Source organism: Atractosteus spatula, chromosome 2 (genome assembly GCF_055471065.1).
Source record: "Atractosteus spatula isolate fAtrSpa1 chromosome 2, fAtrSpa1.hap1, whole genome shotgun sequence".
NCBI lineage: Eukaryota > Metazoa > Chordata > Actinopteri > Semionotiformes > Lepisosteidae > Atractosteus > Atractosteus spatula.
In genome coordinates this window covers 61,062,419-61,193,332 of record NC_142707.1, presented here as the reverse complement: position 1 = coordinate 61,193,332, position 130,914 = coordinate 61,062,419, and the positions used below count along the sequence as shown (strand labels likewise).

Sequence of the window (130,914 nt, the reverse complement as noted above, 5' to 3'; positions counted from 1 at the left end):
TTTCATTAATGAAAACTTTCCTATTCTTGGATGTACAGTATTATGTATTAGGCACCATTTTATTATTCTTCAGTCTCTTTTGGGAAGTTTATGTGAAAGCATGATATGAAAAGGGATTGGCACACCAAGCAAATTAGATTCAGCCTCTACACTGGCACCCACGCTGGGATTTGCTGATCCTTAGTGTAATGTACTGTTATTTGAAAAAAAAAGAGCCTTTTAGCTTTTTGATTTTGGTTATGGATAATTATTTAAATTAAATATTATATTATTTATATGTTTAAAACATGTATTCTGCCTTGCGCCCGTTGCTTGCCGAGACAGGCTCTGACTCTGAATTGGATGAAGCAGTTAGAAAATGGATGGATGGAAGTTTATAACACAACTTCATATCTGAATATGGGTTGCTGATATCAAAGATGATGACTTCTTTGGAAGCAAGTAGTGATATTCAAGTACAGTATGTAGGCAGCTTTACACTGTAGCGTAGCACTCTCATTTTACATGAGTCTTTCTGAATAGGTAGTGTAGTGTGCTCTCACGAGGCACCAGTTCTGTAGGGGTTTGGGCATTTACTGGGACAATTATTAATTGTAGCAGTAAATCACAAAATTGATTCTTTTAATGGCTTTAGAATCCAACCTTGCGATATAACTCAAACAACGCACACACACAGGTACTAATACACGAGGATACATTTATTAATACATAGAATATGCATGTAAACCTAACAGATCTTATCGAGAGGGTTATCAGAATACAAAAGGTATATATTCAATCAGTTACGAAGAGTTACATATATCAAGAGGACATACGTTTAGTATATCATTCATTTAGACCGTTTCGTAATTGAACTTGGTTACAACTTCTACATTAGATACTCAAAACAAGTACATAACTCTTAGGAATTAAATTGATATCAACTGGTTGGGATAACAATTGAATTCTCGAGCTGTAATGCATTGAAGTTGAATACTCATCCAATCTCTGGGGATTCAGATCTCCTGCGGGCTCTCTGGCTCCGTGCCAGGCTGTGCTGTGCGGCTTGCGACGGTGCGCTGCTGATGCTCACTGACCGGCTAGTTAGTGTTGGCTTTAACTAGCGATGTTTGTGCACAGGAGAAAAGATGACTGTGGGTCCCAGCAAGTCAGGAAGAGGACCGGTTCGTTCCTGATGAAGCGCTAGTTCTGAATAGTGATTCAGCTGTCCACAGTTCCGACCTGTTCACGAGGCTTGCTGCTGGTGCTAACCTCGGGTGGATCCTCTGGTTACTCGTGGCAACCTCCGCTCTAGACTCTTAGAACAGAGGAAAGTTCTGGCACTCGGACACACTGGCCGTTCCATGGTTGTCCGGGCTGAGTTTTAGGATGGTCAGGAGGCACGCTGCGAGAATGTCCTGCCCTTGGGAGCCTTTCTGCTCCTGGGCCATCCTGCCCTGGAATCGTCTCGCACCCCTGGAATTCTCCTTAGAATTCTCTTTAGAAAGTCTTAGAATAATCTCTTTTTAAATCTTGGAGCTCTGTGTTGCCTGTTTTTACCTGGAGGAACTTCAGCTCGTTCATTGGCTGAAAGTCTCATGGGCATCAGAGACCCACGTGGGTTACTCGGCCCTACCAGTTCCTGATTGGCTGATGATGAGTAACCATGCCCTCTGACCTTGGGGTTGTAAACCACTTGGATGAGGCTCTCCCTTGGAATCTTGCAGACTTTTAGGCGCCAATGGATGACCATTGATCATGATAGCCAGGCTTAGCTAAGTGCATCCCCATTTGGGAGCTGTCCCTTATCAAAAGAAAACATCTTTAAATCAGCCTGCATGAATAGTTTCTCTGTGGCTGCACCACAGAGATGAAGAGAGAGATGGGGCCTCATTTGGGAAAGCACAGCAACACTTAATTCTGTCTTATTAACAAGCATTGCCACTACAGTAGTGAGGGAATTAACTAAAAGTTTTTACTTATATTTTACTAAATCCGTCCCTGTAACAAATCCCCAATGAAGAGATATGTGTATCCTGTGCAGACGCAGGAGTAGGTAGGTGACAAGGCAGGCGAACATTCCGGTACGTCAGGCGAGTTCGTGGTCAAAAGAAGAAAGGTGGTTCGAAATCCACGAAGTACAAATAGTGGCAAACAATCCGAAACGAGAGGAAGAAAATATATGTACTGGTCAGCTTTCTAGAATGACCATATATAGCCACATTGCAAGTAGAGAGTCGTGTGGGAGTGTATCTTGTATTGTTTGTTTCACTATATAAAAGAGCACTGTAAGTGTTGTCTTTTAAGTCTTGTGTCCAAAAGCAAGACTTCCATATGCATATGAAATAAAGATGACTTTCAGCACACAAACTCTCAGCTGATGCCCTTTGTTTGGCACAATAGTAGGCACATAGTAAGTTTTGTTTTTTATCAGTGGGTAATGCATTTACAAATTTACTAATTGTTCTGTCATTTGTTATATTGCTATTTCTAGTGTTGGATATTTGCAGTATACTGACTTACCTCAGCAATTTTTAATAAGGTTTTAAACGGAAAAACTCCACTAACCAAAACTATGATTTTAAGTTCCTTGCTACCCTAATTCACTGCTTCTTCTTTATCACCAAAAACTTATTCCATCACAAGGGAAGATACACCAGCAGAACTACTTAATATAAGGCAGATTAATGAGGAACAGAACCGGACAAAGAGTTGTAAGAAGAAAATGTACTTTTTCATATCTAAAATATTTTGACACTTATTTATTTTGATAATTGCGTTCCAAGAAGGTTTAAAGTCTTGCAAACATGTAACTAAGATCACAATTTTTACTTATACTAAATGTAGACATTGGCGTCTATATAATCATTGAGTATTTTTAGGATACTTCCTGTTGCTGGCACGAAGACCATAAATTAATGTTTCAGTGCAGCGTTCTCTATAAAAATAATCGATCATCTCTTGCTTCTCCTTCTTGGGACTTTGAAGATGTTGCGAGAGAAAGCATAAAGGGTGACAAAACTGTAATCAAATTTGACTCCTTGGGATTTTAAAAGGTAAAATAATTTCCGTAGCTCCATAGATGTTCATAGAGTAGAAATAATGCACAAAGCTCATGGCTCATTTGAAAATATATTCCTACACAATTAAAAAAAAATATTGCTTATTTTTCTGGCTAAAGTGAGTCTTGGCTAAAGTGAGTTTAATTTAAACAAATTAGAGCTGTTTAAAGATTTATCAAGCACTTTGGCTATTTAGATAAATGTTCTAATTTGCTGATTGTTACAGTATATACTTTCCAAACTTGAAACTATTAGGAGCCAAATACAACATCAGCAAAATGTTGCTGCTTCTACAAAATGCAATCTTTAATGGTAAAAAACATAACTAGAAAAAAAATCCATCACAACAGTATTTGTATACAGTATTTGTGATGTTTGAACCACAGCTTTACATTTTCAAGTCAAATACAGTAGTTCTAAAGACAATAAGCACCATGTCTTACTTCAGTTAATACAGTTAATACATTGATTCCCCTCTTCAGAAATCATCTATGGAAGGACTGAGTCTTTTATGTCTGTGGTACTGTACAGACAGTATCTACTTTAATCTACAGTATCACGGGATAGCAGTAACCATTGCTATTGATAACTGACCATTTTCCATCTGTACGATAAGGAGCACAGTCAGCAATCGATGCAATATTTACTCATTTGTGGTCATATTCAGTTAAACACATACTGTATAGTACTGTATTTTGTCAATTATTTTTGGAGTGATATTGTGAACATTTTAGTATTGACACCATCTGTCTGAACTCAGATAGTTAATTAGGAACCTTTACTCCTGAACACTATGATAAAAAAGTGTTCAAAACACTTTGTAAATACTCTATTTACAGTACTTAAAAATAAAGAGTAACTTGAAAAAAGTATTATAGCCCTAAATTAAATCAATGAATACTTGTGATTAAGACCGTCAGTTCATTCGTGTGCCACTGAATATTGAATCTTTACCGATTCTTAAACAGTTCTAGTGCTTCATGGAGTATTTGATTTATACTGTAATTCCAAGCAAATGTTTCTAATTTGACCACTTAGATTGCTTTAACAAAGAAGCAAATTGTATTTATTTGTGTACATGAGCTGCACGAAGGCAGTGAGGGATTATTATTTTAGACTATTTTCATTTGTATGTTTGTTTTATTTGAAACCGTGCTTACATGTCAGGTGTGAAACACTTTTCTGAGGTAAAATAATAAAAGAAAAAATATTTTCCGGCAAAATTAAAACTGTCAGCATATTTAATTCATTACATATTAAACCTTTTTTAATTGTCTATCATTGCATTACAGTTTTATACTAATTAACATGAGACTTTCCATTTGAAGCAAGATTAAATTCATATTTTTAGTATTCCTATTACATTCCCTAATAATTATAATCACCACTTACTGTAAACTGATACTTACTCTTGAAAACTATTTTTAATATTTTGCCAGCTGAATATTATGGCCTCTTCTATAAAATCATTTAATGATGATTATTAATCATTTAATGAATACTTGGTTATTCAATGACGTGTTGTTCATTTTCAGCCTGCCACCTCTTCTGCATGGGATACCTTAATTTTCATAACAAACTATGTACAAACAGTAATTATGAACTTCTTTAAGGTGTCCCAGTTTTGTAGGTACGTCTGTTCCATACGGTGTTGGCTTTATTATCGTTTTACATGAGCTGTGCTTTCATCAACAAAACACATTTAAAAGAGGAAATGACAAATACAAAAATAAAATTGAACAAACATAAAACCCTTTAAGAAAAGTATTTTGAAAATGATTTATAATACATTGTCAAAAAAGCTACAGTATATTGTACACTGCATTTGTTTTCTTTCAGTTATCAATGTTACATTACTTTGACTGATGCAATAAGAAAGCTCTACCCAAGGGACTTTCCTGGTTATTAAAAGCAAGACTAATCAAAACTAATCTATTTAAATAAGCCTCATTACATAGATCCTCTTCAAAGTATTTAATAAACTTCTTAATTTGGAAGTATCTATGCCATGACTAATTTCTTTCTAACAAAATTATTTTAAATGTTGCATATTAGGAACCTTATGCATTCTATGCTATTTTTTATCTCAACTATTGCTGTTGTTTTAAGCATGAAATTTCATAATTTGTTTAATTCATTTAAAATTGTTAAACTTGATTCTAGTTTGATTATAACATATTTTATCAGAATGTAAATGCATGAACTGCATTTAATGCTCCAGTCATCCCAATCTGTTTTAATCTTTTTTTTATGAAGATAGGTTAAATAAAAATTTGCATCTCTTTAAATATAAGCTGCAAGTGTAATTGAAAGTCTGATGCACAAAGATTGTAATATTAACAATGCATTTATTAATGATTTTTAAAGAATCAACAAAATGTGTTTGTTTTTTCTGATAAATGTATTACATTTTCACAGAACTGTTTTCCTGTCTTTTTGGTAACGTTCACTTTGGTACAGTTTTCCACATTGCCTTGAAAAACCTCTCAGGTTTAACAGACTGACCTTTCTTGCATTACTGAGCTGTCAAGAGATATATTTTTCTTGATGAATTTCATTGCTTCAATTTTAGTATTCTGAAACGTTTAATGCATTAATAAATATTAACAAATCAAAGGTTTAGAAAAATTGACTGGGATTATATTTGTGACAAAATATTGGTCTGATTGCCAAAACACACAACTGCGATAACTTGTGGCTAAAGTGAACGTCAGGCATCATAATTCCCATCTTGTTTTGAGACAAGACGTGGTTTCAAAGCTGACTTTAAAATGAAAGAAATCAACATTTCATTTCAGTTACTCTCTTTTAAAAAAAATAATAAAATGTACTAATTAAAATCAGAATCAGTAACAATAACCGGCTATTTGATTTGATATCTCATCTGTCACTAATTAGACAGCTGATCTGAAGAACTGATTTTGGAGGGTCAGTGTAAATTACTTGGATACATTATAGATTCAAGTGCAAATCTTAATTGGCATGTTACTGTCTTTGACTTTAAGGGAAATTTTACAAGCCTGCTGTCTTGCAAAGCAACACGTGGAGGCCAGATGGTCTATGCTTGAGTAACTGTCCTTTGACAAATGCATCGCCGAAAAGCATGGATTTCAGTGCCAACAACACACAATCTAGCCAAACGCATGATTCCAGTCAAAGAAATTTTCTCCAGAAGTTTATTTCAAATAAAATAGACAACACTTGGCATAAGGGTAATTATAGTTTTCTTCTGTTCACATAGTTTACACACAGGACATGACAATCAGAACATAATGTATGTATAATCCTAAAAACTGACCACAAGAAAATCACATTTCTGTCCTTTTCACAAACAAAGAATCCTGCCATTGTCACTTGCTAATTTTATTACAATTTTTATTAATACTTATGATGAGTCATTTGCATTTAGTATCCTTTGCTATGAACTTGAAGAAAGTATTTATTTCCTGGATAAATATACAATGTGACATCACATAAGGATAAATAAAATGCCAGAGAAAAATTGGCTAGGATTATATTAGAAAAAATAGCTTTTAAAAATTCAAGAGTAAAGTTCAGTCAATGCTAAATAAAGTATGTCATCCCTTTCCCTTAACATCCTCAGCCCTTGATACATGGAGGAATCATTACATTTTGTGAAACAAAGGGAGCAGTGCCATTTGTTATCCTACATTAAAAACTTGTTAATACTGAAAAAGAAAGAAGACAATGGCATTTCTTCTGAGATTTAGTCTGCGTGCATTTTTAAACTGCAGAACATAAGGGATGAGGGGCAAATATATTTGTAAGGCACTGTGTAACATATAGTATATGAAGGTTTCATCTGTGGTACAGTATATGGATTGTAATACAGTAGTTACAGTAGTTTTCTTTAATTGTGCAAACATTGTGGGAATACAGTAACTTTTTGATGGCTTTTTCAAGTCAGCAAGAGAACAATAATACTTTGAAAGAATGTTTCACTGTTTTATGTACATGTAAAACTTTCTAAACTTCAGTTTTGTAAAATTTCAATTTCTCATTGAACATGTTGCAGGATTACAGTTACTAAATTAATATTTCACAGGATTAAGCAGAGACTCGGATAGCTTCAGATCACATTTCCTTGCACATTTTTGCAGAAATTGCTCTTATGGAGATGAGTATGTGCATAAGTACAAACATTGTAACAACGTGGTCAGATACAGTACTCTTTCAATTTCAAACCATCTGACTGAACACTTGCACTTTTTATTTCCTTGTGAGCTCCTGTTTTTCACTTTTTTGTGTGTTTTGTTGTTTTATTCTGTTTTTACAATTTAATTTAAGATTTGGTCTAAACAAAAAAGTACACTTTCCTAATGTATGTATTCGCATGTCTTTGTCTTTCTCAGCGTACTTGGCACAAATCGCATGGAAGCACGCAGGCATCACCACATACACACTTGCACTACACACCGCACATACTCATGCACTAATCAATTACATCAATTTCGCTTCGGGATCAATAAAGTCTTATCTGTCTATCTAATTGATACCAAGCTCCTTCCTGTTTAAACCCTCTTTCCTCAATCCGTCCTCACTCACCATTGACACATTTTCTCAGCTATGGCCATTCAACCTTTCAATCCTGATTCTCTCTTGACCTTTGAATAACGACCTTTTGCTTTACGTCCAAGACTCCTCTATCATCTAACGATTTGGACACTGTTGCTTCATTTTTGGATTTTCGTCCAACCACCTCTCTGGCCATGCACAGGGTTCAGCTATCAACCTAAGTTTGGGCTTTACTGACAGTATTTTCCTATTCCTGTTCTGATAAAGTCCAAATTTGTCTTAAATGAATATGAATATATGCAGAGAAGTGTGAAGTCACATCATTAGGAGAGCAATACAGGAATCTATATTAGGACGGGTGTTCCTCGTGATTTCATGATCTTGCTTCTACTGCTTTCAAAGGTAGAAAATATTAATGTTGCAGATTAGAGCCTGGGAATACAAAGAGAAATAAAAATACACTTTCACACTGCTCAGGATTGGGTAGAAACCTAATAAATTAATTGTAAAAAGTTCAAAATATTACATGGAAAAATGTTACAGTACATGTTACATTACAATACATTCATGCCAACTGTAATAAAGATATTCACCATTGTGTCATGATTGTAATCCCTCCCCCTTAAGGACGCTCCATCTCTTTCACATTTTAGTTGATTTTCTGCACCTGCCTCCTGTTCCAGCCCTTCCCTACAAAAGCCAGACGATCCCACCATTCCTGGCTCTGCATTGGAAGACGGATGCTTGGAGGCCCGCCTACCACCAAGTCCCCCTACGCCCGCGGCTCGAGGGCATAGGCCTCCTATCGGCTTCCTGACCCAGCCGAGTCTGGGGCTTGGAGCGCCTGGTCCCGTTACCCCTTTTGATCTCTCCAAGCCTTCACCAGATCCCGCTCCGGTTTTTAACTTTTGTCGTCTATTTCTTTTAATGGATTACCCGGCTCTGGACTTTTGCATATTCTGGATTTCCTTTCGGACTCCCTTTGGACTTGTTTGCCTGGAGCACGCCCCCCGAGCACCAGTGCACCGCCAACACGCCCCCTGTTCTTCTACCAGCCCCGTTCCTAGTCTTCTTTCCCCGTGTTTGTTGCACTCCCTTCCGGATTCTATCGTCTGCATGGGGTCCTGAAAAAACACTTTCGTGACACATTGTCCTCATCAATTGGGAAAGGCCAATTAAATGAATGTGAGGAAAATTAAATCTCCTAAAATCACCTCTACTTCCTTTACATATGCACTCCTGTTTTCATTGTACGTATTAAACTGATTTGTAATTTATCTTTGTATTTGTTTTTTTGTAGTATATTTTTAACATGGTAACCTTTGAATTATTTTTTGTCTAGCCCTGTCTAATTCTGGGCTTTTAATTAATCTAACTTAATACTTTCCATTAACAACAAGTGTATAAAGTTGAAATTAAGTCACAACTAAACGCAATATCAACGAATCCACATTTAGAACATCAGGTGCAACTAGTTAATCATGTTATATTGCTTTGATAAATATTGTGCAGACAGTTTAAAGAGGATGGATAGATTTAGTTTCAAATTGAAGAGATTAAGAAGTGATTTGGTTAAGTTTTCAAAATCCATAAAGATACTATGAAATTCAGCCCAATAGACTACTTCAAGTCACAGATGGAATTAAGAAGAAGTGGATTTGAGACCCAAAAAAGAAGATAATGCCTTATACTAATGAGTCATAGGAGTTTGAAACAAAATTTGAAATAAGAAATGGGGAATAATCTTCTTATATCAATAAGCTTCAAATAAAAAAAATAGCAAGACCATTTTAATTACTTCCTCTTGTTTGTTACATTTTTAACTCTCAGAATTTAACTAAAAACCATACTTTAAGATGCTCAACTATCCATAAGGTGTTTATGTACTGCTCTCATTTTGCTTATCTTGGTATTATGAAACAATGTATGGGGGTGTTTAATCCTAGAGGAAAACATGTGTAGGTTGAGCATTGTTACACAATGTTAAATATTTGAATCTTGAAGAATCTGGAGTCAGATATGCTCTACAAAGATATTAGGAACTAGGCAAACCTTAAGGGAAGTTTCCCTGTTTGCACTATCCACTCTATCCTGGTTTGGTGCTGAAAGGCAAATGTTCAGCTTTCATCTTCTGTTTTGAAAACATAACCCTAAATCATATCAAAATCCCTGTACAGTGCATTTCTGGTGCAATTTACATTGCTTAACACTAAACCATAATATTAGAGTTATGTTTCTGTACTGTATGTGCATTTAGAGTGGCTGAATTTTATTTGCTTTTAAAATTTTACATTAGACACCATGAGATTCTATAATATTTTTGAGTGAATTTGTGTATGTGGAAGGATTTTTAAAGCTAGGAATAGGAGGCACGTATTTACAGTACACAAAGAGTTTGGGGTGTGGGACAAGATATCCTGAGAACAGACCAGATATCCTGAGACAGCTTTAGTAAAATATAAGTAAAAAGATATATATAGTTGAGAAGATATAATACAAACTTTTAGTTAATTCCTTCATCTACCATTCAATTTTCTTTTTCCTCTTTAAACCCGAACCACGCTAACACACGACTCTAAAGTTTGGAATTCAAGTCTCTTGAGTTCTGAGCACCAAACTTTTAATAACTTGCATGCCTAATTCTCCTCCATCCTCAGACGGCCTTCGGCTTCATCAGGACCGTGAAGATTCACCTCAATGTTCATTTTCTGCTGTTTTGTTAGTACTACTATCTATAGATACTCAGTCATTTATTTTCGTCTTTGGATTCCGTTTGTTTCTAGAGCACCTTCTATTTGACTAAATTTACAGTTATTTGTTATTAAATGACCCATGACTTTATATTATTTTAGGTACAAAAACTTCTGACTGTGTTATACTTAACATTAGCTCTATTGCTGTATGATTTTATTTTACATTTACAATAAACTGATTTGTTTTCTCACATAATACCACTACCACCCCAAAATAAAATACTAATTAAATACACTACTAACTAATTTACATGTTATGAGTTAGAGTTTTATGTGAAATTATTTATGGATGATTTATAGGAAATTCGATTTTTATCTTTATGTAATTATTCTGCCCACAATGAAGAGTAAAGTAAAGTTCTTATCCAAGTTTGTTCCTTCTTTTCTTGATACAACAGACAATTTATCTCAATCTGATATAATTTTTGTGGTTAGCACTAATCTCTTAAAACAATATATTGTTTACAAAAATATATTTTAAAATGCATATTTTAAGGTTTTTTGTCATGTTCGACAAAGCTAATTAGAAAATGTATTATTTATTGCTGTAGTCATAGACAAAACTGTGTCCTTTTTTAGTAAAAACAGAAACTGAACTGAAGGAAAGTTTTTTTCCCTTACCAGCAATAATATGGAAGGATAACAAATACCAAAAACATTTAGAGCTCATGAAGGTATGATAATTGCTTAGCCTTGTTGTGTTTCTAACTCTTTCTCTGAATGTCATTTTGCTATGATACTTAAATGTTTTTCCTGAAGGCATTTCTTGTCAATTTCAATAACTCCATAATTCAATTATGAGGAATGTGCACAAGTGGCAGATTGATGGCATGCCTCAGGATTTTTTTATCAAACAGGCAAATATTCTCTGGCAATACTAGCGTTATCTGGTATACTGTACATTCACTTTAGCTTTCCTTCTGAATAACAGAAAATAGTTGTTATGACCTTGCCTATTGAAGGTTTAAAGTGGAACTTTTGGGTGATAGGGACCCCTGGCGAGGACAGATGGACACAAATGTTAGATAGGTACTCAGTTATGATTTCTAGACACTCATGTCTTTCTTTTCTAATGCTAAACTTAAGCATAAAGGTTACACAGCTTCAATCTTCCAAATACCTTACTGTATATATACACAAATATGTCAGGCACCACTGCTGGAAGATCAGTCACATGGCTTGTCTGGACACTAAACTGGACTGTCCGTCAGATTGTGGTGTGAGGACTGAGAGTCTCACGTCATTGCAAATGAATTATTCACATACTGAAGGTAAGTCACCCTCTGCAATAATATATCCAAGAGCCTTCTAGTGTAGCTACCAGTTTGTCAGAGATCTCCTCCATGCTGAGTTTCTTTCCTTCATTGTTTAATTGTATTTATTATGCCGTTTTAGCATATTAAATCCAAATGTCCCTTTTATCACTATTTAAATTTCCAAAAAGCAGTGAACAACTTGCAGCAACAAATATATATTTGCTCTTGAGGCAAAGACTGGTAGAGGAAGCTTCAGCTGTCCTTGCAAACAATTTATAGTTTTTCATTTAGAATGAAATTAGATTGTCTAATTCAATTAATGAAATAAGTGCTAGGCTATTGGGTTTTCATTATTTTAAAGACATACATTATTTATTTCAATGTTACATTACATTTTCATTTAATTAATTTCCCAAGGAGAGACAGTAAAAAGAAACATTGCACACCTCCATCAGCACATACAGTGCTTTTGTAATAAGCTAGCAATTGACATTGGCACAAGGCATTTACAGTGCATCTTGAAACCCATGGTATTGAAAGAAATGTTCTTTTCTTGATTATTTCAATATAGTTGTCCTTTTTTATCCTGCTTCAATGACTCACATCACATTAGGAGAAAATGTCATATTTTCTGTGTTAGATTGACAGAGAAGGAATTCTGGTATGCAGTCTCTAAACTTGAAAAAAGGTTACTGGACCTATTGTTAAAAACATTTTGTCCAAAATACATGACTATATGAAGAACAAGAAAAAGTGTGTGTATCCTTGCTCCAAACTGGTGGCTTCTAACAGTAAGTGTTTTTAAGGATGATCAACCATTTGGTTCCAGCAACTCCTCTGCCTTAATTAGCCCCGGTGAACAACATCAATGTAAAAGCCTTCTTCTACACCATGTTAGAAATGTATAGTCCTTTCCAAATCTGTGGACTTTCTGGTGAACAACAAATGGACATCTGGCAGCAGTAGAAAATTAGGGGAGGTACTGCTGAAATATTAAGTGCTAATTTTTGTGAAGCAGTGTTAAAAGCTTCTTGGCAACACGAAAACTCATGATGTAATCTGAAGTGTCTGAAATAAATAGGCAAATAATGCAAAGTGAAATATTCAGCCACATTTTCTCAATGTACAGTACTGTAAGTCTCCCGAAGGGAAAAGACCTGCACTGAAAATCCATCAGTTATTTTAACCTGGTGAAGTGGGGATTGGGTCTCAGAAGTTGACCAAAATAATCATAAACATAAAACAAGTTTAAGAAAATGTCTTAAACAACAGTAAAACATGAACCAAATGGCACAAGTATAAATTACAAGAAAGGCCATTTAAAACAGAACAGCAGTCCGATTTTAAACCAAACATTGTGGGAGTCTGGAACAAGCTACCCAGCTACAGTATGTCTTTGAAGTTGATAACCTGATGTCTTTCAGGAAAAGACAAGATGAGAACATTGACTCAGTAACTACTGACATCCAAACTACAGTAGATCTAAATCAGGTTTTTATCAAAATCTTTAAGAAGAGCATGCCTGCCTCTGGCTACATAGTATTCACATTTCCAGTAAATACAGTAAATTATCAGTAATTATTTAATGAAAAGCAAATACACACAAATCTATTTAAATTTTCATCTTCATTTACTGCATAAGGTAAAAAACACTCATGGTTTCCTAGGCACAGAGCTATCAAAATGGTTGTAATCATATTTGAAATCGTATTTGTTTATTGTGCTTCATACACAACAAAAATAATAATGCTCCTGTCTGTGCAGTGCTACATTTATATTTGGAAATTAATACAGTTTTAAATTTGTTGCATTAACTTCCCTGGTTGGTTTTAAAGCAACACACTTGATTTCCTAACTCACTTAATGGATTTTAAGGAAAACAATCAAAGCTATAAATTGTCAATGCTAATGTTAATGTTTTCAATATTGATCGCACATTGATGAGTGATTGGACTATCTTCTTCTATATTAGTAAATCAATTGAAAGAGCTTGAAGAATTTAATGACAAAACATTGATGTGAACATTACATATATGTTACCACAGTTGTTGAATTTTGAAATAAACAAGTATTGATCGCAATGGTGACATTTTACCGAATTACTTTAAATGTATATCTTAATTACATTTCTGGAGGAAGACAGCTCTAAACTCACTCGTGTCCTCTCCTAAGTGTTGCTTTCCTTCTTTTTCCTTCAAGCCCCTTCTTTTTAACTAGGAGGGGGCAGGAATTTCCATTGGCCTCGTGCTTTATGGAAAAGACTGTTGTTCCCACAGCCAAGCAGATTAATTTGATTACTTCTGTTATCGGGCTTGAATTTACTGTGCCACATATACTGCACTTCTCAGCAATCAAAATAATAAATGTATGCTCAAAGATTGATTTCTTTAGAACAGGGCAAGAACAGGGCAAATTATGTATTAAGGAAAAATCTCAGGTTATTTCTCATTACAGATCGCAGAAACAATACGCAGCTCACACACTGCCAAGGGATCTTCTTGACTTGCAGCTTGAAACTGGGATCCACATCTAAACACAAATCATGAGGCAGAATACAGAGCCACTCATACAGTACAGATTGCTTCCCACTACTGCAGAATACTGAAAGTCCCATTGTAAAAGAGAAGAAAACATTAACCATAGACCTCAGTCCACTGGTTGCATACTATGCTATGTTTTCAGAGGAGCTCAAGTTCATATTGGAACTCTAAGAAGTTTCCTTTTGTTTTGTTAGACAAAACAATGTTACTAGAATTCTACAATTGTTTCTTATGGTCAATATACTGTAGCAGAGCATTAGTATGACTGGAAGAAGTGGCTTCCAGAGCAATGCGACCTCATAGACATTATTGAATACAATATTGTGCTCTTTGTTCACCGTCATGGGGGAAGATTTCTTTACCAGGATGGCAAGTGTCCTGCCTCACATTATATATTTCCAAAAGTTATAATTATTATACATATAAAAAAGTTATATTATTACACACCATATTCTGGTGTAATTAGGCAGTGATTCTTTAAAGTTTTGAGTTTAAGTGTCTGGGAAAGGTTTTTCATTCATCAATGGAATGGTTTTTAAGGGTTCTAAACAGATTGGTGCAGATGTGAATGCAGGTTAATTGCTTGTATTTGCAAGCGGGAGCAAAAGAACACTCAGCTACAGGTGGTGGAAATTAGTGCTCTATCAGACTCTGCATAGAGCTCCCTGTGAAGAGCCATCTGTTAGTTGCAAAGGATAGACAGGAGAGGATTAATGTGAATGGTCAGGCTAGATGGTTGAAGGGAGAAGCATGGTTGGTTCAAGACATACTGTAATACCTGACTGATGAGTCTTTTTGCTAATGATCCATCAGTCCATTAATGAAGTGTGAAATGTTACAAGTATTTTCACATGTTAATATAAACTGACAACTATGGTGAGCTCTTTCATGGGAAATTGAGAACTTATGTACTCTGTAATGAACTACTAAAAGCCTGTGAACCCGTGTTTCAAGGCTCCTGTGGTGTAACTGTGATATTTTGTTGGATTGTGAGGTAGTGAGTAATGGCTTTGTGAGAAAGCCACCAATCTTGGCTCAAAACCCAGGAACAGTATTGTGGCCTTAAGCCTAGATGGCCACCTGTTAATAGGGAAAACATGCTAAATGAGGCACAGATGGTCTGAATGACCAATTAGCCAATTAGCACTTAAAGAGAGTGGGATTCTATGTAAGAGGAAGGAGCTTTCAGGATTAACTCTGTGTGGAATTAGCCACTCCTAATTAAGGGCTCGTGAAGGATATGGACATGGGCGAAATATAATTGAACTGAACCAGTGCCTAGTTGTTTTAGAGTGAATAGTCATCAGTGAATTTTGCGAACATGATGATTGGGATGAATATGCAGTACTAGTGTCTGGTGGCTGATGAAGACCAGCGAGTAAAAAGTTACAGTAGGAATTCCCAATGAATTGGGTGGATCCTGTGCAGATGCAGGAGTAGGTAAGTGTTGAGGCAGGCGAACAATCCGGTACATCAGGCGAGTTCGTGGTCAAAAGGAGAAAGGTGGTTTGAAATCCAGGAAGTACAAATAGTGGCAAACAATCCAAAACGAGAGGCAAGGTCCACAGTCAAAAGGCAAAAGGCAAGCCCAGAATCCAGAAGAGTGCGAGGTACAGAATAAACGCCAGGTAGAGCTCTCAAAGAGTAGACTCAATACGGAGCAGCAAGAAGTGGGTTTAAATGACTTAAATACTGCAGCCGGCCGCACGGTAGGGCGTCTGGTGCTGAGTTAACACGTGTGGTGGCGCTTGTAATTATCACCCCGCTGCTGTCACTGGTTAGCTCTCTTGGGAGCTGGTCTGGGCAGGTTGGCGGTCGTAACAGTGAGAAGCTCTAGAGAGTGTGAGGAGCCTGTGTGTGAATAGAGACAAGGGAAGATCATCAGAAGATTCCTTGAGAGGGAACCAATGTATAAGAAGTAGGATCCCAGAGGGGATTCAAAATAACAAGATCAATAAAAGATCAATAAAAAAGGGAAAAACTAAGGGAGCTTCTAGCAGTGTTAGGATGTATGAGTGTGGTGGAATGTGTTCCATGGTCAGGAAACAAAATAAGAATAATAATTCCTTACACTTATACAGCAGTTTTCTGGACACTCCACTTAAAGCACTTTACAGGTAATGGGGGCTTCCCTCCACCACCACCAATGTGCAGCATCCACCTGGATGATGCGACGGCAGCCATAGTGCATCAGAACACTCACCACACACCAGCTATCAGTGGGTAGGAGAACAGAGTGATGAAGAAAAATTCATAGATGGGGATTATTAGAGGACTACAATTAATAAAGGCCAATGGGAAATTTGACCAGGACACTGGGGTAACACCCCTACTTTTTTTGTCCTGGAATTAGAACCCACAGAGACTGCAGAGTGAGCACCCCCTACTGGCCCCACTAACACCTCTTCCAGTGGCAACCTTAGTTTCTCACTGGAGGTCTCCCATCCAGGTACTAGCCAGGCTCACACCTGCTTAGATTCAGTGGGTTGCTAGTTGTGAGTTGCAGGGTGATATACTGTAGCTGCTGGAACCACCTTGGGGACATAAACATATGCATTTGAGATATGATTTTGGAGGGTAAAACAATTATATTTGTTAAGCAGTTCATTTAAAATCCAGAACAGAAACCAATCAGATTTAGAACACACGAGTAACCTAGAATACAGATTATGATGCAAATTGAAATGAATTGAAAGTTTCTTTGAACAAAAACTTTTAACTGACTTTCCAGTTAAATGGATCATTGTTTTAATTGTTATTATATCATTCATCAAATTATGACTGTTGTTATTACTTAATGTGCTCTAGGCTTGAGTCTTAAAATTGTCAAAATTGTCAGTATGTGAAAAAGTGAATAATGCACAAAGAGTTTATAACAGAAATGTCATTTTGGAGTGAATGTAAAAAGACTTACTTTAAGATGCAAAATTATAGTTCTGGAAACAATAGAAGTTAATTGTGTGAACGTAGCAGAACTTTAAAGCTAAAAACAATTCTAATTCATACGTATCTTAAAGACCTTTCGGTGCTTTTAATGGTCTCTCTAATATACTACTTATTCTGTGTATAGAACATCTTTTTATGATCAATAGCTTTTATTTTCCCCTCCCTCGAGGAGAGGGAGCAAATTAACAACAGTTATGTAATCCCTGCTAATATGTTGCATATATAGAATAGAAAAAACCCACAAAATACTTCTCAATACCAAATATGGTACATTGAAGGACACTAAACCTGAACTTTACAGAAAATATACAACTTGCTGCTTTATTGAAAGCAAGTCCCAGGCTGACATTGTGATGGAGGATGATGAACACAGCTGAGCTACTGTATGGTTCTTTCAAAAATAAGATGTTGGAAATATAGTCTAGCATAACAGCTAAGAAAGGAACCACAAGCTCGACAAAACCATTTAAAATTGTTTTCTTAGATCTTGTCATCCTTGGAAGACAGAAAATGTCTTGATGGGAGACATCTTCCACCTTTGGGAATAGGGGGGGAACTATTATTCCCATGACAGAGCCCATAGTAAGTGCCAAATGTTGCCAACTTCTTCATTCTCTTTCGAAGAAGAAATGTCATCCATCCACCATCCATCATGAATAAACCATGTTCATGAAGAGAATTCTGTCAAGCTGGAATGTATCCCAGAAGCATAGGGTGTAAAGTGGGATTAAGTCACAGCTGCATTCCCCCTTGACAGTACACCAGTCCATTTGCAGGGCTATGTACAGTACAAAAAAACCCCAATTCAGAATAGCCAATCAAACCTCTTTGAAGATTGGAAAAAACTAAATCACAAGAAGACCATAAATACATTACGCAGACAGACCTGAGAATTGAACCCAGGACTAACTAGCAAGAACTGCCACAGTATTGTACCACCCATTACTCAAACTGTATGCAGCACTTGTCAGCTTTTCTTCCTTAGGGTACCTTAACTAAAGCAAATTGAAATCTGTTTCTACGAATCTTGAAGAAATTTGTCAAATTATGTCAAAATTGGTATGTTATCGAATGGAAAAAAAGATCATTATGAAAACTTTCAATGTAACAATTAACAATTTGTGTGATAAGAACATTTGTATTAAAATACAAAAGAACAAAAATACAAAAGAAGAACAAGTTCTTAGAGCAGCTGGTTGTGTACTGGGGGTGTGAAAGTATATACTGTTTTGATGCTGATTCAATGCAGTTGCTATGGTGACAAACATAGCACCTGTGTGCTAACATGAAAATGTGGGAGTGCCTACGAGCTCTTAGGGCAGCAGTAACAAAGCTCCTTGAAAATCCATGAGAGATCAACCCACCCCCCCCCATCACCACCCTGTTACTTCAGGACTTCTGGTTTCAGAAAACTACAACATAACTTCAAAAGAATGTTCCAAAGATCTTAAACATTAACAGTCAGGACAACAGGGTGTGTGTTCGGACACAGATGTCGGCAAATGAATCAAGTGGATAGACTACACAGTCCATGCTTATTAGTATACATGTATACGTGGTTTTACAAAGGAAACTGCAGGGAAAGTCAATCAGCCTGTTTAATACTTGACTTTAGAATTTTAAAATGCAAAATGCAAAGCATGGTTTATGACTCACCACGGGAAAGGTTGAAGACATGAGAGGTAGCAAAGCATGGATTTGCTACTCATAACGTTTAGAGAATACACACATTGATAAGGATCAGAGACATACAGGTTGTAAATTAAGAGTGCTGTGTCTTTTTTCACAGTCTGCTGTCTATAAGTCACTGAGGTGACAATGGAGAAGAGAGAGGAGTTTAGATGAGGAGAATGTAACTCAGCTCAATGAGTCACATTGAACACAGTAGTGTGGCCTCTTTCCAGTTTTGTAGTTTTAAATTAAAACTGGAGTGTGCTTGCTTCAGAGCACAGAGCTTTTAAAATTTTCAAAAATTTACAAAAGTACACTCATAAATGTAGAAGTTTTAAAACATAGGGATATACTGTACTGTGTAGAGCCATCCAGCACAGAGAGTTTGCCTGGCTACTGCAAATTATGGTTCTCATGTGTGTGAAGCATTAATCCTTTAAACCCATTACAGTACAGTATGTTATTTGTTAGCTAAATATAAAGTGAAGCTGTGAGATGCAATTTTTACATTATCTAAAATACTTAAACTCACCTGATTCAGTGGCTAAACTTCATGCATATTACTGTAAGTGATAAACAACAGTTTCTGATATTTAGTACACAATGCACAGAGTCTTAGAATTATGTGGATTTACTTTCAGGAAACTGCGTGTGTAATGTCAGTGTAAAATACACAGCAGATATACAGTAGGTTTCCTGTAATGTTTTGTCAGAGATTTAACAATGATGCATGGAAAAAGGAAAAGGTTTATCACATATTTGTTAACCTTAAAAAGTAATGGGATCTTTACAAATTATTATAATCAATACATTGATTGGCAACGAAGGATATAACTTTAAGCCATATTGTGTATGTTGACAGTTAACATTCAGTTATCATCATTCAGTTAATCTCTACTATCAACCTTCTCCACTCTCCCATTGATGCTTCCTTTGTGACTAAGTTAGAGCTTCTTGGTTCTTTCTCCTTTGTCTATTGGTAATTAATCTCCTCAATGAGTCCTTAAAATTGGGTCTTTCTCCTTTTAGGGAAATGTTTTCTCCCACCACACTTGTGTTAAAAAATTGGTCTAGACCCCTAAGTCCTTAACAGCTCCTGTCCTTTTTTCAATGTACCTTTCCGATAAAAAATTCTAGAATGTGCGATGGCAGCTCAATTACAATTTCATCTTGTATCTAATGAGCTCTTTGAACCTTTTCCATCAGGGTTTAGACAGAGACACAGCACTGAAAGTCATGTTAAGGTAGTTAATGATTTGCTGATCGCTTCTGACTTTGGGTTACTTAATATTCTAGTCCTACTGGACCTAAACCTGTAGATTGTAATACTATCAATCGCAACAAACAACTGACAAGCCTGGCAAATTGGGACTTTTTACTGTATGGAGTTTATAACAAAAGTCTGGGAGGAAAGTCAACATCAAATTCAAACTAAGAAGTCTATAGTTCACAATCACTGCTAAATGTCATTTCCTCACCTGAAAACATTATTAATGCTCTATGTTATCCCCTTCTTTCCCTTGCATACATCTCTTTGAATCCCATTGGTCACTCCTCACTGTGCATGGGGGTCCGAGTCTCCTCGCCCTATAGACAGTAGGTTAGCCCTCAGCCATGACTCCTGTCTGATTAATTCAAGAATAGCCTGCTGAAACACCTATTTAATTAGATCTTACTGTATGGTACTGTAATAAAATGCAAATAGTAAGTAGTAAATGCCAAATTCAGCCAATCCACAATCAAAAAGATGCAAAAAAGTCTTAATACATTTATAAGGCTGCAGACTTGGTCACAACAAGAGACCAAATAAAACTCCTCCAGTGCCCTTTACAAAAGGACCATACCACCTTCCTCCCTGGATCCACCAAGAAAACTCTCTCAGTAGAACTTTTATTGTGGAGGCTCCATCTCCTGTAATAAATTTAAATACATTTAAAATATACATTAATAAATTAATAAATAATAGGTTTATTCCATGCTGAAAAGAGAAGAAAGAAAACACAACATTTCGGCCATGGAGCCTTCTTCAGGTTTAATCTGAAGCAAATTAGATTTGGACCCATTTATACAGTTACAGTAGGCACATTACTGAAGTGGAACAGGTAATAGGTTTATTCCATGCTGAAAAGAAAAGAAAGAAAAAGAGCTCACACCTGAAGAAGGCTCCATGGCCGAAACGTTGTGTTTTCGCTCTTCTCTTTTCAACATGGAATAAATCTATTACTTGCTCCTTTGCAGCCTACACATGCTGATGCAGCTACCCACATGAATTAATAAATACCCTAATACACAAGAACACAATACCTAAAACATACCCCAGTCAATACAAAAATATTTCTTCAATATATTTTCCTTAAAAAACTGAATAATTACTTTTAAAACACCAGTGTTACCAAAGGGATGGGGAGACCAGCTCCCCTCCAGTCCAGACGAGGGCACTGTGAAAACAGGCCAGCAGCCATCTGGTAGCTGTTTCCCAGAGTTTAAATTTGGCCCTGACTCTGAATGTGGTTTTGACTACTAAACAGGTGTGTGACCTTAGAAAGACTGACAGTAGATACCAAACATTTCAGACTTACTTATTTTTTCTTTTGGCCTCCTACCATAATACACTCCAGAAACAAAAAGGTAAGTACTAATTTAGTTTATTTTACCTGCTGGATGTAGGATGTACCCCATCACAATGAGGAAGCCTTCTAAATACAGCCTACTGCCAGCTTGTGTCAGAGGCATGTGTCTTTAACCTTAAAAATGAGACACATTCCTAATGTAACTGAGAAATTGTTATTTTTTAAAATACACCTCTATGCCTTTGCTCTTCTGGGTTTCTCTCGAGGTTGTTTAGAAAATAATTCCTTGTGACGAGTTCCCAGTTGTGACAGGCTGATCCAGGAAGGACTACTGAGACACATTTTAGTTTCCAGCTGTACTTTTGCAAACCCTTGTATTGTTGCCAGAAATTCAGGGTGTTAGGATATAAACGCCTACAAAATGAAACAGACCCAAAAAAGAAAATAAAAATAGAAGTGGAACAGAGAATCTGTCTTGAGTCAATGTCACTCATGATTTTTACAATCCCTCATACGGTGAAGGATGGTGGTTGATGTCCTTAAAGATCAAGTACTGATCAAATAGGCAGGGCCACAGCTACAGCTTGTGGCCTATCCAGATGAGTGAACTGTTGACAGCCTGTATAATGCCTTACAGTATCTTTCTTCCACTTCCATGCCAGTGTTTGATTAAGGCCCTTGATTAAGCTTATCTGATGCTAAAATGTTGTTATAAATGTTTATTTTACCACAATTAGACTGCTGAAGTGTCTAACATACTACATGATATTTATGGTATTAAACAGGCTTTCTAAACTTTGGTGGGTCACGTCCTAGCTGAATGCGCTCTGCATCTCCACAACACCTCATCCTCTATGAATTACTCTGGATCCTTCTGAAATATAGAGTGGGCTCTATGCTCACATACTGTACTAGAATGCTAAATGCTGCAGCTCCAGGACAACTCAATTAATTGTTTCATGAATATAGTCCAACCCCTGAACAGAGGTCTGCTGATTCAGGCCATTTTACTCTGCCAACAGCATTCCTGGCCAGGTCTGTGGAAATACCATACAAATAAGTTCCAAAGGGGAAAGAGGAGCCTGTGTGGAATACCAGTCCACCACTCCGCACGCATGCACGCAGAGGTGATTTAGAAACTCCAATTTAGCTTAGCTTAGCCAGCGTGTCTGATTTGATGGCACGTAGAAATTGGAGATCCCGGGACAAAAACCCAGGCAAACACAAGAAGAAAAATGTGCACAAAACACACCCCAGTTTGAACTCAAACCCAGAACTAGATATCTGTGACTCAGCAGCACTCTAGTACAGTATGTCAATATTTGTTAATAGTTACAAAAAATGTCTCTGTCTAAAACTAAATGTTTGATTTAATCACATTTTAGAATTAAAATGGTAAGTACTAAATGTTTTTTCATAAAGTCTTAAGAAGGTATGACCCCTTATATTGGAAAATATTTAAAATTCGGTTTTTCTTTCTTCTACCTTCTACCAAATAACTACCAAAACAAGAAAAATATTTAAGTTACACAAACGTAGATATACGTTTCCACAGTTGCTTGAACTCTTTCCAGAATAAAGGCTTTCAAACTAAATCTCACATAAGATTTGAACTTCACTAAATTTGCTAAACTAGTATATTTATTCCACTGCAATGCAGAATAACAGAATTCACATATTACATTGGGAACCTCATCTTTCACAACAGTGTTCATTTCACTGATTCACTTGCTGGTGGCATTACTAGAGTTTCTGTGCTTAAAACATACTGTTTGTCACATACTACTATCCAAAATAGGATATATTTTGTTGAAGGCCTTGTCACTCTCATTTAATCTCAGTAGGATACCAAACTCTCTTCAGTACATTAGGAATAGATCTAGATCTACTTGGTAAAGTTGTTTGTTGTTAAAGTTGGGTTTTGAGGCCCCAAACACTCATACACTGTTTTGTTGTACAGTACAGTATGTGCACAAAGACAAAGGATTCCAGTACTTGCTTGATCTGGCTACCTACTGTAAGTACATCCTCCTTATAAATTCAACTAATTTTTCCATGTTAAATCAAACATGTTCAGAGAACTGATATGATGAGTCCTGTTCCATTGGTAGAAGTACTAATTCAGACAGACACACTTTAAAAATGACATTCACAAGAAAGACTCTTAAAACTTGTTTTCTAAACATAGGACAGTTCAGATAATTAAATTTGACTTACAACATTATATCCCATTCACTTTCACACAAAACGTACTGTACTTTGATCATATACATTATGCATCAAAAAGACAACACATGAGCTGGAACCACAAGCATCTATTGCATTTAAATGACTCTCAGTATATAAATACAATCTTAAGAAAAAGTAACAAGATTGCATATTCCATCAATTGGATGAGTTCCTCAGATCAATTAGCTGCTGGAAACTAAATGCAATTAATTAGTAATGAGTATAACAGCCTCTTCTTGTTTGTATCCTTTTCCCATTCTTAATCAATTCAGGTTTGAAATTGAAATTGACTTGGCAATTACATTGATTTTGGGTTTTTCAAAACCATGGATCAATTGTGGGCTGACAACATACTGTATACTGTAAATATCACTGGGAAGGGCTTAACTCTTTAACTGTTCTTTAAGTCCATTTGAAAAATGTCCAGACAGTATTAGTTTTCTGTGTGATAAGTAATGAAGTGTCTTTGACAGAGGCTTTTTTACTATCATTAATGTTCTATATTAACAATTAATCGATAATCAGAAATATTTTATTTCTTTCTATACTAAGAATTTTATTATTCATGCACTCATTCAAAGTGAAATGAAACAACAGTTTCCATGTTCATACATTTGTATATTAAATGTAATCATATCCATTATGGTGTAATTAACATGTACTATGGTGGAGTTATGGTCTACTTTATCTGCAATAGGTTCATGTTGAGTAGGTAGTTGTGTCAGTATGCATAGGCTGCAAAGAACAGGTAAAGGTTTATTTCATGCTGAAAGCAAAACAAAAGAGACACAACACAAATAGAGAGATTTTACCTGCTACAAAACTAGGTGGATGCTGCACATTGGTGGTGGTGGAGGGGAGTCCCCTTTACCTGTAAAGCACTTTGAGTGAAGTGTCCAGAAAAGCACTATATAAGTGTAAGCAATTATTAATTAATTATTACCCTATAAATTCACTACTTTCTATGCTGGGAACTGACTAAAAAGAGCAAATTCCAAAACTAAGTTATCTGAAGTACAGCAGCACCATTGGAGGGTAGTACACATTCTGTTTACTCACATATTCTTTATTAAATTTACTTGGACAACACTAAGTAAGGTGTTCTACTCCAAGTTTCAACATGTTTTAATTTGAAACGGACATGATGTGTAATTTCACATACATGCTCCTAATTCTTTCATTTTCCAGCCTGATTAATGCACTCAAAGGCTGATGGCATCTTTCCTGGTCTTACCAGGTTGACACAGATGTATGAATTTTAAGTTGCTCAACATGAACCAAAAGAAGCACTGACTCTACAATGAAGTGCCTACATAGACTGCTCAAAAGAACTTACGAGTTCAAAGCTGATGTTTTAAAAGCGGTACAACTTGCATTGCTGTCCATGGGCAAATTTGTAAACATCTGAGAAAGCAACGTGCATCTCATTCTGCCTTCTGGTTGTATCAGTGAAGTCCATGTTAACCTGCCAAAATGCCTCCTACTCAAATTGTTACCTGTTATGCAATCTGTTATTATTAATGAGGGTTCTATTTTCATTTTTGCTGTGTTCTCACCAACTTTGAATGTACTGTATATATGTAACCTTGCTATACATGTTGCTTTGTATCCTATTTTAAGAATGGCATAAATCCACCAAGTAAGATTGCTTTTTGCTGAAAATTGCCAAAAAACAACCAAGAAAACTCTCTGACTTTCTGTTAAATGATTTACAATTCATATAAAATCTTTAAAACTGTATCACAGTAGGCCTCTGATGAAAGTTTTCACTCCATTCATCTGGATAAAGTCATTGTCGTTCAGGCTCTGAGTTTCAGGCCTCACATTGCCAGTCAAACTTTCCAAACAAAGTATTATTTTAAACATACAGTCGGAAGAACTCCAAGGCATAGGATGTTTGTACAGCAATACTTCACAGCCATTTTTTCCATATCTTTAATCAGCAAGGTTTTTTTTGCTTAGGTTTCTCCTGACTAAATTAAAGTTGCCCATCAGTATTCTTGCTGCATGTTTATGTTGTTAGCAAGAAAGAATAAAAGATACAAAACTTGAACTATTAACATAATATTTAACATCTCAATTTACTTTTCAGAGAATATTATTATTTTACATCTCAATTTACTTGTCTGAGAAACCAGTTTCTTTACATCTTTGGTTTTCTTTCTTACATTATAAAGTAGTTGTTGTGTGATCAACAAATACACTGCAACTCCACTGAGTCCCCAGGGAATGTGCAACTAATTACGTTATATTGTTACTCCTCACTCATTGAGACAGTTGAATATTATCAAGTGGCAAAAAAGCTTAATTGGTAGAAAATTCAGTTTCTGGCAGAGCTGTTTATCTTCCTTTCCAGCCTTAGGATTTTTTTTGCCTTTTTGTCTTGCCCTTTTGTATCTATTCACATTTCTACTAAAGAAAAGTTTGTACGTTTTTAATCATTTATATAATTCTGACAATCATTAGTGAAAAGCAGATATTATCAGATTTCACGTATGTGATGAACAGCTCTTTTATTCATACATTGTACTGTAGTTGAGGAAGATCGTCTTCCATGAAAGTAAAGGTGACTAATAAGGCCAATATGGCTAATTGTCTAGTAATCAATTTCTGTTGTGACACTTACTACAGCATCATGAGTACTTTATCCAGAACTGCTTTATGGGTGAACAAGAGCTTATCCAAGAAAAAGGGGCTCCAGCCTGAACACCCTGCAGGGAACACACAAACACAGACATGCTTCGCATCAGGGGCAATTTTTCCCAGAACCCAATTAACCTACAAGTATATCTTTGGACTGTGGGAAGAAACCCACACAAACAAGGTCGAATATTCAAACTCCATGCAGACAGTACCCAGGAATTAAACCCAGTGCCCCACCACTAAGATGCAGCAATGCTCACCACTGTGCCACTGTGCAGTCTATGAAGTTTGAGTCACTACAGATTAAGCAATTTACTGTCTAGAACTAGACAGTACACTAGAACTAGCTACACTTCTGTAGAGAGCCTGTCAGGAACATTGGAAATAGGGTTGGGGTGCTGATTCACCCTTGTTTGATTTGTCAGGGGTACAGAGGGCTCTATAATGGATTTCTTGGTGAGAACTACCAGAGGAATGAGATGGTTCAGGAGTACAGTATGTTTTCTCTCTGTAATTTCCACAGTTGGATTTGTCCCCTTTTTTTGAAAATTTCAGAATCATGATATCTTTGAAGTAAATTGGGATTACTTCTTTGCACCAGATCTGTATGCTAAGATTATAGAAGTGTAGTGTGCCTTACTTCATGCTTATAAATGCCAATAGTAATTTTGTGATCTATTACTTTGCTGTTCTTAGTGTAATAGATTTCATCAACTTAACTTCTGAAAGAGAAGAGTTTAAGTAGTTTCAAGCTTGTCTCTAACTGCATGCTGTGGAACTGTATTAATACTATAACATTGGATTATTCACAGAATAGATCTTCAACATGCTTCTACCAATGCATATCAACTGCCATGCTTTACTTGATCAAATCTTCCCCTTCCTTAGGTGTCAGAGGTACTGGCCTTTTTGTTTCATTCTTGGTTGAGACTTTTCCCTAATGCATTTTGGAAAATTGGTCCTACTGTTGTAAGTTTACTGTCACTGCTCTGGTGGAGTTCCAGAGGAGTTCCTGGCCTTGCTGATAGTGCAAGCCAGGCTTGTTCTTTGAAGAACTCCCCAACGGCCAACCCCCCAAACCCCCCCAAGACGGTGATCGCCTTGAATTGGCTGATCTCCCAGAGCCCTCCAGAGTTCCCTGCCTGCTCTGGAAGGTAGGACCCTTCCACTCTGTGAAGCCCTCTTGACTTACTGTAGTACAGTTCTGGACCTTGGTGGCTCACCCTTTCCCTACCAGGCTAGCCTGCACTACTCTTCCTGCACTACAGTCTGCCTGCATGCTGTTCACTTCCAGAGTGCAGCATATATACTTGTTTGCCTTTTTTTGTTTTCTGTCTGGTAATTACTTTGTTATCCTACTGTGTTGGATAAATTACATGCAAGTACATTTGTGTTTTACCTTGCCTTGTGTACTTCTTGAGATTTTTCTGTGTATTTGTCATGAATACGAAGTAGGTACATTACAGCACACAGTAATTCAATCTCTCTGATATGCTTTCCTGTTTTAAAATACATAGTTGCATGATATATTACATGATAAATTACCACATAAATCTGAGCCAAAGAATCGCTTTAAAGAATGGGACATTTTGTCTCTATGAATTATTTACATAGTAATACATTCTTGAAATCTGTGGCAAAAGCACAGACAATGGCTTTTTCAGCCAACCCAATGATCCCCTGAGATTGTCAGGGGTATGTAATATGTTGCAAATCAGATAAAGCAGCTTTATAACTCAATTTTGCATTTTGTTTCTACAGAGTACTTTCATACACTCTTGAGAACCTGACATGTTTAAAAAAAAAGAATGGAAATGATTGACAGACAAGCAATTGCAAATTAACATTTGCCAAAGCTCTGTATGTACTGTTTATTTATGTGTATGTACTGTATATGTAGGCACACAGGAAGGATAGGAACAGTTAGGAACAATGATTAGGAAGGAATTTATTCACCATGCTAATCTGTGAAAACAAATGTGCTGTCTAGCACTTTGCTAGATCTCAATGGAATTGCTTTATTTTATTAGGCTAATCCCAAACAAAAAGGTGGAACAGAGAAGTGGCTGATCATAAATCCTTTGTTAATTTCCTTAAGTAAAAAGGAGTCCAGCCCAGTAAGCACCAAATGGAGGTTGTTATTAGCTGTTAAAGAAGAGTGAAGGGCAACAAGCCTCTAAAGAGCACTGAATGTGAGATGACAAAGAAAAATGAGCAAAAGAGGGATTGGGTGTAGGAAAACTTCCAAAATTAGTGCAGAAATATTGGTAGAGTTGAACATGTGCTGTAATAATCTGTAACTGCTGAATGCTGTAACATTCAGAGTGAGCTGAATGACTTGAAGCAGAAGCCCCTTCTACTTCAAGGGGCTGCAAACACCCATGAAACAAACATAACCCTCAACAGCAGCAAATGTAGATGACATTTCTGTATCCAAAAGAGTTACAATTGCTACAGATTTGTTGTCCCCAGTGAAGGTGTTGGGAGTGATCTTGGGCCACTCACTTTGGAGGTGTGGATGATGGTCAGGAATGGAGAAGGAAAGGGAGGAGGGCAAGAAGGGTCAGGGAGTGAGCTTTGTACAATAATTATAATATAAAGGGATTGTAAGGGGACAAAAAGGAGCTGAGATCTGCAGACGTTAGGATCATGGAGACAGAGATACAAATTATGGTCCTATAATGTGCAAAATTGCTGGTATTGTGGATAGGGGAGGCCAGATTCATGTCAGCCCTTCAAATAATCTATTGATGAGAGAGGGGAGGATTGAAGATGAGGACATTCAGAGGGAGCAGAAGGGGAACTGCTGAGGTGAAGTCTTCAGAGGAAGAAAGAACATGAGGCTGCAAAGGTATTTCAAAGCTGGAGCCAGAAAGAAGCATTGTTGAAATAAGGATGATATTCAAGCCACTGGCCACATGGGCTAGAGATGAAGGTGGAGGGGGTGGGGGAAGAAATCTGTGAATGACACAATTCAGTTGAGGTGCCAGCAGGGAGTAGTGGAAGGGAATTCCACTACCAGTCATTGCCACAGTCTGGGCTGTGAACAGAACATCTGAAGGCTAAGGGAACACCAATGATGGACGCAAGTGCACCATCTTGTATTTGGCCCAGTAGGGAAGGCAGAGCAGATATTGATAGCTGTGTGCAAAGAGGTGGTCGGGGTTAAGGAAAAAGAGAAAAACACAGAAGACATTGCTGGGGCTGAGCACACTGGGATCCAATGTCAAGTGTTGAGGAAGGGACAAAGAGAGGATAGGAGAAAGGAAAGAATGGACCAGGTAGGGACTGAGGTGGGTCAAGGGAGAAAAAGTATCAAAGACATAGAGTGAAAAGTTGCTTCTTGAAACTATAATGAGAAAAGGAAACTACCCATTTTTTCAGGGTCATTTCATTGTCCTTTGCAGGTGAACCACAGTCCAATCTCTGCTTTCAGATAGAATTAGTGATGAGGACTCCATGGATGACGTCATGAGGGTCACTGGCAACTGCAGTTTTAGAATGGAACTGGCATTTGAAGGAGAATTGCTGGGCAAAGCTCAGTGGTGATACAGCTGTGGTTCAACTATGGCGGCTGGTTTGGAGGAGGGATACAGCACCTATAGCAGGTTTGACCTACTAGAGGATTTGTGGGCAGGCTGGTGTATGGATGGCCAGAGAATAAGTATCGGGGCCAGCAGGAAATTTGCAAGAACCTGCAGACAGTTTGTGGATACATCGTGCTGAATACATGACATTGATACTTGCAGAAACTAGTCATAGCTATGGTGGTGACTTGTCTGGGGAAGGGTTAGGAAGACTGTGAAGGGGACTTGAGGTGGAGTTCAACTGACTGGGAAGTGAAGGCTAGGGGAGTCTCGATCTCATTGTGAAATCAGGCTATCATCCTGTGACTTTAATGAATAGGTGGAGAAAAATAGGGTTTGTGTTTCCTTGAGTAGGAGGAAGGAGAAGCAAATGACGGAGTTGCAGTTAGGCATGAGGTAAATCTGTCTTCTATCAGGATGAGTGTAATTTGGCACGGTAATGTAGAAATGATGGAATAGACCCATGATTCTTATACAGTATATAGGAAAGCAGACATGGAAAAGGTAAGGGTTTGACCTCCTCTAGAACTTTACTTTAAAACTATGTTTATACCATTAATGATGACGAATTACTTAGCATTCATTTTGCTTACTTACATATAAGTTAAGCAAGAATTCCCCAGATGTATTTTATCAATGTACTGTATCATTAACTCTTATTGTATTTCCCTTTTGTTAAGAAAGTAGAAACACAGTTATAGTTAGAGGAACTCTGCATTCCCCCCCCCATTTTATTTCTGTGTGCACAGTGATCTGATATAAACAGAACTTAGAGAGTTATAATACACCACAAAAAAACAATACATAAATGAAGCACAAAAGCAGACCACTCAAGACCTGATGGTAAAATGTCTTGGTAACCCAGTCTTGAAATAGCTAAGTTTACGTTAGAGTAAGGAGAGACCAGCTTCAGTCTTTTAAAACTCTAAAACAATAAATGTACTTATTGCACAATGTAATACTTCGATTGAAAAAAAGTAGTTCGACAAAATATATCACGAAAAGCGCAGAAGGACATCTTTTAAAATGACAGATGCTGCTTAAATGTCTGCATATGTTTTTGTCTGCAAAGGTTATTGTATTAATGTAGTAATGAAAGGAAAAAAAATCTTTTGAGATCAATTAGAAAACCTAGTGTACAATAAAGTAAGCTTTGGATATGTCATATAGACTTTAAGTATTTCTGAACTGAAGGAAGGTAGTTTTCAAAATTAGTTATTTTCATTAACAAAAAGGACAGAAATGCAAGGTTATAGCTCCGGATGAATATTTACGAGGATGTCTGCTATTGTCACCGTTTGACATTTTGTACACAGAGCACTAGCTGACTCTTAAAAGGGACATGGGTGATGCTTGTTAACTAGTCAATGTGGTGTGTTGCATAGCAATCAGAGTGATTATTTTCCTCATGGGAGTCATTTCTTAGAGGACATTGAGGTAAAAGAATATTGCAAGCATGGTCACATTGGGGAAAGTCACAGGAATGTGGTCTGTCAGCCCATCCAAAAAATGAATCTACAGTACTGTAACAGAATATAGATAGTTATATTTAAAACAAGAAAACAACTAGTTGTTTTGAACAGAAAGGGTTGTCTTTTTAATTATATCCCTCCCAAATTATGTCTTTCTTCAATTTGAGGTTTTAAATGCAACATTCTTGCAATTGCAACATTAATATCCAAGGGATTCATAATGCAAAAATAGTACCTATAATCTAATGGGGTTTTCAACCTTATGTTTTGAATGAGGAGTACCCCATAAATTAAAATTAAATTGAAATTTGTAATTATGCATTAAAGCCCTTCTATTAATCAGAAAATGTCATGCAACCCACCCAGTGCAAATCTTTAAAGGCATATCTGCTTTGCAAAGAGCTTTAATTTTACACATTACCAGACTTGAGGTGAAAAGCGCCCCTTTGATTCTTTCGAAGCTCTGCAGCATTCTCTGAAGCAGAGCCAAAGCATTGAAGCTTAGTGCAGGTAACCTACTATCATTTGATTTTTTACTATGTTAATAGGTGATAAGTCATTTTAACCTGATTACTTATTCACTTTGTCAGATTTAGTCTATCGCAAAACACCTATGATCTTAGCCTCTTGTATTCATGACACGTTTACCTGTGTGTTATCAAGTTCAAGTTCAAGTTTATTGTCATTATACTCATATACAGGTATATGGTATAACGAAATGCTATTTAGCTAGCTCTCGGACATAAGTAATACAAAGAAAAAAACAACAACAACAACAACAACAACAACAATACAATTGTATAACAAAAGAAAGACAGACAACAGGCAGTGTGCAAAACAACAACAGGCAATGTGCAAAAAAAACAACAACAGGCAATGTGCAAAAAAAACAACAACAGGCAATGTGCAAAACAACAAAAAGGTAACAGGTAATGTGCAAAAACATGCATCAGCAGAATGAAATAAAGGGATAGAAATTATGGGGAGTGAACTTTTGACATGTATGGCAGAGGTAGATTTTCAATGTGTGTTTGGGTTTTTGGTAAGAAAGAAAGAAGGCACTGTGAGGTTCAGATCATAGATGAGAGGTGAGGTGAGAGTGAGAGAGGCTGGGAGTTTAACAGTTTGATAGTGTGGGGGTAAAAACTGTCTCTGAGTCTGGTAGTCTGGGCCCGAATGCTCTGGTACCGTTTTCCAGATGGTAGCAGATCATAAAGTCTGTAGCTGGGGTGTGTGGGGTCTTTGATGATGCTTAGAGCTTTCCTCAAGCACTGTCTGTCATAAATGTCCTGTATAGATGGGAGGTAATATTCTAAAGAAAGGGGATGTTTTATGTTGACTGTCAATCAATAAACTTTTTATTATTAGTGTATTTCAATATAGAGCATTTTTCAAGTGACATTACATAAATTATACATATAAAAATACAGTAAGGTACAGAAAAATACTAAAATCATGTATTAAATTTGATTTTTGAAAGAGATTATGAGTTGAAGGACATTGAAAATCAATACATTTTAAGGCAAGATTTAAAAATATAAAGAATATGTAAGTACTTACATTTCATTGGATGCCTACCACCTGTAATTTGAGGTATTATACAGTATATTCTGCTTCTATCCATTACCGTTGTTGCTTGTTCAAAGAACTTTGAAAAGTTAGTTAAGTAAGATGTACCTTTACTAAATCGATTTTGATTACCCTCTAGAATTTGGACATGATCAGCTGGTCAGCTCTCCAAAAAGATTCTCTCTGGAATCGGGTACAATAAGAACTTTAAATGCACCTGAAGTTGCACAGCAAAGATTTGAGCTCATGATAGACGTTATATTTTTCTGGTACACTGCTGCTGTTACTAGGTAGAGCTACAGTCTTTAAATTATGCAACTTTCTTAACTAGGTTAGCTAGCATAATGAGATAATTTTGATTACATGCAAACAAAGGAGTGATCTAATAAGAGGGAGTGCTTAGTCACATCTATTCCAGCTGCCATTCAAGAACAGAGTCCAAAGGCTATATACAGTACTCAAAGAAAATGTTTTTCAAAAAGCCTGGGAGTCAAAAGATTCCTATTATGTAAGCTTTATTCCGCCAATATAATGTATAATGTCATTTAGGTATGGGAAGAAATGTAGCTCAACGTGTTGTCTATACAGAGAGATACAGAAATATATGTAATCTCTAATCACTCCATCAGTCTTTGAGCAGGTGCACCCGCAATTCAGCCTAGTATTATGTCATTCAATCAGAAAGATACTGTAAGTGTATGAGGGCTCTTATAAAAATTAGAATGCTGGGTTTCTTTCCGCTCTGCCACACTTAACGTTTTTTTGTTCAGAATAATTCAGTCAATGTCTCAGGAAAACAGGTTTTGAAATCCGCATGTTTTTAGTGTTATATTTTAAAAATTATACACTACGAATTTCCAAAGTAACAGTATACTGCGGAGTTCTTAGCTTGGTTTATGCACACACACATATGTATTCATACTCAGTAGAAGTATACAAATTGATACTGTATACAGTAGGTGCTGTGCAGAATTCACTCAAAATAAAAATAGACATTGTTGAAACCAAGACCTAACTGGCCTCTACTGTATTATTTTGACATTTACAGAAGTGCACAAATTGCATTCACTATAGTCACTTAACAGTATATCCCTCAAAACATATCACTGCATCTTATTAATAAGCACATTGTCTTAACATAGAGATAAAGAAAAATGTGTAGATTTTGCATCTGATTTCCACAGATGCAAAACGGAACTATGCATCATAAAAGATGCAGAAGATCTAATGAACTTGTCAAATTCTGTTTCAGTGTTCTTACATGTTACTTGATCCCATATTAAGCAAAAAGCTTCCCAGCTCTTGAATTATAGAATTTCCATTCCATTTAATTTCCATCTGCTACAGTCCTGCTAGTACAGTATATGGGTGCCTCTGTGTTATGTAATGCTCTTTTCCGCAGCACATAAAGTAATGTCATAATGTTCCCCGAATTCAGGAGGAAGTCCGAGGAGAGCACAATGTGATGCAAAATCAAATTTACATTCATTATAAACTGTGTGACAGGTTATTTTAGGAAGGGGTTGCAGTCACAGGTAAAATGTCACTAGAGGCCGCTTTACAGTCTATACTTGTAAATAGCCACACTAGGAGTGATTGATTAAGTAAAGGTATAGGGATTATAATTTCAGATTCTCACATTGTGCATTTAGGCTTTTTTAATTAAATGGTGGTTGGGTGATTGTTTTTTTAATCCTGTCATTTTGCTGTTCAGATCTGAAAGGAGTAATCAAAGTTTAATATTGGATAGTTAGCTTAATGTTGACCTTCCTCTAGAGAAGGAGTTCCTGCAGTCCTTGTAAAAAGATGAAGAATAAGGTCAATGAAATCCAGGAGAGGCAAAAAGAAAACACTTACAGTATCTTGGAGAGATTATTGAACACTGCTCTAATATGTTCCTTGAAAGGGTTGGACAGTCTTTTTCCTCTGCCAGCTATGTAAATAGCCTGGCGGATTCTAATAGAGAAACAGCTTATGAGATTGCTAGACACCCAAAACCTGGATAGTATATATTGTAAATGGCTAGAGAGGTTATGCATATACTTCATACTAGATATACCATATATCTGCAGTTCAAAGATGTCTGTTACAGCAAAAGGTGCTTGGTACAGAATGGATGGTGGCCAATGTTTTACTGACCATTCTGGCTTTGTTGTTTTACAAGTAATATATGGCTTTACTCTAGAAAAGACTGGAACCTAAAACCACCCTTAAATTTGGAATACACTTTGCCTCATTGACATCATTTTTAGATCCTCCCCATTCATTCACAGATGTCAGCTTTTCATACCTCTCCCCAACATCTCCCTTTGTTTAGATGCTTTCTTCCCTGCTCTGTCTTTTCTTCACATGTGCTTTATATCTCTGCTACATTCCTCTTTCTCTCTCACCCTCGCAAATGGCTTAAGAAGCTTGTCTTTTCTTTCTGCTTTTCATTGTGGAATTGAACTTTTCTTGATCCTTTGCGGTTGTTGTGGTTTATTTGATTTTTTTTTTGCTTCACACCTGATTTATCCTTGTGGACTATTCTTTCATTTACAAAATTGATTCTGTGGCAACATCCGTACAAATTCCTCTGCAGCTGCAGTAGTTTAATTGTGCTGTAGTTCTGCTGAATAGAAAATTGGGTCTTTATGTGCTATTCAAATATTGGAGTTCAGATGTACAAGCTTGTTAACAATAACAATGTTATAAGCATGGATTAATATAACCTCTTAAGAAGATTATACATGAAATCAATTCAATAGCACATTTTGCTTTCAGGTTTGGTATTTTAGCTGTTACCATCTGTCATTTGTGATATTATGAAAACACCTGCTGTAAATAGCTTTGCCTGAACTCAAGTCTTCCTTTGAAAGAACAGCCTACCCTTTCAAATGTATCTTAAGACATCTGACGTCAGCAACCATCCTGTCAGGGACACTAGCTGCCTGTTATAGTCCGATCCTGTAGATCAAATATTTATTCATTACATTTAAGAGCATTCACAGTAAATGTGCACAGAATTCTAAGTAGATAAATTGAATCCCTATATCTTAAATTAGTATTCTTAATGGAATATCTTACAGTTTATTTAGTTAAATGAGTATTCAAAAATATTTAATGATATTTTGATGACTTTCTACTGTAGTTTACTAAAACAATTTATTTTGCTTAATGAGTGAATAACCTCATTTCTGTTAAAGGATGTTATGTCTTATCCACAAGATCTGCATCAGGGATAAAGTTAATGTGTAAAGCTTTAAAGTGTCATAAGAGGGTAATAGAAAGTACTGTTTAAAGTAGGGCTGTGAAATTAGAATAACACTGCTGCTTAACCCTTAGCAAAACATGTGAACAGTCCATCTCAGGTTGAAAAGGACTCTAGAAACCCAAAACTTGTGATGTAAAGTATCAGTATAAAGTGCTAGAGTAGTAGGTAAAAGTAGTAGATTTTGAATTTCAGAGGAAATGAAGGGTTTGAGACACAAAACGTGTGATGACCTGATTCGGTATAGAAAATGGTTTATAAAAGAATAATGGAGCCTCAGCAAAGCAAATTTTGATACCCTAAATTTCTTTAAAACAAGTGAAACATAATGAATAAACTAGTAATTAGAGTGTCAAATACATTATAACATTTTTTATTGTTTAAAGATCTCTAAGATCTCTGTGAATGCTCTCTATCTATGTATGAACTTTAGTCTTAATGGAAAAACATGGGGGTGATATTTGATGCAGGCTTGACATTCTACCAACATGTGCAACATAATGTCAAGGAACAGGTAATGGGTTTATTCCATGCTGAAAGAAAAGAAAGGAAACACAACGTTTCGGCTGTGGAGCTTTCTTCAGGTGTGAGCTTTTTAGGATAATGTCAAGACATCTTTCACTCAAAAATATTGCTCGACTGTGTCCTATGTTATCACTAACTGTGGCTGAAAAGCTGATCAACACATTTGTCTTCTCCGGAATTGACTACTATAATACTCTACTCACTGGGGTTTCTAAATCCACATTGAACAAACTCCAGTATGTCCAAAATATGACAGCCAGAATCCTAACCAGGTCTAGTGGTCACATTTCTCTTATCCTGGAGTCCTTGCACTGGCTTCCTGTCCAGTTTCGTGTCGATGTGTTCGATCTCTATGTTAATCCTCATGCTCAACTATAAGGTACCTGTCTGAGCTGCTATCGACCTACCCCCCACCTCGCAACCTTCGTTTTTCTAAATTTGGTCTCCTATTTGTCCCCCAAGCCCATCTACACTCTATGGGTGATATAGCGTTCTTCTGTTATGCCCCAAAACTCTTGAGCTCTATCCCCAAGGATCTCAGAGAGTCGCCTTCTCTAAACTCCTTCAAATCCAGACTCAAAACCTTCTTCTTTAGAAGAGCCTTTACTTAACTGGTTTTGTTCTTTACCCCTCTGCTTCTACTGTATTCAGTACCCCCATCTGCTGTCTCCTCTTACTGTGTATTCTCATTGTGCATATCTTATGTTTTTTTTTATTGTTGATGTTGTCGTTCTGTAAAATGCTTTGAGAAGTCACCTTTAAAGGTGCTATTTAAAATAGTTTATTATTATTATTTAAATGGAAGTTATTAACTGATGTTCAGGAGGGATAACAACAAGTCAGTTCACAGCTGTACATACAGTACTGTAGTCACCATCATCATGAAATCAGCTACGCTGTATATTCTGAACTCAAACAACTCCTTTCACATTTGTCTCAAGCATTCTTCCATCCTGTGCCTGATCTCCACCCTGCAGCTGCTCCTTGGTTCACTCCATCTGAATGGGGCTCAAGCTTCTTTGTTATGTGGTCAGGAGGCTACCCATTAACCAAGCGGGTTAAGCCAAACCTATTTCACCAAGTATTCTGAACATTAAATTCTAGGATGTTGTTGTCCCACGTGAAATTATCTTGCTTCCTTTTCTCTATCTTTATTTCTTTTTCGCAAGTGCGAATATGGGTTTGGACACAAGACTGTTGTTGGATTGAATCCCAGGTGAGAAGGCACTGTTGTACCCATGAGCAAGGTACTTCAGTAATGTAGTTCAGGTGGGAAGCTGCGTCAGCATGCGTAGCCTGCAAAGGAACAAGTAATAGGTTTATTCCATGCTGAAAAGAGAAGAAAGAAAACACATTTCAGCCATGGAGCCTTCTTCAGGTGTGAGCTCTTTTTCTTTCTTCTCTTTTCAGCATGGAATAAACCTTTTACTTGTTCCACTTCAGTAATGTGCCTACTGTAACTGTATAAATGGGTCCAAATCTAATTTGTTTTGGATAAAAAAGTATTAGACAAATTTATCTTTACACCAATCTATCTTAATATGATCATCAAAACAATAACAACCACAAAACATACAGTATTTGTGATAAAAATAAATAAAACACACATGAAAACCGAATACAATATACAATATTATACAGTATGGACGTAAGAATATAACAACATTTCAGAAGCCTAGAGTGAAGTGTTTCTATAGACTATGAACTATCAAAGAATCATCTCCATCTCCCATCTCCATATGGAATCAAATTCCTATTGTAATTCTATGACTATATGTGTAACTTACCTTATAAAATATATATCAAACTACAGTTGCACATACATGTAAAACACTTAATGCCTAGGCATTTGTTTGGTATGCCATATTTTCATCAGGAGCTAAACTTGTTTTATTGTAAAATGTTTAAATTGCTTTGGCTATCACTTGATATCTCACACATACCAGAGTTCTTAAAGGATGTTGCATACATTCATGTTAGACATAAAACAGTGTGACTAAATGGAAGAGCTAATTAAACCTTTCAGTCCTCTGAAACAAAGGTTGCTTAATTAACTGACTACTTAAAATGTTAGAACCTGGTGTGCATTTATTAATCTTTTATTGTTCTTTTATGAATTATAAAATAGACAATTGCATTCTATTTAAAATATGAGCACTCTTTCAATCTTAGAAAATCTGCACAACTTATTTATAGAAAAAAGAAAAACATAGAATAAAGTAACAATACTACACATTCAATTTTGTTCTGTAAAAACATTCATATGACTTAAAAATAAAATCATGGTAAAAGACAGTATCTTGTAACATTTAGGGCAAGGGTGATTTCTTTTTTTATATTCAATTCTTATACCTGTACAAAAAGCCCAGGGTCCTTTTGGACAAGAAGAATGTGTACTAGTTAAAAATTATATAAAAATATAGAACAGTGGTATAAATTAGGAAGTACACAGGCCCTAATACAGCTCCATGTGATATCCTGATAATTTCATCAGACGTTTTGAGCATTCACCACATATCTGTACTGTTTTCTTTCCATTAACAAGTTTTTGATCTAATAAATGCAAATCACTGAATCCTTACTTTCATCAGTCCTTTATGTGGAGTTTTAGAAATTTTCAAAGCCATCTGAAAATCTTTATAATTATCCTTCAAAATATGCCATGTTACTTATTCTATAAATTACTTTCAAAGATCACTAACAGGTTAGTTAAGCAAGACCCGCACTTTGTGAATTCATGTTGATTAAATCCCTTTGGAACACAGATGATTGTTTAGCTCTAAGTAATGTTTAAAACAAAATGTCATATAAGATCCGTGTCAGATTCATGCTTTCATCTCTAAAGACATGAAGCTTGACATGTAATGTTAAACTTACCATTCTGCTATTATATAACGTGTATACTCACAAGGGTAAGTGTCATTCATTTTTGGCTGTCCCTCAAGGTCAAAGATGATTGCCTTTTAAGAATATGAAGTCTATGAAGTTGACTCATAAGGCTGTTATGAAATTTCATATTACTGAGCTGAGCAGGTGTTGTCTCAGTCGACATCTGGATGAGTATTGAGAAATCCCATCATGGGAGCTCACTTTGAGCTCACTTTCAAGTTTACTTTGCTTCCTTCTTAGCAAGACACATTTAGGACAACAAGGGCTGGGCTTCTTCCCAGATATCCTTCCTCCATCTGGTTTAGCCAGGGTCCATAATCTCCCAGGCGTTCATATCTTTGTTACATTTCTTCATGTTTACTTTTTACCATGTATTTGAAATATTTATTCTGGCCTTCTCTGGTGAAGTTGCTTTGGCTAAGCTGTTAAAGGAGAAGCATCTGTGGGAGCCTGGAATCCGATATCCAGACGACATGACCAACACAGTAGACCAACTTAATGGTAGATTATCATAGCTGCAATGCTTGTGGTGCTTTCTATGGAGGAATCACTGATGTTTGTGCATATATCCTCCCAATTGATACCAAATCAACAGTACCGGTGAAATTACTCTAATCTTTATAAGTGTCTCTTGTAAGCTGTCCACAATTTAGTAGTCAGCAGTAAGGTAGGAATAACGACTACAAGAATGACCATCAAGGTTAGTTTCAATTTTGATCTAGTGATCCTCACAAAAACAAGTATATGCTTTTGCTTGTTGGTGGACCGACTTCCTTTGATTATACTTTATCTCACTCTACATTGCACTGAAACCCTTTCAACTGAGATTAATAAGCCCATTGAAAGAAATCAATGTGATTCTATTCTTTTAATCATGAATTCAGGGCCCCAGTGCTGCGATGCAGCAATGCTCCAAATTCTTATTCTTTCAGTAAACCAAACCATCAACTGTACAACTTCAATCACTTACTGCTTACAGTACTTACACATTGTTCACCACTGCATGGGCTTTATTCTACTCTGTATAGGCATTTCTCAATTTCTAACTGCCTTATTGTTTTCTTTTTTGATGTAGTCTTGTCTTATGTCATTGTATTTGAATTTTTGTTTTATATACTGTTGTATATTTGGTGGGTGGCATGGTGGCGCAGTGGATAGCACTGTTGCCTTGCAGTGCTGTATGTCCTCTCGATGTTCGTGTCAGTTTCCTCCCAGTGCTCTAGTTCCCTCACACAGTCTAAAAACATACTGGTAGGTTAATTGATTTCTGGAAAACTGGGCCCCGGCGTGTGCATCTGTGTGTGTTTTACAGTATCTGCCCCGCGATGGTTAGGCTTCTGCTCGCCCATGACCCTGAATTGGAAGAAGTGGTTAGAAAATGAATGGATGGTTGGATATTTTATAATTTGTCCTTTGTTAGTGTAGTGTATCTGCTAAGAAACAATAACATTTTTGGGATTGATTTTCTGGTGAAACAAGGTGTCAGTGGTGAAAGGCACTCTAATTATGCTGCAGTTTTCCTCTACCAAAAACCAAAGAAATATTCTAGGTGACACAGCATCTTCCATCTGTTCTGCCATTGAAGACATGGCCACCAGAATCATAACTCTCACATGTTTTCACAGTAACTGAAGCAGATCCGTAACTGAAGGGCCTACATTTTCTGCTTTGTGTCAAATCTATCGTATCCTCATTTTTGCCTATTTTCTTCAAGTAACACAAATATGAATAACATTTTTAAAAAATTTATATTGTCAAAAATAGCAAAACAAATATTGTAAAAACTGTATTTTATAGTTTTTATAATATACAAGAAGCAAAAAATCAAGGTTTTTGTCTTTGAAAAAACTATTATGCATTTTTTTTAAATGCCAAAGGGGCTTTGTGAATTTAGCTATTCTTTTATTAAGATTTAAAGTTCATCTGTAATTAAACCTATCCATCAAGTTTTAGCAGATATAAAAGAAGAATACAAATTCTAGATAATTACATATCTGGAAAATTCTCCACTAAACACATTCTTTTCATCCTACTTCTCAATCACATTGCATTTAAGACAATACAATTAAATGGTGGAGAATTTTTGCTAGGCAGTTGTATGTGACTTCAGAAGTGAAAAATATAAAAAGCTGTGTGGTTTTTTTACATATACTGTAATCTCACACAGTATGATCTTCCTGGGACACGAGTACAACATTTTAAGTGGTAAATTTTAAGACATAAAATAATAAACCTTTGCAGTAAAGTATATTTGGATTTATTTCTTTAAAGATTTATTTTTTTAATTTGGTTTTAAAAATTAAATCTGAATTTTATCCAATAGTCATCTACCCCATCAAGCAAGGGGTTCAAGACAGGAAACACTGTACAGGATGCCAGTCCATTGCAGGGGGCACACAGGCACAAACACACACAGACTCACACTAGGGCTAGTATTAGTGATGGCATCTTTCAAATTTCTTTGGTTTAAAATTGGTGGGTGCTATCGACACATCTAACTGATTGAGTTAATCATACAGTATACAATTGATCCGATTCCACATCTGGAATGAGGCTGCGGTATCAGCTTCAACAACAGGGCTGAGTAGCTTGTTCCTGACCACTACCACCACTAACCAAAAAGGTGTCCCTACCCTAATTTCTAAAAGTATTTCCACTTACTGTATGTCCTTTGGTTTGTCTTTCATAGTTTATTCTGAAGCCCAGAATGCTTCTGGGAATTTCTGATGAATCAAGTCCTTTCATGGTCTTTTTTGGTCAACACTAAAACTAAAATGGTTTGGTCCTTTTAGTCCATTAAGTGTAGTTATTTTTTAATTTGGTGAGCAAAATCATGTACGGCTTTCTAAATGAGTTCTTATAAATGCAGTATTCAACTTGAACATAATCTCTTGATTTAAATCTGTTCTTTCAACCATATTTCTAACATTCTTTTTTATCCAATCACTTGCAGCATTAGGGAGAAGGATTTAAATTGGCAGATTAGATTAAGATATTATCACTTTGTATACCGAGTAATAGCCTCGGTTGTAGCCATGTCATCCACTGGTAAGAGGGAAGACAGTAATTGGGTGGACTGACCAAATGGGCTCTACCAAGTGAAGAGATTTCCACTGTTGGTACTGGATTAAAAAGGTAACGAGGCATGCCTTCATTTTGACTATCATCAGGGTGGTAAGGCAATAAGCACTATTTGCAGTCTAGGCTCCTTTAACATGCAGATTTCCCAGCTACTGTCATGCCGGCGTCCTTCGGCTAGCAGTTACCCTGGGAAGCCATTACATTCTCACCATTCTCCAGGGTTTTGCAGCTCTGACAGATCACAGATCACATTTTTGCGATCTGTGTTAATTAGCTCATTATTCAATTCCCGCTTTTCTGTATCAAGCTGGGGGGTCGGTTTGACGGTACTTCGGCATTTTTTCACAAGCACTCTTGCACCTCTACTTCTTTCTCACACCACTCTTTAGTTTGCTGAGCTAGACAGTATTGTCTGCACTTGTCTGCTTCTTTTTCTTTTATTACAAGGCGCATTATTCATTTTCTCTGTAACCAATCCTAAAGTATGTTTAGTTTTTCCTATTTTTTCTGTACCAGAGTACCTATTTTTCCTATTTTAAGTACTCTGTACCCGAGCCTTCCCACACTTTTTCCATTTAGGCAGGACGTTCACTATTCGCGTTTTCTCCGTACCCAAGCCTCCTTTTATGTTTTCTTCCTTTGTCCTTAGTAGTTTTCAGCTCCAGCTGACCCGGTGCACAGAGCCAGGCTTACTCAGCGCAGAAGTCTTGACAGCCTCAAGTCTGCCTTTCTGGCCATCCAGCTCCTATCTATTTCCACCTTAAATGACAAAATTAAGAGAGTTTAACCAGTAGAAGACATTTTCTGACAACTGTTGGTCTGACTCAATTTTGGAATGGAACCACTGAACGGTGCAATATACAATATAAGCAGTATAAAGTATAAAAAGTCTCTGATAAAAAAGATAGGATTCAATATCTTCAGATAGGGACACATTACCACTCGTCCTAAAGTTCATATGTGACCCAAAATCCTGCACTAAAAGAAAAAAAAAATGTCTAAATAGTGTGGGAATGCTAACCCTAAACCTAGCTGAGGTTTCAACAGATCAAATCTGCAATGCGTCTCTGAAGCCCTCCAGTCATCAGATTTGAAAATGCTCCTCAAACCAAAACAAAGTATGAGTCTAAATCCATCACAACCATGCAGACACCTCTTGGAAATGTTTTTCTTTTAAATGTATCTTGTGATATGGCAACTCATCCAGTATGTCATGCTGTCTTTTAGCAATAAATAATTAATTTTATTGGGTACGAATTCTGGTTTGCTGGACAAACAATAGGAGGAGTCTGCACCTCATTTCTCCACTAAAGGGGTGACTCGATTTTTCAAACTGGAGCCCTCAATCATTGTGGATGGATCAGAATAATGTTTTCTAAATTTTAAATCCATTCCATAATGCCTGTTGATATCAGAATTCTGACTGTTTCAATTTTATTATAAAATGCTCTTTAATTTAATACCACACAAGTGATATCTTCTTTATTGGCATTTGCTCAGATATCCATCGTTCTTTGAGGTTGGCTATGTTTTTTTAGTATGAACATGTGATGTCTTCATTTAACTTCAACAGAGTGGTTAATGACTTAAAGTTATCATTGCACAGTTTTGTGAAACTGAAGTTTAACAAAAGTCCTTCCTTGCATTCCTTGCTAAGCAGTGACCCCAAATTTATGGCCTTCTCGGGAATGGGGTCTTCTCTTGACTTCAGCAGAATTACCAGACCTACTCTGTTCATGGTCCAATGATTTTATGGTCATGGCCGTCAGAGGATCACTTTGTGGCACAAACAGGAATGCAGAAGCCTCATTATTTAGGCATGTTCCAAGTGCGGGATGCATGCAGACTTGTTAGCAAGGAATGATCACACACACCTTAATATCATATAGTATGACTTACAGCTAGAACTGCTATACCACTTTTTTTCCTTACTGGCAACCCGACATGACAATGACCAAGGCTTCTACCTTGACAATGACTAAGGAATCTTTCCCTTGCTATCACATCCTTCCTGCTCCCTGATATACTGCATGGTTTTTCACTACTTCTGCTCCTCAATGTTGCACATAGACGAACACTGACCTGCTTTCTCTCTTTCTCTCTCAGCTTTTGGCCCAGCCAGTCTCACTGCTGTGCCTCCGCTTGGGCCAAGAGCACACATTACCGCAGACACCTGGCCCCACACTCACTCTAGCTTGGCCAGGTCTTGTGCCTCACCCTGTTTGTGCTGGGTAAACTACATACTACTTAGAAGACACTCTCTTCTCTTGCTTTTGGATGCAACTCTACCTTTATTAGTCTTTTATAAACCTTTATAAGACCGCCCACAGCTGTAGTTCATTGAGTTGCATATTTCCTACAGATGCAATCTCTCAGAGACATACTTCCAAAAGAGCAGCTCCTTCCCTCAGCTTTCCACTCCTTGTGCGGCATTATAGCATATTATACCTTATTGCAGGTGATAAGTTAACTCATTATGCCCATTTTGTTTACTTATGGAGGACCATCCACTTATCACTTATCTATAAAATCCAGGAGATTAAAATATGTCAGATTAGATTGCTGTGTTTTGAATGTTTGCTGAGTTTGTTACATTTGTGAGCCATTAGGCAGAATTTTACAAGAATGTCTCACAAAATTTTTCTATTCCTTCAGTGATTAATGAGATGATTGTGTTTGATGACATGAGCAGAATCAGAAAATGAAATCCTCTTTTGCTCATCTGTCATCTTCAGCACAAACTCCAAATCAAATTATCACCATGAAGGAAAAGGGATAGCAGCCAGTCCTCTGGTTATACATTTGCTTGTCATTAGATAATATCTGTCTTTTGAAAAGCTGGTATTAGAGGTTGTCAGTTGATGACAAATAGGTGACACTCGACTAGTTCGGAGGTTGATAATAAAATGAATCTTTCAGTTGGTAAAGTACAAAGTCTGTGTCACCTGTTACTTAAATATAAAAATTACTGGAAGTTAATGGACATACAGTAGTAAGAGAAATATGATTTTACTTCAGACAATTTAAGAGGGTTTCTCTAGATTTTGCTTTTAAATGTTCATCAATCAGTTTGACACATATTGGTTTCTTTCTGCAAAATGGTATGGATCCCATCATATTATTAACACTGAAATAGATATAGTATTTCTGAAGTACTGTGAACCAGATTAAATTCATCCAAAGGCTGAATGCAGGAAACTAATACATTAATTTTATGAAAAGGCCCAGTATGAAAAAATAAGAATTCATAAATACCTCATGTATATGTAAATATTTTTCTCCATCACTGTTTGAAAGTTACTTAGCCTGGTGCATTTCCAGGCTGGAAGCCATTCTGGAATCCTAGGGTGTAAGGCAGCTCTAACAGCACATGCCTGCTGTTTTAAGAGCTAAGACACCAGTCCATCCTGGAATCAGGAACCAGAGGAAAAGGGACACAGTTTTAGCCAAACAAACGTAACCAGCATGCTTTTGGGAGGGGGCAAGAAAGCTGGAGCACCTGGCAAAAATCCACTTAAACATTAGAGGAACATTCTACACAACCCTTGAGATGTTAACTAGCACTATCTGCCATAGCACAGTACAAGTTTTGGAATAAATATAATTGAGTATACATGTCTTGAATGGTGAAGAATACATATCTTACATACAGTATACTGTATATTGATATTATTTATATATTCCATACTCCTGAAACAGATTGGAAGGAGGAGAGTTTAATGTATGAAATAGTATGAATTTTCTAGCACTTTCAAAGCACTTTTAGAGTGCTTCAGGTGAAAGTCAATAATGTAATCATGAGACACACTTCATACACTGATGTTGAGAGGCTCTCTGTGAACTTTGTACACACTTTTCTGGCAGAAGAGGCAATATTTTATATGGTGGACATTCAGAACTGGTTTGAACTGGATTGGAAGAATGCTGGACACAAGGGCTACTATGTAATTCTATACCATTAGGAACAAGTAATAGGTTTATTTCAAGCTGTAAAGAGAAGAAAGAAAACACAACGTTTCGGCTTCCGAAGACAACTTCTTCACACCCAAAGAAGACGAAACGTTGTGTTTTCTTTCTTCTCTTTTCAGCATGGAATCAACCTATTACTTGTTCCTTTGCAGCCTACACATGTTGACACAGCTACCTACCTGAACTGCTTCTATACTGTTATATAGGAATGCGAACCTAAGTAACCATTTGTATTAAATGAAGTTATCTGATTTTGGAACATTGCCAATCTTGTAAGCACAGGGAAGTGTGATAGAAAATGGAAAAATATTTAAGGACTGTTCTAGTTTAATTACTTTGAGAGAAATACACCAGGATCTCTTTGTGTTTCACTCCCATGCGCATGAAATAAAAACTTCTTTTAACTTCTGAGACAGACTCCTGACAGTCTTTTAAGGGAAAGCTGGAAAAAGTTCGCCAACACTGAGCATCAAAAGAAATGTGTCACTTTAATAAATACACTTTATTAAAAAAATTTCAAAATGACTAAATCACCTCATCAATGACAGAGTTGATTAGGTACAAGTGACGAGGTTATTAAACCTATGGAATAACAAGGTGGAGAAAGGAAAAGAATGAGTGTGTGCTGCTTGTCAAGAGAACAATGTCTTTGTGCCAGCTGTGTGTTGGAGACTGGGCTGCATTAGTTCTCTGCTGCTTGCTATCTGGGATCTTCACAGCCAGTAAATACTAACCTGTGATTACAGTACTGTCCAGCTATTAAAAGCATGAGCCATAAGACCTTACCAAGATTGACTTATTGTCATGCTCTTTGTTCTTTGTGATTATTTTTATCCTGCCAATTCCACTGCGCCAAAAATGCCAGCTTGCAACAAGATATTGACTTCACTTGCTGCCCCTACTGTACGTTTATCCTCATAAGACAAAACTCCAGCAGGATATGACAGTGATGGTGTGGGGTTCAGCTTGCATGTTTTACTTAACAGGAACCTGCTTGTCCAGTCTGTATGAGAGGAATGGGACTGAATACTACAAGATAGCACCTGCAACTTGGTGCAAAGCATGCATCACAGATGCACAGTTCATTTTGTTTCCAGTGGCAGCCTTACATTCCCCTGCCCTTTAACCATTACACTATGAAACTGGTTGATTCTGATTAGTCCTACGGATGAGAAAATTCGATTAGCATAATGAATTTGCCTGTGTGATGGTTTTGCAATACAATGTCTGTGTATTTGCTAGAATATTTCGTAGATTTTCTTTGAAGTTAGTAAAAATACATTTCTTTTGGTGCTCATTTTATTTATATTTTAAAATTGCTGCTTTTTTTCCAGTTTCATACACACACCCATTGTGGAGTGACCACAGCAATGTTGACTGATGGATCATTCCTCCCATCTGAGGACACTGAACTATTTTAAAGTTGCTGCTTGCTTCATCCTGGACCTCCCCAGTTTCCTCCAGACACTTTGGAGACATGAGTGGATACAAGTGGAAACTATGTAGAAGCGCATTGAAAACCAGGAACAGAAGGCACGTCTTTACCCAAAGAGTTACAGAACTATGGAAAAAGCTGCCATGTTAGCTGCCTGTAGCCTGGCTTTTTCAAGATATATCTGGATGAGATCCTTGGATAAGCTACTAAGTACCAAATGGGTTAGATGGGCAAAACGGCTTCCTCCTGCACAGTATATAGACTGTGAAGTTTCCCTTTTTCTTTAGGTTAAACTGAAAGATTATTTTATACAGGGGATATCTTCCTTAAAATCAGATAGAATTAAAAGTGTCTTCTTAGCCTATTACTAACGAATTAATTCTCAGGAGAGAAATACAAAATGAAAAGTGGCTCTAGAAGAAAAGAGGGAGAGAGAGGCACACATCTAAGTTTAAAAAATATGTCCTACACTAGGTTTCTATTTTAAATAAAGGATTCTTCGTCCTTAATCATCAATACCAGATTTCAACATTTTTGCTCCCTTCAATAACCTTTCCAGGAGAGTATACTTACTGTACACTTCCTTGCAGTCCATTGCTAAAGCATTCATAAAACAAAACCTCTGCCACCACGACTGCTGAATCACAAGGAGATTGTAAGTCTTTCTCAGTTTGGCTGTTCTCTCCAGCTCTGTTGTAAAAGCCATTCCCATTCAATTTGTTTTTATTGGCAGGGATCTGATTCAATTACTTCAAAGTAGAAAAAAAGTCAATCAAAAAAGCTTTGAAAAATTTGCAGTCCCCATTACATTAAATTAGATCTATAAAAATACAAGGCTCAGTTCCTGACTTCAGAAGTAACTTAACAATCAATATCATTTGGAAATCAGAATGATGTAATGATAACTATTTATGATATGTAAATTCCAGGTTTTAGCCACAGTGGATTGACAAAAATAGATCAATCCAAAAAGCAACCTGAATTAACTCAATCAAACAGAAAATCAAGATACATTATTTTTCTGAACGGTGTCAGCAAAATGGATACTGATCTGCATGGATACTGAGTAGATAAGCTAGATAGTGAGTAAGGCACAATGAGCTTTATCTTTAAATAAACCGACACTCTTTTATGTCTTGCAATTGTGTTCCAAAACTAAACAAAATATGAATCTGTTATGTTTAAAATATTGCATACCAATTTAAAAAGTATATGTAAACATCGATTGTTCTTCACTTACTAAATAACTTGTTCTCCATCAAATGTTTCTACGACAGCCTTCTTTTCCTGCTACTGTAAGTCCAATGATTTCAAGCATACGTTATCTTAATTTGCAAAACAGCTGAAGCTAATAACTAAAAGAACTAGATGTAATACCTAAACTACAATGGAATATACTAGAACTGTGTATACTGGTAGAAGTGTGATTCAACTAAGTACTAAAGTTTAGGTTCATAATTACAGTTCTTATCATCCCCCAGAAATACAATCCAATTGTTTTCAGAGGCTGGACAGTCCTCTTTCTCCAGTTCTCTTGGAATGGCAGATGACACTAAAACACCTATCAAAAGGAGCTTAAGCAATTCAAGCAAAATCAAGTCTACAGGTAAGTTATAAAGAATTTACTGTATGTATTATTTATTTATTATGTGTTAAAAAAGATAACTTTATAGTTCTCCATCTTTTGTTGTTTAGTGAATTCCATGACACATATTTTCACATTAATATGCTTTTTGCTCCTTTTGCCTTTTAGTGTGATTTCATTGGGCATATTTTGTTTTAATCCACTGGCCTTTACAGAAAACATAACAAAAAAAAGAGTGGTTGTGGGTGAATTATAAAAGATAGATTTCTCACATTTCTGTAGCCAATTTCTTCTTAAAAGATTTCAATTAACTAGAAACAGGAAGAAAACCATTTTATCCACCCCTGAAGTGCTGCACAAATTACACCTATTCGGGTCACATATAGTGTTCTTTAACTTGGGCGATTTTTCACACTTTTGTGCTTCAAGATAAAAGTAAACTATTAGATATTGCTTATTTTAAGTTGAGTTTGTTTACTAAAGTGTTTCTAAAACAGGATTTGTTTCTCTTACTTTACTCTGATTAATGCTCAGGATGTTTTTTTTCCTGTGTTAAGCAACTTCAAACGTTAATTTGTTTAATCTCAAAAATTGTTTCCTTGGCAAACATAGTGCATTCATGAGATGTCAAGTCAACGTGTAATAGAAAAGATCCAAGAAATTATAGCATTTTTAATTTTCTAAAATGTATAAATATGTAAGATGAACAAATGCATTCCATTTTGGAAGCTCTAAGGAGTTAGAACAGTTATTTAGTTATTGTAAAATATAAAACGTATTAATATGCCACTGAAATTGCACAAAAACAGGCTATTTATATACGATATATAAAAGGGGGGGCAGTGTGGTGGCTCTGTGGCTAAGGATCTGCGCCTGTGGCTGGAAGGTTGCCAGTTCGTATCCCGTGGTCAGCAGAGGAATCTTACTCCGTTGGGCACCTGAGCAAGGCCCTTAACCCCAGCTGCTCCAGGGGTGCTGTACAATGGCGGAGCCTGTGCTCTAACCCCAAGCTTCTCTCCCTGTCTGTGTGTCTCATGGAGAGCAAGCTGGGGTATGCAAAAAGACAAATTCCTAATACAAGAAATTGTATACATGTATGGCCAATAAGGTGATGTCTTATCTTATTGTATATACAGTATGTGTGTATACAGTAATTACAAAAATGGTGGGGGAAGAACTATTAGTATTCATATAAGAATGATCATAAAATAGATTTTAATTTGTTAATAATCCAATATATACTGATAAAGTTTTAAAATCTAAAAAGACTGAAAGCAGATCTGTTGTTGTGATGTGATACTAACTGTAATCAGAGAGAGTTCTTCTGAACGTTAAAAGGAGACTGCGCAGTTTATACAACAATTACCTGGTTACTCAATTCATATGATTTATCTGTATCAAACCTCCAGGAGGGTGTTATTCAATGCACTATGAACAGATGGCTGCCATGCTTTGAAAATGATCAAATGAATCCTGTGACAGCAGTCTTAGTTTTTGTGCCTTTTTAATGTCTGATGTACAGAAAAGAAGGTAGAAATAGTTCCAGTAATGTACATGCCACATTTCTATTGAGTTCTGAAGGAATGATTTTGGAGATACCTTGTAGTTTTTAGCACTTTTCCATGGCCTATGAACACAACACAAGTCTTACTTGTCAATAGCTGTCTTATTTCTGTGATATAGTGATGCTGCAATTTTCTACCTCCAGGATAAACAAGGTTAGTGATGCTTCTTTGGAGGTCTGAAGGGAAGCTGTGACTAGAATAAATGAAAGACTGACTTTGGTCTGATTTATGAGGGGTTTGAGGATGGAGGGGAAGATGGCAGGGGAGGAGGGTGGGTGTGGGAAAACATATTACAACATTTCTGCTTATTTTGTTACAGTTCTGATGATCTACATTGAAACCAAAATAAAAACATGTACAGCAAACCTGTGTGGGTAACCAAAGCTGATGTGCATTTCATGGACCTTCATTGTACTGTATTGATTGGACAACCCTGATATAATACAAAAGCTGTATATGGTAGCATTACTCTTTCCCTCTCCCGTCTCTGTATAAGGAGGATGAGGTTTCCTTTCCTTCTCTCTTTACCCTGTTCTGGCAGGGAAAGCTGTTCTCTGTGTCTGCACCCTCCCCTCCTCCATCACTAACAAACTTGGAATCTTTAAGGGCAATAAACCTCAGTGAGCCTGCAGGTCTGCTCTCCTGCCTCTCATTCAGCACGTGCCTACGCAGCTATAGAAAAGAGGGAATTGCTACAGTACAATATTTGCATAATTGCATTCACTGAACCAGCAACTAGACATCTACCTTTTGGTAGATGAAATGAACACAGCAATAGGCTGTTTATTTTATGTATTATATGATTTAAAAATTTACCTCATTTACACATTTACCACAATTTACTACATTTACACATTACTACATTTATGAAAATTTAAGCCTCCAATCATAACCTATGTTGCAACTACATTTTTGTGTTCTAGTGGATTAGTGGATTATATAGTGGATTATAGTCATTCTGATTCTGAAGAATACAGTAAGGACATTTTATATCAGTAAGGACAAAAATGTTACCCATGTGTTGCCTTTAAATTACAGATAGCTTCTTGAACTCTGTATATGTTCAAGAAATGGATCCACTAATTGTCATTTAATTTTAATTAGCTATTATAAATGAACATGCCATCCAGATATTTACTTTTGAACCTTTTAAGATTCTATATAAAACTAGTGTTAAAAGCCTCTGACTTTAATTTAAATATCTGCAATTTAAATATCTCTTATTTTCTTTATCTCCTTTCCTTTATTAAAATCATACTCTTACAACTCTGCACCCAGTGTTATGAAGTATGGTACTCTTTTTCCATTCCAGTCACGAGAAGCTTGTACTTATGACAAGAGGGGACTCAATGTACCTGACTAATAGTCACGAACAGCAGACCGCGTTAGGATTCCTGAAGAAGTCAAAGTCACCTCCCAATCTGCATTCTTTTCTTCAGGTAGCTGGGGAAAGATTTATTATGCAGTTTGTGACATGTGTTGCAGGAACTCTCAACCTCTGACTCCATACATATGGAAACGAAACACCAACTATCCATTAAAGTCATTCTTTTAAAGCGTCCTATCCTGGTGAATGTGAGAAGTAGGCAGATCATTTTTTCTGTTAGACCACTAAAAAAGTGATAATCTAAACATTTAGCAGTGATATAGCTTTTAACCTTTTCTTGAACAACCAGATATTTACAATACATCTACAGTGCTGAGAATGAGGTCGTGACCTCAAAGACATATATGGAGTTTTACTATGATGGCTTTTTTAAAATCAAAACCAGTCTTTATGTAAATATCCAATAGGGTTTATAGTCTATGTCTCTTGAAACAAAATGCTGTATACCGATGTATTAAACAAACAATGATTAATTAAGCTAGTTTCATTAGTTCAATTAATTAATAATTAGAATTTGATGTTTAAATAATTAGGTACAACTTGGGGTTGTTTGGAAGGCCCCGCCTTATATAAAGATCAGAAACATAGTGACTTTGATCTTCATCATAAAAGAGTGTGGAAAAAAATCGTCACAATCTAAGGTCAAAACATCAACATTGTACAGCATCAGAAGATTCTAGAAGAGCATGTCAGGCCATCTATCTGTGAGCTGTAGCTGAACTGAAAGGTCTTGCAGCAAAACAATTATCCTAAACATACAAGCAAATTTATAAAATATGGCTGAAAAAGAAGAAATTATGCACTTTACATTGGTCTAGACAAAGTCCTGAAATGTCTGTGTAAGGCGGCCTTCAAATTTCACAGAGCTGAAGGAATTCTATAAAGAAGAATGGGCCAATGTTCTTTAAAACTGATATGGGAGACTGTTACAGTTACAACTGTTACAGGACACACATACAGTAGTTGCAGTCATTGCTGTGACCAATTACTCAATCTTAAGGTTCACCTACTTTGTCATACTTGAATATTGAAAGTTGCATAATTTAAGCTTAAATGTTACTAGGACATAAGATGTAATACCATTTAAGGTTTTAAATATGTAAAAGGGGTTTGTAAACTTTTTCTTGGCACTGTAGTAAATCCATGCATTTTCAAAGCAACAAGGGTCAACACATTCATAGGAAAAGCTTCTCAAAATCACAACATCTGGGTTCTGCACATTAACTTACTGTAACTCTACAGGGAAAACAATGCATTTCTATTTCTGTTGTTGGCACAACAGCATGTATTACAGTAAGGCTAGCTCTGCCAGTGGTAAAGTCGAAGGCCTACGAATCTCTGTCAGCTGGTAAGAATGATGGGAGTGTATGGTGATGGAACCTCGAATATTTGACAGCACCAAAGTAGGAGTCTAACTTTACGTATGGTTGGAAACTATTAAGTAATTTACATTAATTCAACACTGGGACCCTGAGATAAGATGGTTTAAGCAGTGGAACACTAGGGATCTCTGCAGAAGCTCCACACTCAACCATCAATAGACAGGATTTTAGCAAGCAATTTATGGGATACACAGGGAGTGGCGATGACTATTGATATGTGTTACGACCCCAAGTGTCTAGGGGTAAAGGGGTGTGACATTTAGGATAATTTTTGGAAGCAGGTGGGTTCTGGTGAGGGACTAGGAAGCGTGATAACAAGGGCTGGTGCAAAGGTGATGAATTTAAGTTGAATAAGTGACTGGTAAGACACGATAACACACAAGAAACTAGAGTGGTGCCAAAGAAAAGAAAATAAATAAAAATGGAGCTGGCTAGGAAAGTGAGGGAAAGCTAACCTGACTACAAAAGAAAACCCGAAACACGCGGTCTTCGGCATCTTCAACACCCTAGCTAACCTCCTCTGACTACTCAAAACCATACCAGACAAACCGTACTAAACTAGTGTTACTAATACAAAATCAACTAAGGGTATAGAATGTACCCAACAACCTAAACTAACCTTATACACATAAGTTCACACAAAAACACAAGTGAAGTAGGAATACAAATAAGGGAAAATGAGAGTTATCAACAGGAACAGGGTACAAAAGAACACAAAGGTTGAACGTGTAACACGTTAGGGCAAGGTAATGGCAAAACAAGGATAAACACAAACAAACGAAAGTACAAAGAAACCAACAAAGCCGAAGCTAAATCAAAAGCAAAGCGATAACCAAAGCCGAGCGGGACCAAAGTCAAACGAAAGGCCTTCCTTCAGAAAACCTCCATGTTATATACTGAATAAGATGCACTCTGATTGGCTGAGAGGCTGATTGGTGATGATGTCAAGCGGAACAGTGGTATAATGGTGGGCCAATGGGGGAGGGAGAACAATCAAGGTCAGCAGATTGGAACATAACAAAAACACACAGACCACACACTGGGGCGTAACTATGTCACACAATGTTCCTATAACACTGAGAATTATATCTGATAAAAAATTGAAGCAAGCCATCGTGTAGAAAAAGAAAGGAAACGTTTACTAAAAATTCTCTTTTTAAACGTCACACTGACGTACTGTTACTGTTCCCAAGTCACTGTTGTTCAAGATTTTCCTTATGCAATACCTAATCTACAGTGCACATCTGGTGAAAAATGATTAATGTCTCTCAGAATCTAAAGACTTTTATTCATGTTATGAAAGGGCCTCTGCATTTTGTTTTTAATATAAACCTCACAGTATAATGAAGTATTTTTTAACATCTCAACAGTGAATCTGTAGAGATCTGTATAGGCACTCAGGCTCCAAAAATCGAAACAGTAATCATCTAATCCAGTTCCGTCCAATTCTAGTCCTGAAGAGTCAATCTGTCTGCTTTATCTTGTCAAGATTTGCAAAAGAATAAAAAAAAGTTGCTGACACATATCCCTCTAGTATCAGGATTTAACTCCCTCGATATACTCAATTCATCAAAATGGCTCATTATAAAATATAAAATAAAATCTGTGAACAAAGGCATTGTGTGAATTTAACTCAAAGTAATACTACTGTATATGTTAATTGTGACACCCTCTTGTCTGCTAAATTGTAATTTTATTTGTTACTGGAAAGCAACACAGAACTTATATTTAAAGATTGATTCAGATGGTTGTTTTCATCATGTCTGTTATCTTTGTTTCCATGTTGCTTGGTCAAATTTCTAACAATATTGAAATGAGCTGAAGAATATAAAGCAATAGCATGCTTAGTACTTTTGACTTTATCTCACCTGGATCCCCCAAAAGCATCGCCAAAACACAGATTGTGAACGCTGTGCTAAGAGTCAGTGTGGGTGCAGTTTTTCCAGAAGCAAGTAGAGCCTGCATGTAATGACTGAAAAGCATGTACTGTATGATGCGAGCGTGCACTTGATTGAACTAGTGGATACAGATATGCAGGGCATGAAAGCACATATGCTGTAGGCGACAAAACGTGAGTCAGCAAATAGTGGGTGGCGCTAATGTCTGGCAACAGAAGTAGCAGTAACTAGTCTAAGATTGCAACTAGATGGGGAGGGGGGGGGGCTAAATCCCCAAAAAGAGAGGGGGTGGCACTGACCAGTTGTACAATGGGGACAGAATCAATCACTGTAGCTGCCTAGGCCTGCATGAGGGACAGTGTGAAAGTATACGGGGAACCTGATCTTGTGTAGACTGATTCCATATGCTCACACTGTGGAGTGGAAGTCAGAGAGCAGGAGCTCCTGTGGTGGTCAGTAAAAAAAGAGGGATGGAGGAGAGGGGAAGAGACAAAACAACAGAAATAGTCTGGGTCCTAGGTGTGGTACGTTGGATGTTTGACCAGAAATATAGAGAAAAAGGGGTAAGGAAGTGGGCGAGATAAGAAAGAGACAGAGGAAAGGGGAAAGTGGAAAAACTGCTGCAGCTGCTTTCTAGAAACACCTGAAAGAAAAATGCAGGACACAGGAGCAGCTTGTTTTTGGTGGAACTCTGAGGCTGAACAGACAAGAAAACAACTCAGATGAACATGATGAAGGTATGCTCCAGTGATGCCAAATGCAAAACACGTCCTTCTGCGAAAGACCTACTGGAGTACTAGAGAGATGCAAGCAGTGCTATGTTAAACTAGTGAGCTTTGATTTGCAGGGAAATGGAAGTGTGAGATTACAATCTGACCTCTACAGACCTAACTTCTATACTAAAACACCATTTTGATGTTGAATATAAATCAGAGAAAGGAACAGATATGTAAAACAAACAGCAACAGAAATTTGGTTAATTTCAAGAAAAAATATTTCCCGCTTTATCAAGAAATTTTATTTTTATTTATGAGGTGGAAGCTGAAATGCTACAGTATATATAAATACATTGTAACTGTCACGCCTGGGCTAGCGGGGTCTCACAACCTGCAGTAGGTACAGGAAACCACAGCGTTCACATGAGCGCTTGCATTATTTCAGAGCCTGTTAGGACATTGCCTGTCAGTGTGCTTTCCCCCCTATTAAACAGGCACTTAATCAGCTAATCGAACCGGTAATTGAACACCCTATTTAATCCCTGAAACACCACTGGAACAGGGCTCTGCCATTTAAGATACACCTCAGGTAGTGCTGCGAGTAGCCATGCTCTGAGAAACCTGTAATTCTAAAATCCACAGATTCTGAATCCTGATTGATGAACCAAACCTCAGTGTCTTGACCATCATTTGCTGTAAGCACCAGTCTGGTGTGGTTCCCGTCTGCCTGTTCCTGTCTGCTTGTTTGTCCCCGCCTACCAGCTGGTGCCTACCAGACTGGTCTGGTCAGCCTGTTCCTGTCAGCCCATTCTTACAAGTCTGTACCCACCAGTCTGTGCCGAACAGCCTGTTTCTGCCTGCCTGTCATCTGTCTCCCTGCCGCCTACCAGAAATCACCCCAGAGGTCTTTTTCCAGTCTGCCTCGCTCTCCTCAGTCCTTTCTGAGATTTCTTCAATCTTATGAAGAAAACAGAGTTTTGTACTCGGATCTCAGCCAATCATTTCGACCGCAGTAGTGAGCTGCAGCCAGCCGCAGCATAACAGTACTAGCACACCATCAGACCAAGAAAACAAACCACATTCAATAAATAATCATACATTTAACAACTATTTACGTCAGAGAACTCATTTTATACACACATTCTGTGTAACAATTGCCCTTTTTTCATTGCAGAGTAATCAGAGCTAGACTGGAGGAGCACGTGTTTATCCTGAATTATGCTAAAATTAAGATTTCATTATGAAATTTTAATTAATTGTACTATGTAGAAAAGCACAAATACATAGAAACATTTCTTTACAATTCTTACAGTACATTGTGGGTTGTAAAACTGAAAAAAATGTCTATAGCTGTCTATAACGCTGTTTGTTAATGACTAATTTTATACTTTTTGTGGCAGTAGGAAGACAAACTCAAAATGATTAAAGCATCATAATGTTATGCTTGTTTAGTGATTACTCATTAAATGCCTTCATATGAGGCTGTATTGGCACCTTGGGGCTGCTGCTTTGAAGTGCTTGTAAAAACCACAATGAAAATTGCATAGCCCTGCTATGAAGTTGGCAGATATTTTGCTGGCGTAGACAGTTTGAAGAAGTGAGCCAAGTGTATTGAGGTCAAAAGGGGACTGTACTGGCTAGCAGCATTTTAATTACTTTGTTCTATGAATTTATTTCCAAAACTACCATGTGACTAGATCAACCTCTGAGTCATTTCACATCCTGCTGCACTGTTCAGACATAATTTGAGATTATAACATGGAGCGTTCTTCTGGATCTCTTACATTTCTCCCTCAATTCTCAGTCCCCCTGCTTCATCAGATTTAGTCATCTGCTGTCGCTCCTGTCTTGGCGCTTATTTTACAAATTACACGCCATCACAATATAGAGTTGAATAGAATTTTTAAAGAGTTAGATGCTGAATGAACAGATGGACAAATGTTCCCAGTTCTCTTCAGCTCATCTCTCTCCATAAAATTTAATGAGCTCCCTCGCTTGAATATTTTTGGTACCGTAATTTGTATTTCTTCCCCTTTAGGGATTAGGAAAGATTGCCTGTTCATATTTCTAAATGAATATGGAATGTAAAGCAGCTGCCTATTCACTTCTACATCCAGATAGATCTGGAGGGCACCTTACCCAAACTTTTATTTGTATGTCTACTACTTTGTTTTTCACAGTCTTTTTGTTTTAATAACAATTAATAATTTCTTATGCTTATATAGAACTTTTCTGGACACTCCACTCGAAGCACTTTACAAGTAATGGGGACTCCCCTCCACCACCAATTTTTAGCCCCAACTGGATGATGCGATGGCGGCTATAGTGCACCAGTACGCTCATCTCAAATGTGTTTTAATCCTCACAGTCTTGCATCTTGGCATCCGTTTACCATAAGTGTCTTGTTTGTGGTGTCTGTCTATAAACAAGAATTATGTTATTCCAGTTTTCCCCACTCCAAATCACTGGCCTCCCTTCCTACCTGTTTCCTGCCTTGCGTTAAGTGATTATTGAAAATATACTGTATGGATACTGTAGATTCACTTTGGCTATATAATTACATGCTTAATTACTATTTGTTTTTATTAAAAAGATCTGCAAAAAGAGAAAGTACAATTGATATAGTACAATAAAAGCATGAACATTAATGACATTAACTGTACATATGATAAAACAGCATATTACTAAACAGCTTTTAATTGTAACGATAAAACATGTGGAAGATGAGCCATAGCAGGACAATGGCATTTAGATTGTCCTGCTTTCCACAATCATAAACTTCTTACAATTGACATACTGTGCACTCAAACAGATACAGTACATCCTTCACCAATGTGGGTGGGTGAAAGTTCACTAATGTAGGTTTGTCCAATGCACATTGGACTAGACACAAACAATACCTGATCATATGAAGTTTGCCTAAATCCATGTTAGCTGTGTTCTAAAATAATCACCACTACTCGCTGTCTTCTCTCTCAGTCACTCTGTTACTGTGGGACATCAACAGGGTTGTATTTGCTTGTTTGTTTTTTTCTTTTGTTTTTGTTAATCCTCTTTCAAAGTAGTATAGCATCAATACTCAAGGCACCTGACAGTGGTAGTGTAGGGAAAACTCACATGGTTATGACATTAACAGAAAAATGTGTTAAGTCAAATGGCCTCAAACAATTCGGTTCTCATCTTCCACAAGCACCGTCATTACCATTCAAAGTCCTTTAGTAATATGCTGTTTTATGACATTTAAATGGCATTAATGGTCATGGTTTTATTGTACTATAACCATTTCAGTTTTGCTGTTTAAAGATTAAAGACGTGTCATTTCTGCTTTTCACAGAAATGATGAGAAAGACACACATTTAACCCCAGAATGCTCAATGGGAGTTTTCATGTATACAAAATGGAAACCAAACGGTGAAGGTTCAGGGGGAGAAGCTGGGGGTGCTCCTTCCTTTATCATTCAATGTTTTCTTTCCTACTGTATATAAACCCGAACCATGGTAACACATACATACGTCCTAAGTTTTGAAATCAAGTCTCTTGAGTTTTGAGCGCCAGACCTACAGTATAATGGCTCGCATGCATTATTCTCTGCCTTCCTCAGATGGCCTCCTTCTTCTTCAGCACCTTAAAAAAATTCTCCAGACTTTTCGTTTTCTGTTGTTTTGCCCTGTCGACCTCCTGGGATTCAAATTAATCCACCTCTCTCGCCGGCTGCCAACATTTCTGCTTCTCCCATCGTCTCTTCTAGATTGCGCCGCCCATCACAGATACGCCAACTCGTACTTATTTTATAAGAACTAGCCTCTTTCAAAGCTCCTCAAATCACTGTTCGACAGATTGATTCCTATTCCACCTCAGTCTGACCTTTTAGGTTTTTTTTCTACTTTTATGCGATTCCATCTCAGCCGAACCAGCTCTTCGTCCTTCTCTCTCTACTCTAGTTTCTTCAGCTTCACCTACTGCGAAACAGACAGCTCCTCCTCCTTCATTCAGCTTTCCGATTCCGCCTTCTCCTCCTCACGCGGAACCACTGAGCTCTAGTTGATAACATTTCTCTTCAAATTTCCCAGTAGCTTTCTCAGGTTCTCGAACCTGTAGCTGCCATTAATTCCCGTCTGCTTAAACTTGAAAGATCCCTCCTTTCAGCTCCGCCTCCTGCTTCAGTCCCATTTCCCTCTACCTGTCCCCATTTCAGATTTTCACCCTCAGCACAGCTACTGCCTCAGGTTCTCAAGCTGCAGCTACAGTCCATCCTCATATTCTCGCTCCTCATTTGTGCCCCCAGATTTTCAACGGTAAAGATGTCCATCTCTCCTATTAGACAGCTCTGAATTTGATTACCGAGTAGTGGATTGTGGAGGTATTGCTATTACTCTAAAATCCTGGAATCTGACCTGCTTGAGTCACCCAAGAATTTAAAATTGGATCAAATATTTAAATCTCAGCAAGACAATGACCTGAAGTACTAGGTCAAAGACACTGTTGTGTTCTATCAAGAAGAGAGAGAATTGACTTGAATACAAAATTTATGTTGAGGCTTGATGAAATCAAGTCTGTCAAGCTTCATTTTCAGACTTGTCAGAACTGGAACAATTTCATCAGGAAGAATAGACAAAATGACACTGTGCTGGTAGTTATTATCTGATATTTCTTTAATTATCTGACAGAAGTAGCAAATACCCGGTCAGTATAGCTCTGTTATTGAGCATCTAGCCAGGGATCCAGCGGTATTGTTAAGATAATAAATTGTTTATATAATGAAAAAAATCATAATGAAGACTAATTCATAATGCGATCATAATATCGAATGGATTCACATTGAAAGAGTGATAAACAGATGATAACCATTCTTAGAGCCGCTTTTGTTACCATGAAACAAAATGTCTTTCAGACAAAACCAGCAGGAGATGCAATGTCCAAAACCAAACCAAACACTGAGGGATCCAACAAGAATGCATTAGGGAAAAGTTCACAATGAAGAACAGAACTAAAGGAGAGCTGATAGAGTGAAAGTTTAACCACGGAATTCTTTCTAAAGATAGATTGGGCTTACTAAAGAGGAGTCCATTTGGCCTTTCTAGCTTGTTAGGTACTTATTAGGTAATCAATAATCATGTAGTTATCAATCCAAGGACCTCATCCAGTTGTTACTTGAAAGAAGGCATGGAATTGGCATCAACAACATGGTTCCATACTCCCACAGCACTAAAGGTTAAGAATTTGCTCCTGTTCTCAGTTTTTAAATGCTAAATAGAGTCCAATTGTGCTTTCTGCTTTATGTTTTACTGATCATTCTGGTGAAGTCCACTGCTTTTACTTTGGCAAGGTCTTCAAGGATTCTGAATACTCCCCGTAATCTTGTCTGCTTAAGATTATGTGACAGCAATGCAGTTCAGGTGGTGGCAGCTTGGAGGGCATCTACAGTACCTTCTTATCAACATACAGGAGGAAACTGCAGTGGAAATCCTCTTTTTCTAATGCTGAATTTGAGTCTTACCGTGGTGCAGACAGCTTTGATATCTGCAAGAAGCTGATTTTAGACGATTCCCTTGGCAATCTACAATTAAATTGTAGATTTCATTTTCTGCTTATTTAAACTTTAAATTTAATGCAGCATATATATATTGTGTATATGACGAGTAAATCAATGCAAACAAGCCCATGTCTGGATCTGTCAGTTCATAAGGAATAATGGAGTATACTGTATGATCTTAATGCTATGAAGCATCCCATTACATTACATCTGTCTTCCTTGTGTTTCGTCTTTTGACAATTAAGTAATATACTGTAGCTGTATTAAGAAAAGTGACAGCTTAATGCACTCAAGATAACAGACCTTTAGAGGGAAAGCACTTTTTGTAACATTTTATGGTTAATATCTTAATGACTCAGAAATAAACACAAAGCAAGAATGTAATTGAAAGGAGCTGACTCAGTTGTTAGGTTATCAGAGGTTAATACAAACGTTTTGCCTAATTAATCAATGCTTTTAACATGAACATTTTGTAAAAGGAATGTTTTACAGATGGGGAAAATGTAGCTCCTCGCATTGGTTCCTTAGAAGTAATTTCATCAGACATTATAAAGAGCTATATTGTTTCCAAAAACAGTGATTATTTAAAACCTGGTAATCTTTCAGGGTCATATCAATGATTTCTCAGTATTAACATTGCTAGATTAAAACAAAGCTGGCAAACTGAAAAGCTCCATTCACAACAGTCACTTTCCAAATGCTATTTTTCATTGTTTGATTTGGACTAAGTATCCTCTGGGCAAGGTTTTGGCAACTTTTATTATACTTGGTTCAAATAAGATCAGAATTCTCCATTAAACTGATAGTGTAAAATGGTTCCAGGGGAGTAAAATATTGCTTCAGAACATTTTAATATATGTGATGACTCCTAGCACCCACACTATAAGAACTGGAAATTACAGTATATGTAATAGAAAACTGTTTGTGATATTATGTTCACAAATAGAGCAAAACAGAGAAAAAATCACAAAAACTCTAAAAAACAATTTTATAAACCAAGATAATTTGATATTTTCTTTTTTCATTCATGCCATTTGTCAATGATTCTTTTGCACATGTAATGCTATCAAAGTCAATCTAACACTTTCTTTGGGTTTTGATTGTTCAAATCACAAAGCAGCACTAAACCTGTGATAACTCCATTTTAACAAAATATTGCTTGAATTGTTCTCACACAATTATAGGGTTTTATATAAAAGGTATGCAGAGTGAAACATTTTACCATGAAAACATTAAGCTTAAAAAAATCTGTGAATATTTATGGTTGAATAGTGGTACACATCACAGTGATCACATCCCTGCACATGGAACCAAAAGTCCCTTCACTTCTACGTTAAATTCCTACCCCCTCCTATAGAAAGTTGTCTATTTATCTGTGAAATGGCTTACAGTCTTTGTATAAAAGATGAGAGCATGAAAGAAAAAAAGGCAAAAGAAAGAGAATGGTAAGATTTTACCCAGTGTAGGCATCCTCTCACGAGGCACCAATAAATGTAAGGGTTTGTGCATTTACTGGGGCAATTATTAATTGTAACAGTAAGTCACAAAATGATTCTTTGATGGCTATTAGAATCAACCTTGCAGGATACCTCAAACAACGCACACACGGATACTAATACACAAGAATACATTTTTTAATGCATAAAATGTGCATATAAAAACAGATCTTATCGTGAGGGTTAGCAGAATACAAAAGGTATAGATTCAATCACGAAGAGTTACAAACCAAGAGGGACATACATTTAGTATACCATTCATTTAGACCGTTTCATAAATGAACTTGGATTACAACTTCTACACTAGATACTCAAAAGGAAGTACATCACTCATAGGAATTAAATTGATATCAACTGGGGTTGAGGTAACAATTGAATTCTCGAGCTGTAATGCAGAATGTTGAATACTCATCCAATCTGTGTGGATTCAGATCTCCCGCTGACACAAAGAAACAGTGGCAGGCTTGTTGCTGTGTCCAATCGGCGCTCTCTGGCTTGGTGCCAGGCAGTGCTGTTGCGGCTTGCGACGTGGTGGAAGGAGGAAGAGATTTCTGTTGCAATGCTCTAGCAGTGGGCTCTCTGAAGACTGGCTAGTTAGTTCTGGCTTACTAGCAAAGTTGTGCACAGGAGAAAAATGACTGCGGGTCCCAGCAGGTCACACTCTAGACAGGAAGAAGACCGGTTCGTTCCTGATATAGCGCTAGTTCTGAATACTGATTCCAGCTGTCCACAGTTCCGACCGTAGTTCACTTGTTGATCAGGTGAGCTTTGCGGTGGGCTCACGAGGCTTGCTGCTGAGCTAACCTTGGGTGGATCCTTTAATTATGCGCTGGCGACCTCCATTCTCGACTCTTAGAACAAAGGAAAGTCCTGCACTTGGACACACTGGCAGTTACGTGGTGGTCCGAGCTGAGTCTGAGAATGTCCAGGAGGCGCTGAGTCGAGAATGTCCAGGAGGCATGCACGGTGGTGCTTGGTTATGCGCTGGCGACCTCTGTTCTCGACTCTTAGAACAAAGGAAAGTCCTGAACTTGGACACACTGGTCGTTACCTGGTGGTCCGAGCTGAGTCTGAGGATGTCCAGGAGGCACGCGGAGGAAGCCCTGTGCTGCCTGTTTTACCTGGAGGAACTATGGTCGTTCGTTGGTTGAAAGGTTCGTGGGCATCCGAGATCCACGTGGGGTTAACCTGCCCTACTAGTTCCTGATTGGCTGATCTAGGTGGAGGATGAGTAACCATGCACTCTGACCTTGGGGTTGTAAACAACTTGGGATGAGACTCTCCTAGACAGTAAGACGCCAGAGATGACCATTTATTAGGGTTGCTGGAGAATCTCAGCACTGGGAGTTGTTCCTTATCAGGACACTCTATCAGCTAGAAAAACACCTTAATTGTGAACCAAATGGAATTGCCTCTCTGTATCAAGCACCACTGAGATGAAGGAGAGAGGGACTGACAAGGGAGCAGCAAACTTAATTCCTGTATTTTAATAAGCCTTGTCGCTACACCAGTATTCCAGAATACTTATGTCATAAAATTGTTTGAGCCAGCATTACAGTTTCACAATTCTGCATATACCTAAACACAATGCAGCTTTCACAATATCGATTCAATTACAAATTGTGCCATTGTTTTGTACAGTTGTCATGCTTAAATGGTAAACAAACATTTTTTATGTATATCTAAAAACAAAATTACTGCAATACTACTACTACTAATAATAATAATAGTCCAACACTATTATCTAGTTTTTAACACTATTATCACTATTATCTAGTACAGTTCCAATTTGAATACCTGTGGTCGAATAGTGAGTCAGACTCTAACATTTCTATCCTGAGTACCACATAAAATAATATATGCTTATTATAATGTTATATAATATTTTTTATGGTGATTGGGGAAGAAACGTCACCTTACAAATATTTTGTTTTTGTTCTGCTTTTGAGGGGTGACAGTAGTGCAGTGGCATCACAGCACTGAAGCCCTGGGTTCTGTTTGTGGGGTGCTGTGTTCTTGGGGTTTTTTGCCAGCTGCTTTGGTTTCCTCCCATAGTCCAAAGACATATTTGTAAGTACATAGGCTTCTGGAAAAACTGTCCCTGGTGTGAGTGTGAGTGGACGTTTCTGTGTCTGTGTGTCTGCCTGCAGTGGACTGGCGTCCCTTCCAGGCTGTATCTTTCCTTGCGCCAGTTGATTGCCATGACCCCGAACTGAATAAAACGGTTAGAAATGGATGGGTGCTAAATATATAGTTTAAGGGTTTGTTCAGTAGCAAAGAGAATATTCATACATTATAATAATGTCCTGTCATCTGGTTATGCAATTCAGCTGTGCAGCAAATGAGTGAGGAGCGGTGTAACATGTACAACCTCCAAAACAGGTCAACAGTGCATTTAAAACTAATCTGCTGCATTTCAGGAATCTGCCACACGGTATTAAGCAAAATGCCACAAAATCACACAATACCCTCAACATGATGACTGGAGTGCTCAAGGTCGGGGATTTTACTGTTCAGAATCTAGAGACGCAACAAATGGCATCAGTCACTGCTTGTGTTTTCTTTTTTTAAGGCCACATTCTGGGAGCTGCCTGCTGGTGTATCATCTGTCATCGAAGCAATGAAACCTGCAGCCCGGCCGTCTGTTGGCGCTCAGTCATTCTGTCAGCATTGCCTGCTGCAGCTGCATGCAAGCAAGACGTTCCTGCCCGCTCGGCGCTCCGCAGGGCTCAAAGAATCATGCAGCACCAAGGCATGAGACGAATTCTAATTAACCCCCTGAAGAGGGAACCGAACGAAAGCTAGAGGATGTTTGTTTTTATGTGGAAGCTTTTTTTTCTATTCAAGAGAAATTGCACAGCTATGAATTAATATTGGTTAACAATGATAACCTAGAATTTCAAGTGTTTACTCTTTGTACCTAAAGAATGACTGAAAATGGTTCCAGTTCAATTGTAACCTGAAAAACTGTTTTTTTGTTTACAAGTGACCTTATTCAAAATAGGTAGAATGTAAGGAACTGGTTTTGTTATTTCTTAAAAGCTCACAGATACTATTTTAACTATTTTTACACATAAAATGTGTAAGTTCTCTGGTGAATTAAACATTATGTTCAGTATTAGCATGACATTATATGGAACGCTAATGAGTACCTGGGTTGAAATGTACTGTAGATTTACCAATCAGTGAAAAATTAGATATGAGTCATACTGTACAGTATGTCTTTCTTCTCTGTTTGCATTTTTAAATATACTTACATGCATTATACCCTTTAGGTTATGGTGTATCTAGATAACATGCTGCATTAACTATTTCACAAATACAGTACTTTGTTAAAGGCACACAACTCATTGTTTAGTGTGGACCCAAGTCCCTAAGTATTTTTATAAGGTCTGGCCCCAAGCTTCTCTCTCCCTGTCTGTGTGTCTCATGGAGAGTAAGCTGGGGTTTGCGAAAAGACAAATTCCTAATGCAAGACATTGTATATGGCTAAAAAAGTTATCTTAATTATTATATACACTATATATCTTTATTATATTAATATAGTCCTTCAACTACTTAATGAGGGCTGCATTAAAAAGGCAGCTGCTTGGGGCTCCTGCTAGTTAAGTGCATCCAAGATGTTCAAATGAATGGGAAATGTTCTTTTTTTATGTCCCACCTTAATAAGGACCAAGACAGCAAGAAAGTGAAGCAGCTATTCTGTTGTTTGTTTTACTGCAGACCATTGAAATAACAATATGTTCCTTGGAACACACAATGCAGTACACTGTGTTTCTTGTCAGGAGACAAAAGTTTGAAGGTGTCTGATGAATCTGCTAAAAGTCATTACTGCTTCAATATGAATCCTTGGGCAGTATTACAGGTACTGTATGGTATTTCTGAAACAGTTGTTTGATCACAAACATTATAAACATTGTGTACAATAATTACGTATTTGTGTAACATTCACAGATCTATCTAGGTAAAAAACCTATTTCCCAGAGTTCAATTTTGTTTAATTTTAAACTTTTTACATTCAAACACAGACCTTTAAGCACTGTTGAAGATTAAAGCTTTCAGGTTCCAGTAATTTCTTGACAAAAAAACATTTTTTTTTATCAAGCTACAGTATATACTGTAGCTTTGAGCTTTGAAGGAAGATGAGTAGTTGCTGTAAACTCACATTTGGAAAATAATTACAAAAATATTTTGAGAGTTAAAGATAGTTTTTATAAAGTTACAGACAGAGACTTAAGTACCCTTGTGATGCAGACATTTTGTCAAGTCTGCAGTGCAAACAACTCTGCTCCGGAAAGACTTTATTTACCAAAGTTAAAGGTGGTTACATCCAGTTAAACTGATACCGGGTCATCCTTGTAGCCTCAACGTAAACTGCATAATAGTTTTCAGCAATGAATCATGATGCTGGACAGGTTGATATATTTCAGCTGGGATCAATGACAGTAGTGGGCAGTTTGAAAATTAACAGCTTAGATTAATGATTACTTTCATGGACTTCGGCTCTATTTTTTTTTTCTTCAGAGTAAACAATTCCTTGCCAGATGGACTGCCATTAAGTGCAGAAGTGAAACAGATTCAGCACTTCAGTGCTTGAAAAATAAAGGAAAATATCTAAAAGCAGGATACAGCTAGGACTTAGCCTTCATAACAATAAGGAACTAAATGAATTTTCAGTGAGATGTTAGGGTCACGGAAGCACAACCATATTATTGAGACACCGGACACTGGGAAATGGCAGGTGAGTGCAGCTGATGTGAACAGTAGGGCTAATGAGAACGATGGGAGCTGCTGTATTCACATGGACAGCGACAGGTTCAGTGACACTGACAGTAAAAGATAAGGAACATTATTCATAGCTTTTTGGTGGGCAGAGCTGAGTAACTACATTCTCAAGCTTACATTTTACGGTATGCTAAAAATATATAATTTTTACAGATTAAAAAAAAACAAAACAAAATTATTGCTCTTTCATTGTTTTGTGTACAATTTATTTTTCATAAACTATTTACCTCCCTTTACCTTAACTCAAAATTATCAACTGACAATTCTGTTTCATTTTCCTCTAAAAATAATAAATTAGCCCAATGTGCATAATGGCAATAATATGTGTCATTTATAAATTTACTTCAGGTGAGAACAAGTCAGTGTATAGGTGTAATAAGCAAGGATCAAGGAACAACTTGGTTCACTTTACTCACATATGCTTTAGATTATAATCATACAGTATGTTTGTGTGGGCAGTGCATAAAAGTGTATAGGAATTTTTGTCATGAGTATTGGGTTTTACTCTAGGATTTCAAAAAACATCCTTTTGAAAAGAAACAAGATGGCTTTCATTTATTGGTGGGATTACCTTATCTTTTTGATTTTATTCCTTACTTCAATATGTAAAATAATTCTACATTGTGTTTTAAAAAAATTTAATTACTTTTTACGTGCCACATCCCGATATCACTTCTGCAAACATCTCAGAACCTAGCATTTTCAGAACTCCATAGAAACTGGCAGCCCCTTTCTGTGATAAAATATATTTTAAATAATGCATAACCCTTTGTTTGAGGTGTAACCTTGAGAGGTAAGATTTTGTTCAATTCTGCTGTTGAATCTTCTGCTATATCATGTGTGTTTATATTACAGCTTGCTGGTTACGAAGCTTCTCTCCCACTCACTGAAAAATCAAACCCTATCACGAAAGAGATTGACAAAGCTGACCCATTGCAGATAGTTCACCTGCTAAAGCTGTGTGATGCAGAAATATTTCAAGAGGAAGGGGAGACAGTCATAAATTACCAGGTAGGATGTGTACAGCAGGTGGCAATCTTTCCTTTAGAGCAGCTGTTTTCAATTCAGGTTAATGAGTGTCTGCTGGGTTTTGTTCCAACTGGGCCCTTAATTACCAGTTCTAATTGTTGCCTATAGCTGATCTACTTACTTTTTGCATTCAGTCTTTGATTAAAAAAATTATATAAAGTGCATTATTTTCATCATCTAACACACAAGACTACGCAGTCAGTCATCAACTTACTAAATTAGAATTTGCTCCCTTATTTCAGACTAAACAGCTCTTAGTATCAATCAATTCTGATCAATTTTGTCAAACTTTTGTATATCTTCTAATGTGAAACACAGGGGGGAAATTCAAGTTAGACTTAAGAACATATAAGAGAATAAAAATGAAAAAAGCCCATTTAAGAGAGTTTCTATCAGGTGATACATCTGAAGGTCTTGTTCAGTTGTTTTTGTATGAAGCTAAGATTTGATATTCAACAACATGGCTGAGTACGTTGATATAGACCACCACAAGCGTTTATGTAAGGAGATAGATCTTGTTTTCAATCAGAAAAGCACTTCCCCATAGTTTCCACTGGTGTCTCCTGGTTCTTGTTTCTAACTCTTAAAGATAATAGTGAAGATGACTTTGTAAATAATTTTGAATGAGGTAAACTTCTCTGTTCAAAAATAAAAAGATTCTTTAGGTGTCTATTCTTTAGTCATAGGATGTTCCTTTTAGCCTTCAAATACTGTATGTCCAGTTTCTCTTATTTGGGCTGATTACAGAGCAGCAATGTCTTTTTGTAATGTTGTGACTAAAAATGAATGTTCTGATGAGGTTTTAATTCTGTATTATACAGTTTCAGCATAAAATATTTTAATTTAACTTCTATGGTTTTAACTATATACTTTATATGTTTTGCTTGCCTTTTCTATTGCTTCCCTAAATTATCATGATAAGGAAAATATTTGTTGTACCATAAATCTTTTTGAAAGGTACTGTAGCTTCTTTAAGCTCAAAGTGTTTTCTATCCTATATTTAAAACTTATAATTTTGCTACTAATACTCTGCTTTTATACTACAGATCCAGCCATTCAGAATGCACAGGGGATACTGCAGTAGCTTGCAGTTCAGTGTCTGCGGCTATGGCAGAATTTTAGAAATACTAAGTTGTGGGACTGTAGTACTTTGTAAAACCGCCAGGTGGAGTACTGAAAGCATTTGGGCTGTTCCCAGAAAACACCTAATTTTGAATCCCGGTCAATGCTGAGGGACAATCTAATATTAAACTGTGTATAACAACATGTTAAATGTTAAACTAATTAAAAAGTAGGTATGTTTTATAAAAGCAAGATTGCTGAGCTGGATATATAAAAAAGAGTTTATTATTATACTGTAGCTTGTGAACGTGATGTGATGTGCCTCTTTCGGGTTTAATTCCACATAGTAAATTTTCACAACGGAAAATAAAAAACAGTAGTATAACACAATACATACATAATGTACACACAATAGATGGTAGTGGTAGCTAAATATTTTATGCATCAGTCTTTAACTTGGTGACTTACAGTGGGTTATGGTTTTAACGTGCTTGTTCTAACATTATAAAGTTTATATACTGTACATCATAAAAGTTATAATGTTTTATCCTTTTCTTAATACCACTTGATAGCAATATTAATATGGAATCATGTAACTAAGCAGCTAAAATATCATAAGTGGATGTTTTGGAAACGTTTTGACATTCATTTTATTTATACTTTCATTGTCCTTATAGTGGTAATGGAAAATGGAAAGCTCATGGACGGTAATGTAGCGTGCTGCACCCAGGCAGCTCAAAGCCCGATCAAAGCATTACTTTTGGTTTGTTTCTTACATAGCCGAATATATAAAAATAGTCCACTATTATAACATGTTGTGAACGCGATGCACCTTTTTCAGGTTTACATCCGAATTGAGAACATTTCTTTTGTCTAAATCCAAATTTCAGCAGACATTAGGCCTACCCACCAAACCCATTCCACTATGGGGGTCACTTGGAAACATAGCTGAAATGAACAACTTACATTTTTTTTAAAGTAATCATGGATGAACGAGTCAAAGAAAAAATAAAACATGTTTACAAAGAAAGTGGACTACGGTAATACTACCAACTATATAAATATGTTATATTTAGATCCTTAAATTAATATTGTTATCAATTTCTTTATTTATGCGATTCCATATTATATTCCCTATTAAGCGGATTCTAAAAAATACAATTTTTTCCTTAAAAATAACAACAGCAAGTATTCATAGAAAAGGTTAAAACATTATAGCTTTTTACAAAGTATTTAAACTTAATATTGTCAAAATAGACAGTAAGTGACTGAGTTAAAGTGAAGTGAAGTGGAATACTGTTGTGTACTTTTTATTTAAGCTACCACTACTGGCCATATAAAGTATGTTATATATTTATATTCATAAATTAATGTTTGTTTATGACAATATGACATTCAGAGATGTTATACTCCTGTTATTTTTATGCTCAGTTACCAAAATGTCCCTTTAGTTGTAAAATTCCATATTCATATTCCATATTAAGCGGATTTAAACATGCACAGTAGAGAGATTAAATGAAGCAATAATTTCACTTACAACTAATGCACCACGAGTGCCACCTGTCGATCATCTTTGGCCACTGAATCACGTACCACGGTCGCCTGTAGCTCAAAACCCCTGGTATGGGATTTTAACCACGCATTTGAATGACTACATCTATAGGTGCTGAATTTTGCATTTTTCCATCTTTTTGAATTTATTTTGCTCCAGCAGTGTTTACTAATCCTTCAATTTTGTTATCATTTTTAACTTGACTAGCTAAGAAAATCCAAATATGCCATATCTTATGCACTGTCTGAATCTATTATTGTTGCCATTTGTTCAAACATGTTTAATAAGACATGTTCTAAATGTTTAGGTCTAATCATCAGCTTTATACTCTCACATGTAAAAAAGTTGTTTTTAACTGTTTTGTAATTACCTGCTTGGATTTTGTTTCTTTTTTTGGATAGGTGCTACTTTTTCAATTTTCCAGTGACTGGGTATTACTTCTGTCCAGAGTCACTGGTGAAACAGTTCTGTTGTTGGTCTGTGAATAACATCCATCATTTTTATACAATTGGAAAAAATCCATTCAGCCCTGCAGATTAGTTTTTAAGAGCTCCTAATATTTCAAGTACATCTTCTATGTTGATAAAACTTTTCCCCTCTTTGGCTTGAAATATGTTATTACCTCCTTGGTCTACTCCTGTGTGAAGTATGTATTTAGTTAGCAGATTCTGTATGTTTGTTTCTGCAGATAACAATTAACACATCTGATATAATATATAGTGTGCAAAACAGTAATTAAGCATGACAAGCCAGAGAAGGCTGAGGCAAAAAGGCTTGAGATGCTCACCTAAGACTGTAACAACTGAAAAGCATACAGTATATACTGTATGTTTCAGAGAAGAACAATAATAACAGATAATACAAAATAAATGAAACATAAATAGTTTGGTATGAAAGTTATTTTAAAAAAATGCTAAAAGTACTGTATGAATATGTATGAATAGATCTTTAATCATGGTATATTTGGTGTGTTTCAAAATCATGCCTCTACTATACATACTGACATTGTGTTTATTAAATCCAAAATACTCTTAATCTGTTTCCTTAAAGTGTAAAACAAAAGCTACATATTTATTTATTTTACCCAACATTTAGTTTAAGACAGGTGACAATATTAATTGAATGAAAATATCTTTGTGTGCTGTTTTAATACACATTATAGTCTGAATTCACCTGTTGTTTTCATGGTTCATTTTCACGTCGTAACTGTTTCTTGAATGTGTGTTAACAGAGACTCTACAGTGAATCTGTACTCCAGACGTTAATTGATGTTGCCAAGAAGGTGGAAGATATTTTGAAGGTGTCAGTAATTCCTTTTTATTTTTTTGATCACATGGTAAATAACACTGTTAACCAAATCACTGCTGATTTTCATTTGTAGAAATGAACAGTACAAGGAAAGTACTGTAAAAGCTTAATCATGATTGAAGGAGCCCCATGGGTTTGCTGGACTAGTGACTAGTAAAGAAGACGTTGTTGATTTGTAACAGGTTGATATACACAATGTTGAGCAAAAGTGCATTTTTTCTCAAAGCATTTCTGTTGAAATATACAAAGTTAGTAAAACTGAAATGTCGATTAAATGCAATCCTAACACATTTCTTGGAAATTTCTAATAGTACACAAATTAGGTCAAATGAGAAACACCCAATTCATGAGAGTATGGTTAAGAAAAATTAAATCTGTAGATCCTCTTCTGTCAACGTCAGAAGGAAAGCTGCAGTGAAGACAAAAGGTTGGAGAATGGACCAGTTTAAAGGCAGTACTACAGTTTTTGAGTGGATGGCATAAAGCATCAAGCAATTAAAGCAGTTAATACACAGAATGTAAGTCTTCTTCAGGAAAGCTAGAAGTGATTGGCAAAGTATTTAGCTTTTATACAGTATGGGTGCATTTTAAATGGTAAAAAATATGCAATCATCAAATTTTATTTGTTTTCTTTTTCTTATTATCAGTATTTGCTGAAATTGAACTAATTTTACTCATAAAAGTGTTCAGTTTGAGCATTGAGAAGTTTTGATGAAAAATATACGCTTAAACACTTGCAAAAATGTTTTGAATTCAACAAAATGTGATATCATGCTATGGAGGTGGAAATCTGGGCATGCCACATTATTTCCTATAACTCAAATTGCTGCACTTTTTGCAGAATTGTAGACCACTGAAAATCACTCAGTGGCTCTTAAGGACATTTCACAATTGTCTACAGAATATGCGTCTGCAATACAAAACATAGAAAATAGTAGCATTTTTATTGTTTATTTTATCTGTGGGTCAAATATAATTGTTTTTCATATGGATGTGCCTATGATAAAGAATGATAAGAAAATATGGATTATACTTGAATTTAGAATACATTAAATGTCATTTCTGTTATAAATTAGTGTATAATGTATGCATTCTAATGACAGATTTATGTTCTCAGGATCCAGAACACAGCCTGGTTGTCTTAAGTGGTTGTGGAACATCTGGAAGACTTGCATATTTACTTGTGGTAAAGGGTTTCTTTTGTTTATTTCATTGATATGATTTTTAGCTTTGCAAATTACTGTAGTTAAAAAAAAATATAAAGTAAATAAAGTGAACATTTTGTATTTCTCTTCTAATTACGTATTAAATGTACTATATTTGATCTAATTATGTATTGTATTACGGAGTGTTTTTTTCTTGTCATATTCTGCACAATTCAGACCTCATTCAACAGGTTGTTAAAAGGGTTGCAGAAGAAGCACAACTATGACTACATCATTGCTGGGGGAGACAAGTAAGTGTACTGTAGCTCAAAGCCATACAGTATATTGAGAAATGTAATGAAGTGCTTGTGCACATCTTTGTTATATTACCTCTGAGGTCTATTGCAACCTGATTCACTTACTATACTCAAACTCAAATTCATCTTCTTTGTACTTTTGTTTTCCTTGAAAGACTGCAATTACTGCTTTGTTAAATGTGTTTTTTTCCTGTTCGTAAATATTTTTCACATATACTTTTAGTTAGGTATACTGTATGTGACTTTTGTGACCATCCCTGAATTCACTACCAAGTGATTATATTGCAAGAAGCAAGTATCTGATGTATTTTTAACCTTTTTTTCATATTAAACTTCTTGTCATTTTATAGCTGCATTTTGTTTTATTCAGGTATCTTATTTTATTTTAGAGCCCTTTTGACCTCTCAGGAAGCTCCTGAAGACAACCCTTATCTGGGAGCTGAGGAACTAGAAAAGGTGAGTCTGATCAGTGTTTAAAATGGCGGAATCAAGTAAATATCTTTTAAGTATTTAAATCCCATTATTTGGCTTGTTGAATTGTGGTATTTGTTCTTCTGTATGATATCATATGTGATTAAGTGTTTAGGTTTTTCTGAACTACATTTCCCAGGAACCAATGGAGGAAAAACCTGTCATTCTCTGTCACTGGACCAGGTCTCCACCTTCTTTAGTTTCAAAGGGAATGGTTCTTGAATATTTGAACTGTAAACAGTCCTTGTGGCAGTGAAGAAACCACAGACATCATTTATATCTGCAAAATGTGTTTTGTCTTGCCTTTCCCCTACTTGCTGTTCTTGTCCAAGGTTCTCTGCTGGACATGTGCCTTTGCTTATTGGTTGCCCAGCTTCTTCAGCTTGGAGTTTGGATTTCCCTGAAATTACCATAAAGCCTTGCACTGATTACTGATAAACTGTTTTTTTTTCCATCAAACAAATCTTGGTGTTTCCATGTAAAACAAAGTAACTCTTTGCAGGCATTAGTGATATTCATTTTCAGGTCTTCCCAGGTTTTATGAACATTTGAGAAACGCTTGACAGCTTTTCCCTAATGAATTCTTGAAAAACTTTATCTTTTGATTGGATCCTTCAGACCTACAACATTGATTTTCACTGGATATTTACAGTGGTGTGAAAAAGTGTTTGCCCCCTTCCTGATTTCTTATTTTTTTGCATGTTTGTCACACTGAAATGTTTCAGATCATCAAACAAATTGAAATATTAGACAAAGATAACACAACTAAACACAAAATGCAATTTTTAAATGAAGGTTTTTATTATTAAGGGAAAAAAAAATCCAAACCTACATGGCCCTGTGTGAAAAAGTGATTGCCCCCTAAACCTAATAACTGGTTGGGCCACCCTTAGCAGCAACAACTGCAATCAAGCGTTTGCGATAACTGGCAATGAGTCTTTTACAGCACTGTGGAGGAATTTTGGCCCACTCATCTTTGCAGAATTGTTGTAATTCAGCCACATTGGAGGGTTTTCGAGCCTTAACCGCTTTTTTAAGGTCATGCCACAACATCTCAATCCAATTCAGGTCAGGACTTTGACTAGGCCACTCCAAAGTCTTCATTTTGTTTTTCTTAAGCCATTCAGAGGTGGACTTGCTGGTGTGTTTTGGATCATTGTCCTGCTGCAGAACCCAAGTGCGCTTCAGCTTGAGGTCACGAACAGATGGCCGGACATTCTCCTTCAGGATTTTTTGGTAGACAGCAGAATTCATGGTTCCATTTACCACAGCAAGTCTTCCAGGTCCTGAAGCAGCAAAACAGCCCCAGACCATCACACTACCACCACCATATTTTACTGTTGGTATGATGTTCCTTTTCTGAAATGCTGTGTTACTTTTACGCCAGACACTAATAGGACACACACCTTCCAAAAAGTTCAACTTTTGTCTCGTCAGTCCACAGAGTATTTTCCCAACAGTCTTGGGGATCATCAAGATGTTTTCTGGCAAAACTGAGACGAGCCTTTATGTTCTTTTTGCTCAGCAGTGGTTTTCGTCTTGGAACTCTGCCATGCAGGCCATGGTCGGCCTGCCACTCCTGGGAAGGTTCACCACTGTTCCATGTTTTCGCCATTTGTGGATAATGGCTCTCACTGTGGTTCGCTGGAGTCCCAAAGCTTTAGAAATGGCTTTATAACCTTTTCCAGACTGATAAATCTCAATTACTCTGTTTCTCATTTGTTCCTGAATTTGTTTGGATCACAGCATGATGTCTAGCTTATGAGGATCTTTTGGTCTACTTCACTTTGTCAGGCAGGTCCTATTTAAGTGATTTCTTGATTGAGAACAGGTGTGGCAGTAATCAGGCCTGGGTGTGGCTAGAGAAATTGAACTCAGCTTTCCAAAGATGTGATAAACCACAGTTGATTTATGTTTTAACAGGGGGAGCAATCACTTTTTCACACAGGGCCATGTAGGTTTGGATTTTTTTTTTCCCTTAATAATAAAAACCTTCATTTAAAAACTGCATTTTGTGTTTACTTGTGTTATCTTTGTCTAATATTTCAATTTGTTTGATGATCTGAAACATTTCAGTATGACAAACATGCAAAAAAATAAGAAATCAGGAAGGGGGCAAACACTTTTTCACACCACTGTATTCTTCTGCTGGCAATGTTAGGGAGCTTGCTTGACATACTGTACACAATAAGGACAGGTAACAATATCAACAAAAAAATAAATAATATGCATCATGTTCAGCAGTCATGAACTCCTGCCATCACACTTCTTTTATGCACATTTGTATGATTCCAGGCTATGATTTTGACTGGAGATGCTACCAGCTTGTTTTGTGTCTGTTCCTCTTGCAAAACAATTTGCTAGTGATAATAATCCTTTACTTTTACTTTTGTTAATGAGAAAAAAATATAAAATTGATATTTTAATATTTACTCCTCCCATACTAATGATTCCATTCCACAGATGGGTATCTCTTCCAAATTTGGCACTGATGTTTCAAGGTAAAATAAATCTGTCCTCCTTTCGGACTCCATAAAGCATTTTGTCAACCTTGACATTGAAACATACCCAAGTTTCATCATCTGAATGTAGAGTAGGGTTCAGAAAGTACATAGATATGTTGGTTCCCTTCTAACTTGAAATGATGATTCATGAACCATCCATTGATTCCAACAAGACGGTTTATGATGGTTAATGGTTGATGATTTTTGATGAAACTCCAGGAATTCAATATTTTTCCTCTGATTTTCCCTTCCAGAAGAAAGTATGGCCTCCTCTATGTCCTTCCCTGCCTCTCTTGTTTCACTCTGGGCAGTGATGCTGATGTCATATCTCCAGAGTTCCTGGGCCACAAACAGGATGGCATTCTGGCCAGTAATTGCTTGACCAGTCCTTGTGAATCCATTTGTCTTCTGCCCATTCTACCATTGAAGATTTGGTTACTAGAGCCCTAAGGGGAATTCCAACAGACATTCATGGTAACCAAAGCACTTGTCCCTTGTAATTCTGAACCTACTTTACTCATTGCCCATGTTCTGAGGCAAGGATAAAGGACAGGACTTTGGAACCCTGCAAGCATTTTATTGAGAAGCCAAACATCGCTGCAGAATTACCACTATGTATTCCTTTATATTAATAAGTATTTTCTTTATTCATAGGTGTGTGCAGGAAAGAAGCAAGTGCTCTTCATTGGGATATCATGTGGTTTATCGGTAGGAACTGTTATATATTTATGTATGTATTTTCTTTTATTCTTAAAGTTGAGATATATTATTCAAACTTTAGTAATTACAAATATAAAGTATATATACTGTATATAAGAATAAGTAACAGGTAATAGGTTTATTCCATGCTGAAAAGAGAAGAAAGAAAACACACCGTTTTGGCTGTGGAGCCTTCTTTGGGTAGGAGAATAAGTATATTCCTATTTTGTCACATAGCAAAAAAAAGGTGTATTAGTATGTAACAGTTGTCTACTTTTTTATTATTTTTTACTTGTTCTACTCTAGTTATTTCTTATTTCTTTTTAATACCTTTCACAATGCTGTGTTTTTACTTTTTCAATCTGAAGGCTCCTTTTATTGCTGGACAATTAGATTTCTGTATGAACAATCTAAATGTCTTCACCCCTGTGTTGGTTGGATTTAATCCTACGAACATGGCAAGGTAAGACTACATTATCCCAATATGTTATTTGCAGCTTTGAATAAGGAATAGTATTGCATTTGTAAATAATTAAAAATACATCCACAGTGCCCAATGTGAAAAATGGTTTGGTTTCCTCAGCTTAAATAATTTAAGCTATACTCAGCAATTGATATATCCAGGAATCAAAGCTGTTTTCTCAAAAACTGAAATGTTCTGTCTATACTGTATGTCAACTCCATAATTATCCTTTTCTTTCAGGTTAAGCTGTTTGGCAAGGTAAAGTAACTGCTCTAGAAATAATAATCTGAGCAGTTGCATAACAAACACAATTTGTATTTTCTCATTCCTGATATTCCTGATATTTCTGATATTTTTTGAATGCAGGTGCTCTCAATTTCTTTCTTGTAATATAGGAATGAAATCATTGAGGGTTGGCATCTGACATTCTACCAGGTAGCTGAGAGGATGCAGGAGCTGCAGAAGAACTATAGAGCCTTCATATTGAACCCTGCTGTTGGAGTAGGTGTTCTTTGAGTCATCTTAATAGTCATGCATTAACATATTGCTTTTAATTTTCATTTACTATGGTTCACATGAAAAGCTGCTGTTCTTCTAAATTGAATATGGAACAGTACCATAAACTAAATGAAGCTTTGCCATGTAAATAGGTCTGGAATTGAAACAAACAATAGAATGGTAATCATTGCAGATTATACCAGAGAATACCATATTATTGATTCACTGGTAATTAACATTAATGATATACAGTACTTAGAGAGCTACCTCTCCACCCGGGCTTTTGCACTTCAGTATGAAAATGACTCATTTCACCTGATAGGCAACAGTGAACTATGCAAGATTAATGAAGATAAAAAATGTACACCATGAGTTTCCAGAGAAATGCCACAAGGGGATGATGGGGTGGTGGGAGGGATTCAAATTACTATGTTCAGTGTTATGCTAGAATCATTATTATCAGTTATACTGTACATATTTGAGTAGAAGTAGGTGAGGTTAGGGTTTCACCTCCTCCTGGACTTTATTTAAAACACCTTTTCAGTATTTGGCTTCCCACTAATTAAGATCGAGAAGAGAAGACATTAACATTAGAAAATAGTAGTGTTTCACCTGGGCCTGGAGTGGCTTGCAGCCTGATGTTGCCATGGGAACTCAGGGCATTCCCATGAGTGCTCACCAAATACAGGCCCCGTGAGAATGCTCCCGGCCATCTCTCTAGTCCAGCTTCAATCCACAGTATCTATCAGGCAGCAAGTGCCTGAATGATCGGCCTGCACTAGAGTGATGCTCCAACATTGAGCTCCCTAGAGCTCTGAGGCCACTGGCTCTACTCTGTTCTCCCAAACCACAAGCATTAGTTCACAACAGCCTCAATCTATCAGTGTTTCACTTAATTTCTGCACTGACAGCCCTCCACTAGCTACCTCGCTACCTTCACACAAGACAGTCCTCAAACAGTTTTTTTGGCAGCCCTTCTCTCTCCAAGACTGTCAGCCTGCCTGTCTGCTCATCTCTCATCACTAGCTGGGTCAGTCTTGCTGCGAGGGTTGTGGGTTCAAGTCCGAGCTGTAGTCACTGCTGCTGTACCCCTTGAATGAGGTACTTTACGTCTATTGCTTAAGAGCACCCAGTTGTATATGTGGCAGCCAGCATTGTCTGGAGGTTAATCCAATGGCCCAGAGTCTAGGGGAGGAGGGATTGACAGTCACATGCTATATTGTTAACTTAACACAGCAAAAAACAGGATGATTTCTGACCTGGTAAGCTTCTTGGTGTGGACTTTACCATTTTATTGTCGGGATGCATCGAGGTAATTAACAATTTAGCACAAGTGCAATTAAAACAATCCTGATTACAAGTCCTGTTCTGACTGTTCTGGCTTTTCTGGAGCATAATGGCCACCTTAACATAAATATATACTGTATATATGTACATACAGTATATACTGTATATTTAAACACCTACTGTACACTGAGGGCTTGTTTGATTATCATTTGAAATGCTAAAGCACAAATAAAGACCTAATGGTGCAGTACTGAACAGAAAATACATAATTATTTTCTATTTTTCATTTGATTGATTACAGATTAAATTAAATGACTTTAGAACTTTGTGGTTTATAATATTTCTAACCCACTGAGCAAGCTCACATCAACAGAAAAGTCACCTACAACCTCACAATCACGGCTGCTGCTTGCTTTTGCTCTCATCTGATTCTTCTGATTTTCTTCACAGTGGTGTGATGGAGCCCAAAATCTATCAATCCCCTGAGACTTATGTATGCAGTTTTCCACATGTGAAGATTTAAGATACTATATTTAAATGCATGAAAAAATAAATATGCAGAATCTGAGCTTAGGTTTAGTGATAAGTGATTTTTGCCTCATTAAAATTAATGCCCCGATTACATAAATAGACAGTCACAAAACTGTCACAGTGTTTTAGTTTTCTTTATTGGGACATTGTTGTCATGTTACAAGCTGGTAATCGACAATTGTACATTCTGGCGGTTATCTAGAATTTCAAGGTTGTAGAACATCAGACCACCACAGTGGTCAGCCCACATCAGAAAGATTTGAAGCAAAATAATTCAAAATTCACCTTTAAAATGAATCGTATTGAATGGATTTGAACTTCATATATCTGTGTTGCAAAATTGATTAATTGTCAGAGGGTTGTTCAGATGTTGCTGGGAAAAATTATCAGACGGACAAAGTGTCACAATAGCAATTTGCTGCTGCAGACAACTATCAGGGGTCATTTTATACCAGTGTGAAGTGCTGGGGTGTGGTTAGGGTGCATTGACAGATTGTCATGGAGGTAAATTATCAAGGATCAGCTCTTTTATTGTGAATTGCTGGGGACTGTCTGTGAATCACATCTACAGTACCCGTATATGGTGTGTAAAGGAAATGTACAGTATATTTGTACTGTATATATCTAATGCATATTGTTTTCTCTTTGTTAGCCTGAAGCCATCACTGGTTCTTCCCGCATGAAAGCTGGGAGTGCAACAAAAATAATGTTAGAAATTCTTTTCCTAGCAGCCCACAGAGCTGCTTTTAGCAGCAAAGAAATCACAGCTAAGTCAGTATATTCATCATTATTATCATTATTATTGTCGTTGTTGTCACTGTTGTTGTTATGTGGAACGTTTTTATGAGTACACTTTACATTGTTCATTAAAGATGTAGTGGTCTTACCCACATTCACAGCATTAAAGCATCATATGCAATGATACAGTATATGTGTCCACAATAGCAGAACATTTTTATTATATCATTTAATGCACAGCTAAGTCAGTTTATTCATTATTATTATTATTGTCACTGTTGTTGTTATGTGGAATGCTTTTATGAGTACACTTTACATTGTTCATTAAAGATGTAGTAGTCTTACCCACATTCACAGCATTAAAACATCATATGCAATGATACAGTATATGTGTCCACAATAACAGAAAAATGTTATTATATCATTTAATGCGCATGTTAAAAAACTGATCATTCCACTGTGTAAGCTTTGGTGTTGTAGGTGGGGGTTGATTGTTCTTTGTATCTTACAGTGGTATTTTGGATTGTCTGCAAGCTTACGAAAGAGTCCATAAAGTCACTTACTCTCAGAGTAAAAAGATTTCTGTATTAGTAAATCAAGTGGGAGAAAGGTAGGATGTCTATCTTTTTATCATTTTATTGTTGTTTTGCTATGCATCATTTATAGATCTCTATAATTGAATACAAAGTGATGTATTTACACTTTATATTAGACACACTTATTGAGGAAGAAACTTTTTATTGTAGATAATATTCTTCAATTATATCAGCTACAGACCTACCGTGTGCTTGCTATTGTTTTCCATTAAATTAGAAACATCAGTTCTAAATCTTTATTTCCTGTTTTTTGTAATAGCTTGCAGAAAGGGGGACATGTATATTACATTGGTTGGCAAACTTTAGGAGTAATGGGGATCATTGATGCCAGTGAATGTCCACCCACTTTTGGAGCAGGTAACCAACGTTTCCCTTTTTTTATAGATCCATGCTCTAATTTGATGGGCCTGAGAGCAAAGGACATCACACCTAGTTAAATAATTTTGAATGGGTTCATTTCAGTATAATTCAAGAACATATGGAAATAACTTGTGCCAATATCTCAGTCCACTAAGGTGTATACAGTATAAAGTGATAAATGATCAAACTTGCTGGCATTATTAAAAATATTGGAGAAAGCTTAGCGAAGTATTAAATGCTTGGTCAGTTCAACTTCAGGAAAGGTCCCAAAATGCCTTTGTCTGCATCAAAAATGTTCATTTTAACCAAATAGTTAAACTGAATAATACCGAATAGAGTATTCATAAATGATCAGAATCATACAAGCTTTTAGTTTAAACAAGGGCTACTGTAACATATAATGTTACTTGAGTGATAATATGAGGCTCTTTGACATGTAAGGGCAAGTGAAAACTAAAGGATTTATTACATTTTGATCATTATAGACGTTGGTGATGTTCGTGGATTTATCAACAATGGATATAAAGAAATGGACAACAAAGAAGGGAATATTGCATCACTTGTAAGTTGCTGAAGCTTCTAACATAAAGCATGTCATGGTGCCTTTCTCTTTTTATTCAAAAATTGTTTGAACAATGAGTAAATGTTATACAGTACATATTACAGGTCTTTGTGTAAGACCTGAAGCCAGTTTGTGCATTCCTCCCAGATTGTAAAATAGATGCTAGAAAATGAAGTCATGAGGAGATGGAACATGTATCATAGCTTCTCAAAGAGCACATGTCTTGATAAAACAGGATGCCATTTCATTATTAAAGAGACACCAAATAACCCTTACTTGTATGCAGGGGAAGATGAACCCTGTTGAATAAAATTGCTCAAGGCAAACCGAGAGATGTCCCAATAAAGTATTGTTGCAATTCACCAACCTGCATGCTGATATACAGTATGACGGTTACCTGTATGTGCACATAATTCACAAAGTAACTACTTTGTTGCAATGTATAACTCCGCTGAAATGAGATTTATTTTAAATTATTTTACCTTTATGAGTTATAATGATTGAGAGATCTCTGCTTCAGGCACATGACATTTTAACTCTTATCTAAGAATATTGCTAGTATTTCTGATTGTTTTAATACTGTGCATGTTATTTGATGGTAGCAGGGAAGTTTAAGTTAAGTTTAAGTTATATTTTTAGCTGACAGTGATCAAGACCGTTCCCAAAAATCTGCCTTCAACTGGCTGAGTGCACTGAGGTAGAGTACAGACAGGGCTTCCATGTCTTTCTGACAAACGATTTCTCCTAAAACGTGCGGGGTGCCTGCACTCTTGCCGTGAAATTAGTAAGAGATGCACATCTTTTCCCTACTTCTCCTCTGCACTCTCCTTGCAATATGTCAAATGGAGAGGGGCTCTGCACATCTCAATGTCTACTGGGTCATTGCCAGAAAATCCTGTTTTAAATCAACTGCTGATTCCAAATCAGGAGGGATTATACGGTAACAGTCAATCATTTAAAGAAATGCAAAGCTGAAAGTTGCTGATGAACGATGTCCATCAAAAATGTTTTCTAAAGTATTTTAAAATATAAGCATATTCATCCAGTCTATAAAATACACAATTCACGGTATGCTGAACTGTATTTTACTAATATTAACACATTTATACTATTTATCTAATCTATTTTTAGGGCCCAGGGTTCTGTATTGCCCATGATGATTTTGTGAGGAACATTCTGCCGCATGTTAATGACAATGACACAGTTCTTTTCCTTTTTACACTGGATGGTAGGTAATTGTTTAATTAAATTATCTTTTTTTTTTAATTTAGTGTATTCTTTTAGCCCTGTGATGGACTGGCATCCCATCTGGCGTGTTCCCTGCCTTTCTCCCTCTGCTTGCTGGGATAGGCTCCAGCACTGACCCTGAGCTGGAAGAAACAGTTAGAAAAAGGGTGGATGTGCAGTATTCTTTTTTTGTATTGAAATGATATGTTAAGTGAAAAAGTATGCCAGGTATAGGTCAATAAAATTATCCATAGAATGTGATTTGTCTGTCTGTCTATGTCTATCCACTAATATCTGAATGGTGAGTTACAGCTTGTGAAATATCTAAAATATCCTGGCTAAAATATCCTGGTATAATTTAAAAAGTCAGAGACTCACATCTAACACAGGTACAAGGTTCCAAATATTCAAAGCAAACACAAAGTAAAACAGATTCATGCCCATGCTTTATAACAATGTTCTTAGTAGTTCAGGTGGGTAGCTCCGTCAGCATGCGTAGGCTGCAAAGGAAGAAGTAATAGGTTTATTCCATACTGAAAAGAGAAGAAAGAGAACACAACATTTCAGCTATGGAGCCTTCTCAAGAAGAATGTTTTCAGGCGAAGAAGGCTCCACAGCCGAAACGTTGCGATTTCTTTCTTCCCTTTTCAGCATGGAATAAACCTATGACTAGTTCTGTTCTTGTCAACAGCTTTGCCTTTCTGTCCCAAATAACCTGATTGCGTGTAGATACCATGTTTGAGTGTTCTGTACTTTCAGTTTACATTTCATCCAGCCACAATAGTTCCATTCAGCAGAGAAGTCCCTCAGGTGCTACTTGGTTACTTCGAATCTTTGTATTTTTGCATGGAGTTCCACCATGAGACCCAGATTCATGAGGTCAACTTCAAATAGCAGTCCTGGAGACTTTGCTTTCTGATGTAAAATTGTTGAAGGTTCTCTGTTTTTGTCCATGCAAAAACATAGCAACACAGATCATTCATTTTAGACATACAGATGCAGCCATTCAAAGTGCGCGTCACAGACACGTACCGCAGGTGACGTCGCTCAGTATGACGCAAGATGACGCGTGGCACCGCAGTACGTGATTGGTTGACCGACAGGGGCACTCGTGGTCCGTTGGTCTGTCGTAGAAAGACTTACAGTAAAAACGTCTTTGCTGTGCCCGTTGTAGATATTGAATTTTACCACTGAAGGGAAATCTTAGTAGCTGAGCATAAAAAGAATAGGAGCATACTGTAACGCGTGTGAAGGCCATAAACGATATTAATTTTGGAACATAAACATACAGTATATACTGTAGCTGGTCTTGGTACTTTAAAGAAAAAAATACACACCAGTATTCCATTTCTCCCTAAACATTTTAAGCTTTGAAGTCTTTAACTAACATGATACCGGAGTCAACAAGCATACTTTTAGAATTTGATTAAAAGGGAATATAATATGGAATCGCGTATCTAAAGAATTTAATAACGGTATTCGTGTGCTGCGACAGGGCTGTGTAGGGCTTTTTCGCCTGCCTGTTCATGCGAGCTGTCTTCTAGCCGGCTGGTCTAGGTGCGTGACTAGCAACTGGGAGGTTGTGTGATCGAATCCAGCTGGTGCCGGACTTTTCTTTTAACAAACATTTCTTCGAAAAAATAGAATAGCGATATTATGGACAATAAATTGACTTTTATATTTCAAAATATCGCAACATGAACGATATTTGCGATATTTTGAACATATCTTCCCTTCTGACAGCGGTTCCTCCTTCTATTGTGTGTGTGTGTGCAACAGAGTAAATTTTTATAGAGAAATGGAGGCTGGACAGTATGCGTTACAATATAAACATTTATATTGATTTAAATCGTGTTCTGATTTAAATCGCAAACGCGTGTTTAATTATGTGTTTTTTAATCATAATCAGGCTAATGCATTTCTACATTTTCTGTATGAACCAGCTTAGAGGTTCATACAGAAAGACAGCTTGTGTTTAAATTGAGTGTAAGGTAATTTATGCTTCTAAAGTCATGGTCAGCATTTATTATTGTACTGTGCTGTAAACTTTTTCTGTGCCTAGTCACATTATTTTATAGCGTTTTTATTGCGTTATTAAATCCGGTGGCGCTGTGTGTTAGAGTAGTTTCCTGACTCCCTTGTCACATGGTCTGTGATTGAATCCCATAGAACTATGACTTTATTTTTTAACAAACATTTCTTTGAAAAAATGAAACGTTTCCCTTGGTCAGAGATTAAATAAAACCTCACTCGCACCAAACAAATTTATATTTCTAAATATCACAAAATACGTTCATTGTCTTCCAATCGAGTCGAGTTGACATTGGAAGCCTGCCACACCCGGACTGTTAAACCAACGCATTAGCACGTCAAAGCCCATCGAGGGTATTGAGCCAGTATTGCCTTTAGTATTCCCCCCTCTCCCCTCAATTCAATTCAATTCAAGGTGTTTTATTTGCATGACAGATGGGTACAAGCAGTGTTGGGTATGTATATTGTAACGCTTACGGCAGACAGGCACTGTGTAAGAGCCGGCGCACCAGAGCAGCGCACCGAGGGAGCGTCTGCATTTCTAACTTAGTTTTTAAAATTAGTCAAGCAATATGAAGCATCTCCTTTTACTTAGTGCCTGAGCATAAAAAGAATAGGAGCATACTGCAACGCGTGTGAAGTCCATAAACGATATTAATTTTGGAACTTAAACATACAGTATATGGCTGGTCTCGGTACTTTAAAGAAAACATACACACCAGTATTCCATTTCTCCTAAACATTTTAAGCATCGAAGTCTTTAACTAACGCGATACCGGAGTCAACAAGCATACTTTTAGAATTTGATTAAAAGGGAATATAATATGGAATCGCGTATCTCAAGAAATTAATAACGATATAATTATATTCATGTTGCAAAAGAACTGCAACGGACATAAAAACTCCCTTGCTTTTAACAGAGCGTTCCATAATTTCTAACTACGAAAATGCCAGGTGAAAGGATTTGTAAACATATTTTGTTAAAGCAAGTCAGAACCCATTCAGAGCCTACATTACATTTTAGCGTTTCATTCTGAGCAGAAGACCCTCACACCTGAAGAAGGGGGAGGTGTTTTTCGCTGGAAATCTCGCCTGCTTCTACTTTACAACCGGAGTGCTGGCTGTGACGAATTAAACCGGTATTACAGGTTACAATCACAGACCATGTGACATGGGAGTCAGGAAACTAACACAGCGCCACCAGATTTGATAACGCTATGAAAACGCTATAAAATAATGTGACTAGGCACAGAACAAGTTTACAGCACAGTACAAAAATGCTGACCATGACTTTAGAAGCATAAATTGCCTTACACTCAATTTAAACACAAGCTGTCTTTAGCCCTCTAAGGTGGTTCATACAGAAATGTAGAGATCCAGGCTCAGAACACACAGCTTCATTAGCGAATACATATGCAGGACAACTAGAGAAGACGTTTTACAGAGGATGGATTTTTAGAAACATCCCATCAGTGACATCACTGAAGTCAACTCCTAGGTACTGTAACTGTCGTGTGGATAGTTTCACAAGAATCAGACAAAGGTTTAAGCATCGCTTGTTCTAGATAAAACTGCAAAAAAAAACAACAACCCATAATGTACTTCTTTGCGGCTCTGTTTGCCCAAATCATATATTCACAACGTGAAATCTAGAAAATAATATTACGTAACCAAAATCCGCAATATGGAAACAGAACCTGTGTAATTGTTGATAGATGATGTACTCGTAACATTTTTTCAAGACGAACTACAACATTTAAAAAATGACTTGTATGTACTTGATATCTCTAATCAATCCACGGGTCCCAGCACGAAACGAAAGTAAAACGCATACCGTTTCGCGCTTCTTATTAGTTGCTCAAAAGTAATTTGACCGTATGAAATGCATAATATAAACCTAGAAACATATACGTGAGTAGTACTTAAGCACTGTAGTATCGGTGTTAAGACATACCTCTCAAATACTGTAAATCAAGTTAAAAATATCTCAAGATTCTGGTCATAATGAAACCATGTTTCGTGTATGTTTTCTTTAAAGTACCGAGACCAGCCATATACTGTATGTTTATGTTCCAAAATTAATATCGTTTATGGCCTTCACACGCGTTGCAGTATGCTCCTATTGTTTTTATGCTCAGCTACTAAGATTTCCCTTCAGTGGTAAAATTAGATATGAATATTCAATACTTAAACGGGCACAGTTAAGACATTAAATATACATATACATACTGTATACAGTACAGTTTGCATACGGTAATATGTTTATGTCCCTAAATCAATCTCTTTTATGAGCATGTGAAAGGCATGGTGAATCACTGTACTTTGCATGATTGGAAAAAAATGCGTGATTGCGAAATGCTGTGGCGTTACTTTTACAAAGACGGTCAATGAAAAAAAGAATGTGGACCAGGGCAATACTTTGAGTTTACAGCTTGTCCAAGGTCATTTATTATTAATACTATTATTAATATCTTCGTTAAAGACTTTGATGGCTACAGCTCAAACATGAGAGGTTGAGCTTTATTAGCTCCACCTTGCGGAAATTCCGGATACTATTATTTTGCTAGCGGTATTTACCGGTAACTCGCGGTATTTACCGGTAGCTTGCGGTAGACTGCGTACAGCGTACCGGAAAATAATGCGGTATCGCCCGCGCATTTTGAATGGCTGCATCTGTACAGTGCAGTATACTGTAACTTTAATTTTATTTTTAAATTTCAATTTAAGTAGAGTAGCATTTATTTAGCTAAACCTACTACTAAATATATATTTTTTTATCAAGGGTATAATTTTAGGAGACACCTGTATATGGACATACATATATAAATATTAAGTTCCTAATTTGTTTGAATTGATCACTTTAGATGACCTGTCTGAAATTGATAAGCTGGCGACCCAGATAAGCGCAAACACTTCAAATCTTCATGCAGTTGCCCATTCAACTGCTGGACACTATGTTCCTGTAGGTAATTCTTACCATTTACTTATCTTCCTTTGTTCAATTGAGGTAAAATTTTCAATCAGGTTGGTGGGATCACATTGCTCCACCTGTAGCGGCACATACCTGAGTGTACTGTAGGTCACAAGTTCAAGACAGAGCCATGTCACTGTGACTAAGATTCCCCAAGTGTTGGTATGCAATTTCCAAAGTACTGCAGAGAGAAGAGTGAAATTAGATAACCTGGGTTCTTTTGACTCTCAGTGACATCCGCAGCCTCCTGGGCATCTGTAACGAAGGGTGTTGGAGCTAAATCCCTGTCACTGGGCCGTGTAAGAAATGAGGAGCTCAAAGATACTCCTTCATTGTCGCCAGAGTCCCTTGACTGAAAGCTGAGTCATACAATACATCCAATTGGCTCACACAAACATGTGTGGGGAAAACAAAAATATTTGGAGTTTCTCGTTTTTAAGTTAATTACTGTATATTAAAGACACAGCTTCTTTAAATACATCAGTTGTACAAGTTCATTACAATGCTGACAATTTCAATTACGATACAACAGTATGTAAAGAAAGGTTTCTCATCAATAGATAAATAAGGGGACTATTCCAATAATAATAATAATTAATAATTGATAATGTGATTAATATTTACATAAAGTGTAATATATTGGGTTTATTACATAAACCATTTCCTTATTATTATGTTGATACTGCTGTGGTTAACAATAATAAAATGGTGAAACATTAAACAAATGAAATTTATTTTATTTTGTTTTCATTTCAGGAGAATGTTAAAAAATTATTTGCATCCATTATAAGCATCACATGGCCCATTGTATTCTCTGAATATGAAGGCTGTTTTGTACAGGTAAAATACTCAAACTTTTTGTTCCACATTTACAATAACTATAAGATTCTTTCAGCATTCTTTTTTTTCATATGAATCATTCACAGTAAGCATGAATAGAAAGTAATGGCAGAGAGGCCAGAATTCAGGAAAGGCTTTTTTAAGTCTCATCTCCTTTACAATCTAGGTCTGTCTCATTCCAGTATATGGCAGTAAAACTAGAAACCAGATGATTTTTAACCAGCATCAGGCAACCTCCCTGATCACAGAGCAGGAGATACAAGACAAACTCCAAGCTGTCGTACCATGGAAGGCCTGTGGCCAAGATGGAATCAACAACAAGATTCTAGAGATAAAGCAGCTCCGAGCTGCAGCAAGACTTGCTCAAACACTTTAATCTTTCCCTGAGGCCTGGAATTAAGGACTAATTGCCTCCAACCATAAAAGTGATGACAGACTTGACCCTAATAACTGCTGGTGTTACTGTGTCAACAGTAACAAATGGAAGGTATTCTGCAGTATCATGAATGCTCTAACATTGGCATTCCTTACCAAGAGCAATGTCCTGAGTAAGATCGGCTTCCCACCAAACTGCCACACATCTTATCACATTTACACTCTACACACACTTTCAAACAAACAATGAAACAATGGGGAAAAAATGCTGCTTTACTGATTTAAAAGCGATTCAGTTTGGCACAAAGGACTGTTTTACAATTTTTTTTCAAAATGGTATTGGATGTAAAGCCTATGATTAAATCAATATGAAGAGAATAGGTGCGTAGTGCAAATCAGAAACACAAAGACAGAATTCTTCATTTAGGGTCATGGGATGAGACAGCACTACAGCCTGAGGTCAATGCTGTTCAATATTTATAGTTAATAGAGGTATTGGAATAGTCTGCAGCACCTGGCCAGAGTTATGGTTTTATAGAAGGAAATTTTACCACAACAGGCCCTGCTGAGCCATGAACTAAGCCCAGAGATCTCCCTCACCAGGTGGTCCTGAAGCTCGCTTGCACCATCCAAAAGGACAGCACAACTACAGTGCCTTGCGAAAGTATTCGGCCCCCTTGAACTTTTCAACCTTTTGCCACATTTCAGGCTTCAAACATAAAGATATAAATTTTTTATTTTATGTGAAGAATCACCAACAAGTGGGACACAATTGTGAAGTGGAACGAAATCTATTGGATTTTTGAAACTTTTTTAACTAATAAAAAAATGAAAAGTGGGGCGTGCAAAATTATTCGGCCCCCTTGCGTTAATACTTTGTAGAGCCACCTTTTGCTGCGATTACAGCTGCAAGTCGCTTGGGGTATGTCTCTATCAGTTTTGCACATCGAGAGACTGAAATTCTTGCCCATTCTTCCTTGCAAAACAGCTCGAGCTCAGTGAGGTTGGATGGAGAGCGTTTGTGAACAGCAGTTTTCAGCTCTTTCCACAGATTCTCGATTGGATTCAGGTCTGGACTTTGACTTGGCCATTCAAACACCTGGATACGTTTATTTGTGAACCATTCCTTTGTAGATTTTGCTGTATGTTTGGGATCATTGTCTTGTTGGAAGATAAATCTCCGTCCCAGTTTCAGGTCTTTTGCAGACTCCAACAGGTTTTCATCCAGAATGGTCCTGTATTTGGCTGCATCCATCTTCCCCTCAATTTTAACCATCTTCCCTGTCCCTGCTGAAGAAAAGCAGGCCCAAACCATGATGCTGCCACCACCATGTTTGACAGTGGGGATGGTGTGTTGAGGGTGATGAGCTGTGTTGCTTTTACGCCAAACATATCGTTTTGCATTGTGGCCAAAAAGTTCGATTTTGGTTTCATCTGACCAGAGCACCTTCTTCCACATGTTTGGGGTGTCTCCCAGGTGGCTTGTGGCAAACTTTAGACGAGACTTTTTATGGATATCTTTGAGAAATGGCTTTCTTCTTGCCACTCTTCCATAAAGGCCAGATTTGTGCAGTGTAAGACTGATTGTTGTCCTATGGACAGACTCTCCCACCTCAGCTGCAGTTCTCTGCAGTTCATCCAGAGTGATCATGGGCCTCTTGGCTGCATCTCTGATCAGTCTTCTCCTTGTCTGAGCTGAAAGTTTAGAGGGACGGCCAGGTCTTGGTAGATTTGCAGTGGTCTGATACTCCTTCCATTTCAAGATGATCGCTTGCACAGTGCTCCTTGGGATGTTTGAAGCTTGGGAAATCTTTTTGTATCCAAATCTGGCTTTAAACTTCTCCACAACAGTATTACGGACCTGCCTGGTGTGTTCCTTGGTCTTCATGATGCTCTCTGCGCTTTCAACAGAACCTTGAGACTATCACAGAGCAGGTGCATTTATACAGAGACTTGATTACACACAGGTGGATTCTATTTATCACCATCAGTCATTTAGGACAACATTGGATCATTCAGAGATCCTCGCTGAACTTCTGGAGTGAGTTTGCTGCACTGAAAGTAAAGGGGCCGAATAATTTTGCACGCCCCACTTTTCATTTTTTTATTAGTTAAAAAAGTTTCAAAAATCCAATAGATTTCGTTCCACTTCACAATTGTGTCCCACTTGTTGGTGATTCTTCACATAAAATAAAAAATTTATATCTTTATGTTTGAAGCCTGAAATGTGGCAAAAGGTTGAAAAGTTCAAGGGGGCCGAATACTTTCGCAAGGCACTGTAAAACGCCACAAATCACAGCACATGCCAAACAACACTACCTTAATGAGTGGGACACAAAAATAAACACAATACAAACTTGAATGTCACCAGATCCTAAAAAGACAATACACACTGTCTAGCCATAGTAATTGGGTGACACAGGTGGACCTAGAGAGAGGACAAGCTATGCTCCCACTGCCAGCAGAGAGAAACAGAGACAGAAGTGTACTTTCTGATGCACTGTGAATGATACTCTGGGATTAGATAAGCATTCTCCGCTAAAATAAAAAGTCTTATCCCAGAATTCCCACACCTGCAGAATCAGAACAGCTTCCAATCCTACTGGGGGAGGGTGAAGGAGGGAGAGAACTCAGTAGAGCTGATAACCCAGTATGTGATCTCCTGTTACAGCCTGAGGAACAGTGAGCCTGTCTAACAATAAGGTTTTATGTTATGTATGTAAATGTACAATACATGTAAATGACTGTAAATAGTTTGGGTGGGTAGCTGCGTCAGCATGCGTAGTCTGCAAAGGAACAGGTAATAGGTTTATTCCATGCTGAAAAGAGAAGAGAGAAAACACAATGTTTCGGCTGTGAAGCCTTCTTCAAGAAGGCTTCATAGCCGAAACATTGTGTTTTCTCTCTTCTCTTTTCAGCACGGAATAATGACTGTAAATGTTTTGTTAATTGTATCTACTTTGGCAAAACGGTAATTCATCGATCATGCCAATAAAGCTCTTTGTATCTGAATTTTAGCTAACCCTGGTCCTGGAGGGCAGCAGTAAATGAGATTTTATACAGTAGGTAACATACAGTGCACATTGAACACAGACTGGAAATGTTGGTAATACAGACCACTTCAATAACCTGAATCAAATAAACTCATAAAGCATCCAAGATGAGAAGAAAACCAGAAAGTACAACAGCCTTCCAGGAGCAGGAGAAATAACAATAGGATAGAAAGTCTTAATGACAAATTCTTATTAATTTTGTCATGAATCTCAAGCCACAGGCAGATTCTGGAGACACAGAACAAGAAGTATCTTTACTAAACTGTACCTCATAGTGACTTTTCACAAGCTGAAGTCTGTCATTAATAATTGTGATCTGCACCAAGAGACTAATCTTACAGTATGTAAATAATACTGCAAACATTTTCAAAGTTTATTTTCCCCAATATTCAGAAGCTCCAAAGGGAGTTGTGCACAAAGTGGATTTTAAACATTATCAGCACGGGTGGCCACATCCTAAAAGGAAAGATTTACTACAACTACATGATGGATCTCAAAGTCAGCAACACCAAACTCTTCAGAAGAGCCCTTGCAATTCTCCAGGTAAAGAACAATGTCATATTGTAACTGAAATATAGCAGTACATCACATATTCCACACTCTGTAAACTACAGCCCAGGTCCTTGCACAAAACAATTTCAGTTTAGAAAGTCTTTTCTGTACGTATTATTAAGTCTGACATATTATTGAGCCTGCATATTTTATTTTATAAAAGGTTGCTCTAATACCAGAGTATAGACTTTTTAGGCTCATGCACCTTTGTAAACACCAAAGGTAATGAAAACCTTAAGAACGAGGAACTTTTTATTTTTTTTAAGAAAAAACAAAATGTATTTAAAATACATATCATATCTGAGAAAATGAATTACCTTTTCTTTCCTCTTGGGCACTGAATCACAAACACATCTTTGTTTAGTGCTTATATAAGGATTTATTTTTCCACAATCTGCAGTATATAACTTCATGATTGGTCATTTTTAACTGTCCTTTCTTCTATCTAGAGGGTCACCGGTCAATCCCGTTTGAGATGTCAGGAGGCACTTCTTCAAGCAATCTATGACACTGATGAGTTGACAGATCCCATAAGAACATCAGAAGTCACAAAACATACCCAAATGGCAAGTACAAAGAACCAAGTAAGTACTCAAACAGCAGAGTAATACTTTATATTTCCTCTTAATCAAAATCACTTCTGGCAACTGCTGAGATTGTAGATAGAGTTTGTTTTTTTATTTTCAATTAAACAATTATAAGAACATACAGTAAGAAGGGTTATGATCGTATCCGTTCTTAAACCATCTAGTGTGACTGATGGTCAGTAAAGGATCTCTTGGAGCTGTTTCTTAAAATGAACTAAAATATCAGCTTCAACATCATGATTGGGTAGCTTGTCCTGTACTCCAACAAGCCTTTGGGTAAAAAAAAAATCATAATTGTTTTCAAACACCAAACATATTTGTCCATGCAGTACAGTATGTTTGCTGGAGAGAAGGTAAAGATAGCATAAATAGAATTTCCTTCAACCTGTCATTGTAGGACATTCCTTTCAGCCTTTGAATATATCAAAATACTCTTCTCTTGAAGTCATATTTTTTTAAACATGGGTGACCAATATTGTACAGAATCGTCTTACTAGTGTACTGTAAAATTTCAATACTATTCACTTTAAATTCTAGTTTTAAATATATAAACCATAACTTTTACCATATGACAGACTTACAGTATGTTTTTCATAAGTCTACACTTCAAACATAGTGTTTTACATTTTATATCTAATGTTTTTATTGTTTCACCTGTATGCAATATGTTGCACCAGCTAATAAGTTGAGTTTTTTAGAAGGTTTTTTTTCATAAACTATATAGAGTTTTATCATTTTTTAATGTAATCTGCTGCTATAGTATAACATCTATTCAAGTCTTAATACAGCTGCTACAAAAGGTTTTCTTGATATTAGCATATACATAAGTGAAGTAGGTACTTTGTAAGTGCTAAGGTTTTTTGATGCCCAGTATAGTAACATTATTTTTTGGTCATATTTATACACATTTTTTGCACTGTAGTACATCTCAGATCTGAAAAGATAAAAAAGATGGCGTATTAATTTAGATGAGATATACTTATTTGATCAAATGCAAGAAGCATCTTATTATAAAGCACTACTTTTGCAGGATTTTGTTTTTCAGCCCTAAACAGTCATGTTCAAGTTCAGTCATGTTTGTATTGTTATGGTTTATTTTAATACTGTACATGTAGGTTTATTGCTGACAGCAGTGTCCAATTTCAACTTTATGAGTCATCAGTATAATTTATTTTTTGTTTTTATTTCATTCTCATGAAGTATGTCAGCTGATTTGTCTTTTCATCATGAGGCTTTTCACTAGTTTGCTCTGGATAGGGATTGCTGTTTTTAAATTTTAGATGTAATATGATGTGTTTTTCACTATTCAGCAATGTGCCAGATATATTTCACATCAATATATCACACGTTTTGACTTGGATTAAAAGTTTACATAGACACCAGTACTAAAAGTTTTTTTTTATTCTTAATGCAAAAGTAACTCAAATCAAAGTAATGAGGAAGGAAGACTTTATAGTATTTCATATTCATTTTTTGTGGATTCCAAACTGAGAAATTGTTGGAGAATGCATTATTTTATTTTCTCTCATTATCAGGTTATTATCAGATATGGGATATATCAGATGACGTTTCTTTAATAGATAGCAGTTCTGCTGCATGTGCACGGGAGCTTATGGTAGTGTTTGCTTCTTTGGCTGGAGATTGATTGGTTTACATATTATTGAAAGTAGATTAACATCTGATATTCTATTTTGCAGGTGGTGCCCACAGCAGTGGTGATCCTGGCACGGAATTGCCCACTTACTGAAGCCAGGTCTAGGCTGGATGCCCACCCAACGATGCGAGAGGCAATTGAAGCATGTTTGAGAGCAACAGGACGGAAAAGGACCGCCGACCAAATTGCAACAGGAATACATGGGGAAAACGAATGAGGATAAACACAGAAGGGCTAGTGCCTTGTCTTGAAATGGAAGAAAGCATACAAAATAATTGTGCACGTTTTGAAGAAAAGTATCTGGAGCGGTTAACAGTATCACAGCATATCACACTTTACAGCATTGCAACAGCAGGGTCCAGAGCTGTCACACATGTAAAACACAATTCAGTATCAGATCTGCAGGGTACAGCTACCCCACATAATGGATCTTGTGGTCCTGCATCGTCCCAATGTTCATGTATATACAGTTTATACAAGATTCATTACTGACATCTTGTCATCATGCAATTTTTTATGTATTTGGATTGTAAGATCTTGTGGTTTAGTGGCCATAACTGTTTCAAATTGGTATGGTTTTGGAACTGCAAGGGCCTTTTTAAGTATTGTTTTTTTTTCTCTCTCTCTGTTATTGAGTTTCTGTTTGTTTATCTCAGTCCACATTACAGTTTCTATAGAAAGTGCCACTATTTGAATAATTTAAAGGACCTCTAGAATATGTACAGTATTTAATGACAGTGCCCCTGGTTTTAGTTTTAAATCACTTGTTTCATTAGGAAAAATACAATACATCTGCCATAGATTTACGGAATGCAATAAGGTCAGGCACAAATCCAAAGCCGTTAATCTGATTCCCCAGTAGGTTCCCTACTATAGTGCAATGATGCTGCTTGTCCTGAGTTGGGATTTCATCACCTTTTCTCATTTGATCATTTCCTACTGTAGCTCACTAGAGCCACACAGTGGTGAATAAAGCTACTGTGTGTCACAAGGCCTGGCAGTCTTAGGGCTCAGGACTGATCACGGAATCAGTCTTGTGTATACAGATACTGTAATAACATTGGAGGTTAGAAGAAGAAATCAAATCACATATCACATTAGGTCCAGACATCTGTATGCAAGAAAATTTTGAAAATTTTAAAATTATGCACTCATTATCATTGGGGAATACCAGACATTACGTGATATCAAAGCAATAACCAGGTGGGAAACTTATAATTTACCATATGACACACAGCATTTTATGGCTACATGCTGATATTACAGACATGCGACTAAGAGTCCTGCCTGTGTCAACACAGAAAATACAGAACTCTCTCTGAGATCACAAGTCACAAGTACAGGGAAAAGAGGGAAAGATTTAAAGAAAATAAATCACTTTCTAAACATGTGTTCAACAAGTGAGAACGTATTTCTCTATTAAATACAGAGAATAAATAAACAACTTAGGATTTATTTAAGGTCAAAGGATAACACAAATCAAAATTTCCACAAACTCAGGTTCAATTCAATTTAACAAAGACAAGTCTTAAGGCCTAGGAACCAGTCCTCTCAGTGCTGGAGTGCTCAGTTACCTAGACAGATTCTGGTCTCTTAGGCTTTTGAATTAGGTTTTTCTCTGCGGTATCTCTTCTCCTCTGTCTCTCTTCTACTTTCTACTTTCACTGTTTTTTCCTGTCTTTCCTATTGATATTATATGAAGGATGACTTATTAATTTACAGTAACTGAGAATTGGTTTAGTATGATTTAGTATGATTTTAAGATAAACACAAATGTTTGGCCACCTGGACCTTTAGCCATTATGACTGTCTCAAGTGAGATACTGTATCAGATGCAGGGACAGATTTTAGTAATTGTTCTTTAAGGCTAGCCATCATCTTATGTTGTTAGAATGAAGTGTTTATCGGAATCGGACATGTTTGTTAATATTATTCAGCATTTAAATTGTATTTATATGTTAAATATGCAATCAATTCAGTACTGTTTGTCCATAATTGTTTCACTTTCAAATCAGCAATCATCTCTTACAGTATAGCAAACAAACTTGTATTTTCAATAGATTTACTGGTGTTTGAAAGGAATCCTCAAATTCTGTATATACAATAGATCATAAATTATGATGGTACACATATTAGAATTAGAAACCTTTAATTCTGCTGTTCATATGGAACATAAAAAAATATTACATGTATAATATTAACATATGGGGTATTGCATAAGCAATCATACAACATGATTTGTCATTAATGTTTGGTATGTGAGTACTGTATTTTTTCATGTTACTTTGATTTATTTGGTTATCAGCATTTTTAATGGTTGCTGATCATAAAATCATTTTTAGTAAACATTTCTTTATGTCAATAAGGCAGAGTCTATTACAAGCAAAAATGTTATATAATTAAATTATGTAATTAAAGGAAAGGTGTTAGTTGTTTAGTCTTATTGTAACAGAAAGAATAAGGTTCTGGATCCCGAGATGAAGTTAAACAGATGAGTTTCTTGCGTGCAAGGAACAATAAAGCCGAAGTCTTGTTTCCCGCAAGAAACAACAAAACCGAAGTATTGTTCAAAGTACCGGTACAAACTTTTAGTTTATATAGCATTTTCCTGCCGCTTCTGATGTCACTCAGTACTATGGTAAGGGGGGGGGTCACGGTGTTTGGCAGTTAACAGACCCTAGCCAAATGGTCAGTTAGATTACGTCCCCTGGGGGTTCCCTAGCTGGCATCTGGAATCCTTATCAGTTCTCCCTTTCCTGCCATACACTCCAGCCCTAGAAGTCTAATCTTCACGCAGAAAGGACTTAAAGTTAACTCCTTCTTCACATCTTGTATCTTTCTTCAGTTTTAATAAAATAACATTTACTGAATATTATATATAAAATTATAAGAAAATTAGAGGCTGCCATTTAACTTTTTGGTCATTTGATTTTCAGTTGCTAACAAACCGATTGATCTGGGAATCTCTCAGTACAACATTATGCAAGGAAATCCACTGTTATTGTTCAGGGGGTTTTAAGCAGTTATTGTACAGTATATAACCTACAGTATAGGGAAATATTACCCTCTTTTCACAGCACGCCTGTTATTGCAGCAAAAGAAGGACTTCATAATCATATTTTCTGTATTTCCTTCTAATTCTTTGAACATGTATTATAATTGTTGCCTGTCTTTGTCTAAACTATGATTGCAAGTGCCACTTGAACCAAAGGACAAAATCATACCAGCATATGAATTTTAGCTTGGGTGGTCGGTCACAATTCTGGCCTTTGTCATACATTTGTTTTCACAAAATAAGCTTTTTTTTTTACTTCAAGGGTTATTCATTTTGTTGCCAATTGTCTGTATTATTATTGTGTTCATTGGTTCAATGGAAATAGAATACAAAATATTGTTTTCTTACAGTAGGTATCCCCTCAAACTTCCCTCAGATTAAGGAGGTGAGTTGTGGGATTGGTTGGTCACACACCTGCTGATTGGAAGGCTGTATTGGTTTGGCTGTGGAGTCGACTTTGAGGAAAACAGCAGTACAGGACAGCCAATCAGAGCAGAATTGTAGTTCTTTTTTGAGTAGAGGAATGCCAGCATTAAATCTGAAAGCTTTTTGAAAGCTGCATTTAGATAAATGTATATCTCTGAAGGGCAATTAGCATGGAAGACAACATGTGTGGAATAGCTTTATCTGATTTAGAAGACAGCACATGAAACGTTAATTTTATGTTTCAAACTTTAGAATGAACTCTGTGAGCCAAGTTAAGCCTTAAGAACCAGAGCTGAGAAAGTTAAACTTTTCTTTAACTTTCTATTTAACAACTGACGATGAAGTGGAAATATTTTAAAACACTTCTGACTAAAATCTTATTATAGTACAATATGTGTCGTGGCAGAGGGATAAGAAGTGATTATTTAACCTAACCAAAGGGATGCCTCGTGAATCAGCTCCTTGGCTCCCCCGTGTGGTTAGCTGCAGTACTGCCCTCATGAGCTGTGGAAATCCTCAACTTTAGATATGGACATAGATACAGTATATGTACTGTAGCAATTTACTTTTACAGTACCTTACATTGAGGAGGTCAGCAGTGCTGATTTACAGGTCTGTAATTCATCCTTACAACAAAATTCAGGGTTTACAAGTATCCTAATGCTGTAACAACTGAGAATGTACAAATGCTATTAAAATATTAAACTCGTACCACAGTGACCAGAAAGTACAGCAGTCTGTTGGTAATCAGTATTATACTGATAGTGAGCGTAGTGAACATTTCTGAACAGAACGTCCTGTTTGTGGGCAGCAATGGTTGTTTGGAAGTCTGGGAAGGTTCTGAAGACACCCATGAACATTATAAAACCAGTAAAACCTGTTTCTTCTGCCTTTGTGTCCTAAGGAAAGCAGTGTGTGTCTCTGGCATTCAGTGTATGAGGTGGTGGCGGGAGACACAACAAAAATGGGAAATGCTGCTTTCTGTGACCAGTGCCAGTGCTCTTGCTGCCACAAACGAGCAGAGAGTGAAATCATTGACCCTTACAGTGCTTATGAATCTATTTATGACTACAGTCCTCGCACTCCTATGGACCTCACTGTCAAACGAGGGGACATACTGGAAATCATCGACGAGACAGAGCATTGGGTTTACGTGAGAAAACTGACTGTAAAGTCGGGTAGATACAGTCAAGTAACAGAAGAAAAGGGCTATGTCCCTAAACAACTTATCAGGCCTATGCACAGTCTTGAAGCTGCACCGTAAGTATCCCATTTTAAACAACTGATTTTTTTAAGTCTAATTTCTATCTTCAATCACATCAATCTGCCTACTGTATCTAGAAGAGGCTAAATTGCAGTGTAGGAATAACATTTAGCAGAAAACAGTTGAAGACAGAAATTGATATGAAACATCCTGCAACAGATGTGTAGTAATCATTTGAGATAAACATTGCATGTATGTATGATAAATATTATACTGTATAGAGGCATGCTTTTCGTCTAAACTCTTATTTAGTGTCAACCATTATGTCAATGATACTTATAAAAATTCAGAGTCAAAGTCCTTGTGTTTTCAGATTATTTCCATAGAAATGTGTGGACTTTTCAAAAAGAAAAAATTAAGAAATATTTATTTTTAATAACTGGTTATTGAAACATAGGACAATTCCAAGGAGCTAATGTAAATTTAATCAAATCTTTATACAAACACAGTATATATTTTTGATGTTTGGTCACCAGGCATGCTACATATACGGCACAGTACTCATGTCTGTACTTTTTCTTTAAAACTATGATGAGAGGTATGTTAGGAATTCAAAGGAGTTCTTCCTGTTTCTCCAAGATCTGCTTCTTAAGGAAGTCAGGTTGTTTTCTTCTGACTTCAGGGCAGGTTTAAAATAATCATATGTGCAGCATAAAATGAAAGAAGAACATGTAGATAATCTAAATCTCACTAATAATAACAAAACAATGGTGTTAGACATCTTGGCATATGAGTTGTTTGAAGTAAAGTATGGAAATAGCACAGATAGACATAAATTACTAAAACAAACAAAGGGTGTCCCAAATAAGACAAATATCTTAGTATCGTTTCATTTAGGCCATTTTCTGGACAAACATATTTCAATGCAAGAAAAATGATACATTTAGGTGCTGGTGTGTCATTTATTTCTTGACCATGGGTGAATTCAAAGTAGGTTAAGTACTTTTAAATGTCCCAAAGATAGCCATGTGGGGTTGACTCTGGTTTTGACATAGATGGGTCAAATAGCCATTTGTACATAAACAGCAGGAAGCACTTTAAGTTTGACCTATCCATGGCAAATTAAAGATGCATATTTTCTGTGCTTTTTTCTGATATTGGCGTTTGATGCAGAACTAAAACAAGCACTAAGCTGATGACTGTTTAAAAAAACAATCACTGTAGGACTTTCTTCTTAGTTAAGTGTGTTTCCACTTTCTACCTCAGTTCTTTGATATTTATATATCTATATTTGAAAGGTTAGGGAACTATTTTCCTACCCTCTCAATCTGGAATGACTAATCATTAATCAACTAAGCCCAAAACATAATAGAGCCCACCATCATATTTCACAGTGGATATGAGTGTTTTATCAACATGTATTTCACATTTTACACACCACAACAGTATAATGCAGAGGAGCACAAAAGCTCAGTTTCCTTTCATGCCATCATAAGATATTCTTCTAATTCTCATTCACATGTACAGTAGATAGTTAATCAGTCAAAAGCCTTGTTCCTTGCAACTTGACCATGATTGTGACATTCATGCAGGCAATACTTGTAACGATGCGTAGGTCAGGACCCTTTGCAGACGGTATAATACAGAAGTAAGTGAACGAACACGAGGAACTGGGCAGGTTGGCAAACAGGGGGCGTGACGACTGTGCTCTGGTGCTCAGGGGGAGTGTGGCCATGGCGAACAAGTCCAGAGGAGTCCAGTTGGTAATCCAGGGCGAAGTCCAAAAGTCCAGTACCGGGTGATCCATCCAAGACAAAAACAAGACAAGGTGCAGGGACGGGAAAAAAAACGGGGTAACGGGGCCAGGCGCTCTGAGCCCCGGACCCAGATGGTCAGGACGCCGTGGTGAAGACTATACCGTCACTCCAGGACCCGCTGGTAGGCAGGCTTCCGGGCGTCCATCTTCCAATGCTGAGCCCAGAATAGTGAGAGCGTCTGGCTTAAATAAGGAGGGGCAGGATAGGAAGCAGGTGCACATAATCAACTAAAATGTGAAAGATCCAGAGTGCCCTTAAGGGGAGGGATTACGATCGTGACTCGTTGTTTTTGGAGCTTTGTATCCTGACGATGCCAGCCCATGTCGGAGATCTACAAATCTTTCCTTCCAAGATTATTAACTTTAAATTTCTTAATAATGGAAACTATAGAGGAAAGTAGTACATTCGGCATTTTATTCTAGCTTCTTTCACAGCCGCCCCCCATCTTGCGGAGGTCAATGACCATTTGCAGTCTTTGGAGAGCTTTTTAACCATGGTGATGCATGCTGATACTGCAGGTCTTATATCCCAGGGAAACAGAAAATGTTCAGAAATCACTATATTGTTCTATACAGGGACACTTATTTATAGGATATATAGAGATAGTTAAAATGTGGTTAAATTTTATTTAAAGAAATACTTAGAGATTTGAATAAATTTAACCCTTGCTTTTTGCAGGAAATAGATTAATGAATCATTTGACAAATTTGACTTTGCTCAGTGCAATGTCATTCTAGAACAAGTAGATTTTATTTTTTTATTTTCAATTAAACAATTATAAGAACATAAGAAAAGGTCATGATCGAGTTTGCTCATCAACCATCTAGCATGACTGATGATCAGTAAAGGATCTCATTGAGCTGTTTCTTAAAATGAACTAAAATATCAGCTTCAACAACATGATTGGGTAGCTTGTTCTGTACTCCCACAAGCCTTTGGGTAAAAACAATCATCATTTTTCAAACATCAAACACATTTGTCCATACAGAATGTTTGCTGGAGAGAAAGTAAAGATAGCATAAATAGAATTTCCTTTAACCTGTCATTGTAGGACATTCCTTTAAGCCTTTGAATATATCAAAATACTCTTCTCTAAACTTCCAGAGAAGTAATATTTTTTAAACATGGTGACCAATATTGTACAGAATCGTCTTAGCATATTGTACAATTTCAATACAACACTATTCAGTTTAAATTCTAGTTTTAAATATATAAACCATAATTTTTGCCATATGCCAGGCTTATGTTTTTCATAAGTCTACACCTCAAAAATAGTTTTACATTTTATGTCCAATGTTTGTATTGTTTAACCTGTATGCAATATTTTGCACCAGCTAATAAGTTGAGTTTTTTGAGAAGTTTTTTTTTTTATAAACAATATAGAGTTTTATAATTTCTTAATTTAATATGCTGCTATAGTATAACATTTATTCAATAAAGTCTTATTACAGCTGCTTCAAAAGGTTTCTCATTTTCTTGATATTAAGAACATATATTTATAAATAAGAGAATTAGATACTTTGTAAGTGCTAAGGTTTTTTGATGTCCAGTATAGTAACATTATTTTTTGGTCATTTTTTGCACTGTAGTACTAGAGACAGGTCATCTCAGATCTGAGAAGATAAAAAAGATAGCCTATTAATTTAGATTAGATATACTTATTTGATCAAATGCAGGAAGCATCTTATTATAAACCCCTACTTTTGTAGGATTTTGTTTTTCAGTGCTAAACAGTCATGTTCAAGTTCAGTCATGTTTGTATTGTTATGGTTTATTTTAATACTGTACATGTACAGTACAGTAGGTTGCTTGCTGACAGCAGTGTCCAATTTCAACTTTATGAGTCATCAGTATAATTTATTTTTGTTTTTATTTCATTCTCATGAAGTATGTCAGCTGATTTGTCTTTTCATCATGAGGCTTTTCATTAGTTTGCCCTGGACAGGGATGGCTGTTTTTAAATTTTAGATGTAATATGATGTGTTTTTCACTGTTCAGAAATGTACCAGATACATTTGACATCAATATATCACACGTTTTTGACTTGGATTAAAAGTTTACATAGACGCCAGTACTAAACGTAATGAGAAAGGACGACTTTATAATATTTCATATTTATTTGTTTGTGGCTCTTATCTGTACCTCATTGTGTTCTATAACGGTTATTGTTAAGTTTATTTTTAAGTATAAGTGACAGAAAAAAAATTCTTGGAACACAAAGATGAACAAGATGATAATGTAATGTGTTGTGAGGGCAACTTTTCCTTTAAACTCAAAGGATTCAAAAGGGCTTTACACATAAGAGGACCCCCATCTCACACACCACTGAAGAGCAGCTCCCTCCTGCTTAATAGTTGATAGCAGCCATTATGCTCCACCAGCCCCTCTACTCAGCAGATCTGAATTAAGGGAGAACTTTAGGTAGACCAGATTGTGCAAGTCCAAAGAGTAATTGAATTTAAACTGTGAGATCTTTCATGACCACAAAGCTGTAGAAAGGCACATATCATGGGAAAAAAATAAATAAAAACACTAAATAAAGAAATATCAATCACTAAGAAATGGAAGGTGTATCCTATGACCCTGATACTGCTTAAATCAGGCTGTCTCTCCAAACTAAGCAGCTGGGCTGAGAGGACACTAGTTAGACATGCTACTATGAGGGCAGTGGTGAGTTTAAAAGAGCTATAGAGGTCAAGGCCTGAGATGAGCAACAATGTTAAAAACGTCTTGGCCAATTCACAAAGTTGTGCAAGGAAACTATTTCTAAATTACAAACATCTAATATTCCAACTGGAACTTTAAAGCATTTATAGACACAAAACGCTTCATGGCCTTAATGTTAGTACTACTGTATGTCTGAAGCAAACCCAACACATGACAACATATCTACTTATGGGATTAACATCTTGAATCCTGTCATATGGGTGGAGCAAAGCATAGGCAAATAATAGGAGATGTAAAACTTGGCTAAAAATTCACAATGACCCAATGCACAAGACCAGAGCTACACTGGAGCAGCTTAAGAGGACAAAAGTGAATGTACTTGACTGACCCAATCAAAGTCCTAACTTAAATCTGATAGAAAATCTGTGTTAAGACAATAAACATGAAACTTGAAACTTGCTAATTGGCAGCAATTCTCAACTTACTTGACAGAAATTGAATCAGTTTTATAAAAATATTTGGTAAAAATTAAAATCTAAAGGAGCAGAGTTGGCAGAGATTGGTCCAGAAATTGATCCAATTGCTGTCAAATGTGATTGTGCCAAGTATTGCCTCAGGGGGCGAATACTAATGAAATAAATATGTTTTAGTTTTTTATTTCTTTTGCAGTGAAATTAAGCATCTTTCACTTAGAAGTGCTCAAATTCAACATTCAAGAGTTGATTAAAAACATTTGAAAAATGTACATAACCTGTACATCTCTTGTAATTCAACATGCATTGTATTCTACACAGTACATCTGAGAATAAAAGTCACAAATTGGCACCAAAAGAGACAAGGGAACATTGATTTAAGCAACATATATATTCATACAACCGACCTAGAGTAGAATTATCTTTTTTGCACAAAAATAATATCAGACCCCAAACCAGAAATTTGATACATCACGACAAACTACAGAAATACTGGACACAATCTTGTTAACACTGTGCACATTTAATTAAAATTAAGGAGAGAATTAAGGAAATCAGAATGATCCAAATGTTAATAACTGTGCAGAGAATATAATGAGCCATTGGCATTGCTGACTTAAGTATGGAATTTCATCAGACAGCTCCAAGGAAGATACTGGGAGAGTGCATGAAAGGGGGAAACATGGTAAAACAACAGGGTAAAACAAGAGTAAGCAGTGAGGCTGATATCTATCTACAGTATGATGCAAAAATGTTGGCTATTTATTTGAAACAAAGGTAAAGGTCCAAAGTCTATATATATATATTGTTTTATTTTGGAAAAGCAGATGACTGCTCCTGCTTTAACACTTTAATTTAACTCCTGCTTTGCACCTGTTGCTTGCAGGGACAGCTCCCCCATGACCCTGCATTGGATAAATTGGTTAGAAAATGGAAATATCATTTAACAGGGTGTGGCATAATGTAGTTAACCACTGGATTCATAACTAGCAAATGGTGGGTTCAAGACCTTACTGCAGACAGTAGTGTTGTGCCCTTGATTGAAGGACTGTATGAAGTACTTTCTCTACTCCACACACCTGTATAAGCGGGGACCAGTGAATTTTAAGGGTGCTAGGCCCCTTTTCACCCCCAACAGGTTACATAATTGGTACATAAGGTACTGCACATAATTGTTCTTTTTATTCCTCTAACATGTTCAGCGTATCACTATGTTCTTCATAAGAGAGCACATACACATCTATGAATTGGCTTCTGTTCTGCTCCCCACTAATAGCTGATGTGTGGTGAGTGTCCTATGTGCACTATGGCTGCTGTCGCATCATCCAGGTTGATGCTCCACATTAGAAGTGATGGAGGGGAGTCCCCATTACCTGTAAAGAGCTTTGAGTGGAGTGAACATCAGGGTTCACTGTAACTAAAAACTAATTTTCATTTATCATTCAATCTTTGTTCATTGCCAAATGTCCTACTGTTTTTGGGAGGAATAACAAATAAGAAAGACAAACACACCAACCTGGACAAAGATATTAGTCATTTTAAGCATACTTAAAGTCAATATTGCGCCCAAAACCTGTTTCCCCACACCCACCTTCATCATTCTGTGGCATACAGTAAATACATAATGTTAAGTGAGAGACATAAGCACTGAAAAGACAAAAATGGAAAACAATTGTACTGCTAAGGTTGTGTTGCCGATCCCATTCCTCAAAATATGAATAGCCAGTTTACAAATGCTTGATATAACATAGCATGTCATTTCACTTCTTTTTTACTTATTACGAAGAGATTTTCACTGTATCGTGCGTATTTAAACAGATGCTATAGTATAATTAACTGCAATTAATTATAGTTAACAAGTGTCCTCATATTGATGTTTCATCTCCCTGTTAGGTACAAACAAGTAATGCTGGGTGATTTTCTAAACCTCAGGAGCTACAGTAACTGAAAGGTTTAACGTAAAATAATAGAAATTTCATTGTTGAGTTATGAATTTCCACCTTATGAACATTTTTCAAAGATTGAATTACATTCATAAATCAAGGGATGGTTGTATATATAAGAAAATTATGGTAGTTTACAGTACAAGCGCCACTCTTGTTAAAGCTAATGTGCTTGTAAAGTGCATCTTTTACAGATACATAAAGTACATAACTCTTTATCAACAGTTTAATTTCAATAGATAATTTTCCTATGGGAAATGTAAAGAGTTTTTATAAGGATCAAACTATGCCTGATTGTAACATTTTAGAGACAAATGAAATAAACCTGCAACTGACAATTAGAAGCATACTGTACTGTATATATGCAATGTGCTAAACATTTCATCTTTTCTTTATCAGATGGTACTTTGAAAACATTACTAAGTGCATGGAAGCTAAGCGATGCCTGTTAAGAGAAGAAAATGGTGAAGGAGCCTTTCTTGTGTGGAGAAATACAAGAAAACAGCACTATTTTCTCACAGGTGAGCAGATCTCCTACAGTATCTATCGTCTGCCTTAGCAGGACATTTCAAGTGTGATAAAACACTATGGAATTCTATGGCTTGGTTGTTCTATGATCATTTGTAATATTTCTGAAGCTTAATGACATAATTAGTGAAAATTGTTGAAGTTCCTTTAGAGCATGACTAAGACATACAGTATTTGTGATGGGTGGGGTGATGACGGCAGAAATATTCGCAATGCCTTTAAGAACAGCTTTGTTTGATATACATACAAACAGAACATTAATGTTTCCTGTGTAGAAAAATGAGGTAGAGACCACTTAGTGCCAATTAAAAAGCAACAGATGCTATTGGTTTCAACTTCTTTGAATGCCTCTCGGTATATACTGTATAGGCAGAAAGAGTAGCATGTACTGTACAGTACACAGTATGCAGAGACAGGTCATTACAATTGGTATGGTGTATCTGGAATAATAAAAATATTAGATGATATCCCCTCTTTCTAGCTGCAGTAGTGTTTTAGTATCTTTAATCAACACAGATACTGGATAATAATTTGTGAGACTGTACAAATGCTGGTTGTTCTATTCTCTCCACTGTTAAGCTGATTCTTTAGCATTTTAATGAGACTGAAGTCAGCTTTGTGGTGTAATAAATTCAGTGGTTTAAAGACTTCAGTAAATGTGTTCTGGTTTAACTTTAGAACTATAAATAATTGTTCAAAAATATGTTGCTTAAAATAGTTTTTTATATTTTCCTCTCATGTTTCCTTGTTCCTTGTAAATGTGAATGAATGCTTAAGCTATGAAGTCATAAGGAAGGATCTGACAGTGGATCATGCAGCAAGATAATGGTCTTAAACATACTGAACAAACAAAAAGAAAAATAACGGAATGGCTAAAGAAGAATGTTTGTATTTTGCATTACCCAAATCAAAACCTAGGCCAAAAACCAATAGAAATGTTATCTAACAACTTGAAACAAGCTGTTTGTGCAAGGAAATACTCAGATGTCCCCGACCTGAAGCAGCTCTGTAAGGAAGAACCTACTGTACAGTAGGGGTTTACAATTGGTTTCTCAGCACCGTAATGTTTAAAATAGCAGGTATATTTGAACAATGCTTAAATCTGGTATTTGGTCAATCTGGTATTACATGCTCTTATGGCATATTATAAATAATATAATATTTATAATAAATATAGTATCTTTAAAATATCTATCTATAGTATCAATATACATAGTTCAGGTGGGTAGCTGCATCAGCATGCGTAGGCTGCAAAGGAACAAGTAATAGGTTTGTTCCATGCTGAAAAGAGAAGAAAGAAAACACAACGTTTTTTCCACAGCCGAAGAAGGCTCCACAGCCGAAAATTTGTGTTTTCTTTCTTCTCTTTTCAGCATGGAACAAACCTATTACTTGTTCTTTGGGTGCAGGCAACACCGGAAGAAGGCTCCAAAGCCGAAACATTGTGGGGTTTTTTTTCTTAATGCTATTGTTGAAGCATTTCCATCCAATTTTATTTAACATTTTACAGTGAGGAATGGGAATTTCGCAAGACATTACAGAATTCTAGAATCCAATGGGGACTGCTATCTGGTTAAAGGGATGAAGTTTAAGAATCTTTCAGAATTAGTAGCAGCATATTCTGAAAACGCAAATGGACTGTGCACTAAACTTCAAAAACCTTGCGTTATGGTAAGTATTAAAAACCTTTGTTTTCAATTCAATTAGTATGTTTTTCTAATTTCTTTCACAAATGTTTCTCTTGAATATTAAGTCGGCAAGAGTTATTCACTCTTGTTAACTGTCAAAACATATTCACCCAGGTTATAAGCCCAAAGAAGGCTCCACAGTTGATACGCTGTGTTTCTTTTCTTCTCTTTTCAGAATGGAATAAACCTTTACTTGTTCCTTGACCTTTTGATAAAGCATTGGCTTCATAGATCCCTTCCCTTGAAGTCATAGGGAAATGGAATGCATTTTTTCCTGTCTTGTGTAAATTTTAAATTCCATGCAGTGACGTTCTTGACTTTGATGCATTCTGATTTAAGCAATTATATACACTTGCTGCTGTAATTCGTGTGTTCGCATCTTGGGATTTACAGTAATTATTTTGTTAAATGCAGACCTGCCCATGATTAATTTTCTCATTTTTACACCTTCACAATAGGTTATTATCAATCAACTGAAATGTTTAGGACCAATCTACCAGCAGGGGTGAAATGAAGATAACGGTCTTTAACAGAAATACGTATACAATGTTAAGCCACTCACTTCATCGTCACTACAAGCCTCAGGCTTATATCTATAACTCAGATAGATTTTGACAAAGTGCCTGGGAAGACAAAGGAAGAGCTAAAAAAATCTTTTATCCAATTAACCGGAACAAAATATCCCAGCCTCAAAATAATTATGACTTACTCTGTATGGCATTATATGGGATCTACCAAGTACATATGGGAGCAGCTTTTCTAGTTAAACCAATGAGGAGCTGAAGGTGTATTTAGGATTTGTAGAAGTACACTTGTTTAAGGAGCACTTAAGCAAGTGTAGCTAAACTGGTAAAGGGGATCATTGTGAGCACATGTGGCATCTATCAATGTGGGATCAATTCCATTAGCTAAATGTGACTTGGATTTCCTAAGTAGTGGTGTAATTGAACCCTTTATTAAATTTTAAATTGTGCACTATTTCGTTTGTTATACATTTGTTTCATTACAAGCAGCATATTATGGAATTAACAAACACTGCAGGATAATACATATAACACTGCACTCCTGTTCAGAAATTGTCAAAAGACTGAGGTTTAGTATTGTGAAATATCAGCTGTAGCTGGTGAAGACTGCTGATGCATCAGTATCGCCTGAGCTCCAGAAGGAGAAAGACTGGCCTACATCTAAAACAAGATATACAGTTGGTGTGGACCTTTCTGTGTCTGGTCAGCTCTTACCAGCATTGTATTCTCCAGTTCTCTAATCAAGCCATTGACGTCACTGAAAAACGTGTCTGGAACTGCACCCACATGAGGAGAATGTGGTTTTTCTGAAAGTTTTATGTGTAGATTTTATGTGTAGAGCCTATACTAGTGGTGCCCAATTATAAGGCAGGATTCTTCTCCAGTGATTCCATGAATGCAGGATACAGATTTTCCATGCTGCCAGATGCTTCATATTAAAAACAGATTATAGAAGAACAGAGAAAAGTTCAAATAATTTTCAGGTAAAGGACACACATGGAATTAACAGAAATAAAAGGAATGTCCTTGATTAAAATATATAAAAAAACTGTATTTCAATCATAATAATTGCTTATACTTACAGTAGCACTTTTCTGGACACTCCACTCCACTCAAAGTGCACCAGAGCACTCACCGCTACCGCTATCAGTGGGTAGGAGAACAGAGTGATGAAGCCAATTCATAGATAGGGATTATTAGGAGGCCATAATTGGTAAAGGCCAAGGGGAAATTTGGCCAGGACACCAGGATTAAACCCCTACTCTTTTCAAGAAATGTCTTGGGATTTTTAATGACCACAGAGAATCAGGACCTCATTTTTATGTCTCATCCGAAGAACAGTGCCCTTTTACAGTATAGTGTCCCCAGCACTATACTGGGGCATAAGGACCCACATAGACTGCAGGGTGAGCACCCCCTGCTGGCCCCACTAACACCTTAGTGCAACATTAGTTTTTCCCAGGAGGTCTCCCATTCAGATACTGACAAGGCTCACACCTGCTTAGCTTCAGTGGGTTGTCAGATGCAAGTTGCAGGGTGATATGGCTGCTTGCATATTTACACGGGAAAACCTCATAATTGCAGGGAAGCACACAGCCCAAAGAACATTATTATTTTCTGAATAATAATTATTTTGCAGGCATTACCTTTGTGCTTTAGCTTTTCAGAACAAAGTAGAGCCTTTCCCTTCATAGTTTAGGGATAGGAAGGCAGAGAAGGATACGATCAATCTATGGCAGTCCCTAGGTTCTAGGACCAATGTTCAGTTGATTCATCCAAAAGAAGCCATTCTTGGTGCAATAGTAGGGAGGGTGGGAGAGATTCAATACTTCTCACATTAACCCAATAAACTTCCTCAGGGCCAACTGAAACCCAAACCAGAAGACACATGCACAAACTAAGGGATAGAGCATTTAACACTGAAGGCACTTCTTGTACACAAGTGACATGGGAATCGGGAACAAGCCGCCCAGCTGTGTTGTTGAAATCAATGCTGTTGAAGTAATATTAGCTTCTTTCAAAAAAAGGTTTTCACATTATTTGCTCTAACTAACATAACAAGATTGTAAAGGCAGAATACCCATTCCTCTTTCATGATATTGTATCCCTCTTAAAACTTGGATCCATCCATTTTCTAATCACTTTATCCCATTCGGGGTCATGCCTATCCCAGCAAAGGAACGGGCGCAAGGCAGGGTACACCTTGGATGTGATGCCAGTCCATCACAGGGCACACACGGACACAAACACGTACACACTCATACCATGGCCAGTTTTCCCAGAAGCCAATTAACGTACAAGTATGTCTTCAGACTGTGGGAGGAACCAAAGCAGCCAGGGGAAATTTGTGCTAACAATGGGGAGAGCTCCATGCAAACTCCATGCAGATAGCACCCCGGAAACTGAACCCAAGCCCCAGCACTGTGAGGCAGCAATGCCACCCCAGTAACCTTTGCATTTTTAATTATTTCATTAGAGGTATTTGTTTTAGTATTTGAATCTGGAAAAATGTTTTTTTTTATCACAAAATGGTATGACAGTGTTGCCTATTCTGGCAGTTTTACTGCATCATTTAAAAATGAATAAAGTTGTTAAATCATAAATCAGTCCATTGGGTGCGCACACTAAGTGTAATCTCTGTGCTGCTGCTTTCATCATCCCCTCAAAGGGCAATCTGCTCTCTAATTAGACAGCACCTCACATCTATGAGTCTCTTCAAAGCAGATTTTCACAAATGTTCTGCTAATCGTTACATTTGATTGTTACACGTTGAATGCTAAATGTGTCCAGACCTCTTCAAAGCAGTGAGGCTTGCGATTTGAGCCTTAGGTGCACCGTGTTTTCGCAGTTAAAGAAAAATAAAAAAAGAAAAGAAAATTTATGGGGTAGACAGTACAGTACCCGTGTCTCATCTTAAATTATTTTTTCCTTTTATTTTACCATTTGCATTTACTTGGTCTAACGGTCTGGGGCTCTCAATAATGCCACACCCGAAGAAGGCTCCAGAGCTGAAACGTTGTGTTTCTTTTCTTCTCTTTTCAGCGTGGAATAAACCTTAACTTGTTCCTTTGCAGCCTACACATGCTGACACAGCTACTGTACCAACTTGTTATATATTTTATATACAGTATATATATTTAATATATATTTTTATTACACTTTTCCATTGATATATCAAACTCCATTTCTGTGATTTTCTTACTTAAAGCTTTACAAGAGCTTTACATATAAATATTTATGTTTTCATACAATTTATACAGTACAGTATGTACTGTACATACAGTTTATGTGTTAACTCGTGTATCACCCTAAATAAAAGCTTTTGCAGTTCAATAAAATGATGAAGAAAAGAAATACATTTATCTCCAGTTCAGTCTAGCTACAGTACAAGTTTGAAACTGTAATTGCCCACCTTCTGCTAATCCAATATGTTTTAATGTTTTTCTTTTTTGTTTTTTAATGAAATTGTCTAGCTAGACACACCATCCATCCCCACATTGTCCTACGCATCAGAGTGGGAGGTGGAGAGAAGCTCGTTAAAGAAGGTGAAGCTGCTGGGGAAGGGGGAATTCGGAGAAGTCTGGGAAGGTCTCTGGAACAACATGATTCCTGTGGCCATCAAAGAGCTCACGGGTAAGACCTTGTGGCCGATTCAGAGAGATTTCTGTCCATCAGTAATCACTCTGTTGGGCAGATATGATACCTTAACAGTATGTATAAACAACAAAGGCAGTCAGGAGCAGACATTGGGATCACAGTTAATGCAGATAAGATCAGTAGTATGTTGCTACAAAATCTACAGACGTTTGCCCTGTGGTTTCAAGGTTTCCTGAAATTCCAGGAACTGGAGAAGGATGGCCTCCCCCCTCCTTTTTACAGTATATGCAAGCACTGTGGCTGACAGGATGCAATGCAATGTGCACAATCTAAAAAATCTGCTTTAAATAACTTTGACCTAGATCAATGAATACTGTAAGTCTTTGATCTGATAATTTTGTGTCTATAATCTACACACATTTGAAAAAAAACAGGCAATGTTGTTTAACTATGGCATTTATGGTGTATGTAATAAAATATGTTTTTGCTTGCTTAAAAAATATGGCAAAGTAACGACCACTGAATGCATATACATAACTATACAATGTGAGCTGCAACTTTTCTTATATTCCTTCTTTAAATATGTAAGGCCTGTGAGACAATTCCATCTATTAATAAGAAACACCTCATTGAAAATGGGGCACACCCGGGCTACATGAATAATTAGCACTCAGACAGAATGAGATTCCACATGAGCAAGAAGGCTGTGTGTGGAACTGGCTACTCCCCTTGACTAATTAATAATTTTTCTAAGAACCATCACGATGAAAAGTGTTTCTAGAGTGTGTCTGGGCTTCAGTATGAGAGGAAAGAAAGAGAAAGTCTCAGAGGATGGTCTTGCTTCATAATGGGTGGAACTGACTTACAGGTTTATAGGATTGTGAGAAGCTTGAGAAAATGCAGTTTCAGCTCTACAAATTCTGGTGAGGTGGGCTATGTAGTAGCCCACTACACTGAAATGAACAGAACATTTTCTATTCAAGATTTGAGAGTCAAAGGATCTCCACTTCACCCCCCTCCCCCCAGCCTAGCCACAGTCAGTCTGCGACACCTTTTACACCTCATTCTCTTCCTTTCACCCCCGCCAATTCTCCCTCCCCCCAGAGCCTCCCATCACCATTACTGAGCATCAAGTTAGCTGCATTTTTAAGAAATAGAAGATTAGGAAGGCTTCATGTTTCACCAGCAGAACTCAGCCACTGTGCGGAACAGCTATCTTCCATCTTTGCTGATCTTTTCAATCAGTCCCTGGCCCAGTGCGCGGTGCGTGCTTGTTTCAAAACCTCCATTATCATTCCGGTTCCCAAAAAATAGGAGATCTCCTGCCTGAATGACTACAGACCAGTTGCCTTATCCTCTGTCGTCATGAAGTGCTTTGAGAGACTCATTCTGCATCACCTCAAAATCATGACTAATTCCTTACAGGACTCACTGCAGTTTGCATACAGGTCTGTTGACGATGCCATCAATTTGGCTCTGCATTACATCCTGCAGCACCTGGACAGCTCTTACTCTTATGCCCGTATTTTGTTTGTAGACACTGGCTCTGCTTTCAACACTATCATCCCTGATCTACTTCTGGATAAAGTGAGGCAGCTCAATGTTCCCCCATCCTGTCTGCCACTGGATCCATGACTTTTTAACCAATAGAAAACAGTACGTCAGGGTCAACGACCACATTTCGGACCCTGTCCTTCTCAATACTAGCACTCCACAGGGCTGTGTGCTTTCTCCCATGCTCTACTCACTTCACACCAATGACTGGACATCTAACAGCGAATCTGTCAAACTTCTCAAGTTTGCGGATGACACCACCCTGGTTGGTCTTATCACAAACAGTGATGAATCCACATATCGGGAGGAAGTAAACCGCCTGGTGTCATGGTGTGGAGTGAACAACTTGGAGCTGAATACGCAAAAAACTGTGGAGATGGTCATTGATTTCAGAAAGAAGCCCACCCCTCTCCTTCCTTTGTAAATACATGGTTTCACGGTAAGCAGAGCACAGTCTTACAAATTTTTAGGAACTGTCATCCAACAGGACCTTAAATGGGTCAGGACCATCACCACAATAACCAAGAAGGCCCAACAGTGCATGCATTTTTTGAGACAGCTTAAGAAATTTGGGCTGTCACAAGCACTGCTGGTCCAATTCTACACAGCCATAATAGAATCAGTCATTGCATCCTCTATTTCTGTTTGGTTTGGCTTTGAATCATCGTACTCAAAGCGGAAATTACAGCGCATTGTGCGATGTGCAGAGAAAATCTTCGGCTGCCAGCTCCCCCCCCCCTCACAGATCTATACTCGTCTAAGATAAGAAGGAGGGCGGGGAAAATCATGGCTGACCCCTCACACCCCGGGCACTCTCTCTTCCAGCATTTTGCCTCTCAGCAGAAACCAAGAGTGAGAGCCCTAAAAACCAGGACTAACTGACACCTGCACAGCTTCTTCCCTCAGGCCATAACTCTTACAAACAAGGACATTTCTCTCATCCGTCCTCTGTGATCAGTTGTACGTTTTCATTTAACGCCACATGCTACCGATACTTTCTGTAAATATACACAGTATTCACTGTACATTTTATTACTCAACTGTACATACTTTTAAATTGTACATATCACCAAACCTTGTTTGTATATTTCTTTTTTGTTACTTATATGTTATTGGAATTTATGTCGACACCTGCACCAAGAGAAATTCCTTGTATATCTTGTTCGTGGCTAATAAAGTTTCCGATTCTGATTCTGAATGGGCTACAAGGGAATATGGTTGATATAGTGCTTTAGCACCTGGAAGACTAAGCATATCTCCCAAAAGATGTGAGTAGAGGGAGTCTAGATAGCACAGCTAGAGTTCTGAGCACTCGCTGGTTGCTGTTATACACCTTCTAATTAATCCAGGGGAGTGGCCTGCTCCACACAGTGCCCATTGTGTCTATTCCTCTCTCATGTGGAATCTCCCTCTGGGTGCCAACTATTCAATTAGAACAGGTAGATTTTCATTCCGTGCTGAAATGTTAAAAAAAGAAACCCTGTTTTTGTTGTGAAGCCTTCTTCAGGTGTGAGGGAGAGTAGGAAAGTAACATAAAGGCATAGGAAAGCAAAAGACAGAGCAGGTAAGAAGGGGAGGGGAGTAGGGGGAAACGGGCATAATGCAGATGAGAATTAGTGCACAACCTAATGGAAAACTGGAGGAGACATGTGGAAAACTGAAATATCTGAAAATGAATGGAGAGGGTTTAGAAGGAGAGATGTGATCCAAATTTAAGGATAATTTTGGTTTTGGATGTCTTTCTGCAATCGGAGTTCTGAAACTACTGTGTGAGGACGCGGTCAGAAAGATTGTGGCTGTTTTAGGTGAAATGGGGAACTATCGTTTTGGATCTTCTGTCCTTCTGTTTGGATTCCCTGAAATGGTTTGCCACTCTTCTTCCTGTCTCACCAATATTAAATGCCTGGGCCATTTCTACATGAAATGCAGCAAATGAGGCTGTTGGAATTACATGTTATCTGGGTGGCACAAAATTGTCCAGAGGGGCACTGAATGTGTGTGGTATTGGACATACACTGTACTTATATTTGCCGGTGATGCAGCAGATTCTGCTGCAGGGGAATGTGCCCAGTGTGGATAGCTGCTGTGGGAAGTTAAGAGAACTGTGAACAAGAAGTTTGTGCAGATAAGGTGGTCAGAAAAGTGGGTTCCAATGGAAAGTTTATCTCTTGGAAGATCAAGACGATTCCCAGACGATTCATTCACAAACCATCCATCATAAACCATATGCAGAAGATTTCCTACTAAATTCATCTCTTGTCTTACAGTGGTGAAGTCAGATATCCTGAATGAGGTGATGATCATGAAGAATCTGAATCACGAAAGGCTCCTGAAACTCTGTGCTGTGTGCACCAAAGATGAACCGTTCTGTATTGTCACAGAACTCATGAAGAACGGGAGCTTATCAAAATACTTACAGTGTAAAGTTCTTAATTGTTGCTTTGTCTTTATTTCACTCCAGTTGTTTTAGTTTAGTTATTTTAGTCTAAATATTGTATTAATAGTACAAATGTCTCAGGACACCTCAATATTTATCCATCTACTATGAAGTGGTGGTTAGATCTTCAAAACTGCTTGGTCTTTGATTTGCTTCTAGACTGGACCAAACTCTGTGTGAATGTTGCATGTTCTTCCTGTGTTAATGTGGACTTTAATCTGTAACCAGTTTCTCCCCGCCTGCTAAAGTCTTCGGTCTTGGCTGGGTTAATGGTGCTTGTATTCAAATACTCTGTGTTGCTTTTTTACATAAAAAAATACAAAGATTACAAACAAGAGGAAATAATTTGGCCCTTTGAGGATTTTATTTTATCCAAGGATCTAATTCAGTTGTTGTTTTTTTCAAAGAAACAGGGTACTATACTTCATCAGAATAGCTAAGTATCTTGTTCCATTGTTCCACAAAATGTTGGTTAAGACATGTCTTCTGTTCTAGGTTTTAAAAGGACTTCTATGGTTTCCACTTGTGGCTCTAGTTTATGTTTCATTCTTCATTCAGAAGAAGTCCACTAAGTTGACTCTGTCAAAGATTTTGAAAATTTTGAATGGTTGTATCAGATTCCTGTATAGTCCTCTCAGTTCAGGTCTAAAAAACGTTCAGTTCTTCTTGCCTGTCAGTGTAGGACATTCCCTTAAGCCCTAGAATGTATTTAGTTAGCTCTTCTTTCTTTCACATTAAGTGTGTGTTCAGAAATTTAATTTCACAAAAACTGCTTGATTCATAACCAAATTATATACAAATACCACAAATATGCATGTACTGTGAATGAACAAGTAATAGGTTTATTACATGCTGAAAAGAGAAGATAGAAAACATTCTTCTTGAGAAGGCTCCGTAGCTGGAATGATGAAGAAAAGAAATACAGCATGGAATAAAACTATTACTTGTTCCTTTGCAGCCTATGCATGCTGACACAGCTACCCCCCTGATGTACTGTAAATGCACAATATAGAGGGACAAAAACCATTGCCCACATTAATGTCTGTATTCCTTGCAACTTAGAGGTTAATCTTGCAAAGGCTAAAAAGTCTTAACCTTAAGTAGGGGCACTGTTCTATAGGAGATACCATTCTTTAGTATTTCCATTAAATCAATGTTCTGTTTGGAAATGAACTCTAACATTCTGGCTAAAATGTCTTGTCCTGCACAATCTGGCATACCTAAAGTTCCCAGCAATCCGTTACTTCTAAATCTAATCTACTTTGCTGAAATGTTACAGTACATATTGCTACATAATGCCTGCCAATCACCACCTAGGTGGGTTTTGCCTTCTGTGAAGGATAAAGTGGGTCTCCATATACAGTAAAACAGCCCACATGTAGAATTGAACCCACAGCCCAAGCACCACTGTGCTGCCCACCCTACACAAATATACTCCTTAATAGACAGTATATGTATACAAAATAACATACTTCAAATTTTTACTATTTAAACATATCTAAATTAAAAATCCTAATGCCTTTTTTCCCCTCTGTTGTTTAGGCCACAGAGAACAGAGAGACATTGAGTACTCTCTCATGATAGACTTTGCTGTACAGGTTTGTATATATTTCAGAAGAAGTAAAATATCTTTATGACTCATATCCTACAACAGCATAAAGAACTTAAACCAAGAAATGAAAGTCTTACAGTAGCAGTAACAAACCTGACCCTGAGCTAAAAAGAGGCAAATCATTTAAAACTCAAGTTTTGAAATTGACATGTAAGTAATTCTTCAGGTTGCACATTGTTTAGGTCCATGTGAAGAAATAAACACAAAAAATAAAAAAACTAGAAATAAATCACAGAAATTTCATAGTGAAAAAGCTACAGCACATCAAATTTTAACATTGTTATTTTAAACAAGTCTTCATACATGCTGATTTATGTAAATGATTATATAAAGGTTCATGCAAATATTTACTGATGTTAATGACATTATTTCCTGAATATTTACAAAATCTGGATATGAACAGAGAAGCACTGACACCTAAGCTAAAAGCTGATATATTTGATTTTTTTTCCTAGTATATCCCACACCATAACACTACTGTAGCTGAGCAGGCTGAAAAAAAGAACAGCATGCTTTAATAATGTGTTCTACTGAAAATAGAATGTAAGGAAATGAAACTACAATGTAAAAACAGAATCTCATGATATAGAGACTGTTGGGTGTTATAAAGAAAATGCTAATGGACATTCTCAGAAGCCTGTGGTGTAAGACTGATTATATACAGTAAATGAGAATGGGTTCACTTAACACTTCATCCACATCTCCATCCACATCCCAGAAATTAACAGTTTTATCATTCTGTAATGATTTTTAGTTTTGGCAATATTAGCAATTGCTCAATTTTATTTTCTCTTCATTTTAATTCTTTCCCTTCCAGATTACCGAAGGCATGGCTTACCTGCAATCACAAAAGATTATCCACAGAGACCTGAGAGCAGATAACATTCTACTCAGTGAAATGAAATCTTGCAAGATTGCTGATTTTGGACTAGCCCAATTTACTTTCGCCGAGGAAAAAAGGAAGGAGATGGGTATTGAATCTGTTCTTTTTGTCTATACGCACAAAACAGTGACAGTTGCTTTGGGCATTGATAGTACATTAACTGTTTTTTTTGTGTAGCATTTCAATAACTAGTATGGAACTACTGTATGGAAGTGCATTGCTGCCATTAAGGAAAAAGAAGTTTCATGTGTTATAGAATTTAGTCACTTAGTGTTAAAGGAAAGTTCCATTAAAAAAATGCCCATTAGCTGCGAAATTATTCATGCTTTTAATTATTTTAGTTTAGAAGGGAAGAATGGAGATGTTTTGACCACTTTGGGGTTTTTTTATTAACTGAGGTAAAAACAAGAATAAAAGGTAACTTTGAAATGTAGCTTTGAAATATGAATGTTAAGTATATGTGCAATTATGTGTGTACTGTAAGTAAAAACCTAATCTCATCTTTAAAAATACACAAAATAATTCAGATATTATTTTTAAAATAAACTTAACATCTCTTTACATGAAGATTGTGTTGAAAACTTTTGTTGCGTGTTGAAAAATGAAGCTAAGACTCTTTCCCGCCCCAGATCTGAAAATTCCTGTGAAATGGATGGCTCCTGAGATTTTCTTAGAAAGAGAATATACATTTAAATCTGATGTCTGGTCCTTTGGGATTCTCTTAACGGAAATTGTAACTTACGGCGAGGAGCCATATCCAGGTATTGTGCACATTTTGGGCCGCTGCTCAACCCTTTTTATTCTTGATTTAATTTATTTAGGTATTTTTATCAATTGTTTAACTCAATTTAACAACAGAGTGACAGTTTGTTCCATCCTAATTGAGCACCCTGACCTGAGCACTGTGTTCTGTTCTATTTAATTCAAATTCGGAAAAGTCCCTATGTGAAAACTGCATTTTCTACCTTTTCTAACTATAAATATAATTATAAGACAATAACATAATCAGGATTTTTCCTTTCTTAAGCTCATTTTTAGACTTTTTAAGAATGAACAACATTGTTGAAATGTCCTCTGTAGATGTAAAAGTGATTGTTACACTTCCCATAACAGTGTTACCATTAAATGCCTGCCTGCACAGCAAAAACTGAATTTATCCCCTACAACATAAAATATTTATTAAACAACACAAGTCGATGAATAAATGTTTCTCGATTATTTAAAAATTATTTTTGGATCATTTTTTATTAAAAATGCTTTACAGCAACTGAATACCACACTAAAATTGTTACCTACAGGAATGATTTGTTTCATTAAAAGGGAAAAACCCAGAATCATGAAAACTCAATATGTTGGGCAATCAAGTCATAAGACCTTGTGTCTGTCACGATTCCTAACGATTGGATTCCTTTTTTCAAAAAAATTCCTATAGCAAATGTTTCTGTCTTCTAGAATATTTTATTATTTCAATAATTAAATAACAATTAAATTTTGATTATGGTGACACTGTGGCGCAGTGGTTAGCATTTCAGCCTTGCAGTGCTGTGGCTCTGGGTTCAGTTCCAGACCTGGGGTGCTATCTATGTGGAGTTTGTACTGTATGTTCTCACTGTGTTTGTGTGTGTTTCTTCTGGGTGCTCTGGTTTCCTCCTACAGTCCAGAAGTACACTGGTAGGCTAATGGGATTCTAGGAAAATTGGCCCTGGTGTGAGTGTGTCTGTGTCTTTGTTTGTGTCTGTGTGTGTCCTGGTGTCCTGTCCAGGGTGTGCCCCACCTTGCGCCTGCTGCTCTCCCACAACCCTGAACTGGGTGAAGAACTTAGAAAATGGATGGATGGATAAATTCTGACTAAACCATAAAACCACAATTTAACAATTCCTTAAACTTCTATCACACTCTATATCACAGTCATAAACAGTATGTTAAGTATGAGCCTAATAGATTCCCATGAGTGGAAGAAAACAAAAGTTAATTGGAGCTGTATTTTATATCTTTCTGAATTACATCCTTGAACAGAAAGAAACATATGTGTCCCAAGTAATTATATTTCTATTTACTTTTTTTTCACTGAACAGGGATGGACAACAAATCGTGTATCAGATATATACTGCAAGGCAATCTGATGCCAATACCAGAAGGCTGCCATCAAGCTCTGTATGAGATCATGAGGCTGTGCTGGAGAACTGATTTCTCCGAAAGACCAGGGTTTCTGGAACTGCAGGCAATGCTGACATCGCTCATTGAGTCACAAATAGAGGAGACCTTCCCAGCAATAAAATAATGAACTCCAGCAATTGACTGCTCCACATCCAATACTCTACCTCTGGAAACCGCACCACAGAATACTGAGATCAACACTTTATTTTGGTACAAAACGTGATATAAATTCAGTATTTTTTTGTTATTGTCTATATTGCTCCTATGCAGAAGTCCGTGTTAGTTCCCATTATAAAAATATTTATTATAATGAAGGAACTTCAGATGCAAAGGTACAAAGTTTATAAACACATCTTGTGACATGATCTTATAGCAAAGTGTCAGGAAAAGGCTGAAGATCCATTAAGAAATCCACGTTAAGAAAAGAGAATTGTGACCGCAGAATCCCTTCATCAAAACTGAATATGAAAAAATAAAAAAGCATAATAGCATAATGATTTTAAGCATATCAAGCTTCCATTGGCTTCAATAATATTTAACTGTATCAACATCAAATGTGAAGGATGAATCATATATTTGGGAAAAAAAGTAAACTCTTTGTGGTCAAAACTACCTTAAATAACCAGTATCAGAAACATTGATTATCAAGTGGAAGCTTGAAGAAGCTAACTGCTTAAATTAAACTTTTGGCAACATTTACATTGGGAATAATGTCTAATTTAGTCATGAAAATAAATATTACTTATTTCCTCTGAAAGCTGGCATTTAGTAGTAAAGTAATGCATACTGTAAATTTTCTACCTTACAGACTCACCAATATCATGCTACTGTAGGGGTTTTGTGCATTTACTGGAACAATTATTAATTGTAGCAGTAAATCACAAAATGATTCTTCGATGGCTATTAAAAAATCAACCTTGCAGAACAACTCAGCAACGCACACACATGGATTCTAATACACGAGAATACATGCATGCATAGGCACATAACAGATCTTATAGTGAGGGTTAGCAGAATACAAAAGGTATATTCAATCTTGAAGAGTTACCAAGAGACACATACATTCAGTATACCATTCATTTATACCATTTCGTTAATGAGCTTTGATTACAACTTCTACACTAGATACTCAAAAGCAGGTACATCACTCATAAGAATTAAATTGACATCAACTGGGATTGAGGTAACAATTGAATTCTCGAGCTGCAATGTAGAATGTTGAATACTCATCCAATTTATGTGGATTCAAATCTCCCGCGGACACAAAGGAACAGTAACAGGCTCTTGTTGCGTCCAATCGGAATCCTCTGGCTCAGTGCCAGGCAGTCCTGGTGCGGCTGGAGGTGTGAGAGAATCATGGAGAGGTTCCTGCTGTGTCGCGCTGGCAGTGACTCTCTGAAGACCGGCTAGTTAGTCCTGGCTAAATTTATAGAGTTTGTGCACATGAAAAGTGACTGTGGGGCCAAGCAAATCACACTCCTTAGACGGGAAGAAGACCAGTTCGTTCCCAGTGTAGCGCTAGTCCTGAATCCTGAGATTCAGCTGTCGACAGTTCCGACCGTAGTTCACTTGTTGATCAGGCGAGCATTCACGGTGGTTACCGGCGGTTCACGAGGCTTGCTGCTGGGCTAACCTCAGGCAGATCCTTTGGCTACATGCGGGCGACCTCTGGTCTCGACTCTTAGAACCAAGTAAAGTCCTGGCACTTGGACACACTGTCCATTGGCACACTGGCTGTCACGTGATTGTCCGAGTTGAATCTGAGAATGTCCTGGAGGGGCCCCTCCTGGGCCCTGTGCTGCCTCTTTTATCTGGAAGATCTACGGTCGTTCATTGGTTGAAAGTTCCGCGGCCATTCGAGACCCACATAGGGTTACCCTGCCCTACCAGTTCCTGATTGGCTGGTCAATGTGGAGGATGAGTAACAATGCTTTGTGACCTTAGGGTTGTAAACACTTTGTGATGAGCCTCTCCTTTGGAATCTTCCAGACAGATAGGCACCAGAGATGACCATTCGTTAGGGTGGCTGGAGAATCTCAGCCCTGGGAGTTGTTCCTTATCAGGAAACTCTATCAGACAGAAAAACACCTTAAATCTGAACCACATGGAATGGCCTCTCTGTGTCGTGCACCACTGAGATGAGGGAGAGAGAGACTGGCAAGGGAGCAGCAAACTTAATTCCTGTATTATTAATAAGCCTTGCCACTACACTAAATACTTAGATACTGTATAAACACACCCCTTTTTAATGAGTTGAGATCCTTGCACTGCTGTTTCTAGAGTCTTAATTTCATTTGCACATGGATGAACCTCCCAAAACAGAATATACCGTAGCTAAATTGTTTATTGACTAATGTTTCTCTTTTAATCTCAGCTGTGAAAATTCAATAAAACAATCTGGAAATTTATATTGTTTGATTGTTGCAGAATCCTTAAAACTAACAGATTGTCAAAGCTGAAAGATCATTTAATGGGAGATCCTGTCTTCAGGTCTGTATTCATTCATTTTCATTTAATGTTGGAATGATATAACATTGATAGGCAACATTTTCTTAGAGTTTAGCACCCAATGAATGTGAAAAATAGGCAAACTTTGTGAAAGCTGAGGATATGAAATACTGTACAATTTGTGTATATAAGATGACACCTACTCCAGGAGTTATCTAACCCTGTTGGTGTACACATACAATAAAGAATAATTTCTTATACTGTTATTTCCCCTTGATTGTATGTACACACTGCCTTGTGCTTCATATTTCTGCAATGCTTAACAATTGTTAAGTTCATTTCATGCTCAGCAAGGCACAAATATGTATATCTGTGTATGCTATTGTACAGATTTTACTAACTGTTAAATGAAACTTTGTGATTATGCAATTTAATGAAAAATGTGAACATTTTTTTCTCAATAAAACTTACTTTTGAAACGTGCAATATTAAATTCATGCATTACAATTGCTAATTGTATAAACTGAGAAAAGTCCAAAGCAAACATAATAATAGAGGATTTCCCTATCACTTCACACTACAGTATGTTGTAGGGTCCTTTCGCTACACCTGTGACACCCGTGTAGTTTTACATAAGAACATAAGAAAGGTTACAAACAAGAGGTCATTCAGCCCGTTTGGTAAAATTAGAGTTCTGTTTTCATTTTATCTGCATCACTACCCAGATATTATTTTTGTGAATATGATGTAATTAAAAAAGGTTAAATGTTTTGTTTCAATTTCAATGTACAGCTATGTCCATTCAGCATTATAATGTCTCTGACATACGGTATAACTCTCAAAATTACTATTTATTTTTAAAAGAATTATTATGACAAGTACCAATTCATTCATTTTCATCCAAACCCCAATATGGAGTGAAGAAAATAGCAAACACACTTCATAATTAATATACTGTACTGAGTATCAAAATAAGATGGTCATTTCTATCAACAACAAATACAATACAAATATAAATGATAAAAATCTTTTTTTTGTAAAAAGTGCAGACATTTTATTGAATAAACATACACATATACAGTATATACAGTAGATATTTAGATCTAGGAGAATGCAAAATGCTAATATTTTTCATCAAAAGAGTTCATCAGCAGTGGGTTGTGACAAAGTACACAGATCTAGCAGAGTTCCCTGGAGGGATCTGTAGACCAGCTGGATTAGTCCAGCCTTGATCTTCAGGAGGGAAACAGTGTAGGTTGGAAGAGAACCTAAGAAAGGATTAAACCCTGCAGCCAACCTCTGCGCTGGGACTCCCACTTGAAGATCATTAAGATTTTTCAAGGGCCGATTAAAAGAGAATCTTTGAGCACCTGCATTGTTAGGAGACCAACAGAGAATTTCTTTGTGGCCCCTATTTTATGCTTGAAACTAAAAAAAGTTGTTGTGTCACTACAGGAGAATGTTTCTCTTTTACCTCCAAAAGATCATGTCTATTTTTTTGCGTCACTAAGCCGTTCTGTTTAATATTTTTGCAGAAGAATAAAGAGACTTGGAGCAGACACCTGGCAGATGATGTTTAGTGTAGATGAGTACAGGGTTTTGCATGCAAGTAGCAAAAACATGAACTACTGTATAAATACAAATATGGAAAAAAGCAAGATAGAAGAGGCTACATATGAGAAAGATACAGTAGGTGTTTTTATACTGACACATCACTTAAATCTTCTAGGCAATATGTGGATTTTTCCTTGCTATTATCTTCCATTATGCTACTGTATATTACTGTATCTTTGCTGACTGCCCTATCTTTCTTACACCCGAAGAAAGATCCACAGCCGAAACGTGTTTTCTTTCTTCTCTTTTCAACATGGAATAAACCTATTACTTGTTCCTATATAAAGTATATATTTATATCCCTGTACCCTGTACAGTATACAAAATCCTCAAAGATTGCAATAAAGTCCCACCAATATACTTCTTCAGAATGAACAATGAAACACCAACCATAGGATGCAGGTCTAAACTATGTGGAAGTGCATTTAAAACCGAGGACAGGAGGCACTTTACACAGGGGAATGTGGGAGTCTGGAACAAGCTACCCAGCCACGTTTTTGAAACCATTTTAAAAAATAGTGGTATAAGATCCTTGGATCAATGAACTACTAACTACAAAATGGAAAAGGTGAGCTGAATGACCTCCTCTTGCTTGTAACTGTTCTTACTATATCTTATTTATTCATACATATAATTTAATGTATTCAGCTGGTGAAAAATAGAGAAGACAAGTTCTCTGGGAACAGGGTTGGGAACTAGCCTGCACAAAACTTTGATTCAGCTCAAATCTCCTCATGTCTCGTACCCAATAAGATTTCTCACCTTCAGGTAAATGGAGTGCTTACGCAACAGACAAAACCCCTGGACTGAACCGTGGTCAGTTCTGCATGACCAATTCATCAAAATTACATCAAAAGCGTTTGTTTGTCATTCACCGTTTTCCCAAATCTTTTTTATGTCTCAGTAACAGTCTAAGTGAGGACTGTTATTAAGTGTCCGAGGGGCTTGGCCGCCAAGCAGGGGCTTAACTCAAGTCCCTATTTAATATTATTGTTAAATCGTGGTTTTAAATCATCAGGGCATTGCATTCAGGAATTCAAATTCTTCCAGGGGGCTTCCTGAGGATCCCCTGTAAAACTCAAACCAGGTGGCACAAGGAGAAGAAAAGGATATCAGGACGGACAAGAAGGGGCATTATACAAACACAGGAGGAGTCAGGAACAGCCAGGAACAAGCTACCTAGCCATATTTGTCAAGAGGGTACCATGGGATTATTCAGGACATATACTGTACATGTAGATTAATAATGACTTTCCTGTGGGAAAGTCAAAAATAAACTCCATAGTAATTTCTATACTTTCTTTTTTAATCTATTGATCAATCTAAATTTTGAAAAACGTAAACCTGAATTTAGAATATTAAATTCTATTAGAGTTAAAAAGAATATATATATAAACTAAGTAAGATGTTATTTAAAAATAACTTTTTACTTATTTGTTTTTCTCAGGTATGAATCCTACCCAATAAACATTCATCTTAATACATCTTTGAGCAGTTAACAATATGTGTATTGGGGACATTGTTTTATATAATATTAGTGAACAAAAGCAGAATCGTACCTACTGTACAGTATTTCAAATTGACATGAAAACAAATTAATTTGCCTTTAAAACATAGAATATTCATGCTTTCAGCATGCAACAATTAAGAGTAAAATGTTGAGAAACCATGGTTCCCTCTTCATAGCTGTAAAATGGGTATGCATCAATGTACATGAATGTTCTTCAGTTTTGATGGCAAATATTTTCCTTCGTTCTGAGAAGTTATACAGTATATTGTGAAAACACACCATTGACTTTTTGAATAATTCAATTTTCTCTCATAGATTCAAGAAAAAATGTGATGTGCTGTGCAAACAAAAGTCAATTGGAAAGCATTGTCAGAAATGGAAACCCAGTTGAACTGTGTAAAACAAAACGAGAAACAAGGAATGCCAAGATATTTTATATGGAGAGAACTGTTTTAAGCAAGATTCTTTAAAAGAATAAAAATGATTTTATTTTGATTTTTAAAGAGCTATATACTGCAGCATATTGGCAACTGCATTGACTTTTAAGGCTTTATCTTTCCCAAGCTAAAGCAATTTTCATAAGGAAAGATATTATATTAAATTATCTATTTTCAATAAAGTTATATGCACATTTATACATTATTTCAAGTCCACATAACAAAAATAAACAGTTAACAACAGAGAGAAATATTTATTTAACAGACCCATATTAGAGAAAATGTAATGTCCATAGTGGCATTAAAATTAAAATTCAGCAAAGGTTCACATGAAGTGGAAAACAAAATTCTATAATTTTTCTTTTTGTAGTCAGGAAAGTGAGCCCAAAAGCAGATATTGAAAGAGTTTTAAATAATAGTTACAGTATGAGTTCAACTTTCTATCTGTGGGGATATTCTGGAAGAGAGTATCTAAAAATGCACCAACCAGCTTTACAGGAACAACATATTATAGCCTCTCATGACTGCTTTAGTTTTCATTACTTTTATATTTTTATAAAACAGCATAACAGAAAGAAAGATTATGTCTATGCCTTTAACTCAGTCTTTCAGAGAAAGAGGTTTCAGAATTCCCACAAATAAGTAAATATATTCCCACTCATCCTGAAAGCCACTTCATTCCTGTTAAGGGTCACAGCAAATGTGAGTCTCTAAATCTCAGTGGAACCAAGAAGTGGAAGGTAGGACTTCACCCCTGAGAGGACATCTATTCACTGCAGACACACACGCATGGAAAATTTAGTCACCAACCAATGTGACCAGCATGTCTTTGGAAGGTGGAAACTATCTCCTAGAGAAAATTCACATGAAAATGGGGGAAACAGTAAACTACATACTGAAGGCACCTTAGTCCAGAATCTCAGAGCCTGCTCCAGGGTTTCGGCACTAAATGTGACCGACCTAACCTTTAGTGAGCGGTGAGGTACAGTAGCACTGCAAACACCATACCACATATTCCACACTTGTTCAGTGATGACCTAGTTCAATACACGAATGAGAAGACATGCAGTCAAAGGGATGCCTGTCCACTGCAGGGCACATACACATGTGGAGAATTTAGTGACACCATTAACCTAGATAACATGGCACTGGACTATAGGAGGACACCAGAGCACCCAGAGAAAACCATGCAGCAACAGGGCGAATACGCAAAATGCACAACGAAGGTACCCCAGACCAGGATCAAACCCAGGACCCAGGATCAGTGAGGCAGCAGTGCTAACCATAACAATACTGTGCCACCCTGTAAAGAATTGTGTAGCATTGATATTCTTACAACATAACTCTCAATTGCCTCTATTAAATTGTGCCAGTTTATAGAGTAAAAAATGAAACCCCAAAAATGTACCGTACATGTAACACAAGCTCTTAATTTGAGCTATAATTTAGAATTGCAACTGAGGGATGAAATTAATCCTGAGCTTGCTTTAGAACTCCTGCTACGATTCGGTCAATTTATCACACAACCTTGTCAACAACACAAACAGGTCCCACAACACGTTTTTTTCTTATATTTCCTACCTTCCAGAGAAGAGCGACGAGCATCTTGCACAGCTCGC

General features: G+C 36.8%; 2 protein-coding genes across 2 annotated transcripts; both read left to right on the top strand.

Moving 5' to 3' along the window:
* The first annotated feature begins 68,053 nt into the window (after positions 1 to 68,053).
* On the top strand, positions 68,054 to 99,010 carry gckr (glucokinase (hexokinase 4) regulator). The gene is made up of 19 exons (XM_088906023.1): positions 68,054 to 68,265; positions 69,165 to 69,320; positions 73,184 to 73,252; positions 74,378 to 74,446; positions 74,643 to 74,716; positions 75,112 to 75,178; positions 78,352 to 78,405; positions 78,765 to 78,859; positions 79,255 to 79,360; positions 81,828 to 81,946; positions 82,425 to 82,523; positions 82,769 to 82,866; positions 83,355 to 83,431; positions 84,563 to 84,659; positions 89,554 to 89,651; positions 90,417 to 90,500; positions 94,322 to 94,471; positions 94,930 to 95,064; positions 96,765 to 99,010. The coding sequence occupies exons 1-19, from the start codon at positions 68,206 to 68,208 to the stop codon at positions 96,936 to 96,938; spliced, it is 1,881 nt and encodes a 626-aa protein (XP_088762149.1). The 5' UTR covers positions 68,054 to 68,205; the 3' UTR covers positions 96,939 to 99,010.
* A 2,119-nt stretch (positions 99,011 to 101,129) lies between these two features.
* On the top strand, positions 101,130 to 124,043 carry LOC148840000 (tyrosine-protein kinase Src42A). Its single transcript, XM_088938361.1, has 9 exons — positions 101,130 to 101,462; positions 108,706 to 108,827; positions 110,345 to 110,505; positions 114,520 to 114,679; positions 118,465 to 118,617; positions 120,177 to 120,232; positions 121,064 to 121,217; positions 121,759 to 121,890; positions 123,205 to 124,043. The coding sequence occupies exons 1-9, from the start codon at positions 101,167 to 101,169 to the stop codon at positions 123,408 to 123,410; spliced, it is 1,440 nt and encodes a 479-aa protein (XP_088794487.1). The 5' UTR covers positions 101,130 to 101,166; the 3' UTR covers positions 123,411 to 124,043.
* The last annotated feature ends 6,871 nt before the right edge of the window (positions 124,044 to 130,914 follow it).

What these genes read in the sequence shown, in the direction of transcription:
- gckr (XM_088906023.1), top strand. Translation starts at nt 68,206, where the DNA reads ATGTTAGGGTCACGGAAGCACAACCATATTATTGAGACACCGGACACT. An exon ending in GACTTGCATATTTACTTGTG is followed by an intron (nt 74,447 to 74,642) that starts GTAAAGGGTTTC and finishes TGCACAATTCAG; the next exon opens with ACCTCATTCAACAGGTTGTT. An exon ending in TCCACCCACTTTTGGAGCAG is followed by an intron (nt 82,867 to 83,354) that starts GTAACCAACGTT and finishes TGATCATTATAG; the next exon opens with ACGTTGGTGATGTTCGTGGA.
- LOC148840000 (XM_088938361.1), top strand. Translation starts at nt 101,167, where the DNA reads ATGGGAAATGCTGCTTTCTGTGACCAGTGCCAGTGCTCTTGCTGCCAC. An exon ending in ACAGCACTATTTTCTCACAG is followed by an intron (nt 108,828 to 110,344) that starts GTGAGCAGATCT and finishes AACATTTTACAG; the next exon opens with TGAGGAATGGGAATTTCGCA. An exon ending in TTCAAAAACCTTGCGTTATG is followed by an intron (nt 110,506 to 114,519) that starts GTAAGTATTAAA and finishes GAAATTGTCTAG; the next exon opens with CTAGACACACCATCCATCCC.